General features: G+C 40.9%; 15 protein-coding genes and 1 long non-coding RNA gene across 22 annotated transcripts; 5 read left to right on the top strand and 11 right to left on the bottom strand.

Moving 5' to 3' along the window:
* Positions 1-1,795: 1,795 nt before the first annotated feature.
* Positions 1,796-10,989, bottom strand: si:dkeyp-117b11.1 (B-cell linker protein). Its single transcript, XM_041937581.1, has 19 exons — positions 10,854-10,989; positions 8,519-8,544; positions 8,396-8,430; positions 8,262-8,293; positions 7,915-8,008; positions 7,723-7,790; positions 7,565-7,616; positions 7,356-7,460; positions 6,441-6,469; positions 5,404-5,440; positions 5,202-5,280; positions 4,920-4,950; positions 4,744-4,780; positions 4,537-4,633; positions 4,341-4,378; positions 4,098-4,141; positions 3,951-4,019; positions 3,465-3,623; positions 1,796-2,837 (listed from the first exon to the last, which is right to left on the bottom strand). The coding sequence occupies exons 1-19, from the start codon at positions 10,860-10,862 to the stop codon at positions 2,721-2,723; spliced, it is 1,158 nt and encodes a 385-aa protein (XP_041793515.1). The 5' UTR covers positions 10,863-10,989; the 3' UTR covers positions 1,796-2,720.
* Positions 10,990-11,718: 729 nt separating this feature from the next.
* Positions 11,719-24,435, bottom strand: plat (plasminogen activator, tissue). 4 transcript variants are annotated; one of them, XM_041937292.1, is made up of 15 exons: positions 24,298-24,435; positions 18,772-18,865; positions 18,101-18,143; positions 17,655-17,789; positions 16,724-16,834; positions 15,664-15,838; positions 15,276-15,367; positions 15,006-15,180; positions 14,801-14,886; positions 14,630-14,695; positions 14,315-14,519; positions 14,071-14,207; positions 13,617-13,757; positions 13,230-13,378; positions 11,719-13,127 (listed from the first exon to the last, which is right to left on the bottom strand). In XM_041937292.1, exons 2-15 carry the CDS (start codon positions 18,832-18,834, stop codon positions 12,960-12,962), a joined length of 1,746 nt encoding a protein of 581 aa, XP_041793226.1. In that variant the 5' UTR covers positions 18,835-18,865; positions 24,298-24,435; the 3' UTR covers positions 11,719-12,959. The 4 variants fall into 4 exon arrangements, with proteins under 4 accessions (XP_041793226.1, XP_041793224.1, XP_041793225.1 ...); XM_041937290.1 differs by having other exon boundaries at positions 18,020-18,143; XM_041937291.1 differs by lacking the exon at positions 24,298-24,435 and adding an exon at positions 20,315-20,428 and having other exon boundaries at positions 18,020-18,143.
* Positions 24,436-29,163: 4,728 nt separating this feature from the next.
* On the top strand, positions 29,164-48,459 carry ikbkb (inhibitor of nuclear factor kappa B kinase subunit beta). The gene is made up of 22 exons (XM_041936232.1): positions 29,164-29,310; positions 30,187-30,308; positions 34,000-34,094; positions 36,257-36,377; positions 38,126-38,195; positions 40,016-40,104; positions 41,041-41,130; positions 41,217-41,341; positions 41,976-42,083; positions 42,180-42,309; positions 42,525-42,719; positions 42,824-42,938; positions 43,497-43,620; positions 43,709-43,860; positions 44,060-44,121; positions 44,217-44,317; positions 44,407-44,456; positions 44,564-44,663; positions 45,602-45,749; positions 46,633-46,730; positions 47,101-47,194; positions 47,322-48,459. The coding sequence occupies exons 2-22, from the start codon at positions 30,204-30,206 to the stop codon at positions 47,379-47,381; spliced, it is 2,232 nt and encodes a 743-aa protein (XP_041792166.1). The 5' UTR covers positions 29,164-29,310; positions 30,187-30,203; the 3' UTR covers positions 47,382-48,459.
* vdac3 (voltage-dependent anion channel 3) lies at positions 48,411-58,065 on the bottom strand. Of its 4 annotated transcripts, XM_041936233.1 has the most exons (11): positions 57,978-58,037; positions 54,027-54,145; positions 52,452-52,523; positions 52,186-52,235; positions 51,677-51,679; positions 51,033-51,185; positions 50,861-50,913; positions 50,521-50,748; positions 50,248-50,398; positions 49,507-49,564; positions 48,411-49,413 (listed from the first exon to the last, which is right to left on the bottom strand). In XM_041936233.1, the coding sequence occupies exons 2-11, from the start codon at positions 54,139-54,141 to the stop codon at positions 49,322-49,324; spliced, it is 975 nt and encodes a 324-aa protein (XP_041792167.1). In that variant the 5' UTR covers positions 54,142-54,145; positions 57,978-58,037; the 3' UTR covers positions 48,411-49,321. The 4 variants fall into 4 exon arrangements, with proteins under 4 accessions (XP_041792167.1, XP_041792169.1, XP_041792168.1 ...); XM_041936235.1 differs by lacking the exon at positions 54,027-54,145 and having other exon boundaries at positions 57,978-58,065; XM_041936234.1 differs by lacking the exon at positions 51,677-51,679 and having other exon boundaries at positions 57,978-58,031.
* A 2,324-nt stretch (positions 58,066-60,389) lies between these two features.
* enkd1 (enkurin domain containing 1) lies at positions 60,390-62,510 on the top strand. Its single transcript, XM_041937818.1, has 7 exons — positions 60,390-60,474; positions 60,662-60,886; positions 61,062-61,234; positions 61,318-61,470; positions 61,678-61,820; positions 62,000-62,136; positions 62,260-62,510. The coding sequence occupies exons 1-7, from the start codon at positions 60,390-60,392 to the stop codon at positions 62,418-62,420; spliced, it is 1,077 nt and encodes a 358-aa protein (XP_041793752.1). The 3' UTR covers positions 62,421-62,510.
* On the bottom strand, positions 61,577-62,406 carry LOC121607132. Its single transcript, XR_006006859.1, has 2 exons — positions 62,185-62,406; positions 61,577-62,094 (listed from the first exon to the last, which is right to left on the bottom strand). It is a non-coding gene; the product is annotated as an uncharacterized LOC121607132 (long non-coding RNA).
* A 536-nt stretch (positions 62,511-63,046) lies between the features above and the next one.
* polb (polymerase (DNA directed), beta) lies at positions 63,047-68,527 on the top strand. Its single transcript, XM_041937184.1, has 14 exons — positions 63,047-63,231; positions 63,554-63,611; positions 64,042-64,108; positions 64,959-65,033; positions 65,138-65,196; positions 65,702-65,751; positions 65,921-65,972; positions 66,110-66,164; positions 66,264-66,336; positions 66,440-66,510; positions 66,599-66,685; positions 66,816-66,883; positions 67,190-67,329; positions 67,469-68,527. Exons 1-14 carry the CDS (start codon positions 63,171-63,173, stop codon positions 67,561-67,563), a joined length of 1,011 nt encoding a protein of 336 aa, XP_041793118.1. The 5' UTR covers positions 63,047-63,170; the 3' UTR covers positions 67,564-68,527.
* Positions 68,528-70,253: 1,726 nt separating this feature from the next.
* On the top strand, positions 70,254-72,761 carry dynll1 (dynein, light chain, LC8-type 1). Its single transcript, XM_041936471.1, has 3 exons — positions 70,254-70,373; positions 71,121-71,259; positions 72,375-72,761. The coding sequence occupies exons 2-3, from the start codon at positions 71,128-71,130 to the stop codon at positions 72,510-72,512; spliced, it is 270 nt and encodes an 89-aa protein (XP_041792405.1). The 5' UTR covers positions 70,254-70,373; positions 71,121-71,127; the 3' UTR covers positions 72,513-72,761.
* A 621-nt stretch (positions 72,762-73,382) lies between these two features.
* On the bottom strand, positions 73,383-76,830 carry rpl6 (ribosomal protein L6). Its single transcript, XM_041936470.1, has 6 exons — positions 76,664-76,830; positions 76,472-76,570; positions 75,934-76,077; positions 74,017-74,065; positions 73,686-73,870; positions 73,383-73,563 (listed from the first exon to the last, which is right to left on the bottom strand). Exons 1-6 carry the CDS (start codon positions 76,808-76,810, stop codon positions 73,411-73,413), a joined length of 777 nt encoding a protein of 258 aa, XP_041792404.1. The 5' UTR covers positions 76,811-76,830; the 3' UTR covers positions 73,383-73,410.
* A 2,337-nt stretch (positions 76,831-79,167) lies between these two features.
* On the bottom strand, positions 79,168-84,282 carry acaa2 (acetyl-CoA acyltransferase 2). Its single transcript, XM_041936721.1, has 10 exons — positions 84,117-84,282; positions 82,582-82,748; positions 82,297-82,425; positions 81,510-81,626; positions 81,225-81,372; positions 80,940-81,115; positions 80,498-80,627; positions 80,323-80,393; positions 79,498-79,652; positions 79,168-79,410 (listed from the first exon to the last, which is right to left on the bottom strand). Exons 1-10 carry the CDS (start codon positions 84,130-84,132, stop codon positions 79,329-79,331), a joined length of 1,191 nt encoding a protein of 396 aa, XP_041792655.1. The 5' UTR covers positions 84,133-84,282; the 3' UTR covers positions 79,168-79,328.
* Positions 84,283-84,520: 238 nt separating this feature from the next.
* On the top strand, positions 84,521-86,492 carry mrpl40 (mitochondrial ribosomal protein L40). The gene is made up of 5 exons (XM_041936722.1): positions 84,521-84,657; positions 84,773-84,856; positions 85,241-85,396; positions 85,667-85,748; positions 85,865-86,492. Exons 1-5 carry the CDS (start codon positions 84,596-84,598, stop codon positions 86,090-86,092), a joined length of 612 nt encoding a protein of 203 aa, XP_041792656.1. The 5' UTR covers positions 84,521-84,595; the 3' UTR covers positions 86,093-86,492.
* Positions 86,119-88,406, bottom strand: c5h22orf39 (chromosome 5 C22orf39 homolog). The gene is made up of 3 exons (XM_041936723.1): positions 88,267-88,406; positions 87,222-87,389; positions 86,119-87,081 (listed from the first exon to the last, which is right to left on the bottom strand). Exons 1-3 carry the CDS (start codon positions 88,294-88,296, stop codon positions 86,950-86,952), a joined length of 330 nt encoding a protein of 109 aa, XP_041792657.1. The 5' UTR covers positions 88,297-88,406; the 3' UTR covers positions 86,119-86,949.
* Positions 88,407-88,799: 393 nt separating this feature from the next.
* ufd1l (ubiquitin recognition factor in ER associated degradation 1) lies at positions 88,800-93,414 on the bottom strand. The gene is made up of 12 exons (XM_041937296.1): positions 93,281-93,414; positions 92,939-93,071; positions 91,974-92,006; positions 91,756-91,877; positions 91,260-91,390; positions 91,089-91,161; positions 90,922-90,990; positions 90,768-90,836; positions 90,644-90,694; positions 90,451-90,539; positions 89,707-89,791; positions 88,800-89,470 (listed from the first exon to the last, which is right to left on the bottom strand). The coding sequence occupies exons 1-12, from the start codon at positions 93,281-93,283 to the stop codon at positions 89,396-89,398; spliced, it is 933 nt and encodes a 310-aa protein (XP_041793230.1). The 5' UTR covers positions 93,284-93,414; the 3' UTR covers positions 88,800-89,395.
* Positions 93,415-94,169: 755 nt separating this feature from the next.
* Positions 94,170-104,051, bottom strand: dhx37 (DEAH (Asp-Glu-Ala-His) box polypeptide 37). The gene is made up of 27 exons (XM_041937940.1): positions 103,971-104,051; positions 103,615-103,727; positions 103,331-103,500; positions 102,829-102,941; positions 102,368-102,746; positions 102,076-102,224; positions 101,885-101,977; positions 101,665-101,761; positions 101,323-101,436; positions 100,964-101,180; positions 100,568-100,666; positions 99,578-99,648; positions 99,313-99,448; positions 99,142-99,218; positions 98,175-98,407; positions 97,983-98,094; positions 97,760-97,866; positions 97,064-97,252; positions 96,835-96,959; positions 96,346-96,462; positions 96,077-96,249; positions 95,872-95,986; positions 95,481-95,618; positions 95,304-95,398; positions 94,890-94,963; positions 94,665-94,762; positions 94,170-94,560 (listed from the first exon to the last, which is right to left on the bottom strand). Exons 2-27 carry the CDS (start codon positions 103,712-103,714, stop codon positions 94,484-94,486), a joined length of 3,468 nt encoding a protein of 1,155 aa, XP_041793874.1. The 5' UTR covers positions 103,715-103,727; positions 103,971-104,051; the 3' UTR covers positions 94,170-94,483.
* A 290-nt stretch (positions 104,052-104,341) lies between these two features.
* gp1bb (glycoprotein Ib platelet subunit beta) lies at positions 104,342-107,834 on the bottom strand. The gene is made up of 2 exons (XM_041937943.1): positions 107,752-107,834; positions 104,342-105,948 (listed from the first exon to the last, which is right to left on the bottom strand). Exon 2 carries the CDS (start codon positions 105,934-105,936, stop codon positions 105,313-105,315), a length of 624 nt encoding a protein of 207 aa, XP_041793877.1. The 5' UTR covers positions 105,937-105,948; positions 107,752-107,834; the 3' UTR covers positions 104,342-105,312.
* Positions 107,835-109,112: 1,278 nt separating this feature from the next.
* Positions 109,113-118,027, bottom strand: sept5a (septin 5a). The gene is made up of 11 exons (XM_041937941.1): positions 117,633-118,027; positions 115,752-115,842; positions 115,417-115,503; positions 113,624-113,747; positions 113,333-113,467; positions 113,027-113,144; positions 112,801-112,902; positions 111,577-111,673; positions 111,353-111,488; positions 111,129-111,231; positions 109,113-110,275 (listed from the first exon to the last, which is right to left on the bottom strand). Exons 1-11 carry the CDS (start codon positions 117,705-117,707, stop codon positions 110,213-110,215), a joined length of 1,131 nt encoding a protein of 376 aa, XP_041793875.1. The 5' UTR covers positions 117,708-118,027; the 3' UTR covers positions 109,113-110,212.
* Positions 118,028-119,108: the final 1,081 nt, after the last annotated feature.

Consider the following 119,108-nt stretch of genomic DNA (forward strand, 5'->3'; position numbering starts at 1 on the left):
CGGTCGGATATGCGCGTCGTACCCCTCCGCCGTGGCCCCTTCCCCCTTCCTTTCCACCAACTTCGAAATCAGGGCTCGTGACAAGCGCCCCACCTTTGCATGATTTCAACAAAATCACTCACTCACACACGCACACTCATCTTTCCACAAAGTGTGCTGTATGGATGACACATCGCTCTGTACCAGGAAGAACTGCTGACGTTTCAAAGTGTTTTTCCAAGGAGCTACAGGACCTCATCTGTGGCCCTCTGCTCTCATCATCACCATCCTCCTCCTCTTCATCATGCCTGGTGAGCAGCAGGCTGTGCGCTATTGAAAAGAAAAATATACTCTTACAGTGAGTTAAGTTAATAACAGACATTATTGTTGTCATGCATTGCACTTAATTTGTTACATAAAAACTTTGTGGTTATGCAACATGCATATGGGGGAAAAAAAATTCATTGTTTAGTCTATTTGAAAGTGATTAAATCCCTAAAGTGACAGTTTGCTGTTGGTCAGAAAAAGACTTTCCTCCTAAAATCAAAGGCCTTCTCACTTCTGAGTCAGTGTTACAGGACAAACATCATGACGATGCTCCTGGTCCAAAGGATCTGACTTTCACAATATAGTTTTCACTTCCTCAACTCATACATGTGATTAAGTTTTGAATGGAAGGGCAGGATTAAATGCTGACATTTATGATCTCCCTGGAAAAGTAGCTGGTTGATCCCATCAATACACAGGAAGTTGACACATGCTGATAATAAAAGCTCACTGTATTTGCAGTAGATTAAAATTTTTGTAAAGCACTAATAAAGCAGAGGATCTTTTAAATGCTACTGGTGGAAGTGGCAATAGGTCTTTATGACATTATAGTCTGGCAAAAAATCTAAAAAAAAAATTAATATAAGTCTCTGTGAACTAATCAAATCATTTCAGTGTTACTTTTAAGGGATTCTTTAAGATGTGGATGGTGAGATCATTTTTTCATGCCAGCAGTAACACTGTAGCAGAGCTACAAGACGCTTTGCACCCGCCTGCCAAATTACACCGGCTCCAGGAAGTTATTCAGTAATCATTTACACCACCTGCCGATATGCAAATACAGCAGCTACTGTTGAACAAGCCTCTGCATTTTCCGCCTGGACCGAAATCTGCAGCGTAACATGATGAGACAGCTTGAAACTGTGTTATTACTATAAAAGCATAAGTCAGTTCTGAAAATTACAAGATTTAATATCATGGCCACGTCTGGTGTGCTCAGCTGATGTATGTTATTTCATGATTTTTAGGCACATATACAGCCACAATTTGGCTTTTATTTATCTTCCAAGGTTGGATTAAAGTCATGCTTTACAGTAAATGTGAAGTAGGTGATCAAATTTCTTAAAATTTGAAGCATTATCTGTATTTAATGTTTATTTTTACAGTCTTGTAAATGCACAACGGAGTCTGCCATGTAGTATGTTGGCAAGCTCAGGATTTATGGTTTGACCACACAGAAGGTGGTTTCACTCTGACAGGAAGAAGCAGGTGTAACCAGGAGCGTCTGGTCAGTGGCCACTGGAAGGCAGTTGAAGCATGCGCACACACACACACACACACAAGCACACACACACACGCACACATTCAGCTCCTCAGTTAAAGCCACAAACCCTCAGCTCACCACACTGACTCACTGACGAGGCTCTATCACAAGTAGAGGACTTCATCAAGTATTCAACCTTTCCACACACACACACCACAGAAACCCCAAATAAAAACCTTGGTCCAGGTCAACCGTTTGTGACTGATCTGAGTGACAAGAGTAAATAGGGGTAAAAGTATTGTACAGTCATTAAAGCAGTAAAACAAAAACAATGCAAAGCAGGCACATTTTTGACTTTAGGTCTGTATTACACAATATCTACAACATCAGACTGAAAAGGCACCTGAAACATCCAGTAAAATCAAAATCATCAAACTAAGCTAAAGGAGGGAAAAGATACACACTAAATCTGTGCTCCTGACTAAAACAAACACTCCTGACTCATGGGGACTGTTATCTCATGTTCATCACACATGACCACTATAATGGAAATGAGCAGGATGCACAAAGTGACCATGAAGATTTTAGCTGCATCTGGTGGATCTGGATCTGGAGGCTGTTGTGATGTGGCTTGATTTGTTGTAACAGCAGAAACATTGTACAGTTTGCATGTCTAGTCATCGAAATGCAGTGATCTGACAGCAAGATCATCACTTCTTCACCCAAAAAACGCAAACATACAGACTGAGTGACTGTTTCGGTAACACAGTGACACGTTTTGCTTTTCGCTGGAACAGTTAACCTTGTGCAATTATTGCTGAAACGATGACATGGCACAAAACAGGAAAATCACTTCGTCAGAACTTTCCGATCTGTGCTCAGGGTGAAGCTCTGGTGTTAAAGCTGTTCTTTTGGGAGCTGAGTTTCTTGGAGCGACTGATGTCACATTTGCATAAATTGTCAGTGCATCAAAAGTGTGCATCATCTGTTTAATTCATAAATAACATAAAGAAAGTAGTGCTTTAGCTGCAGAACTACCACTACAAAGTGGTAGTTATGCAGCTAAAAATATGAAGCATTATCTGTATTTAATGTACAGTAGACCTACAGTATGACCATACAGTAGACCTACAGTATGACCAAGTGGGAAACTTTCAAACTGTGCAATTATGCTCTTATAAGTCATATGAATGCTCCTAGGAGTGAAGTTTTAACGGCGTGCAGGGTGGGTTAAATAGGCCGTGTGCTTGGCTTGGCTCTTGCTGTCTATCAGAAGCAGCTGGTTATTCTTGTGGTGGGAAATCATCTCGTCGAGGGTGCTGAAAATCTGAGAGTGCAAGAGAACAATAAAGGGAGAGAGGTGGTTAAATAAAAAGCCTGCAGGTCTTGCAGAATCCTCTTCTCCTTCCTGCTGTGGTGGAATGTAACCAAGTACTTTTACTTGAGCACTGGACTTAAGTGCAATTCAAGGTAGTTGTACTTTAATGGAGCATTTTATGCAACCTCATACTTCTGCTTCACTACATTGTAGAAGCACGGTTTACTCCACTGCATTTGGCTGACAGTTTTAGTTACTAGTTACTTTTCAGATAACAGTTTTTCACACCCTTCCTGTCCAGTGAAAACCATGTATCTCCAAAAGATATTGATTTTGAATTAGTTTTTTTTTTTTTTTTGGATAAACTGAAGGATCAAGTGTTTTCTTAAGGGTTGAGAGAATTCTCCTACCTCTTAAGCTAAATTAACTATTTTAAAAACCCTCTAAATGCATCGTCATGAGGCTGAAAGCATATTTTCAAAGTTGATTTCTTAGAGATGCGTGGTTCTCACAGGACAGTGACACTACAAACATATGATGATCTTATAGAATATGATGCATTGTAGTTAAAATGAGCTCAATCTTAAAGATCTACGGCAATAAAATGCAGCATACACATTAATGTCTCACCCTCACCTCTTCGTTCTTCTTGCCTTCTTTTCCGAGAGCATAGACTCGTGTCTCCTCCAGGAAGCGGATGGGGATGTTGTACACCTTCTGCTGGTAGAGCACAGCGAGGGTGTACGGCTGCCTGGTGCTCTGGGCTGAGCTGTGTCGGATGAGAAAGGCGCCGTCCTGCAGCAAGGAAAAACGAAGGAAAACAGGAAAATATGAGGAAAATTGACACCAGGAATAAGAAGTAAAAAGGGATGGATAAGAAAAGTTTGGGAAGCTTTGGTGGGAGGGCCAAAAGAGAGCGGGGAAGAAAAATAAAAGTGAGGGATGGATTAAAAAGATTATAGAGAGTAAGTAGTGGGAATGGTGGTGTCTGACTCAGGTTTGGCTTTTATTTGAGTGTCAGCAAAAACATGCACATAAAGCCTCATCAAATTCCCCCATTGTCTGTGCTGCACCCCTGCCTTAAGCGTCTGTGTTTTGCTTGGTTGAAACTGTTTGGTCTACCTTGTTGACCCTCAGTAAGAGATCTTCAGCTGTCTTTCTGTTACAGTCTCCAGCAAACCATTCTTTATCCTGTAATATGACATAAATATATTAATTACAGTAAAGCAGTCCCTAGTGTTAGATTTTCCATACAGATTGATACCGTACCTCATTCCCAGATTGTTTGGTTCCCCTCATGCCACCAGAGGAGGCTTAAAGCAGATAGAAAACTTGTCAAGCACAAGTTTGGGAAGTCCATATTTGGCAACAACCAGGTGGTTAAAAAGAAGTAAAGCATGATCCATGTAATGTGTGGATTATATTAAATGAAGCATCTAAGCAGAACCCAAATGATCACAGTCATCCCTCAGGATTTAAGAAAAACTCTCTTTTTGATAACGGTGAGCTTACCCACAGGCTTAGTGTCTGCCACAGGAGGATTTGGAGGGCTGGAATAAAGACGGGAAGGCTAATATTATACACTGCATTTAATTCTGATGTGTGCACGCACTTGCAGATGGTGTTGACTGCAAAAAGAAGCTGGTAAGTCATTGCAGCTTGACTGTCTAACAAACCTCTCCACCCGTCTGTATTCTTCACCTCTTACCTGGGTTTGGCTTCCTTCAGGTTCGCAGGCAGAGGGGGCTTAACACTGGGAGTTGGTGGAGGGAGTTTGGTAGGAAACGTGCCACGTCTTGCTTCAACTGAAGAGGTAAGATATGCACTCTTTGTCATTACTGAATTAGTTTGAAAGAGTGTGGTTTGTACTGGTATTTGATCAGTTTTTAATCAGTAAAGAACATGTGGCCTTTACCTGTTTGTATCTCATTCAAGGAGGGCAAGAGTGAACTCTGAAAGGGAGGAAATAAAAGTGAGTAAGAGTGAAAACTTTCTAATTCAGCCTCTATCTTGACAGTCTTACTTTAAATGAAAACAGAGCTTAGTGTGAGGAAATGATAAGACTAAGCACTGAGATGAATAGACACTCACAGACTTAGCCCTGGGAACCGGAGGCTTCATCCTGCAGACAGACAGAATGTTCATTTTCATTGCATGTTTATTACCAGGAATTTACTGAACAACGCCATCACTATATCTGCCACATTTGCATTTTGTTGCGAAAACGCAGCAGCATCAGTGCCTGATGTTACATAGAGTATGAAGCTATGCAGACAGATTGTATCACGGGTTACATGAGGTTAGTGCACATCACCGTGCTCTGGTCAGGCAGCAGGTCAAAAGCTGCTTTGGCCCAGGTTGAAGCGCACTTACATGGGTATGGGAGAAGGTACGAGTGCTGTCATGGGAGATGGCTGCATCCTCATCAGCCCACGAGGGGCAGGAGGGCAAGCTGAGGAGCAGGGAGACAGGAAACAACACATACCACTGTTGTGCAAATTGCAGTTTAAGCAACTGTCTGATTGTCACAATTAACATCTCTGAACTAGTTTTAGTGAAGTGTGATGCAGCCTACCAGCTGTAGGTTCTAAATACAGGTCATCGTTATCTTCCTGAAACACAAAAAGACAAATATTATCATTTATTGATAATATATAGGAGCATATATATCAATGCACATCGTGAAATGTTGTAAAAGTTGGCTGACATGAGTTGTTTCATTGCACGTGTGCAGCACGGCCATTATAACCCGACACTTATCATTATTACTCTGCTTATACTCTCATGTCATTTCTTTAGCTGCATCCTCCTTGAGTAATAAGCTTTTGGTATTGTTGTTTTGTCTAAGACTTCCTGTCTCCTTTCTGCTGCACTGATTCTTTAAAAGGTTCCATCAGAGTCGTCCTGATGACGGTTTAACCATGTGCTATAAAGGGTCAATTCCTCCGTGTATGTGTCTCGGACTGAACTAACATTAAATGGTGTTTTAAGCCCTTTAGATCTACTTAAATCTACTTAGCCACTGTTCTCTAATGCTGACCTAAATTACCTAAACCAGTCTTTGAATCCTTCCCTCAACCCAAGCAAAGAGCTGCATTAAGTCTGCTCAGGCTAAAGTGCATTGGCCTTGTGGATGTGTTATGAAACAGCGGACCCCTGGGCACAGACGTGTCATAGACCCTCAGGCTGAAAAGAAGTGCTGCCTGTAGTCATTTTGTTCCTCTTTCAGTGACAGGTCTCAGGTGCAACACCTGAGACCTGCAGGAAACTGCACCTGAACTTCAGTATTTAGTTCAAACTGGAGATAATGAGAGGCTGTCTGACTCCTGTCCATAGCTTCTCTCCTCTGCACACATATTATGCACAATATTGCATAGAACTACACAAAACATTACATGAAGCCATCAAGGAAAACCTGAGATGCAGGTTGGATTTACTAAAATCTGCTGGTCTTTTTTGAATGGCTTTACTAATCTTAAAAAAATAAAAAGATAAACAGACATTGGCTTGGTGTTGGTTGACAGATAATATAGAAATATTAAATATTAAAAGAATGAAATTGGGATCAGGGTTTAAAAACATCCCTACCTTTCACTGAGCTCTGTGACCTACCTGTTCTTCATTTGGATCCAGATACACATCTGAAATGCAGAAAGAAAATACTAGCAGTGATTTGATGTGCTATCAAATGAGCCTCTGCCTGTGGTGCACGGCAACAATAAAAGCTTTTAAAGATGAGAAAGAGTTGCATGGAGTCACACACAGGTAACCAGAGACTGTGTCGCCCCTTCAGTAAATTATTCAGTTAGTTAATCCTGAGGCTTCTTATCTTATTATTAATAACATAATATTACATTATTATCCTCACAGGTGGAGGCATTGAATGCAAAAATAGTAGAGCAAAGCACATAACGGGGCAGAACTGGACAAGATCAACCACCCCCGCACTGCACATAGTGATAACTAGCAGGACTGCTGATGAATAAGCTTCACTGTGTAGCTGTGGTATACTGGTTGGTAACTAGGATTTTTCAAAGGATTATACATTTATACATAATTTGTTCTGCTTTTCCAGCTTTGCAAAATTGTCTTCTTAGCCACATTTCATGAGATTAAATGGAAAGGTCTTTTAAGCTTCTTCATTTTACTGCAAAGTGATGATTGCTTTCTTCCTTTGTAGATCACTTTGTAATCAGTTTGCTCATGAGGCACTCAAGGTGCAGCTCTCTGGCACTACACTAGGTGGCACTCTCCTCTTCATTTCAGTGCAATCTCTGCTTAACAATTCCACCACAGTTCCGATTGTATTTATTTATTCCAAACTAACAGCTGTTAGTTAGACACAATTTTTCTGTGTGTCCTGAGGGTTTTTCCCTGGGAAAGATCTACAAAACAGCAGGTGTGCAGCAACATATGGCCTCATTCATACGTCAGACGTTTGCCTTCCCCTCAGTCAACAGTCATTTTCAGGCTGGTGAATTACCTCCATGAAAGGCTTATTTGTGTTGGTGGAAGTGATTACTGCACCTTCCTCAGTGTTGGAGGCAGGGACTGGAGCAGGAGCAGAGCGGACTGGTGGAGGAGGCATCATCTTCTTTCTCCCGGGCTTCTCGTTCCTGTCGATCTCAGGTGCTGGTGGGCAGAAGGGTGTAGTTGTATCACATTGAAGAAAGGGGTTACAGAGGTGAAGAGAGGCGGCTTACGCAGTAATGAATGAGCGCAGATGAGCGACTCACGTTTTTTGGTGTTGGAGTCGTAGAAGAACTCCTCAGCCCGGTGTTGAGGTTTCTGGATGACAGAGGTGAGATTGTTGAATTAGAGCAGATCTTGAAACACATTCGGCAGATGCAGAGACACACAGACACAGACTTCCAGGACACTGAGCTGCTGTTACCATGGCTTTGCCTGGTCTGGGTGGAGGAGCAGCCTGCCTCTGTGGAACAGCAGGATTGGACGTCCTCTCTACACAAACAGCAACAGAATTTTAGGGAAGAGGTTATTTGTATATTGTCTTGTTATCTATGCTGAACAGGGCCTGTTGCCGCCCGGCCCTTTGTGCAGTAATGACTGAGTGCAGCGTTGTTACCCAGATAAACATTCTCCTCCACTTGTCGCTGTGGGACTTTCACAGCCGGACGCTCACAGGGAGGCGCTTCATACATGTCACCTTCCTCGTCATCCTGCCATTAGAATTAGCATTTTCACAAGAGGTCACTACCACATTAATACTCTAAAATGAGCAAAATAGAAAATGAAACACTTGTCACAAGCAGCATCAGGGTATCTCTCACAAAAGGAGGCAGAGCTCATGGGAATTGGAGTTACAAGGCCGTGAGATTTAGATAAAGCTGTTTAAAAATGCCACATGTAGCAGCTTTAATAACATGTGAATGTAAAAGCACACATTCAGGGACTGGTTGCCTCCCTACTTACAAACTCATCCTGTGGCCACCCTGCATTGTTGTCTGAAACAGACCGATTGGAGAAAAAAAAGACATTGATTGGCAATAAGGACGGGAGGGGTCAAAACATGTTTCCCATCATTCAAAGGTGAGGTTAAATCTCACCCGTCCTTCTGGGCGGAGCCGGAGGTCCACTGTGTCTGGCGGAGAGAGGAGAGGTAAGGTGCTGGAGTACCATTTTTATTTCATGCATAATAAATTAACAGCAAAACTGAAGACAGCACTTACAGGTTCTTCAGTTTTCCAAAGAAGCTCTGAAAAACACAGAAAGCTCAGGTAAATCTTCAGAGGTGTAACATGGACGAGTAAACTTAACCGCCTTCCCGGCAGGTAATCATTTACTTTTAGTTATCTATCAGCTTCATCATCACCTGAGTCAGTGGCTGCTTTTTCAAGAAGGTCACCATGATGGACAATAGAGCTTTATTCAGCACACAAGCACATTTACACAAATACTGTACTTAAGTTCAGTTTCATTTCAGACTTATTGATCCCAGGGGAAGTTTACAAACTCCAGTATATAAAGTAAATAGTCCACCTTTACCAGCTACAACATTAAAGTGATGTTATACATTAATGCATCAACAATTGTAATCCAATAATATAATAAACATTTTTCTGAAATGAGCCACACAGCATAATGAGTCCTTTGACTCTTGGTACTTTTAGTATATTAATGCTGATACAATTTTACTGAAGTAAAGATTTGAATGCATGACATGTGACAGAATATTTCTGCACTGTGGTATTTTTACAGAAGTAAATCTTTTTCTCACCAGTAATTTTTTTTTTTGCTCACATTCGTTTGATAAATGTTAAATAGGAGGGCAGAGTTTCAGTGCTCGCACTGTAACATATTTTGTATCTCTATGGCTTTTGATTGCTGCCTCAGTTAATTCTCAGTTAATTAAGTCAGTGCTGTTTTGAGGCAGACACGTATTATCAGTTAAAACACAGAAAAGTTAATCTGCAGGGATGCGACCAAGGTTGGCAGGAGGTGGCAGAGATAAACACTCATGTCAAGCGATATCAGGAAGTGGAGCGACAGTATCTGTTTTCCCACAGTGCCCGGCGACGTAGAGGAAGTGTTGGTGTTAAGTCAATTATTATAGCGAGGGAGGGACTGCAGAGCTTTTAGCTGCCTTTATCAGCTTTCTCTTGATAAATGAGGAGCAGCTGAGAGGTGATAAAAAGGACAAAGAGAACCACATTATTGTTCTGCTATTTATATCCTTTTCCTTACACAGTAATTCCAAAAATACCTGCACGGTAAGGCTGGGTCAGGTTACAGTGGCAGCGTTCTGCTTTGTGTCAACCAGCGTTGAGCTGCTACCTGTTTTAACTTCTGTCTGATGGGAAAGCTGTGAAACCACCTGTCGAGTCTCAGTGACAAGTGTTGCAGTGGTCCAGGAGACCGACAGGAGGAAAAAGGAAAAAGTCACGGGACCATGAAGTGAACTCTGATGCAAACAAGGACAAGACTGACTGATCATTCAAATGTTCCACTATTCAGACAATAGAAATAGTGTATCTGTCTTATCAAAAGTAATTACATTAGATACCAATAGAAAATAACCAGCTACTGTTCTATAATATTCAATGTTTCTACATTATAGAGATATTAAGATACTACATGTACAGTTTTAGTTATCAAACTAAAAAGGGTCACGAGAGACCACAGAGATTCTGTGTTAAAACCCCATCTGAGAAATATCTGGATCACTTAATATCACTTATACACAGTTATCCATGCATGGTCTAGATTTAATGTTCCCCAGACGTGTTATGCTCAGACATATTCTCACTGTCAAATGAAATACAAATGTTTCTTTTACTTGCTGGAATCTCTACAAGGACCCCTGTTTGCACGAGACAGCAGAATTAAACGAACCAACATTTAAGGACAAACTGCTCTTAGAATCAGACACGGTCGTTGTTGTTCATCTTTCCCTACATGAAACATTACAGACTGAACTCCATCACCATGTCTGACTGAACACCTTCTTATGGTCAAGTATGTAGAACTGACACTACTACAAAATGAACATACGCACATTTTTGCTTGCTAGAGTTCCAATTTGATTCAATTTTGTAATCAAGGCCCCAGTAAATCACACTGAAATATGTTTGAATAAAATCTGATAAACTAACTAACTTAGTCAACAAAGAAACTGATTTTCTGGAGGAAAAACATAAAAGAAAGTTTAACCAACCAGTTTGACCTTTCAGCTAACTTTACAGTAAAACACATTACAGGTGCCTGTAGGTGTGCAGTATCCACTTTCAGGTGATTTCAGGTGCAAACACTAGTCATCTGGGTTCTTTTTACTCTTTGCCTTCACACTCCCACACAATCACAACTTTAACAGTGTAGCTGCCATGTTATCTCTTGCCCATTCAGAACTCCATAAGAAAAAATGCTGAAATAAAAGTAACAACATGGAAGTTTTACAGCGGACACAGCTGCTGCAGCACTAACACTGCCATCGACAACACCGGCTCACTTCCTTCTCACTCCACCCAAAGTTATCAGAATGTTAAGCAAAATAAAACAATACTTTACCATTGTCATGATTTGGGGTCGAGTCGCACACCTCAAGTCATGAGGAAATGTCTTTGTTTCGGCCGTTTGGATGCAAATGGTTTAGAAGATTGAAAGTGAGCGATACAGAAAGGAGAGAGTGAAGAGCAGCTCTAACTGATCTCATTTGCATTTCCTACTTGTGTCAGACAGCCTCACCTGCTGCAGGACTGAGCTGCAGCCACCACACAGCTCAAACATGGCTCCAGATTTCCCTACTGCAACCTGCTAATGGCCATTTGATATAATTCACTGCACCTAGTAAATAACATCTCCTTCTATCTGCAATCAAAAGGAGGAATTAATTGTTAACTTTGGATACGGGCGCATGACATAAGTAAAGCAAAGTAAGCTAAATTGTGATTAAGTAGAGATACCGCATTGATACATGGTTAAAAAACACAAACTGGATGAAAAATTCAGCTTTGACCTTGAACTCTGAATGCTGTTCTTTCTAATGCATGAAATTCCATACTCTTTCTGTATTGATACCATTTAATGAGTAATCTGCAGAGAGCTGTGCTAAATGTTAAAGGCCAAAGAACAAGCACACTGTGAAAATTACTTTCACTGATTTACGGATGTTGCAGTAAGGGTTTGCAAATGCAGACAAGTTCCAGTAATGTTCCAGTATGTGAAATATGGGTGAATGTCGAAACAGAAATGTTCTAATGACACAAAACTCAGCCCTAAAAATGAATTCCACTGATATGTATAGACTGTGTCATTTAATTATCCACATGCTGAGGCTGATAAACCTTTTTTCTCACCTTAGTGATCTGTAAGCTGTCATGGTGTAATGAATTTATCAGTGCTTTAATGAAGATGATAAAATGCCACAACAAGGTCAGAAAGCATAAAAAGATTTATTCCAAATATTATTTCTTGACAAAGGAGTATGTGGCTAGGTTATAATGACGGTGACAATAAATTATTAAACTACAGTACAAGATAATAAAAACAATATAAAATACACATAAATATTAACTTTGTACAAAACATCTAAAACCCCAGTCACAGAACTAAGTAAGTTTGTTAAGGAGATCAGCTTTGCAGTCAATAAGCATTTTAAAAGTATTCCAAAGAGAACAGCCCCCAGTTATTTTCAATATAAAAGCAATTTGCAGACAATGTACATGCATATATACATGCTGGGCTCAACCCAGGTGTCTGGTGGAGAAGTGCTCTGGAAATCTGGTTAAAAAAAAAAAAATACTGAGAAAAGCTGAGATTTCATGCTTCAGCTAACAGGACACAGGTTTGTTGAATGGAGTGAGTATCTCAGAGTTTCCTGCTTCCACCTGTCCAAATCTACTCCCGTCAACAAGGCGTCAGGGAGCTAAAACTGCAAAAAAAAAACCAAGCAGAATCTGAACCAGCAGATAAGTTCTGTGTTTTGGGTGAAGGTCTGGAACTCCTCAAATGCCCCTTGCAAATGCAGATGCTGCAATAAAACTGGTTAAGACAACACAACCTCAAATCTAGACGACAGTGACGCAGTCTTTGCACAGAACTTTCAAAAATGCCTAAATTCCTATGTGACTCGCTGTACTGTGCAAACTAAATGCTAATGTTGAGTGAGGTGCTCTTTTGAAGTTAAAAGTGCTACTGACCTGAAGTCTATCACTGTGACTTCTTCTATAAACCAACGTAAAGCCTGCTGGATAGAGCAGAGGAACATACTGATATTTCCTATATTTACAGCCTGAACCTCCAGTTTGTTGGACACAAAAATCTGAAAACACAACTTTGTATACAAGAAGAGAGAGAAATCATAGATTAAGGTGGCCCAGGAGGAGGAAATAGAGATTGTCCTGTGTTTCCATCCCAGTAAGAAAGAGAAAACATGAGAACATAGAGCTGCATTGAGCCTGAAAACTCATGACTGAAGTCCCCCATGTGCGTCTCAGTAGGAGTGGTCCTGCTGGTTTAAAACCTCCTTCAGGTTGGGCTTAGATCAATAGATGAACAGAATCAGAGTCCTGTGGATCTCTGTCTGTCTTCTCAATGGTGAACATGTCTGGTGGTTTACCCACTGCGTTTATGGGTGTGGTCATCCAACAACATCTTCTTTTGGTCTCTCTTACATTAGACCGGGTTTGCTGTAATTTTGCCATTGATCCAGTCGATGTAATGGGTGACACGTGTGTAGACCCCAGGCTTATCCCTCTGCCCACACCCATCGCCCCAGCTGATCACACCCATCAGAGTCATCTTGTCATTGTTTCTGCAGACGAGCGGGCCGCCAGAGTCTCCCTGTGGGCAAAGTTCAAGAAGCAAAAAAGAAGAATTAGAAGGAGGAATGTCATCAGCATTGATTTCAGGAGGAGGTTAAGTGTTAAAATCAGGCGTTCTTACCTTGCAGGCATCGTCCAGGCCTCGGGTGTCACCTGCACACAGCATGTTGGAGGTAACTGGGCGTCCAGAGAGCACATCTGGGACACAGCGCTCTTTGGGCCACAGGCGAACGAAACCTCTCTTCACACGCTCAGAGTACTCCGCAGAAACTGTGGAGAGAGTCTTTAAATTAGCTTGCAAAATAATCAGATAAAGGATCAGTGAGTCAGACTCACTAACATTCAGCTAAACATCCTCCTGTGCAATTAAGGTTTGTGGAAAAGCTTACACTGCCCTCTGCTGGTCAATCAAGTCACTGCCACCAACTTGCTCGTGAGATAACATCTGCCACAAGAGTAAGAATGCAACAGTAGAGGATGCAATGAATTAGGTGGGGTGTTTGCTTACATTCTGTGTCTCTTCCATAGCCTGAGATCTCACACTCAGTCCAGTCAGGCAGCACCAGCCCACGTTCAGGCAGACACACAGGAAAAACCTCCGGAGAGTTTACAGCACAGATGCCAATGTCCGTCTTCAGCTTCAAGAGGGCTGCAAGTGGAAAGTGACCAGAGGAAAGTCAGGGTAATGCACCGGTGACATTTGGGATGGAGACTGAGTGACGATTTTAAGTTTTAACAAGGCTTCGCTGCCCACTTAAGGTTCCACATCATCACAGCTGAGGGAAAACGTGGCTGCTGAAGTGTCGCATTTAATTCTCATTATTCAGTTTATAGCGTCGTTTCATCTGGGTGCACCATTTTCAAACTCTATTTCAAAATTCTGTTTTCCTTTAGTTCATGAAAATCTGACGTGATGCTGCATAGTAACAGAAATATATAGAACATTATCCGCACTCACTCACCAATGTCATTGTCAAATGTTTCATTGTCAAATTTCTCATGGATCCAGTACTTCTCAACCTTGAAAATCTGCTCGCTGGTGGAATTCTGCTTCCGAAATGTTCTTCCCAAAATCACTTCCAACTTCTCTACTTTATCACTGAAAAAGACGGAGAATATGCTGTTTGTATGCCGCATGCCCACCATACTAACTTTGTACTTTCTGTGACTTTGTTTGCATGTGTGAGGGATGAGTGTCATTCTTACTTTTCCTCAAAGCAGTGTGCAGCAGACAGGACCCAGCAGGAGTCAATGAGGATGCCTCCACATCGGTGGAAGTGTTGCCTGAGACGGGCCTGGTAGACGTTAATGACTGCCTGCCACGGCTGCTCCGTGATGTCGCTCTCTCTGCCCCCAAACATGCGGAACGCCGGCCGGTTCAGGGTGTTGTCTAACCGCTGGCCACATGTTGCTGCAGACAGGACAGGTTGCAGGGTGATGGTTAAATGGTTGGTGATGGTTACGACACACCAGACACATTAGAGGAAACAGTGATTTTCATTGGATGTGAAGATGTCCTACCTCTGTTATTGTTGTTAGGGGTGGGGGCACGTGGGCCGGAAGTGGTGATGATAGATGGGCGCCTCGCTAAAAAAAGAGACGACAGGTATGGGCAGTCTGACAGGACACCACACATGACTTCTGTGCTTCATCATTGCTGCAAAATCAAACAATGATAATAAGGCAACTCACAGCATTTAGGTATGTCACACAGCTCCCAGGTCAGCAGCATGTTCTTGTAAGTGTGACACCAGGGGCCTACATCACCGTCTGGATTCCTATTGGATAAAGGAAGAAGGAATGCAATAAAAACATGAGTTATCCTGATCTCTCTGCATGCAAGGGGAACCTTTCATGTGTGTTTGTGTTATCCTAGTGTGTATCCTGGCATTGCTACCTGCAGAAGCTGTGGCTGCCCAGCCCCAGCTCCAATGCATCAGCTCTCCAAGCATTGTTAAGCTTGCGCTTGAGAGCGGGGGTGTCCCAGGGGAGACAGCGAGAGCCGCTCTTAGTGACAGATGCTGTGCCTCTGTATGACTGACCCGAGCCCAGCACACATTCTTGGTACCTATCTGCTCAAAAACACACATAGAAATAAAATGGTGAAGCCATTGCTTGTTTAAGTATTACTATTTCAGCTTATTGTTAGCTTTTAGTAAAGCTATACCTTCGGGACATTTGGGCATGGAACAAAACTCCCAGACGATCTGAGTGCCTCGATAGATGTAACACCAAGGAGAGCTGTCATGGTCAGGGTTCCTGAGGAGGGATAAGGAAGGCAGGGACCATGAGTAAACATGCATGTTCTAAACCAAAAAGACTTAAAATGCATCATCCCAACATGGTTTTGCAAAGTTAGACAGATAGTCACATCACCCACCTCTCATTCCCTACTGTATATACCGCCCTATTTCAACCTACTCTTTGTCAGATCTTCTAGGCCATCTTAGTCATAGAGTTTAAGCCTTTTTGCCTGTTTCTTGCCTGTCCTCTGGACATTTTCCTGCTTATTTATACTTAGCGTTTCAGTTAAGCAGATCACACTGGCCACATACCTGCAGAAGTTGTGATTGCCCAAGCCAAGACTGCTGGCGTCCACTTTTCTAGCTGTGAACCTCCTTCCTCTCAGAGACGTAGAGTTCCAGTTGATGCACTCTGCACCTGAATGGCTGATACTCCATGTGCCGCGGTACCCTTCACCCTGCCCCGTTACACAGCTCTCTTTGGTGTCTGTTGGAGAAGGAGACCAAGTTAAATCGGATATACTGTCATTCATTTTTAATGAGACTGATATCGCTCTAATAACTGACCTAATTCATTTATTCTGACTCTATAAAGCATATTTATTGGATCTGGAAAAACTTAAGCCATTTCAAAATATCTGGATAAATTATGAAAACATTGTTATTATTTCTTATATAAGGCATTAAAATCACAACTTGTACCCTAATGGAATTTATATTGTATTTTTCCAATTAGTGGTTTAGAACACTGACCAAACATAAACTATGATGACTGTAAATGCAATCAGATTTATTGAGTCTGGCCAATGAAACTCATTACTCTTTGGCTGAAATTACTTGGCTGCGACCACTGAGGTTTGAATAATTATCCCACTGAAAGGGTGGGGTGTCCCTAAAGCCTCAAAAAGTCACCCGCAGAAACAAAAACACTCATATCCCAGAATGTCTTTCCATGGTTTATGACCCTTTCTTCTTCCGTCCAAACCACAGGCCCATGACACCTACTGTTTGAGTCACACGGTCAGACTGTGACTTTATCTGCAGTCATTAACAAGTTTGTAGAACGTTTTAATCAGTGTTGTTATAGACACAGCTGGGTTTATTGTGGCTTTAAAGCATCGCGAGTCCAAATACTAGACATAGTGGAATAGCCAGGGTGTACCTGCTGCAGCACAGGAAGACTAGACATTAAAGTAAAGCTGAAATGACGGATTAGTTGGTTAACAGAAAATTGGATTTACTGCTTTTCTCTGTTTGAAATAATTATAAACTGAATATCTGAGATTCTGGACTGTTGGTTGGACAAAAACAAAAAACATAGACTAATGGAGGTATAATTGTGCCCTAGATGAGAGGGTTTTTGACTACTTACTGATTTCACAGTGAGTCCCACTGAAGCCTGGAGGACACTGACAAATGTAGTCTGAAGTGTACACTGCCTCCTTACAGGTTCCTCCGTTATAGCACTGAGACACGTAGCAGTCTGGAAGAGGCAGACAGAGTTAGTTAGTCAGTCTTTCATCATTCAGTTCTCCAGCACACAAACAATCTGAATAATCAGATTGTGATTGATTGGCCACGACCACCAATCTGCGGGTTTGGTCTCATGGGTCACATCTGACGTAGAAACACTGAGTAGTATTCACACGTCTGTGTTTCTGGATTATTCAGATTCTCATGTTTCATGCTAGCAAACTTCCTCATAGCCTCGCTTTTAAAATATCACGTTAGGCCGAGGGTTTCTTTCTAGAGCAGAACTGGTTTCATGCCATCACCAGTTCGGTTTTTCATTTATTGTTTCAACATTTCCTAAAGGCTTGCGCTCAAAATAACAGCGCCCCACTCGCTCCCAGTGGTATGAGCTCACAGACGGTGCACTTTGGCAGACAGCAAATGTGGTCGTAATTTGTCTGAAGGAGGGGCAGCCATGCTTCACAGAATTCGTCAATGGGGGTGAAAGTGCACACAAGGGCTTGTCTGGCACGAGTATTTCAAACAATCTCAGACTAAACGACGCCCACCCAAAAACACAGAAACCCAACAGCTTGGCATTTGGATGCACTGAAATAACAGGGATTTTGGACACGTGAGCGAGGCGAGCCAATAAAAACATAATCATCCGAGGTAATGGCAAGGACAGAGAGGTCAGTAAGGATGGGCAAGCAGAGTGATAGACAAATAAAAAAAAAGATCATATTCTTCTCATTACAAGCAAAAAAAAGATTGATTAGAAAGAGAGGAGACAGAAAGACAAATCAGCCAGTCCACATGTTTGTGTGTGTATGCGTCCATGTCACACTCACTGATGACGGGCACAACATGACAACGCTCTCGTCCCCTTAATGCACAACGGCAATACTCCACACGCTGTCCCCTCCATCGCAGCCAAGTGTCCCCAAAGCTACGCACTGCTGACGTCTGACTATCCACACAATGTACTGAGAAAACACACACACACACACAAACACACACAAACAATAAGTATACAGCCAAGATTAAGAAAACTTAATCAGTGTCACATAAAAAGCAGTTGCAAATATAAAGGTACGAAAGCAGAGAGGAAGACAAACACATAAATAACAGCAGTGGATTAAAAGAATCTGAGGATGCTGATGGTGATGATGGTGGTGTTGTTAGGCAGGACAAACAGAAGTGTGATGGGGCTCACAGGAGGTGTCAAAGGAAGGTGAAGACTTCTTGATATGAACAATCAAAAGCGTCCGTCTAGCTGGCTGCCTGTTTGGCTCACCTCGGTAAAAACGAGTCCCTCTCTTAGAGCGGAGCAGCTCCACCTGCAGCAGAAAGACATGCGTTAAACACAGAGCAGCAGTGCATGGGAACTGGTTGCATGGCGTTGGTTTTTACCCCAGACAGCCAGTGCTTTTATGTCATTTCTACAGGACCCTGTGAAAATAAACTTGCAGACTTGACGCTTGTTTCTCGCACAGTAGGCAACTCATAGCAATCAGCATTTACTGTCGCCGTCTGCAGGTTTAGTCAAACATCACTTGCTGCCATACCCAAGATTTGAGAGTGGGCTGCAGGACATGTTGTTTCAGAACCAACCAACAGTAAAAAAAAAGAAAATTTATTCTGCAAAAGATTAATGAACCACCTTTTCGTATTTAAAATGTTGCTGTCCAGCAGCTGACTCTTAATTTAAGATGTTGAAGCACTCGAGGGCACAACCAAGGAGGCGTTTTCAAACAAGTTAATGCTCAAAACTGCTTCACCACGCAGCAAAAACACAAGTGCAAATACATTAGACAGATTAACTGTTTTCCCTGACGGATTACAAACCACAAGAGATTTGAAATGGATTATAGTAAGCCCTTGTTAAGGATGCAGGATTTGTAGTTAATGTGCTGAAATGTGCAAAACCACTTGTTGTTCCTCACATGATAAGCGCGTAGTACTTACATTGTCCGCTAGGTAGCAGCAGAGAACAGAGAGGAGTACTAGGGGACCAAGTGCTCTGGTCATGGCTACTGGAGTGGTCTTCAACTCAAAGGGTCTGCAATTAGAATAGAAATACATATTAGAAAGACTTGACAGATTTCACAAGCTAATAGAGTTTTAAATGGTCATGTGTAGGAAACACACACACAAGCGTAATGAAAACATTGGCCACAGCGTAAAACCCTCAACTGACAGAGACAATTCACTTCTATTCAGTGAGGCGAGTGAGTGACTGAGCCTGGATTTTATTGTTGCATGTCTGTCTGTGTAAATCTGTTGTCATGAATTTGACATTTTTATTGAGCCAACAATTGCAGGAAGACGATCGACACTGCTCACTCATCTCCCGACTGTACTGTTTCTCTGTCCACCTTCCTTCCTTCATCCCAACGCCCACCATTGAGGGAGCCCACTGGGGAGGAAAGGGTGGGCAAGGTGGGGTGCTTGTGGGAATTGAGGTCATTTCTAGTTTCTTGAAGTTTATGTTGTCTTCTCACTCAAACAGGAAGTTTTATAGGATGGTCTGATAGGAGAATGAACTCTACAAAGTTGTGCTGTAAATGTCATTGTCAATTCATTTCCCCTCTATCACTATTCATCTATAACTTCCCCACTGGGAATTAACAGGAAGCAGATTATCTTCACTTTATGCAAAAAATAGACGCCGACCACTGCATCAAACAACACAATCTGGACATCCCTGGAGCGATGAAAGGCAGCACGCACAGCAGAGAGTTTCTGCGCCGTACTGACAGCATTCCTTTAACGACGGAGCAAAGCAGCAGCTGCAGGAGGATGAAGTGGCTTTGGACTTAAAAGAGAACTATGGGAAAGCAGAAAAGAAAGCCTAGAGCAAGAAAACACTCATATTTCCCTTTTAAACTTAGGGAAAAAAATTCTGATATCAGACTTGTTCCTCTTTTATGGTTTAAAGCACATTATGCAGAAAAGAAGTATAGAGAAGAGCAGCTGTTGCTCCTCAGTCAAGTGTGAGTAAACATGAGTCACAAAATGAAGGAGGGGGTAAGTGAACAAAGTACAAGAGAGGAAAATGGGAAAGAGAAGAAAAAGAAAGTTGCATATCGTGAAAACTTTCAAGTGGCCTTAAAAATAACCAGAAGACATTTCTTCTACAGACACATACATGCAAAGACCCAGACGTACAGCGAGAAGCACGTGCATACACGCCTGCACGTCTTTATGCTCTCCTCTCTCCTCTTCGGCTGGTTCTCCACTGACTCACCTTCTGCGGTCGACCGAGCTAATAGAAAACACCAGTGCGTTTTGATATATCAGTGAGGTAAAACAGCTACGCTGGCAACCACGCAGACACACACAAACATACCCTCCCTCACACACATACACAAAGTGCTCAGGAACGTGGAGCTAATCAACACTCCAACACACAAGGGTTTATGGTTGGTTCTGCTATTGTTCATTGGGACAAAGACTCCCTGCCAGGATCTGACTTTTAAAGCACAGAGACATGCATTCACACACTCACCGTTAAGAGGACGGGTCCCTTGAAAGCTATCCTTGCCTCAAACAAGTGAACACCCTGTTGACCTGCGCTTTTACCCCCCAACTGAGCCTCACTGACAACAACACACTAGTTTCCTTTTTGTTTCCTTTGTGCAGCTGTTCAGCTCCGTCCCCTCGCCCCAGCACTGTCAGCTAAAAACATGTGTTTCCTGCTACAACACTGTCAGCGCAGGCCCCATGCATTTCGGAAGTGTGTGTACATATCAACGCATGCACGCACAAAAACACGCGCCAGCATGCACACATCAGGCATGAACATATGTGTATCCCACCCTTTTTTAAAGTCTGTGGTATCTGGCATGCAGAGGCCCTGTTTGGGCGCCATCAGCACTGCTCCTGTGACCATCCCACAATGCAAGTGGCCTGAGTTTTAGCTGCTGTTCTGGTCTGTCTTACAACCATTCATTATGTATGTAATGCATAAGAACAGACACAGACACCAAAAACAAACACATACTTGAAAAAGTCTCATTTAGGATATTTAGGATACAAACAAAAACTGTGGCTGCTCTTTTAGTTTAATTGAATGGAACTAACGTCCTAGAGGTGCTCACCTCTTAAGAAAGTTGTGTTTTTTGTGTTACATGCATCTATATGATTCTGAAAATCTCTTATCAGCTTAGAAAATAGATTAATTGCAAACAGGATAACTCAGGCTGCTTGAAAATGAAGACATACATTACGTGGATTTAGGTTTGTTCAGGATCATTTCTGTTAGAAACTAGTTTTATCAGAATTTGAAGGTGTCAAATAGATGTGACAGCTCAATACCGAACCGTAATCTAACCAATCAGTGCTATTATGTATCACTGATTAGTGTAATTCAGGTTTAAGTCAAACTATGTCACTAACCTTTCTGACCTTGATTGGTAATAGTTTATAAGAGCATCATAACCAATAAATAGCAGCAGTCACTTTACAGCCTCTTCTCCCATTAAGGAAAGTGGGACACAATCAAACTTTGATGCACACATACTTGGATCACCATAAAAACACATCAGGAGGGGTTACAACCAATAACGATAGTTCATTTTGCTCATAAGAACCAGAGCTATTGATATGGTGACTAATACAGCAATCGGCTCACGTGCAAGCCTCTATTAAAAAGCAAGGAGGGCACCATCGCCAACTAGCACTCATAGGGTTAAGGCATTTGTCTGTTACACCCAATCAGTTAATAGTTGAAACATGTACAACCAAGTATGCAGCCTGAGGAGAGTGTGGTTCCCCTAGTAGGTCAAATATGAACGGAAGAAATGAAAACATCTTTGGAGCAGCAGCAGCCAGACTGTGAGTCAGCCGCGGCTTCACAACAGCGGTTTTAGGATGCCCCACATTAGTCGAGCAAACACTTGCAACATATGATAAGACAGACACACATTAAAAGTCTCTCTCTCTCTCTCTCACACACACACACACAAAGCTGATTGCAAATGTCATTCACTCCCTCTAAGTGTGCAGTTTCAGTGCATTTCAAGGAACTGGTCTTAAGTGCTGACCACATACTTTGACATCTTCACTGGACCATTAACGAGGATGTGTAACGATGATGCTGCACTGAGGTAGTAGAGGTGAGACATTCTTGTCTTCCAGTAACAAGACCAAAATGTCTAAAACGGTGAGAATGGTTAAACAGCGTGCAGGGAACATAGTTGCATCTGCCCGTGAGGTTCACTTTAAAGCATCTGAGGTCAGTTTTCCTCTCTCTCATCTGCAAATGTCAGAGCTGATAATTACTAAAGGACTCAGAGTGGGTGGACTGCCCACACACACTGGCACTCAGGAGAGGAAGTGGCAGAGGAAACACCTTTACAGTGAGCACTGAAGCATGTTTATAGTGTGATTTTCTTTGGCCCTGAAGATGGTTTCTCAACAGTATTTCTTGGAGAGCTTAACATTTGTGGATCGTAAATACCATTCTCCTGTCACAGCAGGCTGGCAGCGTCCTTTTCCGGTAAATCTGAACCTCACAACATGTGTTTGAACTGGTTTGACCCACTGGGATTCGATCTTTTACAATAGCCTCGGCTGAGGCCTTGTTCCTTCAGTTGGGAGGTTTGCATGTGTCTAGTATGTTTGCTAATGATGTGTTATGGCATGCAATATCATGCCGGTAAGCTTCTTAGCCAGCATTATGAATTCTTTACTCAGGAGTTTTCAGTCAAGCTTCAATAAACCAGCTGTGATCCCTCTCTGTAAAGTCCCCAAGAACAGAGGGCTGCATTGTTGTCTCACAGCTTCCCTCCATGAAGAGAAGCTTTGAACTCCTTATCAGAAAGACACACAGGCCCGCGGCCAAAAGAAGCAGGTAGAAAGAGCAGGTGTTGACATTAGAAATGAGTTGAAACTGAGGAGATAATGGTGAGAAAGCTACGTGGAAGGAGATGATAGGATGGAAAGGGGGGAGAGAAAGGGGGAGAAGGGCAAAAAGAAGGAGAGGAGGGAGATGAAATTAAATCCTGGAGGTCAGCAGAAAGACAGTGAGTAGTCTTGAGTCATCCCAGCTTCCAGGACTGTTCAGAGAGAGATGAAGGAAGAGACACAGATAGAGGCATTGATGGCTTTATAACCAGTATCAAGCTCATTAGATGAAGATACAGTCCAAAAATGTAGTCAGAGAGGAAGAGCAGCGGTGTGAAAGAGGGCGTTTGTCTTCAAGATTCAAGTAAAGGCTGCAGCTCAGTGTTGAATTACTGACTCTTGAGGGATTCAGCGTCATCCTCTGCTCATTGTTCCCACAGTCTAATCCAGCACCATCCCCTGTCTGACCTACTCCTCACTTAGAGCTTTAAGACCCAACCCGCTGATCCTGTGAGTCACAAACATCAGGCACAAACATAGCTGACCGCCACACTGCCGGGAATGCAGATAATGGATGCAAACTCAACATGCAACAGTTCAGAGTATCAGTATGACGGAGAGTTTCAGCGCCGATGGATGCCAGGGAGGAGAACTCCCAAAGGTCCACCTCAGACGCAGATCCAGCTCATTAGACTGATAAGAGGGCTGCATGACGGCGCTCATGTGCAGGATCTGGCTCAGAGTGGTACGCAGATACACTCGTGCACACAGAGGAAACACAGTATCAAAGCAGGGATGTTCCTCGATAACAAGCACAGCAGCAAAGCACAATATCAACACGTTCCTGTAATGTCTGTAACATTGTGATTTTCTTTTTTTTTTTTTTTGGTGTTGCAAAAACATTCAAAGTGACCTTGATGACGCAAAGTACTGATCTCTGAGACGCGTCTGAGGATGGAGGGTGTGTGAGGGTATTTGTGTGGCCGTCTTCCCGGCAGATTGAACAGCTGGATGTGCATGGAGAGAGCTGCTGAAGTCAGAGTGAGAAAGTGCTGGGATGCCAAAAGAATGAGCAACCACATGGTCATCCAGAAATCACAGTTTCAGCTCTACACACAGTTAATGTGAAGCCAGATGAGTTCATATCACCATAATTCTCCATAGAAACTGTGTGCCTTGAGTCAACTGTTGCGCTGTCACCCAGAGTTGCAGGTTACTTTACAGTAGCACTATATTTCACTTCACATGAGATTTTACTTATTTTTAATAATTAGCGTTAAAAACTCTGATTATCTAATCATTTAAGATTCACCTGTAAGACTTTGCACAAAAACAGTGGATATTGCCCAGCCATATTAGTTGATTTAATCAACTTAAAGACTACTGGCTGAAATATTTCAATTACTTGTTATCAAATGCAAATGAGACAGATGTAACAGATGCATGCTAAATGTTTAAGTATCATCATCTAAGCCTGGCCAATGAGCTCCACATCTTCAGATAACAATGATGTTAAAATGTCACACTTTAGATTAAACCGCAGGAAGAACACAAGGGAGTAGAGAATAAGCCGATGCACCGTCTGCACCGATCTGTCTTTCCTCATCTGCGCACAGCAAATACGATGAAAAAAGCAGCTCTTACCGACTTAAAAAGCGTCTGGATCGCAGACTTCTTCGCGTCTCTGCAGCAATACTGTGATCGTCCTTCGGATTTGTCGCTCGGACTGAGCCGGTTAACCCTCTGCTCCAAGTTTTTATCGGAGCTCCCCGGTCCTGCCGGTGCGCGCAGGGGGAGGGCTGCTGTGACCTCAGCGGGGAAACGCGGCCGGCCGGACGGATGATGATGCAGCCTGCTGGGCGGTGCCGATACCGACGGGACTGTCCCAGTGATGCAGGAGGGCAATGGGCCGAATCACACTCTTCACTTGAAAGGATCTATTTTATCGGGAAATTTTCAGCTATCGTTGTACATTAATAGAAAGAAGAATAAATAAACAAAAGCTTCAGAAAACAGGCCTGTGGGAGAGTTTTCAGCTTTTCTCACATGTTACTTTGACCTTTTTCGAGATATTTTGTCCCATTTTGACAAACAACTGTGAAATCATGAAAGTGAAACAAATATTAGGCCTATATCCACATTTAGTTATTTTGTAACAGAAGAGAGAAAATCAAACAAACATTTTTGTGAAGAATAATGTTGATAGATAAGATAAGATAAGATGAACTTTACTGATCCCTCAAAGTGTCAAGCACCAAAAAGAAGGACCAAAACAGATGAACAGTATATATATATATATATATATATATATATATATATATATATATATATATATATATAGTATATATGTGTGTGGAGCATATATATAGTGTAGTGTGTGTGGAGCATATATATATATATATATATAGCCTACGCACACACACACACACACACACACAGTACTATATATAATCATATACTATATACAATAGTAACTATTTTAACTACTACTTTTAAACTGATTCTGGTAACTGTGGAGTGACACAAATACTGGCATACTATTGATTTTTCACACCATCACTGACCTCAGGCAGGCTGATGGGTAGTGGGTGACACCGTATCTGTGCGGTTAACCAGCCGGCACCAGGAGTCATTTGTTACAGCCACTATCCTCTTCATTCAAACCATCCCTTCCTCAGGAAATCAGTCACTTAGTCTCAAGAATAGCTCCATCTTTTCTTAGTACCAAGAGAGATTTTAATAGCAGTGGATAATTCATGTTCATTGTTTTTACTGTCTGTTAACTCCACATTAAACAGTTGAGAACATGGTGCTCGAGGTTGTTATGGGCGGGGGTAGTTAGTTTGGCGTCTGTCCTCCTTGGTTTCCATCTGTGTTGTATTAGAGCGCACTCCCACTTCTTGATGACGAAAATCATACACACACACACACACACACACATGCACCACATCAGGTTCGTCCAAGACAGCCAGCAGCCTTATCTCTATGAGTTATGCTCTATTACTTTAGTACACAGCGTCAAATTCATTGAATACAACTAATCATTTACTCCATGTCTCCTCCCTTGTGTTGAGCAATTAAAAAAGTATTTCAATTGTCCCTAATTTGACTACCCATTATTTACATTATGCAATGAATGGCAATGAAAGTCAATTTTGTGGAAGAATTGCAGAAACTAGACAAACCGCTGTTTTAAACATTTTTGTTTACTGTCTTAATGTGTGGGTGACTGTTTTCGCGATTCCTTGGAATCAGACTCTCCATAAACCACAAACAGAGTGTTGAGCGCCACGTATAATGAATGTAGGCAACAAGAATATGTGAAGTTTGAGCAGAGACACAACTCAGATATGACAATAGAACTTCACATATAGTAAAAAACAAGGCTAAGTTTATATTTTAGTATATGGTACATATTTTAAATCAGTATACCAGTGATATGTATGTATATAACATATAATATATATATAATGACAAGAGTGTTTATAACAACAAGTATCACAGGTGAATGTTTAGTCCCAATGGGACGTACAGTGATTAATCGCATAAACATTATAGCTTGGAATCCAGAAAAATGCAAATGAAAAGAGTAAACACATTAACAATTAAGCCCAACATCTACAACATCCAGCCACATGTGGCCGCTGGGTTTGCATACGGCAGAGGGAAAGAACAAGCCTGGCTCTGTCCAAACGAAGCAAAACCCTCTTCCCTGCACCTCAGCTCACCGGTCACGTTATCGTGTTTGTTTAATCCATACAAAAACTGCAGTGTGGAGACAGTCTGCCACATAACCGGCCATAAAACCTTTGTTTTGTTTTTTTACGGATTAAACAAACAAGCTATAACATGTTATTTAGTGAGATTTTAGGTGCTGGTGCGCAGAGTTTCTAACCTGCGGACAGAGACGAGCACCCGCTCCAAGACTTAATGCTAAGCTAAGATGACCAACTGCTGGCGTTTTGTTTACGTTTTAGCAGACAGATATCAGAGTGGTATCTAAATAACTCTCGACAGCAAAGCAGATAAGTGTTTTTCGCAAAATGTCGAACTATTGCTTTAGCAGATACTTTTTTTGTATTAGTAACACGCTAGCCTCAGACAGCTAGCATAACAGCTAGCTTGGTTAGGAGATTGCAGGTAAACTTTATTAACAAGTGAAAAATCAACTATCACGATAAAATTTCAACAGATAATGTTCCAATAAGGGCATTTGGAGAGCAAAACATTTTGCCACAGCAAAATGGAGACTGTAACAACGTCAGTTAAACTGCAGTGGAGCAGTGCCAGTAACAGCTAACAGCTAAAAAAGCTAACCTATTGAAACAGATGAAACTAGTGGAAAGTAAACACTTGTGTAATAATATGTTACTGAAGACAACAGTCAAGGCATTTCCACAGGCTAGGTTTACATGACAAAACCAAGCTAAACAACAGTCTTTCATTATGAGTTGCATTTACTCTTGACTTCCAGCCTTCTGCATTATGTGCTATCCTAACTGGAGAAGATTAGGAAGCAGCGCCATATTCAGCTTGTATAAACAGGAAAGCCCTTTTATTTCTTACAAACATTTCCAATCAGATCAAGTGTGTCTTCCACCCCCAGAGATCACGTCAGGGAAACGTCAGACGCTGTACATCTAAGTAAACAGATGAAGTTTGTGGGCTGTATTAGAGTGCGTTATCAGTTTTCACCTGAACTCGACTATTCAATCCAGGAATAACAGGTGACGAAATGAAAAACATCACTGCCATACTCTGGAAATTCTGAAGTGCATCCTCTCTAACCACAACACTCATTGGATCAGCACTGAATTGGCAACTGGCAACATCTGCATTACAGAACAGTATCGGCAAACCGTTTGAGACACAATATCCGGAGGACGCATCCGAAAACATCCCTGTGCGTAATGTATTTTGATATGATCACGATGTGAGTACTACAAAAACAGCGTCCATGTTGAAAAACGTAAGAGCGAAAAAACGTCTTTCACAACTGAAGAAGAGAGGTGTAATTCAAGAGGGAGACATGGAGTAATACTTACAGTAAGATGAGTTGTCAGGTCATGGGAGCAGAGGGTGACTCTGCTCTCTTGAATGCTTTGGGAAGTTAATCCAACCATTATGTTGTAAAACTGAGCCTATAAGTGTCTCATGCCCTTTCCCAACATAATGGCAGCCATAGGCTCAATAATTACCTAATACATCATTTGTGCTTGTACTCTAATTGTGCTTGCACAAGCTTTTACTCTACTTTATGAACCAACAGACTATTCCCCAGAAATAACCATTTACCCATAATTCTATTACCTTTTTACAAGACACAATGCATATATATAAGTATATATATGTGTGTGTGTGTGTGTGTGTGTGTGTGTATTGCTAACATGATTGCACAAGGGTTTTCTAATCATCCATTAGCCTTCTGACGCAATGAGCAAACACATTGTACCAAACTTTTGAACAGTTGTGTATATATATATACAAATATATAGTGAGCAGTGATGCGTTCTTCATTTTTAATTGCACAATAATTCAAAATTTTGTCGTGCAGCCAGTGAACACTGTTGTGAGGCATTGTTGGTGATAAGTTGTTTGATTCATGACTACAGCAGAAGTTGTTTTTCCTTACCTGGAGTTTATTATTGGCAAAATAATTGATGACTGCACACAGAAACCTGCATCATAGGTGTTTGGTTATACTGCGCAGCAGTGGTGGAAGAGGAACTCGGATCTTTTGCTTAAGTAAATGTAGCAGTACCTCAGTATAATAATCTGAGTAAAAGACCTGCATTCAAATTCAATGGTATCAGCATCAAAATATAAGGAAAGTAGAAAAGTAAAAGTACAATTTTTTCTGAGTAATGTGTAGTATATTTTAGAATTCTTATTACTGATGTATTAATATATTTAGTACTGTTGTAGCTGGTTTATATACTATATATACTGCTTCTATATTGTAGTTCTATATCGTTTCATCTGTTTCAGTAGGTTATCAATTTCACAGAGGGATCAATTAAGTCTGATCTTTACCCGTAACGATACAGCATCATTAATTTGTTGGTTATATTTTTGATTATTATTCTGAAGTAACTACGGTTGTCAAGTAAAAGTAGTGGAGAAAAAAAATCAATATTTCCCTCTGAATTGTAGTTGACTGGAAATAAAAAGTAGCACGAAATGTAGTTAAGTGAAGCACAAGTACCTGAAGTTTGTTAGTTCAGTACGGGAGTGAATGGTTGGTGAGGAATGAATGGACACCTCCCAGCCAATCAGAACCGAGGATTTTCAGTAGCAATGGTATCTGTATTTTCTGTAAATTAAAAACATAAATTGTTTTTGAGTGGGATTAAATGTTTTAGACGTTAAAGTCTTCACATAAAATCGCCTTGAAACAGATTAATGTTGCGGGTAAATTTGCTTAAAACATCTGGTTGAAACCAGCAGTTGGAGACCTGAACCGCGGACTCTGCCTCCCTGTGGGCGGGTCCCTTCAGGTTTACAGGAAACATGAGGACCAGGAAGTAGAAAGTTCTTCAGACTTTTTGTGTCGTCAAAATCAGTACTACACAATTTAATGGTTAACTCGTTTAAAGAGCGGATACACACGGTGTTCAGAGCAGATCAGGTGTGGGAGCGCAGCCTGCGAAGTCCAAGGTAGGATTTAGTTTGACTAATACTGTGGCTGAAGCGCTCGTCTGCAGGAAGGTACAATCCGAAAGCGAGTACGTTGTAGTACATGGTAATAACTCCAGAAAACAGGAAACGTGCACAAAAAAAGTGATTTTTTTTAATGATAAGTCTGTAACGAGCAGAGAAGTAAGATTAATATTCACACTGGAGCATAAATTCAAAAGCAGAAGCAGCCTGATGGATGCAGTGCTGAAGAGGCCTGGTAGTAACCTGTGGACTGTAACTGCACAGCTGTATACAGACAGATGCAGGGAGCACTCTGTAGACCTGGGTCTGGGTCTTCCATTGACCCTGTGGTGTATGTCTGGTCAGTGTAATTTCATCTGGTTTGAAAAGCAGCATTATGCCAGTGATTATACACAGTCAGAGTTGGGTTAGGCAGAGTCAATTAGCTCTGTCCAAAATATCCCAGTATTGATGTTGATACTAAGAACATATCAGTGAATATTATCATTATTATCTTCAGAAACATGTAACATGTATCGGGACTATGTCAGTGCCTCCTGATGCGTTTCGGTCCAGAAGCATAAGCAAGCATAGGATGCATCAGTTAACATTTGGTGGAGAGATTCATGGTGTCCAAAAGGTTGACAATATAGAGCTGAGCCTTAAATATCCACTGTACAGACAATTAAGTCTTTCTGTTGAGATAACAGCAACACCCTGTGGGCCAAACATTTTTGCCCTAGTTGTTTTGATGATCTAGGAGTAGCAAAGTTGTTTTTCCATTTTCTATTAATCCAGTATATGTGTTATTTTCGTACTGTGGTGTGACCCTCACAGGGCAACTGGTGTGACTGTAAGTGAAGTTTATTCTTGTTGTTTGTCACATGGGTGCAGCACCAGCTGAGGAGGCCATGAATCGAGTCCCCCTGCAGCAGCAGCAGACCTGTGGGCCCTGGGAGCTGAAGAAGCGACTGGGCACCGGAGGCTTTGGGAATGTCACAAGATGGCAAAATAAGGTAAACAATCCACACACTTTTAACACACTGTTACATATTGAGTCTGCGGCACAGTTCCTTTTTTATTTGTGGCTGCGACAGAACACAATAGTTTATTGAATCACTGAAAATTCCTCTGAAAAGATGGCATTGGCTAAAAATGTTTGTGCACTTTAAGCATTCAGAATCAACTGATATGTAAAAACGGATAATATAAACAATCAGAAACACATTGAACTGAATGGTTTTAACGTGGTTGCAACCATCGCCGGTTCGATTCCAGATGGTGACCTTTGTTGCATGTTGTACCTCTCTCTTCCGTTTCCTGTCTGCCTCTCACTGTCTGTCCAACAAAGGCAAAAACTCATCATAAACAATAAACACAAATAAGAGACGTGCTCGTTCTGTTTACAAAGACAGGCTGGAACTTTAAACTGCCTCTTTAAACTGTAAACGAAAAGAGTTCTCATCTCACATTAGGAAGCCTTCAGTGTTTCCCTCATTGAGCTCAGTCTGCTAAATCAGAAGAGAGACAAATTTTAGACAACTGCACACCCCACAGACCCTGTGAGTAATGAATGTCCTGCTGCACGTCCTCAGCCAAAGCTGCTCCACAGTTCCCACAATGCGAGCGGCTTTAGGGGATATAATCAGGAAGTGTAATATTGCCATGGAGTCAGTGAGTTATAGACACGCACAGACAAAAGTCACTGGAGTGCTTTGATACTGAAGAAAATGATTTCTTTTATGGAATTCATTCACAACGGAGGAGATAATGATATCCTCAGAAAGTGTAAGTCATGCTGAATCTATAAATATGTGGATCGTGTCTGTGTCAGATGTGACTGAGCTGTGACTCAGAGAAGGAATATGAATTCTGACCCAAATTGCAGCTCACGCCTTACACTCCCCCTCACACTTCAAATCTCACCTCACAGTTTGAAAACCTCAAGTCACTCACTTGTTGTCTGTATTCATATCCAAATATTATTACAAAGCTTTCCATTTCCCATCTGAAACTGATGCTTTTTCTGTCTTCATCGATGTTAATTTTGTCAGGGAAGGAATATTATCATGCTGTACACCTCCAGGCTTTGGTATATTGTTGTGATACAACTCACACTGCCGGGTGGAAAGGTATTGAAGAAAGCACAGAGGGACGCCATGTTCAGAGTTTGGTTCCAGCGAGGGATATGTTCAAGGAAAATGAGAAAATGCTTTACTTAATCACAGCGTTAACTTTGGGGATCTATTTGGAGAGGGAGGTTAAAGTCCTCAGCTGGATGGCTTATGGTTCCAATTTCCAACCAGGATCATAGATTCAAAGAACGGGCATGACGGGGCGTTATGGCAAGAAGCATTGCAATGGACGGGGTCGAAATCAAAAGTTTTCAAAAATTAAAAGAGTGTGATAAGAACCAAGATTTTTTTTTAGGCATTTAGAAGTCAGAGACTATTTTGAGAAAGAGATAAAAATCAGATCTCCGTTGTGAACAAAGAGTGATTCTGACTCTGTGTAACGCAAACAAGAACATCGTAGGTAGAGCGATTTCAGTGTTTTATCAAGAGTTGGTAATGAGCAGAATAATCCCTGCACTGTGTATTAGAGATAAATGGAAAACTGGACTCAAGTTGTAAATATCCAAATGTAGGGTACAATAATCAACCAGCAGCTCAATAATAGCAATAATAATGATGATGATAATAATAATAATAAACTTAACTGTACAGCACCTTTATTACAAGACAGGCAACTCAAACTTCTTTACAACAAATAAATCACATGCGCCAAGTCCTTCATGTGAAAAAGACATAGACTGAACCTCAAAACAGGAATAGACAATTGATGTAAAATAAGATGGAGAATAAAACCAACTCAATAAAAATTTTAAAAATATGATAAAATAAGAATGAAAATAGATTAAAGAGAGTGAGTAACATGAGATGGAAAACAAAACCACTGAATAATAGTAATAACATGAAGTTCAGCATAGAGTACATAGAATGCATAAAATCAGTAAAGTACAGCATTTTAAAAGAAGTGCGTGCAGGGCAAAATGCAAACGTTTCAGGCCTGTATCAGGAAAATCAGAGCTTGTGTGCACGTGTGTGAAATTCAGATTAAAACCAGTCATACATAGAGTGACATAACAGTTCACAAATGAAAATCAGTGTGTTGTACAAAAAAAACAAAACAAAACATTTCCTTTTGATTTTGCACCGTTTTTGTGAATGGCATGACATCAGTCCAACAGAAACTGTCTATTGTAATGATATCACTCCGAGTCACAGGATGAGAGCATTGTAGAGTTGCATCATTGGCAACAGGACGCTCTGAGAATATGAACACGCCCGCTTAGTGGACCTTCCTCTTCCTCTCTTGCTTGATTTGTATTACTCACACTCAATTTCAAGGCAAACTTAGGGCTGCCTTTGAGCCAGGCAGCATCATCATGCCACTGTCGATTCACAAGCGGTGGAGAGTCAGAAAATGTAGGTCAGCACTTGGAAATATTTTCTCTTGCGCATTTTCTCATCTGTAAACACTGAAATGAAGTAAACAGGCAGTGTCTGTCAACTGCTCCATCGGTGGCTGCATTCCTGATGTTTATGATTGTTTTGCCGCATGAAAACTGTTATGTTTTGCAATTTAAAAAGACTCAAAATGTGGTAAACTCAAGGTGGCAGGTTGAAGAACAAAAGAACCAAATATTAAAGCAAGCTTTGATAGCTGAATCCAGACAAACCAAACAGCCAGGCAAAAACCGCAGGGGTGAAATCCCTGAAAACAAAGAAGAAATACAAATGACTAAAAGCAAATCGGTCCAACACAGGCAGGAAATGAATGCAGGACGAGGGAACAAATGCAGATGACCTGGCAAGAAGGAATATCACACTGACTAAATACTCAAGAGAGGGAAGACTAACGAGGGACAGGTGAGACTAATCCACAATCACAAGGACGAAAAAGACACAAAAGGAGGAAGTAAAAAAAAACAAAACACGCCACACGAGGAGAAACTCTTTCAACTTAAACAGGAATTAACTAAACTTAAACCCAAAACCATGACGGAAATTTTGTCTTTGTGAACACATTAGACATGCATTTCAGTTTGCTCTGAAAAAAAACAAATGTGATATAATTCAGTTCTGCTGCTCTTCATAGTCATCAAGGAAGTAACGTTTAAGACTTAATGATGTGTTGTTTAACAGTCGGCGTTTAAGACGCAGTGGGAATGACAGACAGGAAACTACTTGACTACTGATGACTTTACTTCCTCTATAGGAAATTTCCTGTCTTCCTGTATTAATGAGCACACTATGGGCTATAATTAGTCCATTGATCAAGTTATGGGAAGCAGGGTGGGGGCCTTTTCCTTGGTGATGCCATGAGAAACAGGTAGTGAGATGTACTTGTGTTGCTGTGGCTAAATGTACAGGATGTGTTTGTGTCAAACACTCAATGATTGCAGCTTCTCAGTTGTGAATATTTGCTGATTTCCCTTGTTAGCATTAGAGAAAATGTTGTTTCTGCTTTGCCACTTCAAATTTTAAATCATAATTTACAATCTATTCATGCCCACTTGAAGATTTTTGCTGGTAATCAGCTCCTGAATAGCAACATTAATACTTTGTTATGAATGCCTATAGATTATATATCAAACAGTCTGTGTGTGTGTGTGTGTGTGTGTGTGTGTGTGTGTGTTTTCAGGACACAGAGGAACAGATCGCTATAAAGCAGTGCCGTCAGGAGCTGAGCGAGAGAAACAAAGAGCGATGGTGTCTGGAGATCCAGATCATGAAGAGGTCAGAGTCACACCTACATGTATCGACCTACCAAAGAGCCCCAGAGACAAGACCCTTTCGGCCCCATCACCCTTCCTCTGTTGCCCTCAAATACCAGTCATGCACAGGACACACAGCAGACTTGGCAGCCTTGTTATGTTTTTCCCCAGAGCCCCAGATGCCAGACTGACAGTTTGCCTTTGTTAGACGGATCACAGTGAACATGGAAGAGAGAGGGGGACAATTTGCGAAGAAGGTCCCAGTTGTATGTTCATTAACCAGTCACAAGTTTATGTGGGGCTGTGGACCATATAAGCACAACATTGACTAAAATAATAAAGCTATAAACCAGATTCAGTTAGAGACAGGCCATGCCCTCAGGATAAGTTACGACCTGCCTTAAGATCATGCTAACATCATATTAACATTATATCTTGTCAGTGTCTGTTTTCCTCTTACAGAAGCTCACAGACGGAAGTCTTAAGTCCAAAAAGATCAGATTTCCTAACTGTTCTGTTTATACTCTGCTTGGCCACAGCATCTTACCTCAGCTTCTCTGTTTACAGCAGATTCAGGTCTCTTTTTCCACAGTGATGCATCTCACCGTGTGACCCATATTTTCTTTTCACTCGACTGGAGAAATCTGTGATTTCCCCGTTTCTTTTTACCGTCCAAACTCTTTTATGCTTTGCCTTAAGGCTCTTTTTTGGCATGGGAGGTAAGTTTTGGTTTGACATGTTGTGACTCAACTTGGTAACATTCCATGACAAGCTGCGCGCTTATGAGTTTGACACATGACTTTTATGTACCGATCTGTTTTACAAGTTTTCTCAAAATACGAAAACTAAATTTGTATCCTGCAAAAATCACACAAGACATTGAATAATTATACCAGCATGGAAGTTTGGGTTATTTTGGTCTGTTCGTGGTTATTTCTGACGGGGTGATGTGCCGCCTCCTCGTTTTGCTCTGCTTTTGGCGTGTGTTTCATTTCCACACATGTCTGTGTTGCCTATTAGCAGTTTCACTTTGGGTGTCGGGTCGCTGGAGCTGGATGGCAGCTTATGTGTACAGTGTGTGTGTGTGTGTGTGTGTGTGTGTGTGTGTGTGTGTGTGTGTGTGTGTGTGTGTTTTGTCATTTAAGGGTGCAAACATGAGCATAAAACCATTTCTTTCCTTGTCCCAGTTTTAATGAGTGTGTTGTTTTCAGACAGACATGGTCACAACCACAGCCTTCGTGTGCACCCACGCTCAACTCGTGGAAAAACCACAGGGCAGGGGACACATACATGGCAGCTTACCATTATATTATTGCAGCTATTTAATGCAGATGTACACATATACTGAAAAACACATCATTTTCACAATGTTTTTGAGGTGTGAGGTGTTTGTACAACTTGTATTGCATTACTTTTTCGTCAGCTGAATGTTTTAGTCAAAACCAGTGTGTTTTCAAATAAGCTTAAGCAAGGCAGATTAAACATGAGAGAAATATTTTCCACATCAGATCAGTTGTTGTTTCAGCTGCAGCAGAAAGTCCTACACACACTCACACTGATCACATGTTGTACAATGTTATGGTTGCAGTGTAAAACATCTTCCGGAGGATCAGCTTGATTTGTTAGCTTTATATTACACAGGGCCTGAACCTCTGACAGCCATAAGCATATTGTTTCAGTCAGAGTGATGAAACAGTGAAGAATAAGAAACAGAGAAAGTCAAAGAGCAGTTGGGTGATGAGAATGGGTGAACTTTGCTGGAAGATGCAAGACCAAATTCTACATCTCTGATTAATGTGATGCAGATATATGCTGTAGTAATAGTGTTGCTTCATAAGAAAAACAGGTTTTTGCTGTACAAAATCATTGACTTCTCTCTCTCTGAGGTGAACGTCTCACAAGAACCAATGTTGCTTCATTTTAATGGATCACAAACCAAAAACATGAAAGATCTAGATCTAGATCTAGATATATATATATTTTTAGTGATTATCTTGTAATTACTTTGTTTTCAACATCTGTTTGTTCAACAGCTCTGACAAACTGCGCTGTGGCGACCTCATTCATCAATCTCAGATTTCAGCCCTAGGCAGTGGGATTATTGTGGAAATTCATACCTCAGCAATGAAAAAAATACACTGGGATACATTGTTGTCTGATGTCTGCTCATCTTGGCTCACGTAGGTTGGATCATGTCAACGTCGTTGCAGCCAGAGAGGTTCCTGAGGGGATGCAGAAGCAGGTGGCCACCAATGACCTGCCACTGCTGGCAATGGAGTACTGTCAGGGAGGGGATCTGAGAAAGGTAAAAGTCTTCGGTGGGTTTGCAAGAGTGTGTGCACGTATGTGGTTTAGGACTCTGGAAGAACCCATAAACCAGAACAAAGTGATGAATCACAATGAATTAGCAAGCAGCGGGAGTCATGTATGGTGATGATCTGTTTGAACCACTTTTAATGACTCTTTCTTCCTCAGCACCCAGCCTGAGTATGGTTTGGCTCTTTTCCCTATTGGGAATAGATCCTTCAGAAAGGTCTTGTGGAATAAGAAATACAGGCACATCAAAACTAAAACCACAAATGTCACTATTGATTATATCTTGTGTTTCACTGAGTTAAAGGATCTCACATGAACACGAGTGTCTGATTAGTTTGAATCAACTATCAGGCGATTGTTGGCGCTTCTTCTGGGGGGGAAATCCAGAGCAGTTTTTAATCTGAAACTGAGTGTGCAGCCTGAGGCGACGTTGGCACCAGGCAGCCAGTAGAGGAGGAAAATGCCAACCATCAAAAACCACAGTGTCATAAAAATTTCAAAGCATCCCAGATGGTCGAGTTGGGGGTAGAGTGGTTAGTGGCGACAAAAAGCGGAAAACTGCACTGTCTTTTGTCAGGCCAACCACAAGTTTCCAGCAGTAGAGCACTTATATATATTGTTTAAAAGGACAGTTCACCCCAAAATACATTATTTCCCTCTTCCCTGTGGCGCTGCATGTCCATGTAGGTTAGTTTGATGTGACTTGCAGAGTTCTGAAGATGTCGGCAGTACAGATGTCTGCCTTCTCTTGAATACAACGGAACTAGATGACACGCAGTTTGTGTTGCTCAAAGTGCCAAAAAAAATGCATTTAATAAACTCAATAGCTGTGTCTCTTCCCAGAAATCTACTTAAAATGATCCACAGGCCTTGTTGTGAGCAGTTCCATGTAGGAACTATTTTCTTTCTGCCAAACTACACCAACCAACCGTATCACTGCACAGAAGGAAAGAAGGAAGCGTGCGTCTACTCATGGACAAGAGGCTTGTGCTCATGTTAGCATGGGATGTTAACATTAAAGCCGTCCTCCTCGGCTGAGCTCTGAAGTTAGCCAGCAGTCTCGTTCAGCTATAAACTAATTTCCACAAGCTAACAATGTCAGACTAGGGTTAAAGGAATTGATGTGTGCTTCTTTCTGCACAGTGATACGGTTGGTTGCCGTAGTTCGGTAGAAAGAAAATAGTTCCTACGTGAAACTGCTCACAACAAGGTCTGTGGATTATTTTGAATAGCCAGGTCATGATCTCTGAAAAGAGACACAGCTGTTGAGTTTATCAAATGTATTTTTAATGCCGCTTTGAGCAACACAAGCTGAGCGCCATCTAGTTCCCTTATATTCAACAGAAGGCAGACATGTGTACAGCCATTATCTGCAGAGCTCGGCAACTCACACCAGACCCATCTAGATGGATATATAGTGCTACAGCACTTCTTGAGTTTAACATTGCTATTTTGTTTAACATGCTAGAGCAAATTGATACTTGTTTTCTGTTTTTATCTGACCTGCTCATGGCCTCCAGTGTGTATCTGATCCCTTATAAACACAATGTACATTATAGAAAATGGAAAATGGAAAACAGCTGTTTTATAGGGGGACTTAAAGAGCTGAAAGTACTAAAACATGATTAAAGAGGACAGATTAGTGAACTTTTGCTTAGACTGTGTCCACTTCTGTTGCTTTCTTCCCATGGTTAATGGTATTTAAGTCTCAAGTGTCTGTGTTTGTGCTATCTGCAGTTTCTGAACCTCTTGGAAAACTGCTGTGGAATGAGGGAGGGCTCCGTTTTGATTCTGCTGTCCGACATTTGTGAGTTTCACACTCCCCTTCTTTTAAGTCTTGTTGCGCATGTGAGACTGATAGATTGATTGTGTGATTGAGTCAGCTGGAAGTATAATTTGTTTCCTGTAGTATGGAGGAAATGATCACTGTGACTGGTATCATGATGTCATCAATGACCCTAAACCACCAACCTCTTAGTCACCATGGCGACAACACACACTCAGACAGGGGCTTACGTCAACAAGTGGACACTCACGCTCTGTCCTGAAACTAATGCATGAATGCTTACATCAACAATGCATTGTATATCACACCCTGCCTGAACAGGTTTGTGAGGGGACGCATACACACACACACATACACACACACACACACACACATAAAAAGACACACACAAACTGTACACACACTCATACAGAAACTCCTTTTCCTGTTACCCACCAGTGGACATTTCCTGATAATGAGTGATCCCCTTAAAACTTTTTCACAAGCGAGGGTAAAGACGCAGGCATGCACACACACACACACACACACACACACCCACCCAAGCACACACACATCCACACCCAAATACACCCAAACACACACACTCACACACCCAAACACACACACGCACACAGTCAGGTGCTGCAAAGGTTATGAGTTCCACTTCGGTGAGCACTCACACACTAGTCACCCTTTGACGCACAAGTGGCAGTGATTATAATTTCAGTTTGATTGAGATAAAGCTGTTAAAGTCTATGGAATGTTTATACAAGTGTTATCCTCTTATGAGTCTTATTGAAGAGTGCTTTAACACCAGGCAGAGAAGCAACGTTTTACTGTCCTCTCTGGTTTAAGAGCCTGTTTCGCTCTGCTTTGTTGCACCTGTAACCTCACCTGACAGTGATGTCACAGGGTCCTGGAGTACACCTGTACATCACTGCAGCAAGGTGAGAGGATAAATCCCTGGCGGTCAGCAAAAGCAAGATTTTTAGAGGGTTTTAATCAACTTTTTAAAGAACTTAACTTGCTGACCTCTAGTGGTCTGACTCTTCACTTTGCTGCAGTGAAGCACCACTAGTTGTGGTGCAACAGAGCATACTTCCAATCACATCCGTCAGTGACCCAGGGTGTGGTCAGGTGTATAACACACCTGAAACTTCCAGCCAGAGAGGGCGTTGAAACTCTGCTTTCCAGCCAGGTGTTTCAGTCCGTTCTTAGCTGTTGGGGAGTACAACTGCACGTGCAAGAAAAAGTTGTATAAAGCATTTTATGGCTCCAAAGGGAGCTGCTCAAAGTGTGATTAACTGCCTCAAGATGTCACATGAGGAACACGTTTGAAAATGAAAGAAATCTGGGCGTGTGGAGTTAGAAATAAGTGAGTTCACCTGGCCTCTGTAGCCTGCTCGTCATCTCTGCTTGAAGCAATTGGCACTAGGCTGCATTAGCCATAGAATAACACACTCGGATCTCTGACCACTCTGTTGGCTGTCCAGTTGCATTGTGGGTAATGGAGGTTTGGACAAAAAAGAAAAATGAGTGGAATGAAAGATAGAATATCTCTGGTTCTGCTGCATTGATTTTTATACTTTTTTTTAACTTTTTAACTTTGATTTCTTGTTTCTTACCGCCCTTTGTATAAACCGATACTGATATAAGTGCTATCAGCTCTAATATCAACTGATACATCAGCCAGGCCGAGTTGTTGGTCTATCTCTAGTCTCCAAATGCAGCATTAACCTCTTTCATATGTGCATAAGCCGTGAATCATCAGGAAACGATTTGCAATGCATGCAGCTCTAACTGTATGTTCTTTTTTTTCCTCTGGCTGTTTTTTTCTTATTTCTTCTTCTCTGACCGTTCAGCTTCGGCTCTGACCTACCTCCATAAGAAAAGGATCATCCACAGAGATCTGAAACCAGAAAACATTGTGCTGCAGCAGGGAGAGAAGAGAGTGAGTTAAAGACCCTGTGAACCATCTTGTTATGACAAATACACCCAAACCACAACAAAGAGGTCATATTACAGGCTGTCTCTCTGTGGGTTATTTGGAATTACTGCAGAAGACTCGTCTCCCTCTCATCCACATTTTTATCCTCTTCAGTTGAGCACAGCTTTGCTGCACTGAATATTTAATGTGGAAAACTCAGTTCTTTTGCTTACCCTTGCAGTTTCGAGGAACTTGCTCCTACCTTACTCTTTGGGCCTCCCCTTATTTTGTTTATTATGTAACATATCAAACCATCCTCCAGCCTGCAGTAGGACACAGGATAATAAGGAATATGAGGCCAGACATATTAAGGAGGTTATATATTCATGTTTATGAAACACTGTTATGTTTATAGAAATTGAAACAATCAGACTTTATCTGCGCTGCAGTTTATAGTTTTGCATGAACACTGGTTTTTGTCTTGCATACAAGAGAAACAGTAAATCCAACATACAGACTTAGTTTATGGTTTAGGGGGTTATAAAGACAAAAGGGGTTATACACAAGTGGACAGAAACACTTTAAAAGTTGATTTATGCTCATGCATTTGTGAGTCTCTTGGAATTTAAAGGAATAGTTTTGGGAAATATGCTTTTTCACTGTCTGGTGGAAAGACAGTACAGTTAAATACAGTACAGGATTAGATTGGCTTTGCAGGAAAGACTGGTAACAGCTAGCCTGGCTTTATCAGACAGTAATAAAATCTGCCTACCAGTACCACCAACTAATTTACATGTTATATCTTGTTTCATTCATCCCTGCAAAAGTATAAAAGCCAGAAAGCAAATGAGCATACTTCCCAAAATGTCTGTTATACTATTCCTTTAAGTTATCTGTTTGTAATTATCGAATACATTTTTGCTGATAACACTTTTTTCTTTCCTCCTCTCCAAACCTTAGTTGATCCACAAGATTATAGATCTCGGCTATGCTAAAGAGCTGGACCAGAGCAGTCTTTGCACCTCATTTGTGGGAACACTGCAGTACTTAGTGAGTGATGAAAACATAGACAGACACATTTTCCACACTTTCTCTCACTGTATTCTAGACAGTAAGAGTTGAACTTGTTTTTCCAGGCTCCAGAGCTCATTGAGAGACAGAAGTACACGGTCACTGTGGACTACTGGAGCTTCGGGACTTTGGTGTTTGAGTGCATCACAGGATTTCGCCCTTTCTTACCAACCTGGCAACCTGTTCCTTGGTAGTACCACCTTTCAAAAAATTCCTTTACCTGAATGAAGTTGGTGATTTGCTCAAATATCAACAGTCATTATGAAGGAAATTAAGTAGTGGTTTCCAAAACTAGTCTGAGGGTGATGTATGTCCAAACATTTCTCCTTTCTCAAGTCTCGTTCTCTCTTCTTTTTTTGCTTTTGCACCTCTGTGACTCTCGTTTTTGCTAAATAAGCTTGACAATGATGTTTTTGAATGTTAAGCAATGATAAGTTCAATTCCAAGTAAATATTATTGTTACGTGACTGGATTGTAACACGCAAGGAGTATATAAATAAACAGGAGTTGCCAGAGCGAAGAATTACAGGATATGTGGGAACCTACGTCAAGGCCACTTGTTCCTCGTGATTGCGATGATTGACAGATTAAAACTCCAGGGGGGGTCAGGGTTACATTAAGGAAAAGTCTGTGATGTTATTGCAGAAACTCAGGTTCAGGTCCTGGCCTGTAACTTTGTGTTCACAGGTTGGAATTTTCCATGATAGAATTGAGGATAGAATTAGGAAAAAAATGTGTTTACTCACAAAAAGACAAAAATACACAACTCCAAATCCAATTTTTTAGGGCTTTTCTCTCATATAATCCACCGGTATCCTTTTCAGGCACAATAAACTGAGGCTGAAGCAGGATGATGATATTGTCGTCTATGAGGACCTCTCAGGGGAAGTCCGCTTCTCTAAACATCTGCCGCAGCCCAACAACCTCAACAGGTGATTTCATTTGTGACAGACACACACATACAGAAAAAAAAAACTCTTTTAAAACTCTTATTATCTCACTCTAACGTGTTTGCTGGTGTTTGGCAGTCTGTTATTAGAGAAACTGGAGAGGTGGCTGCAGCTGATGTTGAAGTGGTCTCCTCAGGAGAGAGGCAAAGACCCTGACGCTACACCCAGCGACTGCTTCTCCCAGCTGGGGCTTATTCTGCAGCTCAAGGTTAATTGAGGAATACATTCATTTATTCTTTCATGTGTTGCCTTTTGATTTGTGTAGCCCGATGTTGGCAAAACTAATATAGGAGTTCTGTCTTTGAATGCAATGTAAATTAAGACAAAATTTTCAACTTTGTAAGTGTTACACCTGTGATAAAATTTTCATTCTATTTGAAGAGGTTATGCACATATTTACTACTGCTCCCTCTGTTCCCTCAGCTGGTTCATGTCCTAAACATGTTGTCTGCCAAGATCCTGACATACTCCGTGTCGGCCAGTGAGACTGTGGCAGACCTGCAGCTGAGGATAGAGAAAGACACCAGCATCCCTGCAGCCAATCAGGAGCTGCTGCTGGAGGCGGGGTTAGCCTTGGAGCCTCATGGACTGGCCACACAGTGCGCCATAGATTACACAGTAATATCTATCATGAGCTCTGTACACACAATCCCTTCACAGAATAGTCAACAGCACAACGTTAACGGTGGAGTCATATTATCATTTTTTATCTGCGTCTGCAGGAGATAGATGGGAGACGGACCGACTTGCCTTTGGTCTTCCTGTTTGATCGCTCCTCTTGCAGTTATAAACCTCAGTTTGCTCCTCGCACCCTTCCGGAAAATATCCGCTTCGTCCGTGAGTAGACAGCTATGAGCAAACTATGTCAAAAAACGTCCTCACCTGCAAAGTTGTACTGTGTTTAAGCTGCTTCTCTTGCTTCCTCTCTCTGTTGATTTCAGTTCAGTCTGTTTTACTACTCAAGCAATTATTGCTTTTCATGCATCAGTTATTATATATACTTCACTCAGGGTTCCAAAAGCATGGGTCCAGTGAAAGCTTTGCTTTGGTGGTTTGTTAAATAAAGAAGATACAGTCTCTAGCAAACAGAAAGATAATCTCCACAAATAAGTACAGACTTTACCATATTTACACCGCAGACACTGTTAATATACAGAGAAAACAAATCTTATACACCTCCAGCGCTGATGGTAAAAATCTTTCAAGTACAACTAAAGCTGTAGCTGAAAATATTAAATATATTTAGGCTTATATGGACCACAGACTTTATTTTCTGCCTCAATCAAAACTCTGTGGCAGTATGACAACTGGAATAGATAAAATGAGATGAAAACAACAAGATAATAAACATCCTTTGGTTTTGTCTGACTCTCTCTCTCTTGTTCTTTGTCATAGAGGCCGACCCTAAGCACCTCCTGCCTTACAGCCCCCTGAGGAGGACTTGTGGCCAGGCGTGGCACACCATCCGCTCCTTGAAGGAGGACTGGCAAAGACTGCAGCAGGGGCAGAAAGCTGCCATGTAGGACACACACAAAATACGCACACAAACATCCACACACAACATACGCACACTTGCATAACGGTATTTCTTCTCCTCCTTCTTTCAGCATGAGCCTGCTGAGACACAACTCCTCACTGTCCAAACAGAAGAATGAGATGGTGTCCATGCACCAGAGACTCGTGGCCAAGCTGGACTTCTTCACCACCAGCCTTCACATAGACATGGACAAATACCAGGAGCAGACAGCCACCGGGATCGGTACTATGTTACACAAACATGTTGGTAGATAGCACAAAGTTTACACTACAACTGCCTGAACTGCGTTTAATTTATCATTTGCTCGTAATTATTTCTAACTTAATTTGGTCGCCCTATTTACCACAGGTGGAAAGTGCACTTCAGTGTCTGAACAATTTAGTTTGGCACTGACTAATGTTAGTCTTTTTACATTTTCTAGCGTCAGAGAAACTCCTGGGCGTGTGGAGGGAGATGGAGCAGACTGCTGCCAGCTGTGGTCAGGTAGAGCTCAGTGTGTATCTGTGCGTGTGTGTGCGTGTGTCTAAGTAGCACTCAAATGTGCTTTAAAAAGACTAAACCCATGTCTGGGTGTCTAGGCTAAGGTGAGTGAACTGGAGGAGGAGATGATGCATCTGCAGCCAGACATAGTGGATGTGCAGAGGCAGCCATGGAGGAGTGGAGAGAATCTGGACACACTGTAAGTCTGAACCAGACTTCACTGTAAAAACAACAAAAAGAAACAGCTGCTTTATGATCTTAGACCCTCTTCCCCTCTTTGTTCCTCAGTGAAGGAAAGGCCATGGAGCTGTTCCGCAAACTCAGAGAGAAACCCAGAGGTTTGGCCTTCATGCATCTGTTCATTTCTTACCTAACACTTGTTTCACATGAAAATAAACCTCCTTTTCACGTTCCCCTGGCTTTCCGTTTCCTTCCCCCTGCTCAGACCAGAGGTGTCCAGGGGACAGTCAGGAGGTGGTGCGCCTGGTACTTCAGGCTGTGCAGTTCTACGAGAAGAAGCTCAGAGACTTCTACACACACCTCAGGTACTCATACATAAAACTCTGCTTTTTTTAATAAACTCTGAAAACAAGTCCCAGATCGAGGTTGAACAGGGCTTGTTCCCCAGTCCTCCAAAGGCCAAGTACACCTTTTGAAGAATAACCAATGCATTATGTCATTGTTTTTGTTCTGAGCAGCAAGTTTGGCACTAGTGACTTAATTAATGGTTGATACATGATTTATTATCTTTGTACAGATATATAATACTACAATGCACAAATAAGAACTTTGCTAAGTTATATGCCCATATTTAAGTGAAGGATACCAAAGTGACACTCAACCAATGCTTGGCCAAAGAGCATTCAGTTAAGGCTCTGCCCACTCACACAGCTGTGACTAAAGTCACTAAAAGGATCATAATGGTGAGACAGGCCTTTTTCACAACACACATTTGGACACGCCAAGCAGCAAAAACACAGGAGTAAATAATAACAATAACAGCAATAATTGCAGTAATGTTATAATAATACTTGCTGTATATGCTTGTGTACTGTTGAGGCTCACTGGGACACTCAAATGGAAAGAACAATTGTTAATGTTATTAGCTACGCCTGTGTGTTTCCGGCTGTGGTAAGTAAAAATATCTGCCTTGAAAAATGTCCCCAGGAACAGAGACACAAACGGGAGAAGTGAAGTATTTTCCATTCTGAGAAGAGGTCCACTCAGGCAGAATAACTGAAAACACGGTGCTGGTGACTTATTCACTTTTACAGCTGTAATGTGATGTGATGGCTAAGTGTGAAGTGACGGATTTTCAGCATTTAATTAAGGTCATACCGTTATTCATGACAAAGTGTAAAAAGTCACAACCTCTTATTAATGTCGGATTTCTTTTTAAAATAAGCGATCCAGTCTGTGGTTACTAATGTTTCTAAGTCTTTAATTAATGCCACAGGGTCAATTCTTTCTATGTGTTATGCAGTAAGACAGCAGTGTGCCGCCAGCGTGTGATGGAGCTGCTGCCAAAGGTAGAGGGCGTGGTCCAGAGGATGGCTGAGAGCGAGCAAGTCCTGATGAGTCTGCAGGAGAAACGACAGAGGGAGCTGTGGAACCTGCTCAAAGTCGCCTGTGTGAGGATCCGCGAACTACTCACAGAGTTTCAGTGGAACAATCTGACTTCACTGATGCTTGTTAATGGCATTTGATTGCAATGATGATATAAGAAGCCACAAATAATAATCACACAACCCCGATTCCAAGAACGTTGGGACAGAGAATGGGATGACTTGCTAATCCTTTTTGACATAAACTCAAATGAAAACAGTCTAAAGATAAAATATTTAGTGTTTTACCTCATCAACTTCATTGATTTTTGTAAATATCTGCTTATTCTGAATTTGATGGTGACAACACGTTTTAAACAAGTCAGGACAGGAGCAACAAAGGACTGGGAAAGTTGTGCAATGCTACAAAAACACCTGTTTGGATCATTCCACAGGTAAACAGGTTGATTGGTAACAAGTATCATGATTGGGTATGAAAGGAGCATCCTGGAAAGGCTCAGTTGTTCACAAGCATGGATGGAGCGAGGTTCACCACTTTGTGAATACATGATTGTATAAAGGATGTTACTACATGGGCTCAGGAACACTTCATAAAACTGTTATCAGTAATCACAGTTTGTTTGCAAATGATTGCATTCTGTTCTTATTTACTTTATTTATTTTACGCAGAGTCCCAACTTTTTTAGACTCGCAGTTGTAGAATAGCAGCGGGTAGTTTGGTTAAATTCACCTCATTCACAAGCACCACGTACAGTATGTTTCTATCGGCTCCAACACTCATCAATGATTCATTGTGAATGTCGGCTCTACCTGTAAAAATAGTCTTAATGTCAAAAACACCAAAAGAAGCCCAGATCATAATAAACTGTGTCATATCTTCCACAATAAGCAGGTGCTGTGTACTGTATTAACTAACAAATAACAAAGTGCATCGTCTTGTCTTGTATAGAGTAAGGTTCGCAGCCCAGTGAGTGGGAGTCCTGAAGGATTACAAACCCCCTCCTCAGTACCGCCTCTACTGACCCCCAGACACAGCTTACAACAGTTGTGAGTGCACTTATACACACACACACACACGCACACACACTGGGGTTCAAAGGAAGTGATCCATTCAGGGTCTAAGACATCTTTTGTAAATATTGTTAAGGACTACAGAAAATAAACTCGACTTTTCACTTCACTCACCCACACAAATATTGGCAAAGTTGTACACAAAGACACTTATGTCAAAGTTATGAGAGGTTTTTTGTTTAGGTGAACTCATGATCTCACCAAACTCACCACTTCAGTTTTCCTTCGAAACACTCGACAGACATCGTCACCAGAAGGCACACATACGCCCCGTGAATGAACACAGATAACCCATCATCAAAGTTATGAGTAACATCTGCATGAATCACTTTGGGTGTGTCCGCAGTGACGAGTCTCTCGTGGAGGAGAGCAGGACATTTGAGAGTCGACTCCAGAGTTTGCTGCATGACACCATCCAGGAGTCGGAGAACAGTATGGAGGTACGTACACGCTCACATTCGTCTTGTTCTGATGCCGAGCAGCTGCCTGCTGTGGTTTATCGCTTCTCCCTGAATTATTTGTGGTGACTATTAAAAAAATAACACACGCCCTCTGTTGTTGTCCCAGATGTTGAGCGAGTGGACGTGGCTGCGTGGAGGCCAGAATTTCTCCAGTGACCTCTCCTGAATTGGGTTTCATTCTTTACATGTGGTAATATACTGCCTCTGTGTGGATGGGATGTCAAACTACATGAGATTTGTTTAACAATGTGAATGGAGTAGTAGCTGCTGGCACATACTTGCTGAATGAGATTAAGGAGTAGGTAAATCTACCCACTCCTGTGTGAGATTGTAAAAAAGGATAATTAATGCCAACCTGCACTGAAGCAAGTCTATCTCAGATTAGGATTAGCAGGAATTTATTAAAGTGGGATCTTGTTTATTTGCCCATTTGCAATTTTAACAGAACATTGAATATGTTTTGGGGTGTAGATATGCACATATCAAGCGTTCCACTGGTATTTTAGAATTTATCAGATAATCGTAGCAAACAAACCATTGAGACAATCCCGGTGAGAACACACACACACATACATTCCAACAGTGTTACAGTCTCTCCTCAACAGCGACCTTAAAACAGCTGAGAAAATTTTATCCTCAAATTAGACGTGACAGAAGTCATGAATGTAAATAATGTTTCACTGTAACTGACAGACACAAACATTTCTCTTTTGTTTTCAGACTGCAGCTTTAGTTAACATCTGTTTCACTCTGTTTCGGAAACTATAGATGATATTTTAGTACAGGGTTTTAGTTATATTCTAAAGCAATCTCTGCATTGAAATGTGTGTTATGGGCCTGAATGTAAATGTCAATCTGTTTTTATGTGATTCTCACTGGACCATTATGTCTTATTGCAAGTTTTATCTTAGTAAGACAATCATTGAGCAACATAGGTGACATTTGATCATACAAAGTGATGGCACATGTTGCATATTGTTAAGTGTCTATTTGTGTACATACTCTATGCTGTTAAGATTGTATTGATGTCTGAGCAACAGAAGGTTTTTCAAAACAAAACTGAATTTTGTACCTTGAATACAGTATTTTACTGTACTGTGAGTGATGTTTTCTTTTAGAATGAGGCCACAGGTTCTCCTCTTCCTTCACCTGTTTAATGTCGACCAAAAAAAACCCAACTCATCCATCAGGATCGTGGTGTTTAACATACTTTATTCCATCAGTTCAATAAAATCAATTTGAGGTCCTAACTGTTGACTAACTCTCCTATACAAAGCACAGCACGGGTAAACTGAAGTGTGGTAAAGGTTGAACAGGTACAGGACACAAAATGAGACAAAGAGGTGACACAGAGGTCCAAATTGCCATTGGCCTTTTTTTACCAAACAGGACCTGAAATGTAGACATTTAGGCAACTGAAGGTCCACAGTTTATAACTGTGTTATTGAGGTCAAATGGTGGAATCAACGTGAGTCCACTCGGTCTGAGAAGGATCAGCCACTCTTTCTCTCCAGCTATTATTGCATCTGTTTTCAGTCCTCTAGCCTCTAAAGCATGCAACAAAACCACAATATACCAAAACAAGCACTCTCTAATGATCTTATGAGTGTCTAAAACCCAGAGTACATCTGAACAAAAATGAGCTGACCACACAGTCAAAATAGGAAGGTGCCTCACAGAATACAGATATGACACAAATACTTAATTCAAAGTGCACTTTTTGTCTGGTCAAACTTTTCATACGTAGCACATTATTTGGAGAACAGGAGTGCAGCATGAATTTCGTGCTTGACAGGTCTGTTCTTTCGTTGTATTCTCATAATATATGCTCAAAAATTGGTTGTGGGACCTGTAAATAATGTAAAATTTAAATTAACCAACACAAAATAATGCTTGATTCCTTTAAAATTACAGTACTGGAGGTCCTTGAGGCTGCTTGGGGTTTCAGGGTTAAGGCCAAAGACTGTGCATATGTGTGTGTAGGACTCAGAGGGAAGATGTGTTTACGTGTCGCTGAGTGGACCTTTGTGGTGTTTCCACATTTGGGCTCTTTATTCTTCTCCTGTATCGCCTTCCTCTCTTCTTCTCAGTCCTCCCATCGAATCTTTACGCCTCCAGCTCAAAACCCATTCCCACTTTGTGTCCACCACCGTTCACGTTCTTCCCGTCAATCAGACCTGAGAGGGTGAGCTTCACTCCTACAGGGAAAAGAGTCACACTATGGATCCGTGCATGTGCTCTTTGGATTGATGTTACAGAAAACAGTATCCAACAAAAAGCAATCAGCTAACCTGGCCTGAGGGTTTGTGTGTACCCAACTCCAACGAGGCAGGCGTTGTCGACTTTCGTCTGTGAGGAGAAACATCATTGAGATAACCATTGACACAGCATAAGGAGAACAGATAGATGAGAACTGGGATGCAGTTACATAATTTATATCATATATATGGATACATCAGGTCAACAGCTGCAGAGGAGTTAGATCACAGTTTAGAAAGAAAGTCAAGTAGTTATGCAGAGGGTGTGTGGGTTTAGGAAGTCTAGCAGTGTGGCTATAGCGATGGCAATGATGGCCTGTCAGTGGGCCATCAGCAGGTTGACATTTCTGGGTGTTAGTGGTGTAATTTGACAAATTAGATGCATTATCATCATATTTAGTACTCACATCAGGTTCCCTCTGAGGACAAATTATAATAATTTCTGTTTACCAACATATTCAGGTCAAGATTTCCCTTTGTCAACTTTAGTTTCTGACCAAATACCTGTACAGCTGATGCCACTGCCAGCTATATTTTGTGTTTAGTGCTTGTTAGCATTAGCATTGTGCACATTTAGCACAAAGCACAACTAAGTACAGTCTCAAAGAGATGCTCGGAGGCTGTAGACTCTTATTCTTTTTTATTTTACCCTGTTTTCCTGTCAAACTGGAATGTGTAATTCCTTATGCACTGTAGTCACTGTCACTGCTAAATTTTTATCATGTTACATGTATCATGTTAGATGTGTCCGGATATTTTAAAGTCAGCTCTTACAGCCAGAGAGGCATCCTTATCCAACTGGTATTTGGCTCCAATTCCAAAGCGTGTGTTGTTGCTGCCAGCTGTCCAGGCCAGGTGAACCGCTGTCTCCAAGTTGCAGTTCACCTTTTGGTAAATGGAGCCACCGAACTCTGTGCCGTCATTACTGAAATACAGTAGCAAAATACAGATACAAAAAGGTGGAGATAAAGCAGTAGGGGATATTCGTCTGAACTTGATGATTTATTTCCATTTCCTGCCTCTCTTTACTGTGATGCAGTGACTCACACGCTGGTGTGAAGCTGGAAGTCACCGGCCTTGTATCCAAGGGCGAAGTTGTTCTGGGTGAGCTTAGATTTGGCAGTGTCAAAGGCCAGCTGGTAGCCGGCCAGCCAGCCCTCGTAGCCCAGCACAGCAGCTGCGTGGACTGTGGGACCAGCCATGTCGAAGTCCAGGTCGCAGCCCACATTGACAAAGTCACGCTTGTAGCCTGTCTTCAGCTTGGCACTCTTCTTGCTACAGAAGGAATAAAGAAAAGAGGAACAGCCAATTAGCTATTTACAGGGCTGTATTGATTGATTTGTTGAGAACAGTGGAAGCTACTTTGTGCAAATATAAATGCTCTTACCCAGTGTTGGGCACGAACGATGTGTCCAGGCTGAGCTTCAGGCCCTTTGCCAGCTACAGATAGCCACAGAGAGGAGACACATGCGATAAGCTCATATAATCTTTTTTTTTTTTTTACATTTCTGAACAGGCTAGTGCTTAAAATGATGAAAATCTCATTTGTTTCACTCCACCTGGTCCTCCATGGTGATTTCTGTGGTCAGAGTATTGTCTGTGTTCCATTTCTGGTTGAAGCTGAGGCCCAGCTCTTTCACTTTGTACTTGGTCTCCAGGTGGCCTCCTGACTTCCCTGTGTCAGTGTTGTTGGAGCCGGAGGTGGCAAATTCCTGCAGGACAAAGAGGGATGGAGTGATGAGGGGGGAGATGGAGATGGAAAATGAGGTGGGCAGGGAAGCAGAAAGGCGCATTAGAGCAGAACTACATTAATTAGCATACAGGGAGGAAAAAATAAGAAAAAACAAAACAAGGGAAATAAGCATTGCTTCTGCTTTTCCTCTGCCACACAATCCCTCTCAGGTTTGCATGGCTGGTTATTTAAAGGAACTACACCTTTAAAATGGAGAAATGACTGGGGAAGGAAAACTGAAAATACAAGCAGGACTGTGAGGGAGAGGTTGGATGTGAGTGTGCCTGCCGGTCAGTGCTGTTACGGCTGCAGCAGCTGGGCTAATGGTGTCACTTAGATGAGCTGCCGCTGCAAGGAACACCTGGCAGAAAGCCTGCACACATCGTCTGCACACAAACACATAGCTGGTATCACTGGCTTACCCTGCAGTGCACCTGTGTTTAATCATCACATACACACGCTCTCTCTTACCATCTGACAGGAACATCCAAAGAAGAAGGCAGAAAAAGAGAGAAAAGAGAGAAAGTTAGGGAGAACCACACAGTCTGCATTTATCCGCTCACTGGAAAATGAAAAGCAGAGCGATAGGAAGTGGAAACCTGGGAGTTAAGACACAGAGGGAATACGTTTACATTTTTTTTTTCAACGAGGTTTGTGTTTTGTGGCATGTGGGAAACTCTGCAATGCGAGTGCTCATTATGGTGTTACCATGGCAAACGGTTTATAGCAACACAGACACACAGGATGTCTGGAGCAAAGTAAACACCCCGCAGCACTTTTCCCCCATCATGATACGACATGTTGCTTGAGGGAAAAGTGTAAGGTGTACACTTGTCGTGTCAGTCTGCTGACTCTGTAGGTTAGACAGAGTGCATGTCAGGCTGCAAACACACCATGACAGGAAGTGATGTGATGCCAGGAGTCAGCGATTTGATCTGCAACAAATTCATCAAGCTTACAGAGACAACAACGGTACTTACAACACCACTCTGGGACTTGGTCTTAACGTCCAGCTTCAGAACTCCGTAGCCTGGGGAGAAAGGACCGTAGGGAAATTGAAAAGAACAGATAGGGTGGAAAAATAACTTGCATCCTCGCACTGCACAGCATGGCTCTAAAACAGCTGCAGCAAAAGTAAACAGCCTGAATGTGAAGTGTGCTGCTTCAGCACAGCTTTGTCGAAAACAAAATAACACATAGAAATGGTGTATTGCACTTATAAGTTAAAGAGAATCTGTTGAGTTACCATAGCCCTTGCTGAAGATGTCTTTGGCAGATTTCCCCAAGTCTGAGTATGCAGGAGGGACAGCCATTGTGCCTGAGGAAACAGACATACAAATGAACAATTTCTTTAAAACAATAAAGCACACAGACAAATACACACTTCGGTGTAACAATCGAGATGCATAACTAAAGGAATGCGCCAGCAATTGCGTAATGCACTTCCATAAAGTTTGAGGACTCACATGAGACAAATTAAAAAACAAAAAAAAAACAAAGGTCAAATCGATGCAGCAGAGGTCAAAATATCCAGATTTTTAATCCCTAGCATCGCTCGTGCTCACAAAATGCTGGATCCTACATTTCCCACAATGCAACTCAAGTGCCTCTCATTCCCTACCTATTAAACGCCCACGTCTTTTATTCTCCTCCTGTTTGGTGGAAATTTGGTGGAATGACCCTTTAAAAATGCAGAACCAGTGCTACAAATAAATATAAGCTGAACAGCTCTTGCAGACACATGGAGCTCTGCACCTTTGTGGAAGCTGAGCAATGCGACTCAGAGAGCACTTCGGAGGGCTTGAACATATGTAAAGTACTACATTCACACACAAAGCAGTGCAGACAGTGTTTTCGAAAAAAATCTTTCCTTGCAAACAAACAGAATACACCACTATACATGTTTGTCTTCGTTGGGAGACCCTCGCCATCTGGAGGGGGCCTGTCTGAGTGCTGGTGATATCCAGATGCTCTCCTCCCCCTCCATCTCCCATGTGAAACCTATTGACCGTCTGGCAGCAGTCCATTAGCAAGCAGCAGAGGTTGTTAAACTAATAGGACTGATTCTCTAGGAGGAATGAACTAGAAATGTACAGGAGCAAATATTTTAAAGCCATCCAGCGGAGAAATTTTGCTGCAAGACTGTATTTATACATTAATAACACCCCCATTACGCTGTGCTTGTGAAGGAAAAGATATATAATATGTATGCTGTGTAAAGAAATACTGTGCAAGCCAATGCAGCAGAGCTAACCTAAGCAGAAGCAGGTTTGGTTAGTCAGCATCCACCACTCCTGCACACCACTGCACTGCACCGGGATCAGGCAGTCATCAGGGTCCCCTGGGAGTGTGTGCATGCTGTGTGTATGTGTGTGTGTGTGTGTGTGTGTGTGTGTGTGTGTGTGTGTGTGTGTGAAGAAGACATTTTTCACAAGGTGACTTTGTAGGAGCATTTGAAATACCCTGCGTTCACTTATAACCTGAAGCTGGTTTAATGTTTTACTACTGACTCTTCCTTTCTTTGCCTTTGTCCTGCTGCTCTGAGCACTATTAATCTCACCAGTCACATCTTCTCTGCAGGGAATGGAGACTTTGCTTTGGCTAATGAAACCTCACTTAGCTAATGAATCAATGATTGGGCCAGTGCAGAAAATCTAAATGGTGTCACTGCAATCAACACCCAGCAGAACTGACGGGAGAAATGATCACTTCACAGATATCCTAGTCTGGCTTTACAAGATTAATGTCACTGCAGCCAACGCTCAATCCAGGGACCCTGATGAAGCGTCATCTGTATCTCTCTACATGTGCCCCCACTCACCATGTCTCTTGGGTGTGTGGTGATGACATGTCACACAGTGGTCTTTGTTCTCTGCCTGCTTGCCTTTTCCTGTCTTGTCCTGCTGCACCACACTCTCCACTCCTTTCTCTTCCATGTCTCTTCAGGGGAGGAAAGCATAAGGGGGGGACAATAGAAAACTTTGGCAAGCTGTCCACTGTTTGACACCAACAGTGCAGCTTCTGTGAATATTAGCATGTTCCTTTAGCATGCAGTCAGAGCTCAGAGGTCTCCTTTGTATGCAGAGAACTGGCCAACTATTGCATCACATTGTACAGTATGTACACAGGCCAACAGTTGATGAACACATGTACTTTGTGCACAGCATCTGAACATGATAAGGTCTGTGTAGGACCCTTGTATGGCATATTTATCAGACAAAGATTACTGATTAGCTGCATGAAGGTCACAAAATGACGATGCCCCTTCTACAAGAGCACAGAAAACACAGCACATCATACAGGTAAGCGTCTGTCCACAAGTATTACATCAACAGCACATCAAAGCAGCTGTGATGCAACTTGATGTCACAGTGTCATTCACCTCCATGTGACACCTATAGGAAAGATGAGCAAAGTCCTGTATGCACAGTAATATCTCTTGCTTCAAGCCCCTAAACATTTTGGATTCAAATCACAAGTATGTCTTTATAACATCAAATATTCATCACTACATAAGCAACAGGGCTGAAGTTCGGAAACATCCTTGGCCACGTGGATGTAGCAGACACAAATACTGCATTAACATATCGTCACCTTTTAAGTTAATATGCAAACTTGTTGAATGGTCACTTATTTACACATCGAGCAGTTACAGAGCCACATTATCAGTCATTTGGAGTCGTGTTTCTGGCCATCTAGCAAGTCTCTTTTAGCTCTGTTTTGTTCTCTACCACACCTGAGGGAAATATCTGGTTCTTCACCTGCTAACTGCTCCACTGTGTTCACCAGCTAACTGTTCCGCTGAAAATAGCTGCCTGATTCAGCCAAAACCACTATGAGCACAGTGGGAATGAACAAAAACAGTAAAATTGTGGGCCGGCCAGCTAAACAATAAGCTGAAACTCACTATAAAGCTACCTAAAGCCGAGGGGAGCTGCTGATTCAGACAATAATTCTCTGCAAGTTATTAGAATTAAAATATAAATTACTAAACTTATCTGCTTCATCAGGACTGAGTTGATGCAGTTTGATAGTAACTGAATGAGAGCACTGAAAAATACAAGCAAGCAATCCCACCACTGTTGTCAAGACTTCAAATTGCTAAAGTCTGATTGGTGCATGGAGGTATGTGACATCACCGTTCTCCAACTAAGCCCCACCCACTTCAAACCGGTGAGAAAAACAAAACCGCAAATGCAGAAATCCCTCAAGTGAAAGGACCAAATCTGATCACACTCTAGTTAAAAAGCCTGTGGTCTTGTAGGACCCCATCACTCACAAGAACCTGACTGAGGACAAGCATTTTCAGAGTCTATAAGATCTCCCTCATTCACACACACAGACACCTGATCCTAAAGAGTCATGTCCACCTCTGCGGTCTCAGTGCATACTTATTCCCAAAAGCAGCCGTGTGCCAGCTGACCTGCATTTTACTGACCAAGTCCAATTTCTGAACTCCTCTTTGTCATTTCACCCAACAGACACTCCTTCTCGACTCCGTACCCCCACACCTCCTCCACCACACAGTCCATTTTTGACCCCGTTGCCTCCTAGCATTCATCTGTCAGTCTCAACGCTCGCCTCTAAATATAGCTCAGGTAAACCTAACACTGCAACACATGTGACCAGGGTTTCGACATGTGTCCTCCTCCAGGATCAGCCTCTATAAAAACCCCTGTAAATATAGATTTATTTGTCTGTATTGTACCTCCACACTGTATTTATACACAAACACACTCAGGCCACTGATACGTACATGAGCCGCAACCACATGACAACCTTGACTGTACTCAAAGGTCAAAATGACACCCATAAACAACAGAGGAATGTGAAAGGAAAACGGCATCCACACGATCAACAAGATGGTGGTTATGGTTGTCAACAATCAAACAATTTTTAAAACATGGCACCCTTAAAACAGCACAAAACCTGTATTTTTCCAATGACCTATTTTGTCACATCAGTCTAACACGGATAACACTGTTTTATGTGCGTGCAGTAATTTAGTCTAAATGCATTCTGGATTGTGTAAAAAAAAAACAGTCATGTAGAACATACATTCAATTTGTGACATATTTTCAACTCATTTATTATAGACTTGCTCCTAAAGATCGGGTACAGCTGTGACTGCGTTATATATACACAGCAAAATCTGTGTGCCATTTTCTGGTTGCAGGCTGACCTGCCCTCTCACAGAGCACTACTATGTTACATAAACTGAAAGAAATAAACAGAAGGCTGCTCTTGATTCTGCAACTACATGCAGTATAATTATCATTATTAAGAAATCTACAAAAAATTATTCATTAATCAGTTCCTCCATCTATGAAATACAAAAACAAACTGATGCATCAATTTGTGTGGATATAAAATGGAGAAAAGCCACCAACTTTTTGCATTAGTAAAGGTGATGGTGGTGCATTGGATGCTTCTGTTTCATAAATGTCTAATCAATCATGAAAAGTGGTCTGTCTTACTATTTAAACGGATAATAATCTTAGCAATCATTTTGACATGTTTTTAAATAATTGAATTACAGCGAGACTTCTGCAGTTTAATGATGCTAGAGTCCCTGCTAAAGAACAGATACTGAACAAGAAAACTGTAACACAGTGTAAACAGGCGGTTACCAAAAGACTGGCTGAATCTTCAGATAAGGTGAAACCAAGCCAAGTGTGTGTGGTATGAAAGGGAGGAATGTGTGGGTGTGAGATAAGGTCAAGCGCAGTCAAGTTACACTAAGACAATTTATAGCTTCAATGTAAAGTGCATGGGGCAGTGATGTACTTGTTCCATAGTGGGACCTGCGCAGCATGACATTCACATCCAGTGGGTTTCAAGGCATACAGCGACAACAGTTGCAACACCTGCTCTGTGTGAGCACCTGTTGGCAGGTGGGCCCGGGTCATATAATGTCTGCTGCACCCTCCTGCACTGTTACCATTAATAGGCTTTTCAGCTCTTAGGCAGGACTGAGTTCAGGACTTTGTATAGCGTCTTCCTTACAAAGCAAATAAATTCTCATTACCAATCTATATTTTAGAAGAGGTAGTTAAAATAATAAAGGTGTCACTTTCATTTATTCCTCCAAGCTGACCATGGTGTTATGCATGTATGATAAATACTCTGTGTCTCTGTGTCTTGCGTAAAGGTGACAGTGGCAGGTTTTTGTTCATGGACCTTGTGCTTCTTGCCAAACAGGCAGATAGGACGTTTTACGGAGATTTATGGCATCACGCTGCCGTGTCCCATAGGTGGACGAGTGTTTTTATTTGCCAGATGTGCCCGCCTCTGGTTTCCATTGTTCGTGCGTCTGTAAAATGCTTATTGTCTGCTGGGGATTACCAACATAGCAACCGCTAACTTTAACCACCACAAAATCTTTGTTTTTTCTCAGCTATGACGTGCTGATTCTGGATGTTACATTGCAATGGTATAACACGCTACTTTGTAACATTTAAATATAACGGAAGTCCCATTCGCGTCCCCTTGTCGCCATCGAATTTCGCAAACACAATTATGAATAGCAAAAGTCACTTAGTGGAGGCTAGTTTCCAGGCAGTTTACACAGTTGTGAATTAAAGCAAACTAATGCGTTACACAGGCCTGGACTGGCATTAAAACCCTGGCGTGCCCGCTGCTGCACTCCCACCCCGTCATGTGGGACTCGTATCTCGCTGACAGCAAAGCGACGACTGACAACAGCAAAATAAAGAGACGTGAGACAATAACTTGTGAAAGTGAGAATTTACTAAAGTCGCTTCTTTCTTACCTTTATTTGCGGGGCGGAGCGTACAGAGTGTCCCGGCGCTGTGCGATGCAGTGAGCCACAGTGAAGGAGACAGCAGGGGCGCGCGGACTGGGCACGCGCTATTCAGACCTCCGGCCGAGGGCGGGGCCGTTGTGTAATTGACATTGAGAGAGGAAAGAAAACTCATCCAGGCTCTCCTTAACAACTTCTTGCTGTTTTTGAAAGGACTCATAGGCGCCCATTAGTCTCTGTGTGTATTTCGTGTTCCCATTGTGAACACTGACGCTGAGAAGATCTCTGGTGCACAGCGGGTGTTTAATCTGGAACAAACCAAATCTATGTAAATATCACATTCTGGATATATATATATATATATATATATATATATATATATATATATATATATATATATATATTTTTTTTTTTTTTTACATACCCACCTAGCCTATATTTCAATGTACTTGTATCATAGTTCTATGTTTATTTTAGCTTACTCTTGTTCTTGATCATCCTGAAAACTGTTCCAGAAACTGTGTGTGACACTGAGAGCAACTTAAACCGGAGTCAGATTCCTTGTATGTAAACACTGTATACTGATACTGATTCTGAAAAAGGGTTTTTTCATTTTATTATTTATTACTTAGCTTGTGAGACTATTCATATAAACATCTGTGATCTTGTGATTCATTGTCCACATCACCAACAGCATCTACTTATTCCACAAATTGTGCTGAAAAAACAGCATGTTTAGGTGCGACTAAGAAACTGGCACCCAACCTGGGTGCTCCTACCCCCACTAGGGGTCCCCAAAGATTCACAGGGGGTTAAACTATTTACTATATTAAATCTCACAGGGTTAGGGTTAGGGGTTAGGGTTAGAGTTAGTTTGTCAAAAAAAACAACTATATATGATTGCTAAAATTAAAATAAGTAAACAAGTTTGCAAAAATATCAGGAAAACTTATCTCTGATGCAATATTCAACGAAACTAATCTGCTCAAAGTTAATCCAAATAGCTCGAAGACCAGTGATGGCCCAGTAAAAATTTGTCAATTTAAATTAAGTCGATGGACGGCAGCAATATGGGGAATATGATCACAACACAATCACTGCAATGCCATATGTTTATGACAGGAAATGGTGCAGTAAGACTCTAGCGCCGCTCGGGGGCAATGACCTCCAGCTAATATCCCTGATGAAATGGGTATTTTTGCTCCGATTGTTACTGTCAGGCTGACCATAATCTCAGATCGTGTACAATGTAACTTCCCAGCATGCTCTAGCAATCAAATGGTTATGTTTTAGTTCAGGGTAGGAGTAGAGTAAGGCCATAACTTGAGTTCTAGGTGAGGCAGACGGAGCCTATAAGGAGCCCCCTCCTAATTCAGGTTTTAAAAAACCTGAAAGGCACTACTCAGGGATTTTAACGGAGGATGCACAGGACTAGCAGGATTACAACAGAAATACACCTGCTAGATCTGAAACCTGCTTGTCAAGATAAGATACCAGTTAAATGTGACTTATATATGAGTCATATGTATTCTTGTTGATATCAATATAGCACTATTATTACGATTGCTCAATGAATGATCTCCAAACTAATGCGGTACAATTTTAACCGACGCTGATTAAAAAAAATGATAAAAAAGTTGACTCTATTCGTAGGCTGTTGTTAAAAGTCTACGGCTGTATCTCTGTCTCATTTCTAATGTGCACCGAACAGCGTATCAGTTCAATGATTTGGATAAATTTGGATGAAATTCTGATAGGATTAGTATAGATTGTTTGGTGTAGCATCTTTCTTCTGTCAGTTCTAGGTCTGTGTGCGGCTGCACCGTTGCCATGGTGAAGAATACTGAAACAAGTGTTGATACCTCGGCGTCATCAGTCCGCGTGAACAAAATCCTCAACTGATAAACACGACGACGTAGGTAGACTGATAAACTTGATCACTTTAGGCAACTTAACCGGTTGCAGCTGTTGGAAATAATTTTCGTTCAACGCGTGTTTGTGTTCAGTTTCTGAGCAGGAATTCGTCGACCGATCCCGTGTTAACTGTCAGCTAGCTAGCTCTACGACAAGCTAATTAATTATGGCCATAGTCAGACACCGTAAGGTAATTTTAGCGAGCAGTGTCACGCCGATGAACAGGGATTATCTTAGCTATACTCTCGCCATCACACATCTGACGACCGATCAAAATATAAAGAAGTTAAAGCAACTACACATCTGCATAGCCTGTCAGTCAGTGTGTGTGATTTGGTTTATAAGCCTCAATTACTTACTTTAAAAAGTATTAAAATGCAGTTATTACTAAGAAAACCACAGTTTAATTACTTTGTTACTTGTTATTAATCTTGTTGTTTGACTTTGATTGTATTTCTTAGATGCTACTGTAACTTTATACTGTTTTGTTTTTTTTTATGTGTGAAGATGTGTGAAGGACCTTCATCAATATGTGGGCCAATCCCTCCAGATCCTTCTCTGTTCCCTCAGTACTACAAACGACCCGCTTCAGGTTAGATGCAGCCACAGGCCATGAGCACTTTTAATAGATAAGGTCTCAAATCTATCAGATGTACATAGTAAACCTCTATTTTAGAGTAACATTTTCCTCATGTGTTTGAACATTTGGACAGCTCATTGTTTTATGAACCAAACATTAGCCTCATGTGACCTTGTTGAGTTTTTCTTTCTTTCTGCAGCTCGTGGCCGTTTAGAGGGAAACCATGATGGGACTTTGGCCCTGCTCTCAGGGCCAGTCGCTCCAGATCCTGTGTTGTACCCTGGCTGCTACAGTGCTCGCACCCCAACACATCATCCCCGCATTGGCCCGAATGCCACCCATATTCTGGAACGAGGACAGAGGGGAGTAGTGGGGGAACTACTCAAACTAGATGGTGTCTCTGTCACTCCTGTTCCCAAGCAGAGTAAGTGCAATTGATTTATTAGGAATGTAAATTTGTGCTGTGCAAAAAAGAGCGACGTGTCATTCTGTTTGAAGCATGTTATCAGTGTTCTTCTTATTTCTAGTTTTGATTTCAATTGACCCACTATACAAATTAAACAGTAATTTAGACAACTTTTGCTAAACTTGACCCTTAGAACAGCGGGTATATGACTTTGGTAAAGAGAATGTGCGCCGGCTCAGGGAGATCCAGAGACGCTGCAAAGAGCAGGAGGCTGAGAGAGCACTGTCTCGTCCAGTTCCAGTCAAAGCTCTATGGACCTCCACCAAATACCAGAATGTCCCATCTAGGGTGATGGTCCAGCTACAAGTAAGGCGCTTGTCTACAAATTATGGAAGTTAAATTATGACTTTTTCCCCTGGATCACTTTTAATCCAGTCTCTTTCATGCAGGTTAGAAGTCCAACTGCTAAACCACAGTGTCAAAACTTTCTAAAGGCTCACTCCAGCGATGCATCTGCCCCACCAAGACCACACTCTAAAACCTCCCCTCTAGCTTTGCAACACCTGGAATCCTGCAACTCTACACAGGACCAGGACTTGCAAGTGAGAATTGGCAATAAATGTTTTCTTATTGATGCACAGACAATATGAGGTAAGGTTAATTGATTTCACCATATCTTTTCTGCAAAAGAAGTTGACAAGAGAGGAGTATTGCACTTCTGGTGTATTTATTAAATAAATAATGCGAATATGCATTCTGCTCACTTTCCTTTTTGTTTTAATTGCATACATTGTTATATGTGGATACAGTTACAGGTGAAAGGCCAGTCCATAGACTTCATAAAACATAATGCCCAGGCTGCAAGAAAAACTGTACTGCGTCGGTCCCGGTCACTGACAAACCTCAGAGATAAGCCTGTCCCCAGTGCAGTCAAGGGAAAGGTGCCCCAGTAGTGAGTATTCTTATGCCTATCTTACCTTCTTACGCTACAATTATCCAATCCTAACAAACTCAAAGCCATTTGGATATAGACATGCAATTCACCACAGGTGGATTTAACCTTCTTTTATACCATTTTACTGCTGTCGCTCATTTCTGTTCTCCTTTCCACTGACACTTAAAAACACTCAGTCTTGAGGAAAGGAAGAAGCAGTGGCATAAAGAGGAGGAGGAGAGGAGGAGGAACGCCCCTGATCCAGCAGCCCCAGCTGGTCACACCTTGATGCCTGAGAATAAGAGACAGGAGACACTGAAGTCCCTCAAAGAGAGTATGTCACTCTTTGTCTCTGCGCTTTCATTAATGATGGCAACATTACCTTTTAAAGTGCGACATGTATACTGAATATTTGCTTCTCTCATTGTGGTGTTGCTGATTTTCTTTTCCCCCTCAGCTCATCGCTCCCTGGTGAGTGAGCTGCTGTTGCTGCCTCTCAAAGCTGACAGTCTGAGTGTTCGCTCACGTCGGGCTCATCTTGATTGTAGGCTTTCTGAAATCGAGGAGGCCATTAAAATATTCTCCAGGGACAAAGTTTATATGAAAATAGATTCCTAACACCTGAAGAGGATGAGGAGGAGAGAGAGAAGGAAGAGGAGGAGACAGTCCTGTAAATCCACTGCTTTATTGAGATTCACTTTCATGTGTGTAGTTGCATTATGTAATACAGCACTGAACCTTGCAAAATAGGTGATTATTTTAATGTTATGAGTATTTTGTTTTTGTAAAAAAACAAAAAATATATATTATAAACTGAGTGATTATTACATCAGGTCAGCCATAGATGTTACTGATTATCAATTACTTAAACAATAAACATACTACTGAATATATGCAGTTTTCTATGAAATGAACAGATGCACTGTAAACTTCCAGAGTAAAAACTCTTAACTCCTATAGTATGCTGAGATGTGATTTATTTTGTCTTTGTGTAAAACCAGCTGTGTTCAATAATGCATTGTGAAGTCATGGTATAGATGTTATATTTTAAGTTCTTGGATATTAAAAAGTTCAATCATGTACATAGCCTAGTCGTAATGTTGCTGATGAGCGCCAGAAAAGTCGTTTTAGGTTTTGTTGTTGTTTTTATTTTTTTTAATCAACGCTACTGATGTCATCACCGTGGGTCTCCATGACGTTTTACGCACGCACCACCCCCACTATGACTTGTAGTCATTGTTCAGGTTGAGCTAGCTAATGTGCTAGTTAGGGGCTAGCCACGATCATAAAGAGGTCTTTAACCTTCCATGCGTGCATAAAAAACCGTTCAAATTACACACGGATATTTGAGTGCTTGCCAAATCAACAATGAGCAAGAGGAAAGCGCCGCAGGAATCCCTGAATGAGGGAATAACAGACTTTCTTGTTGGTACGTGAAGAGCAGTGGGACGGTTGAGCTTAGCTAACAGTGGCTAGTTTGATAGCTGGGTTGTTTTCATTTAAAAACAGCTTAAAAATAACTGCATCAGTAGTATACATTCGTAAAACTTATGATATATGATACTGTCCTTCTCGCGTTTGTCGTTTGCTTTGCTTGGAACTAAAATTTCTCGTCTCTGACGGTTAAGCATAGTCACTGCTATGTCATTTAAATACCTTCAGCCGAGTTGGCAGTTCCCCGAAATAGTAGCAATAAACTACAGAAGTATAAGGTGATTATAAAGCCATGCAATGACCTGTTTCTGTTCCAGAGCTGGCCAATTATGAGAAAAACGTCAACAGGGCAATACACAAGTACAATGCTTACAGGTAAGCATCTGAGGCCTCAGCAGCGAGGTGTGCTTTGTTGAAAGATGAGGGTTTCTTGATTGATCATACAACAATGCATGATGACAAATGTAATGCTATGTATTATGTATTATGCGCAGTTAGCTAAAACTGATGCAGCTCATGAAGTCCTGAAAACCAAGAATCACTATTGCAAATGTTTTAAAGACATGTTTAATCAATTTAATGAGGATTTTGTCCTCATTGATATGAAGGGGGTGGACATAAACACCGGACATAAAGTATAAAGCAACACAATTCAAGAGCACTACAAACTACAGCCTGCAAAATGACCATACAGTTGAAATAGCAATAAAATAATAATTTGTGTGTGTATGAGATGTTTTTGTTTTATATCTCATTCATACTCAATATGTCTTTTACAAACAATGTGTGCTTATTCCCTGTCTAGGAAAGCAGCATCTACCATCGCCAAGTACCCTAACAAAATCAAAAGTGGCGAAGAAGCCAAGAAACTGGTATGTGCACTAAATTTGGTTTCACAGTCTGCAGTTCTTGCCTCAATAAAAGAAACACGAGTGATTGTGGATACAATGTTATTCTGAATCTGAATTGACATTTGACCTGGTGACAAAGATGCAAAATGACATTTTGTGTAGCAACCACAAACTGAGACACCGCAAGGCAGTGTCCAGTCCTGCAACAAGCCCCACCTTGTTCAAAGCTATAATGGTTAGTAGTTTTAGTTAGGACACCCACATATGGCGATCAGTATTGTTCAGTGTGTTCTGTATAAAGTTTTGATATTATGTGTAACATGTCACCCTTGTGCTTGCGGCTTGCATGCCCTTGTACGCATAGATATATCCATTAAACTACTCATCCAACATTGCTTTCTTAAGAAATTGTCTTATGTTTTTATACAGGTCTGAAAGTAGAGTGGTGTAACTAATGATCATGATTATCATAGATTGACGCAGAATCCATATCCATATAATCCATATTTCACATTTCAAAATACAGTTTTGAGTTGGCATGTCCACACCTTTGGATGCTTTTTTTCTTGGTCACTTCTCACACTGAGTTGAACAGATTCACTACATCTTAAGAGGCATATTTTAATGTCTGTCTCTGTATAGAACTTAAAAGGGACAAATGACTTGGTCTTTACTGCTTTCATTTCAGTGTAATGTGGCAGCAAATGGGAATGACTCCATCATTAATTGTCCTCTAATGTGCTCATGTTGGAGTGGTTGTGTGATGCCCTCGGCTGTAGCCTGAAAATGTTTGTCAACAGCCACTCTGCACATCTTACGTAACTGCTGCACAGCGCACTATTCACCACCCTCGTGTTTCACATTTCAACAGGATGGTGTTGGAGCTAAAATAGCAGAAAAGATTGATGAGTTCCTACAAACGGGCAAACTGCGTAAACTGGAAAAGGTAAGTCTTAGTGTGTGAGAAGATATGATTGATGCCACACTGTTGGTTAATAATGGCTTAATTTTAACATATTACATTACTGATGTGCTGCTTTTATATTTTAGATCCGAAATGATGACACCAGCTCTTCCATCAATTTCCTCACCAGAGTTACTGGAATTGGGTATGTCTGAAGTGTTACTAATCTGAAAGAAAAATCATTTAAATGTTTTACATTGACATTTCCACTGAAAAGCATTATGACTGCTTAAAGGTCCAGTGTGTAAGATTTAGGGACATCTATTGCCAGAATATAGCAGAAATGGAATATATTATTCATAGTTATGTTTTCATTAGTGTATAATCACCTGACAATAAGAACCTTTGTGTTTTTGTTACCTTAGAATGGGCTCTTTATATCTACAGAGGCAGCAGGTCAAACAAAACCTAACACTGGCGCTAGACAGCGCTTTTCATGTTTTTAGTGGCCAACGTAGGGGAGGAAGCAGCGAGAGATATTGAATTGGTTAAATCTGCAGCCTCATCTCCACTAAATCTTAAATACTGGAGCTTTAAAATGCACTATTTCAATGGCCACTCCAGAGGGAGGCAGGAAGATCTATTTGTTCATGTAGATTTACTGTATGCACTACATTTAACAAACTGCATCTCTTGGATCCTGACTTTAGCCCTGCTGCCGCCAGGAAGTTTTTTGAAGAAGGGGTGAAGACATTAGAAGGTTCGTTTAAAAATTGACTCACATTACAATTGTTCACATGTTTAATGTCATTCTTACTCTGTAGGATGTACAATATATTGCATGCTCAATAAAAGTTGTACACAATGTCCATTTAGCTTTGGTATGACTTCAAATTACCAGTGTTCTTCATTGTTGGCTGTATTTTTAGATTTGAAAAAGATTGAGCACAAGCTAAACCATCATCAACAGATTGGACTCAAGTGAGTGGCTGAAACCTCTTAGAATGTTTTTCCTAAATGTGTAATTCATCAATATCACAATTAATTCTGCTTGAATATCTTAGTTTTCCTCTATTGATACAAGAGCTGTGTTTAATGAATTATTTTGCTGCCATCAGGTACTTTGAGGAATTTGAGAAAAGGATTCCACGTGCCGAAATGGAAATGATGGAGGTGATGAAGCATTTTATGTTTTTCATTGTTCTTCAAATTAGTTTTATTTTGAGTTTTCTTACACTGTGCGTGTGCTCTTACTCTGTGTTCTTTTATTAGACTCTCATCCTTGGAGAGTTGAAGGAGATCGACACAGAATATATTGGAACAATCTGTGGAAGCTACAGAAGAGGTAAAACTTTCCCCTCAAATTTATTCCAGTGGGTGTTCAGTTAATGATGTTGCATGTTCAAACGTGCTGTCATGATACAGATTCACATGTTCATGATTTCCAGGTGCTGCATCGAGTGGTGATATTGATATTTTGCTGACCCACCCAAGATACACCTCTGAGACTGAGAAGCAGGTAAGCCTGTTCTCTTCTGCAACTTACTTTCTGTACCCTGTTGGAAATGCAGTGTGTTGTCATTTTATTCGTTTATCTTCTTTTCCAGCCCAAGCTCCTCCATGCAGTGGTCGACCATTTGGAGTCCATTGGCTTTGTGACTGACACTCTGTCCAAAGGAGACACCAAGTTCATGGTGAGCGTTGTGCTTATTTTCTTCCGCGTGCTCAGCTGTATGTGTTTGATGTTGTAACTTGTAATGCAGTTACACCCAACCCGTTAGGCGCGTGACTGCGGTGATGATGTGCTGGGTCTTGTTTTTCCAGGGAGTCTGCCAACTGCAGCAGAGTGATGAAGATGAGGAAGAATATCTTCACAGGCGTATTGATATCAGGTGCTTTACTTTATATTACTCTCAACGTTTACAGTTTAGGCATTTAACACATACTTTTGCAATACAGCATGGACCGAGTCAGTGGGTAGGGACTCATTGTGATACTAGATTCTTTGTCTCAACATATGTTTGTTGAGGATATTAAATCTCTGATCTTCCAATTAAAACATTCCCTCTACCTATTATTATAATACCAAACAGGCTTAGTTATGTACAATTGGATGTACTGCAAAAACAGTAACGAGGCAACCTTCTGTTTTTATTTGTTAATTCTTCTAATCGATCATTTCCCCATTCCCCACCAAGGTTGATTCCCAAGGACCAGTACTACTGTGGAGTTTTGTATTTCACTGGAAGTGATATCTTCAATAAAAACATGAGAACTCATGCTCTGGAGAAGGGCTTCACGCTTAATGAGTACACGATTCGACCACTTGGAGTCACCGGTGAGTCTCAGTCAAATAAGTTATAAGAACTTGCTCAACTGTGTTCCAGTCCTGTGTGACTTCTGTCATCGGTCAGTGATCAATGACTCTTGCTTTCAGCTTTTAATATCAGCTATTTTTGTTTGTGGATCTGTTTCAGGCGTGGCAGGGGAGCCTCTGTTGGTGGATAGCGAGAGAGACATCTTTGAATACATCCACTACAAATACCGAGAGCCAAAGGAACGCAGCGAGTGAAGCAAAGACATCATGTGCATCATTACATCTGTATTTGAAGTTACAGCTTTCCTGAAAACAAGATCAGATGCATGTCTACAAATGTGTGTGTTAGTGTTTCACTCTTTCATTTGCCATTCAACTATGTTTTTGAAAAGAAAACCAATGTGAAAGTCATTTTATTCTTATTTGTTTGGGACATTTTTTTCCCAATCAAAAGTTGAAATCATCCCCATTTGTTTTTACATAAGTTTTAATTCTCCATGGTCCGCTCTATCTGTCTTTGTGAAGACTTTTGGGCTCAGTTTTAAGCAAGTTTGTAAATCATGCTCAGCTGTAATTCATTTCATTTATATTTGATATACCAAAAAAGGGATTCTAACATAACCTGAAGTGAGCTATCTCAATGTGGACTGTCTTCTTTTACAGTTGTTTGGTCATCATGAACAATGAGGACCACTACCATGAAGGCGTTTTGACAATGGTGTCCTTTAACACTTTGGTTAATTGTGCAAAGGTGTTTTAAGGTATATATGTTACACATGCAGACAACACAGCGGTATCACTACTATATAGTAGTAGCGGTTTGGTTTTTTATCATTCACCATAGAGTGGTGTTTTAAACCAGCAGAGTCCTCAGGCCAACTAATGAATTAGAAGAAATACAACAATGTGAACAGTATTTGTTTCCCTACCGTGTTACACTGATAGATTTGTTTTATGTGGTCATGTGAAGATGATTTTGTGTGTTAGGATGTTAGGTCAAGACATCACTGTGTCTTCAGTGCTTTTCAGAGGGTTTACCAGGTAACTTATGTAACACAGACTTAATTATTGGCATTAGGACTTTAATTCAGTTTGGTGTGTGGATGATTGCAAACAATTCAGGAAATATTTAAGGGGGGAAAAGATGGGAAGCAATAGAGTTGTGTGGGTTTGCTTGGGCTGTTAACACCCAACTGTTAACTTGTATGACAAATAAAAGAGGGAGAAAAAAGCTGTCAGCTTTTATTTTCATTTTCAGTGAAACATTCATGTTTTATCTCGCTATGGCAAAAAAGCATTGTTATCGTGATTCTGCTAGAGCGGAAACCGCGGAAACTGATCGGATGAGCTCTGCACGGGAAAAGAGCATGGAACAGAGGAAGTCATATGTTGTTTTAATATTACAACAAATTCACTCCGTGTTTGACAATTTCACTGCTGTTAGAGAATGTTGCCCAAATGATTAGCATCGACATGTGTGGGTACAATGCGAGTGCATCGGTAGTCGAGCAGCCATGAATAGATACAGCTTTGGGATGAGATGCAGATGTGGGGGGGTGTGGCAGAGGCAGAACAAATACACACAAACCAGCGAACTATAAATCTAAAGTTTGGCAACACCACAGGTTTTACAAGAGCTGAGCCAAGTATTGTAACTTTTAAATGATCCCCTTGTTAACAGCTCCACTTGTTCACAGGCAACAACAGATGCTGGTCAGTAGTAATGACTGTGAAACTAACATGTTTTTAAAGCAGCATGTGAAAAACAAGAGTGAACATTTTTTAATTTGTCAGCTGTTATGAAAGACCCCTTTGAGAAAGATAAATTCAGTTTTCAGCTGCGTTTTGTTGCTCAGTGCTGAGTTAGTATGCCCACTGATGAAGGAGTGTTAAGCACATCTACTGTCTGGCAGTAGTTTTTAATATTGCATACGGCATCATTCCTTTGTATCATTGTATCATATTGTATTGCATGGTGTTGGGGCAAATCATGTTGAATCGAACTGCATCATAATCAGGGGGTGTATTGCATCACAACGATAGTTGCTGCTTAAGTATCTTTAATGTATCAAATTAAAGGGTATTGCATAGTCAATTTTTATAGGTCACTTTTGCTGCAGTGAGTGTGGGGTTGAAGATGCCCTCTACTTTGTAGACAGGCAAGGGTTTTCACATGACTATATATTTTTAAGTTTAATGGTCCTGATCACAAACAAATCTGTCTCTCGCTGCATTCTAATCAGTCTTGTACACATTGTGCTCTTTTTAAGGTAAGGACCAAATAAGTGAAGAGTTTATGGAGAACCAACTGATGGACATTGCCATGCCCCAGGACCCAACATCCTTTGACGCTGAGGAGTTTTGTGGAAGAATGTCCTCAAAAAGAAGAAATATTTTGCCCACGCGACTTACTCATTATTAAGATAAAAGGAAAACACTGGGTCATTGTTGCCTGCATTTAAAACTTGAGAGCTGTGGTATATATTTTATTTCTGCCTACATCACTGCTGTTCAAATGATGGCTGTCTAAACATGAGCAGTGTCCAAACATACATTTTTAATTTCTCATGCCCACAAGCTAGTATCTGTAATTGGACATTTTGTTTTTGACGCCATAACACACTAACTACAATGTTTCTTCCTAAACGACTTTGGTATTATCATATCATTAGGTGCGTTTTCTTAGACCTTATTGTCACAAAATGATAAAAATTACAAATATGTATGCATGATGGCGTATGCAAAAAAAACTACAATAACGTTAAATCCTGCCATGTGCTATCGCCAATGAGCAAGTTATTTACAAAGGTTGCCCCAGCAACGACCCTGCCGCAAAGCATGATGGTTTGAAATAAAATGCAAGAAGAAACACCGGGAAGATAGGCCTGAATGAGCCAATGACAGCACCCTATGCATTAATATCAGCCAATGGGAAGGCGTCAATACAGCAGTCTCTTACCGCTACACACCCACATTACTTTTGTGTCAACCACTTCGCGGGAGTTGTCACTACAGGAGCGGTCGTCTTTTTAAAGCTAGATAAGCAGTAGACGAGAGACTAGAAGGTAAATGTAAGAATTTGGCATGCAGTAAATAGAACGCCTAATATATTCTTTTTTAAGTATTATGAGATGGTGACATCTGTGTTTACTAATAGACGATGTTTTTTTTTCATTTTGCGGGATGAATGAGAAGCTCGTTATCGCGCTTTTAACATTAGCTAATCAACAACTCATCATCGCTAAATATGCATGTGGCGAGGGGTTGTTATGACACATTACTTCAGATAATGAAGTCCTATTTATGCAAAACGCTATATTATGAGAACGGGGTGTTTATTTTGGTATTCAGCACGTTGAGACAGATAAAGGCTGTTTTTTTCCGCTACTTACTAGCGTTAGTTAGTAGCAGAAATGTGCTATAATTTAGCAGCCACATATTTCATAGGATTCTTGTTGAAACCTCGGGAAAATCTGAGACTATTATCTCAAATGTCTTGCGTATCCATAGAAACTACGCAGAGCGCGCATCCAGCGAGCTTGCCGCTGATGGAAGTTGTTATGCAACACTTGTAGAAATGGCTAATTCAGATATTATGTGTCAGTTATTATGTAATGAGAGCGTCGTCACTAACTGACCGGTTCTTTTTCTTTGCTGGCCGACCAGATCCCCCATGCTCTCCATACAGAACCGTTTGAGTCGGTCGATGATTAGGGCTGTTGGGATGCTCAGGGTCGAGAGTCGATTGCATTTTGTGTGTGCCAATGCGCCTGTGAAGATGATGAATCCTCTGCTGTGTTTTGGTTTCCCAGGGCAACCATGTCTGAAAGGAAGGCAGTGATCAAAAATGCTGACATGTCGGAGGACATGCAGCAGGACGCCGTGGAGTGTGCCACACAGGCCCTGGAGAAGTACAACATCGAGAAAGATATCGCTGCATTCATCAAAAAGGTAAATCCACTGCTATCGTCTATGTAATCCAGTTCACACAGTAGGTTTTCACAGTGTTGCTCTCACCTACTGATTTGTGAGCGCAATCTAACATTTCTATTCAGATGACAGCTTTTGCAGTGATGCGACTGCAACTAGTGATAGAAAGCTGTTTTGCACCTACTGACCAACCATCCTGTGCATCATTCATGTAACACGCCCAGCCAGGTATTTGCAATTGTTTCCACTTTTCCTGAGGAAACCTGCTCCTCTTGGGCTGACTGCCCTGCAGAGGCCAGATGCCCACATTTTTGTCTCCATAATGGCATTCCTGCTCAGTGCAGGGAGGGGCAAACCGTGGTGTAGCATTGTCAAAGAAACTGAAAAGCTTGAGTATTGTTGTTTATTATCTTTCATGCTCTCTTAAATCTTAGTGACTGTACTGTCCAAGTCTACTGAGGGTGTTTTTACAACCAGGTGATGTTGACAGAATTCTATTTTATAAACAAGGTTACTGAAAGGGAAAAAAATGGGGAAAGAAATTAATTGTTAATTTCACTTAAGCATAACAAAACGAATTGGCTAGAAAATAAGCAAGTGTAATTTGGCTATTAAGTCTTAAGTAGACAACACTACAATTCTCACAGTGAACAAAATTAACAGACTCAGGTCTTGTCACCATACATCACCCGACTCAGGCTAGGGGTACCTACTTCTCAAGTGTGTCTAGCTTTCGGAGCCTAACAAAACTTTAATAATTTATTTCAACTCAGTAACATCATTGATAATTACACTAGTATTTAGTCTTAGCCTGGAAGGGTGATACTTGTTTGTCCTGAGGAAAAAAAAAAGTTTTAGTGGTCAGGCAAGTAAAGTCATAATCTATTAATTTCTTCCAGCTACAGCGATCTCATGACAACCCATTTGGTTCACTTGTTAGGTGTGACGTCCATAGCCTTTAAAGCCCATAAATGACAAAGGTGGTTTGTCACTTGTTTTTACTCTTGAACATATACGATACTATGTGCTTCATTAAGCAATGTATTCTTCTGAAGGAGATGTCTCTTTTATTCGCATCTCAAACCATTGTTGTCCACAAATGTTTGAATAACACAAGGCGTCTTTGTCCCACACAGGAGTTTGACAAGAAATATAACCCAACCTGGCACTGCATCGTTGGGAGAAACTTTGGCAGTTACGTGACTCATGAGACCAAGCATTTCATTTACTTCTACTTGGGTCAGGTGGCCATTCTGCTGTTCAAGTCCGGCTGAGGGAACACATTTTCTCGACATCAGCTGACCATACATACAGTACTGACTGACTCAACAAAGGCACTATCATTCCTTGGCAAGGGGCCACTGCCTTTTTCTGTGCTGCTCTTTGTTCTGTTTTTGAGGATTTAAAAAAAAAAAAAAAAAAAAACAATGTGGCCATGTTTAAGAGATGAAACACTTGTATTTATTTTTGTCTTGTTACTTTAGACATGTCATTTTTTAATTAAAGCATAGCTTTTAAGCTGTCTGGGTCCAATGCCTGGTGTGGTTATTTCATTATGCACCAATGAAATCATGAGATTTATAATCCCACATGACCAAGTACTCATGCTGTAGGATGTATGGATGACTGGTACTGACATGTGCTAATATTTCTTAACTTGACAAATGGGATAAAATTATTAAGTTGCAGTAGCCAGGTTATGCAATAATGCAATGTGCAATATAGTGCATCTATATTTCCGATATGCATATTAGACATTTTTCAGTCATCACATCTGCAAGGTAAATTAGTCAGGTATAAAACACTCAAGCACATCAAGGGCCTGTGTCTCACAAGATTTAGGTCAACAAATTCAATGTAAGGAGTCCCTGCATTACGCAGACATCTCATTTTTAAACCTTCAACGTTGCTTTGAGCCTATTTTTGATTAAATTTCTTGTTAGTTGCCGAGTATAGTTTCACAAGACACAATAAAACCTAATAATGGGCACCAATATATCAAGCTGAATGTGCCATTTGAGCTGTGGAAATACATTCATTCTGTGTGCTGAATGGCTGCAAGTTCATGACTTGTCTGCCTAGGAAACATCCAAAGTTTATACACACAGACAATATCAGCACAAATGAGACGAGGGAGGGCTAAAGATGGTGGTACTCTTTATTACAACACATTTAGAAAACCAGCTTGTGTGGGTAGACACCATTAGACAGGCAGAAGGAAGAGCGCAGGTACCCTTTCATCTGAGGTGTTTTCTTGATGAGGGGCAGGAGCTGAGCATCAACCGCTTTCTGGTCCTCCTTCCTCTGCTCTGTCAGCTGGTACTTCTGTAGGATATAAGAAGAAAACCAGTGAGTCAGGTGTAATAAACCTTGGAGTCCAAGTCCCATTGAAATGATCAAAATATGTACAGTAGCTTATTTTGAGATAATATCGAAGTGGGTTTCACCTCTTTTTCTGTATCAAAGATTTCGCCCTCCTGGTGACGGGGCCTCCTCAGCCTCTTCTTCTTGAAGTAGGCATCATTCAGAGTTTTGGGGATCTTCATGCCAGAGATGTCAATTTTGGTGTTGGTGGCAATGACAAATTTCTGGTGAGCCCTGCGCAGTGGGACTCTGTTCAAGACAAGAGGGCCTACAAGTATTCAAACAAGAAAACACATGTTAGAAAAAGGTGTATATGATTCCCAACATCTTGCTTACAGTGCTACGATTTTGAATTTTGGATGATTCTACTGTTGTGTGCATAAATGTTGAGTAACCAAAATCAGTCATCCTTACCGGTGACAAGCAGGAGACCACTTGAGAGCTGCTTCAGGAACACCACACGCTAAAAAACATAACGTAAAAGTATCAGTATAAAGCTACTGTATTGGGGAGTTTTGCACACAAGGCTACAATTACTGCATCAATATATAGTGCCAACCATAACATTTAACTCAAACCATGCGCTCAGTACTGCAGATGAAACATATTTGGTCAAATTTGTGGCATTTGGATAAGACAAGCTGCAATCCACTTTCATGAAAAACTATTTAGACAGGGGGAAAATGAACCTACTTGACACTTTTCTTTTTTAATCAAGAGGGCTCTCTGCCTGTCACTTTCATTGCTGAAACATTATGGGCACACTTGCAGGCTTCCATAACTTGCCCATGTAGCATTGGAGAGTGGGAGGTAGGGACAATGTCTGTGGTGCTAAGGGTGTGATTACAGTGATTATTTTCAGGCACAATAAGGATGCACCACAGATTTTTTGTTTGAAGGGCCAATATTCTTTGATACCATGTGTTGTATGATGCTTTAAGTAAAACAAGTGATGGACAACAGCACTGTGATTATGTAGCCAATTTAAGATTTTACCTAGGGCAGTTAAGGAAGGATAAGTCCACCATGATTACAATCTGTAAAATGCTCCCAATGTCAGTGTATTAAAAATGGTGTACAGTTTTAAGTGTCACGCAACAGGACATTAATATATTATGTTGAACGGTACAGGTGGAGTTTCCCTCATTTTCTGCATTTGATTCCTCTCAGTGTATTACTGTGGTTAAAACATGTTCATTCTCAAAACGTAAACTGTATTCAATTTTTGCAAGAGAGAAAAAAAGAAAAGGCTACGTTAGCGTATTCTGACCTAAACTGCAACTATAACCACAAAACTCAGTTTTGATGCCGTAATCTGGCAGACCAGAGAAACTAATCAGCACGATCTAATGAATTGAAAGCCCCACAGTAATATTTAATAAAAGGTAATTATGAATTAGTTTGACTTGCAAGTTGTGTATACCGACTTATACAAGTAAAAAGTTTAACTTCTCCTTTTGAATTGTGCATTGTGTTTCAAAACTGGTCACCTGTGTTGCAAACATTTAATGTAAAACCATTGAACAACAATTTATAGGTCATGTGTTTGCTGTCTAGTGAAAAGCTTAAATTTAAGACCTGGTAATCGATTGGAACAAATGCAGATTCATAATCTGAGTCTTAACCTTTTGATGGTGGAGACTTTTGTTTACATCTGGATCACAGATGTGTCAGATTATACCAATACTTGTACCTTAGGCTGCAGTGGTATACCGGTTTTAGAGTATGAAAATTGATGGTAATCATACCAGATACATTTGCATACCTTTCGAATGATATAAATGCCATATGTGCATTACTTACAAGTACTTGAAGTGTGTATATAAAGTTACTGACTGTCAGGTCATACTATTCTGTGAAATTTTCACAAAGTGTTCAACCAAAAAAGCCTTCTGTTTATTCCTTTAAGCGTCATTCTAACTAATAACGTGTTACACTGTATACCATAACATTGTCTAAGGTTATCGTACTGTGATGATCTAATTCCACTGCATCCCTTTATGATGTGATATGAGACTCTGTATCAGGCAAACAGGTTTTGTATAATATGATGGTTAAAGAGATGAGTCCTAGCCCTAGAAGCAAGCAGATTTCTGCCCATAAACCCCCACAGTGGCCTCTCTTAACATTATGTCTGTATCCTGGAAAACATTTGCCTGTCATACATGGGGCATTACATATTCAAATGTTATGTTTTCCAGTGCACTAGAAGCATTGTGTTGCCTCTGTCAAACACTTAACATTTTTCAGCCTGTGCTGTGTGAGACTCATTTCTGCAAATCCCTGAGTCCATCCATTTCATTATCAAGACGTGCTAGAAATGGTTCTCACCTTTCCACGGTGGCGACCAGTGAGCAGAACAAGGACCGTTCCTGGGGTGATGGAGGCGCGCAGCTTCCTCTTGTGTTGGCTGAAGGGTTTCTTGCCGTGGCTCTTCAGTTTACGAGGAACATCCTCTGTGGGATAGTAGCGGGGCTATGGTAGGAGTACATAAGGATGCATGTTAGTATTTTAATTAGGTACAAATCTGGTGGAAGCTAGATATACTTTATTTATCTCCAAGGAGAAATTAGCAGTTCCAGCAGCTCAAAAAGGTGGACACACAAGGCCATGCAAAATAAGAACAGGAACTACTATCAAGTAAGACCTAAATATACAAAACACAAGTGCAATCCTTTTCAATTGAAAGCAATGAACACGTGTTTACACAAAGTTTAACAGCAACAGACTCATTTCCCCTCACAGAATTTTGCAATTGTGTGATACTTATTTTTGAATTTCATTTCTGTTAGCATAATGACTTTTACAGTTCCAACTGTCAAAAAATTAACAATATCTGAAGGGAAACAACAATTAACAAATTACTCACCATCTTGCGCAGTTTGACAACGCGAGTGCCTCCGTTCTTGTCTCCCCCAACAGTCTTGACTACTGTGGCCCTGGGTGTCTCCTTAATCTTTTTCTCAATCTGGAACAAGAACAAATTATTAGCAAAACGAAATCAAGAAATATGATGCACATTTGACTTCATTTTTCTAGGGTGTTGCAGATCTGGCCTCACCTTGGTCTCAGTGGTCTTGGCCTTCCTCTTGTACATGGCCCGGCGGGCATACATAGCGGAACGGGAGTAGCGGCCGATGCCCCGGGCCAGAACCGGGTTCCGGCTCCCATGCTTCTTCTTGGCAGATTTCTTGTCTCCCTCTGCCATCTGACGCAGAAAAAAGTAAAACAGATGTTTGTACACCGACTGCAGAAAGCAGGATGACCACTGCTCCACCCAACCAAATCTTTGCTAAGGTCCTGTAAGTGTCAATAAATCCAGACTGAGAGAGATTTCCACACACTTCGAGCCATGCAGTATTTCCCTATATTTTAAGCTTTCGGTCTATCAGACCTTCATTAGGTCACTGAGCAGACACAAAGCTCAAAATAAAGCAAAACACAGTATAGTCAGTGGAAATCTATCAGTTTGCACACATTGCTGTTGACTTTTACTAATCTTAGAACCTTGCAGCCTTGTTTGGACAGTGCACTCTATGCTATTCCAGAGCACTTCGGTTCTGGTACCAACTACCACTGATTACAATGGTCTTCTAGTAAACTATGTTCTTAATCTACGTAACAATGTATTGGGACAGCAGAAACACCACAATCATATCACACAATGCCCTGTTAACGAACAGAAAACCTCACAACTACACTACAAAGTCAAAAGAGCTTGGTGCTAGTGCTAACACAACAGCAACGTCCTATGCACAAGAGGCATGACAAGTAACGTTAGCCGGCAGTTAGCAACATGGTATAATGAGTTCTTTTCATTAGCTAGCCGACAGCTGTGTTCTCAAAATGACAATTTAATGTTAAGAAAGAACTTAATGCGACAGCGGGATTGTGTGGGTTAACACCTCAGACGACGACCGAAAGACAACACGTTTCTATTTGTCAGCTAGCTAACGAGAAAGCACGAAGGCTAGCCGCCGGCCTCGGACTGCCGAGACACCAAACTGTTCATTATTACGGAATCATCACGGATAAATCATGGTAATAACGATATCTAACGCATCGTCTTAATATAGGGATTCGTCTCCTGATGTTTGGAGGCTGTAGTTTTTATTCTGTAACACAGATGAAAATAGATTTTATTCCTACAGAAACACGAAGGCAAGGGTGTCTTACCTTTGCTATGAAAAAAAGACCGACATCCGGGGATGTGACGTATATAAAGACGCTGCATGATGACGTTGACGTAATTGCGTCGCGTTTCAATGATGTGTTGGTTCTTGTAGTCTTATTTATGTTTCTCCTTTATTCTTACTATTAATTTACGAATAGAATCAAAATGCAGTTGTTTTGAACAACTCCCAAAAACAGGACTGGTTTCTCTTTCATTTTTATTTAGTTAACGCATTTATTTCCCTAAACATATATTATTGTTTTTATATGCTCATACAATGAATCAATTAGTGATTCTATAGCTTCATTGTTTTAAAAGAAAATAGTATATTCATTAATAACGGCCAACAAACAATGTTCCTAACTTTGGACTTTTATTAACTGACATTTTTAAAAAGCCATTCCTTTAAAAATCTCTTTAGCAGCAGAGCATACAAGTAATTTTATGAAAGATATTGCGAAGCGCATTTGATGTCTTCTGATCTTATTTTATACCATCCCTGTTTCAAGTAGCAGACTTTTGCCCACATTCTGCATTGTTCAACATAACTTTTTAAAACGTTTTGTGAGGGATATTATTATTCATATGAAGAGCTTCTTAATAGCTGAAATGTTCAATATCAAATACCAACCATTCAGTAATCCTTTGCTCTTGTTGATTGTTATTAGTTTTTATAAGCATTTTGTGCACATGTAACAAATTAGCAAAGGTCCCCTTACTAGCTAACTAACATTTATTTTAAGTGATAAAGCCAAAAAGAAAGACTGATTAAATCAAAATAAATTAAATGCAAAAACTTCCATTACAGCTAAAATAAGAACTACTAAATCTATACTCTGTTAACTCTTAATCTCTGCTAAACAAGAAAAAAAATAGCATAGACTGTTGTCAATTACTGATCATGACAACTACAAAATAGAACTTAACTCTTTTTTTCTTTTTTTAAAATTGTATTTATTGAGATTCTTTGACAGAGAAATATAAAATCAGGTTTTGCTTGAGCTATCAGGTCAGGTCATATGTATTTTCACACAGTGCTGATCCCTGATAATGGAGTGATAGAGAACACTTTAAGGCAAACTTCGGAATCAATTTAAACCTTACTATAACCCAACACAAGCTGTACTTTATGAATCAATAATATGCTACATGTGTTAATGCTAAGGACGTAGCTGTGTATTTGAGGCACATACATAAACAGTCTCTTGAACCCTGGTACAAGCACACAAACATGAGTTAGATCTTTGTCTTCACGGAGCTTCTGAGGCAACACTGAATACATAGTTTTTAATAAATGAACTGAAAGAAGTAACAAGACTTATCAGCAAAAAATAAATGCTGAGTGATAATTGTCTTAGTGTGCCAGGAAAAAAACAAGCAGCAGTGCCGCATGTTAAGAGAACATTTATGTTGTATGTGAGGGGTTTTTTTTGTTGTTTTTTTTTTTAAATCTCTTTCTCAGACGTGTCTACTGTATTTCCTGTTATGACAGCGGACGGTGCTGCAAGACATTCTCCTGGGAGAATTCTTCTGATGTTGGCAGCTTCTTGAATCAGCAGTTTTCGATGATGATGGCAATGCCCTGACCACCACCGATGCAGGCAGAGCCAACAGCGTACTTGCCTCCTCGTCGCCTGATAAAGAAAACAAAGCTCGTTATTGAAGGCATTAAGGCTACTGAGTGTGCAGACGTCTCTTGGTATGCAGTACATATAGGGCACCTGAGCTCGTGAACCAGGTGGGCAGTGATGCGTGTTCCAGAAGCACCGAGAGGATGTCCGATGGCAATAGCTCCACCGTTAATGTTGCTTTTCTCTGGATCAAGACCAAGAGCCTTAGCAACAGCCAGGTACTGAGGGGCAAAGGCCTCATTCACCTGTGCAAAGAAAATGACATCAATGACACAAATGAGTAATAACTACCTGAATGAATCAAAACATAAATGAAATGCAGTTTTGAAAGTACTCAAGCACTGTATTTATGGACAATTTTGAGGTACTGTACTTGTTTCCATTTTAAGCTACTTTATACTCCTACTTCGCTACATTTCAGAGGGAAATAGTGTATTTTTTACTCCACTAGCATTTATCTGATGGCTGTAGTTATTAGTTAAAGGGAAGATCAAGATTTTACATATAAAACATACGATCTACATATGAAATACAACACATTGTTAAAAAGTAAATTAATTTTTGGCTTGTGACCCCTTACAAAAAAAATAGCGCTGTGTTCGAGCACATTTTGTAACATTTCTGATGTCTGAACTGTGATTTAAATAACTGCTTGAGGCCCAAAAGAAGTGAAATTAAAATTGACACTGTGGAGGGGGCCCAAGGCTTAGGTTGGGAAACACGGGACAAAACTAAGTATTAAAAACTAGCTCAATCTAAAATGATACTTAGACATCCACACATCAGTATAAATTATCGAATAATGTAATATATAACAAATTGGTCTCAGGGGACATTTTCTACTTTTACTTTTGCTGATTATACTTCTGTATTGGTACTTCTATTCATGAATCAGAGATTTCAGTGGTAACAAACCTCCACAAGATCCATGTCCTTCAAAGTCAGACCCGCTTTTTTAAGAGCTTCTGTGATCGCTGGAACAGGACCTAGAGTGATTCAAGGAAGCCACTGTAAGATGCCGTGTGAAACACTACAGCTTATTTAGTCTGTCATTCCTTTCAATTCAATGCCTAACAGTGGTGTCACTCACCAATCCCCATAATGCTCGGGTCACAGCCTGACACGTGATAGGCCACGATTCTGGCCAGTGGAGTGAGCTTGTGTTCATTGAGTGCATCCTCGCTTGCAATCACCACAGCAGCAGCCCCATCAGATACACCCTGGAGATCAAGAAGCGGTGGTGCATTTAGTGAAAGAGGTAACAACAGCTGCACAATATTTATACTAACATATATTTTACTGTGTTCCACTCAAACTGCGGAACTCAAGTCACCGTCACAAGTCAGCACTCCTTCAATCGAAGGTTCTAGCTTTTCACATTGCAGCAACAGAACACTTTGAAGTTAAAACATTAAACATTCTTGTTGCTTGAAGTAAAACAGTCTTCCTGTTTAACATTGACTGGGATGAAGTAAAATTAACTGACCGCCTCAGGTCCTGAGGAGGAGTAAACAGCTCAGGCGTAAACTCACCGAAGCATTGGCAGCAGTAACAGTCCCTCCCTTCTTGAAGACAGGAGCCAGCTTGGCCATCTGCTCCAGTGTGGTCTGTGGACGAGGGTGTTCGTCCTGAGCCATGGACACCTTGCCCTTCTTAGCTTTCACATCAATGGGAGCAATTTCTGCTGTGTAGTAACCAGCCTCATGAGCTGTAAAAAAGACAGGAGTTATGATGATGATGATGATGAACTATTGAGAATGAGCTTGTCCTGAGCAAGAGCATAAAGTAAAGAGATGAAAGATTGAGGCTCGTCTTACCTGCCTTCCACCTTTGTTGTGTTTGGTACGCATAGTTGTCGCAGTCTTCTCGTGTGATCTGGTATTTCTCTGCCAGGTTTTCCGCTGTGATGCCCATTGGGATTTTGACGTGCAGGTCAGTCAGACCCGCCCACAAGGTGTCCTCTAACTGTCAAGCAGAGGAGGAGATTTACCTTTGTGTCAAAAGCTTCTTGGGTTTCATAACAAGCCGTCTTTAGGCCATCGCATGGCTTCATGCACATTTAGGGGATTAGAAAGAAAAGGAAAAATCGACCAGGAGCCAACCTTCAGGTCAAATCCAAACTTTGTACCAAATCGGATGTTGCGAACAGCGTAGGGGGCCTGGCTCATGCTCTCTGAGCCTCCAGCCAGGACCACCTCTGACTCCTTGAGGCAAATCTCCTACAGACACACGAGGCAACACGTTTTTGTTTTGCAGCAACAAGATAAAAGTTAAGGCACATTATGTTCATCTGATAAATCGGAAATCTTTTTTTTTACTAATGTGTGTACCATGTTCTTGGTGACATATCTGCAGTCTTTTACACACATACACTCAGTGGGCACTTTATTAGGTACACTTGTACCATAGATGGATGTAAGATAGATGACAGATGACAGATGATAGATAACATCTATCTTCACGAAGCTCATAATCTTCACTTTTTGTTGAGATGTGTAAATTCAGTTATATGTTTATTAGACTGAGGCCATAGTTAACAGTGGTGTCGAACTGGACTACATTATATTCAGAGGTGTTTCTAATTTTTCGTCCTTCCTATTTACATACATGAGAGGGGCAGACCAGTAGAAACACCTCTGAATGTAATACAGTCCAGTACAACACCACTACTAACTATGAGCTTGATGGTAAGACACATGATTTAATGAACATCTCTATGACAGTGTATTATAGGCCTCATAAAAGTAGACTTTATGGCAGAACAGTTGTATTGAATTTAATTAGATTGTACGGGTCTATCTAATAAAGTGGCCACTGAGTGTGCATTACTATGGTTTATTTACATTTGTATTCCTGCCAGAATTATTTCGCTCTTGTAGGAGTGCTTACTTGAGCACCACTGATGATGGATTGGAAACCAGATCCGCACAGTCTGTTCACAGTGAGAGCAGGGACTGGGATGGGAACGCCACACCTCAGACCCACATGACGAGCAATGTAGGGTGCATCAGCCGAGCTCTGTAATTAGGGAGGTAAATAAAGAGAAATGAAAAGGTGAGGAACAAACCAAGTACACTAGTCAACACACAAATAAGCATGTTAACATATATGTTTTCATGTGATTGTAGTTGCCATTTGTTAAATGTGGATGTTGATCTGTTGGATTTTAGTTACCTGCATGACATTTCCCATGATGACACTGTTTACAAGTTCTGGTGCAACGCCCCCTGCAGCGAGGGCAGCTTTGGCTGCATGCTCAGCCAGGTCTGTTGCACTGTGATCCTTCAACACGCCACCATAGGTACCGAACGGAGTGCGCTTGGCAGCTACAATAAATACACCTGCAGAGAAACAGAGCATTTCAATACAGTGACAAGGACTTCAAACCAGCCAGCACTGAGCCACAGCCAGATCAAAGCATCAGGGGGTGCTGGGTGGTATATAGAGAAGATTGACAAAGCCAGTGCACAGTGATGTAGACGAGAAAGAGTCAGTGTAAAAGGGGAAACTAACATCAGGTGGATCAAACTGCACCAAAGGGACAAGAGCAGCAACTTCTTCAGGATTTTCGAAGAAAAATAAAAATAAAAAGCATTCATGTTCAGGATACTCCAGTCAGTTAACTTTATCTCAGCCAAAATTAGCAAAAACTGATTTGAAAACATGCACGTTTTCTCAGCATTTTGACTCATGCAAATTGCTTCAATGATGCATAATGTTTCATAATAAACAAGTCAGTAGTGGTCCATTGCAAATAGGTAAATTCTTATCTTGAAATACTGTGTGAATGTGCCTTTGAGGTTCTTATCAGACATCGAACTGTTTACTAACCTCTGGTACATCTCAGGACGTGCATGATGCCATGACCTGCCTCTGCATTTGCACTGAGCTTTTAAACTGGATGAGACGCAGCTCATGGTTATCACAACAGCTGACTTGTGCTGAGAGGTGTGTTTGATGTTGTGTAACATGACCTGTATTTTAGACTCCACTCTGAATGTGGAAAGTGCAATAAAACATAAACTGGTCCAAAATCTATATGCACAGAATAAGTCCATCTTCACAAGTGACTGTATTTAAGTTTTGAAGTACTTGTATTTTACTTGACTTTTTCCCATTTGATGCTATATTATAGTAGTACTCTAGTAAATGTCAGAGGGTAATACAGCACTTTTGCATTACACTTACCTGAGATCTGTTGTGCACCTTCCAAAATATGTTTTAACGTTCAAAACGTGTGATTAGACTTGATATAATTTCAACATCATATTATGAGTGCAGTTCTTTGAGTAATTCAATTATGTGGTTTTACTCATTTTACTTAAGTAAGGAATGCGAGTTCTTTCTCCACTTTTGGAGATAATTAAGTGACATTAATATAATTTCAATAAGCACACTTTGCACTTAAATGGATGGAGAGATAAGAGGCTGCAATTGAGCAGGCAGCTGTTAATGTTCAACACCTCACTTTGTCACCTTTCACCTAATTTGTAGGTACATTGTGATCAGAAAACGTTTTAAGTCTCTGCCGACATTCATGGTCGACATTGATGGCACTCACTTAATGTCTATTTGTGATACCGCACTGCAACACAATTAGGAAAAATCCATCTCTAACATTTACAACGTTCAGAGCAGTACAGCTACACTCTGCCCGCATGCATGCCAGCTTTGTTGGCTTCCTGATGAACTAAAAAGTGTTTGCTTACCTCTGAGAAGCGCCATGATGCCAATTCAACAAACTTCCACTGTCAGGCTTGAACCTTTCCACCGATATCTTCTTGTGGCACTCTCAATCAGCCCGTGGTGGATACAAAAACCTGACAGAAGTCCGACCTTTCCCCTAAATAATGCAGCCGTCACTTTCCACCCGTCGAGTAAGATTCGACAAACATGTTACATACACATTCAAGATAAGATATTATTGTATAATTTAAAAAGAATCCTGAATTTATCACAGCATTTTAATTGTAGATTGTATCTTTTAAGTGCTCCACATTTAACCGTTTATTTAATTTTCGACGCAAAGAAAGTACTCGAAAGTGCGACCGTAAAATTGTGAGCGAGACTGTTCGTCGACGTCATCTTCACGCGCCACGTCCGCCTCTGTCACTCAGGCGAGGGGACGAACCAAGTGGACAGACATGTTCATGTGAACGTTTCTGTGGTTGTGTGAGTTTAAAGAAACATGTCTGTGGCTTTGTCGCGCTGTCTCTGCAGGGTTTTGTCCCGACAGACCGCTTCCTCAAGGTGAGCGTTCACAGTACGATGTGGGCTCTGGTGGTAACAAGACGCTAGCTAACTGGAGCTAACATGGCTAAGGTTATTCACGACCTGATTCTGTTTACTGTGTGTTGTATCGCAGCTTCCTGCTCGGGGAACATCACTGTGCTGGACAGAGTCCTTGGTTTTCACCAGTGATGACACTGAAGACGTCTGCTCCACTGAGGTATGATCAAGGCTGGATTATAAACCAAATGCCCTGTGGACCCAGAACCCCAGGGGCTTCAATAGGACCAAAAAAAGTGTTATTTATGATTATGCCAAGTGTAATACTGCTTTACTCACAATATAGTTTAAGATCAACTCAGAAAACTCATCTTAGAGAACAACATAATGTCATTTTACCACCTAGTCTAACTAGAACTTTAAAATGATGTGGATAAGATGCAAGTTATTTTCATTTTAAGATCATTGCGGCAACCAAAGTCCTAGACAATATTGAGTTTATGTCACTGTATCAATAAATATTACATCCTTTTATTCCCCCTGATCTGTTTCAAAATATCTTGTGGTTGAATATGTTCACATAGAGCTGTACTTTGTGTTTAAGAGCTGAGCCCAAAAAGAAGAAGAAAGTGGACCCAAAAAGGGAGCAGCTGATGAGAGACAGGCTGAAAAAAAAGCTGAAGAGGCTGGAGAAGGTTCCACCTGAGTTCATCCCAATAGAGGACTTCACCACTCCAGTCAAGTGCCTGGACGAAACAAGGTACGGCTCATATCACTTTGTCCACACTGTCATTTGCAAATAATCAGGTTAGACTTTTGTCAATGCATTTCAGCTCCCAGACTCTAATGCAACATGAGGCTGACTAATACTAACTCAACATTAAAATCACAGAGTTAATGTTTTCTGGACATGCTGTTATCTATCGATCATCTTTTTCTTCGACTCATTGAACCTTTGTTCTGTCCTTGCTATTGTGGTACTTGCTGACTTGGAAGTGCTGTAAATTGCTGTTTTTGATTCTTAACAAAGGGAACGCTCTGCACCAAGGCTGTCATTTGAAGAAAGCGAGCGTCGAGCCCTGCTGCTGAAGGAGTGGGGTCGATACAAACAGGTCACCACTTACCCTTCGCACCTCCATCACTTAAGCTTTTAGAGAAAATGTTGCTTCTGACCCCTGTGCTCTTAGTGGGCTTTATTTGATGAGCTCATCCATCTTTGTACTTGCAGGAGCAGCACATGGCTGAAATGAAAGCTGTTGAACATGCTCTAGAAGCCCAGAGGGAGGCACTGGAGGAGCTCAAATTAGAGTCTGAGGAACTGTACCAGCAGGCACTGAAGCCAGACCCCCTTCTGTTTCCCTTCACTCATGAAGGTCCCGCCTACACACCACCACAGACTATGTATGACGCTCCTGAAGGGAAATTTAATGACATCACTAAAGTTTACACACAGTGACGAGCCTGAAACAGCTGTGGGGCCAGCCTGTGTGTCTCGTCATGGACGTAGTGTGTTGTTGTCTATATGTGATTCAATAAGCCAAGATGCAGCCTTTTAATAGTCTGCACGTGTATGTGTGAAGGACACACATGTATGTTTTCATGAATTGCAGAGTCACCAGAGTTGTTTGATTTCTGTATCAAATGCAACAACATTCATGGAAATTATTTTCCACATTTACATCTCTGTATACAAAATAACAGAAGAAAACTAAAAATAAAAAATGTTTTTTTATTTTGCCAATTTGTTTAGAATACTTTGAAACAATTTGTGTTATTTAAGTGTAAAGCCATAATGGCATAAAATAGCACAATTCTGTTGAAACTGTAGAGCTGAATTCTGTCATTATTCATACCAATATTAATACCTTTAATTGTCACAGAGGAGTATTTACTATGGCATCAAAAACAGCACATTTACCGACACTGAAGACAATTCATGCAATTCAAAACACATTTACAGTGAGTCTGAGTGCAGTCAGCCTTGGTGCTTCAGTTTACACAAGCTTTGGAGAAATGATTATCAGCAAAAAAAACAACAACAATGCTTATGCAGAGTTTTTTTTTGTTTTTTTGACCAAACGCTGTCATCCTCATCATTGACCACTAGATGCTGCTACCACTGTTACAGCATTACAACACATCTGTTTTCATTCAGCAGCTCATGAAACAGGACTTAAGATGATAATGAATGATGACCAGTCTCTCCAGCATGTGGTTCTAAGCAACTTTGTTAAGTGCATTAAATGACAAGAATCTTCAGTTCACTTTGTTTTGGCCACCACGAAAAACAGACAGCAGGTTTATAGTGACAGCTCACGAGTCCTGAGGTTTTTCCTGGTTCAAGGGCATGTGCCAGTCTCTTGGAGGGTTTTGCCTCAGTTTCCACACTGGAGTGAACTTTCTCTGCTCTGCTACTCTGTTCCTCTCACTCATCTGCAAGGCTTCCTGCAATACAGATACAATACATACAGTATAAACTGATTTCAAGTGTTTATATGTATTCTATAGGACATTCAAACACACTGGGTAGTGTCAGACACATCACAAATTCAGGTCTTCAACAATGTGACTTCTGGCAGCTGTACCTTGGCTTGAGCGTCTCTGTGTTTCTCCCACTCTTTGCAGTTATGGTAGTCCTCTTTCCACTGCTGACAGGATGGGGAAGTGCCGTACGCATAATAATGGTGAAATTTGTTCCACAAGCTTTTGCAATGCTTGAATTCACTCCAGTAGTCATCACAGGGCCGAGGTGTCTACAAAAAGACAAAGGCAGGAATCATTACAGAGCCAACTTGTACAAATTATCCTTGGAACCTCCCCCCTACTGACATGTCTCTGGTGAATGACTGCATCACTTCAACTTCTCTTCTTCCACCGAACATGAACCAAAGGCCACAGGATGACAGTGCTTTAAGAGCAGAGAGGATCACTGGAGAGTGTGTAACTTATGTGGAGGGCTTCAGTGAAGTCAAAATTGTCTTTATTGATGACTAATTGCTGATAATAAAGAGGGCATGATTAAATAAGACTGTACTTGGAGAAAATAACATCGTGCAGTCTTTGAAAAAAAAAACTTATATAGAAACAAAACACCGATCTTGTCAATTATTCACATGATTATTTCATGTCTTAGTTATTTAAAAGTTTTTATCAAAAAAATATATTAAAATTAATTCATCGTCCACAAACAAGACACTGTAAGTTAATGCTACTGAACATTTTTTAAAAGTGTTAACTTAGCTTAAATAAGAGAAAAAGAAAAGTTATTGTCTGACACCACCTCCCTAAGGTTGCTATACAGATGAACGTCCGTTTGCACCGCGTGACGTTACAATTATCCACTTTTACATCAGGTTTTTAGGTTTTAATGAGTAAATCTAAGTCAACGCTCAGATCTCAAAGGAAATAATGAATCAGATAAATGACTGAGGCTCTGACTCTTTAAACCTCCTGGTCTAGCTGACATTGCTCTGCTAGCTAAGGTTAACGTTACTTCGGCAATTTAGCATCGATAGCTGATCACCCTGCTTTGGAGCTCTTTATCAGGACTATCAAGACCAAAGAAGCTAAAATGAAATCAGGACATTTAGCCAATAACGTAATTCACAATGTATTTTTGGGTTAATTTACCCTCCAACGTCTTTCTTCAGACTGCTCCATTGCTAGCTGGGCTAACTTGAGCAGAGACAACGCTTCCGGTCCAATTTCATCTCAGAATAAAAGCGCTACTATTTCAAGCATTATGAAAAGACGCATTTGAGGCTATAAAGACAACAAGAAACAACAAACGTCACAGCGAGAAAACATGAGTGTGCATCGCTGAAGGTGAACACACAAACCAAACATCCCATAATTGTAGAAACCATCATCACGACCATTTTAATTACAACTACTTTGCATTTGGGTCATCGTTTCTTCTTGTCTTTACATCTTTGTATTTTTTCTGTCATCTGTTGGTGTTATACAGTATTGATTACTTACCATTTGTCATGTCATCCATGTCAATACACCTTGTCTATTAAGAAGTGGACAACCAACCACTTATTCCTAATTCGAGCCGAGAAGAATGCCATAGATGCAGAAACATCCTGATATATTCCAGTCTCATTTGTTATTTCAGGTACATGCTCAGACATTACAAAAGAATCTTTAGCTACAAGTAATGCATTTCAAAAACACAGTCCTTTATTTGTCTATAAATAAACCAGGAAAAAAGGACAAACACTTGCAAATTAAACCTGAAACCCAGAAAAAAAACCTCAAACATAAAATTAAATTCTTTATAATTAAGAACAAAAGTAAAGAGATATTATTGCTCCCATTTCATCATAAGAATGGGACTCTGTATAACAGCATATTTAAAGTGAACTGCAAAAATGCAACGATTGGAGAAAAATGGGGGAATATGCTCTAACTACAAGGTAATTCAAACATGATATTACAATATATCACTTCTTTGTGTTGGTGGTGTGGTGATATTATTTCTTATGCCTGACTCAAATAAGTCACCCTGGACTAATAGTAAATTTAAACTGACATAATTTTATGCAGCTCAATTTCTGCTGAGCAAAATATTACTGTCAGAGTTTTAATCCTATATAACCACAACAGCAACATTTTCACTTCAAAGGAGACAGAGAGACAAAACCCCAATGCATCTGATGGCCCTTTTTTTTTCTTTTTTTTAACTTTGCTGTTGAAGGTGACAACAGATATGGTGAGTTTGTGCACATTAGCCAGTCCCTCCACTTGAAATCCTTCAAGGCTTTCTTCCCTTCTTGCGTAGTGACTGTCCTTGTCCAGAGAAGGCGATGAATCTGTTCAGGGCATCATCCTGAAAGAATGAAAAAGAGATTTAAATGTAGTTAAAACTGTAAAATTACAGGATGAGTGTTATGTGAGAAAACATAATTAGGGAATTCAACATTTAGAAATAGAATGAATGACAATAAAATTGTGCTATGGGAAACTAAAAAAAAGAGTGTGTTGAACTGTGCTGAGTAACTACAAACACAGCCTAGTTAAATATTTACAGGTTACATACGACATCAAACCCTTCACATTTCTTACATCATCCACAAATTTCCTGGGCTGAGGCCTCGAGTTCCTGATGAAGGTGATCCTGCCAACTTTGTACTCGTGGTTGGGAATGCCTCTGTGTGATGACATATAAGAGTTTAATATCAGGAATTTACACTCAAGACTAAACTCTGGTAGAATCATTCAATGCTCTGTGATTGTGGTAAAATAAAAACTCAACAGGTGCCACTAAGAGTCTCCGCACAGTGTGGAACACAAATCCCAGAATGGAGAGCTAGAAAAACTGTTACCAACAAAAATGCGTTTTTTGAAGCCACGTGAAACTGTCCAAAGATTCAAATGAATCTGATATATGGAGAAGATGGTTGAGACTAAAACAGCACGATCACCTTTTGTTTTACAGTTGGAGTGCGGGATTAATAAAACAGTGAGATTATAGGATCAGAGTCGTCAAGAATTGGAATAAGGAACAAGGAGATAAGAAATTTAACTTGAGGTAAGGTCATGCAGAATCTTATGAGTAATTTACAGGATCTTGTACTTTATTCAGAATTTTACAGGAAGCCAGTGGAAGAACAGAGGCAATGGGGGACCGTTGGCTAGTTCTGGTTAATAGTCTGGCAGCTGCATTCTGAACTAACTGTAAACGGCTTAGAGCTGCAGAGGAAAAGTTATCAGGACCAATTCAAAGAATTTCCATTTTGTCAGGGTTTAGGTGGAGGAAATTAAAACTACGCCACTTCATGTCTCCATGAATTCTGAACATTTTTTCACCTTTTGATGTCACTTGGGCCAAGAGGGGCAGGGCTGGGCTCAATCCCTTTTGTTTTACCATCCAAACGATTGCCAGAGCCGGTGAAAGCCTGAGGGTAAGAAAAAGATTAGAAGTCACATTAGCTCCAATTATCAGCTATCAGCAGTCATTAGGACATTTATTTGTCTCTAACCCACAGCATCATTTACTCACTCTGAATCCCATGTCCATGTCAGCATAGCTGCTGGGATCTCCTTCTTCCTCCTGTGAAGACATTTGTTTTATCAATTTGTTCAGAACACAGAGTGTTGAGCTACCTTTACGGTTGGATCCTTACTGTTGGTTCTTCTGGGTGCTGAGGTCGTCGTTCAGGCTCTTTGTAACCCAAAGGAGCATCAAAATCCACCTGAGAAACAGAGTGACAGCACATTTAAAGCGGAGAACACAACACAATATTTCATTGTTGTCTGTGATAATGTAGCAGGTCTTACGTTCATATCACACTCGATGATGGATACTGCTTTATCTGGCTTGGTCTCCATTACTCGCAGCTCATATATCTGAAAAAAAAAAAACACATTTGCAGTGGTATTCAGTAGAAATAAAATAAAATAGAATCATATTCACATGCTAGTCCAATCTGAATAAACTGATTTACCTTTTCATTGTAGTTGATAGCAATGACATCACCAGTGGTCAAGCAGGCAAAGTTTCTCAATGCATTCTCTAGTCTGTAAGAAAGTGACAACTCAGTTAATCACTTTAAACACAAAATGTAAGAAAAAGGTCAATTACACGATCCGTTGATAATGATGATGATATTTCTTACACTGCCTTGGGGTTTGTAATGTCTAGGAAGTCGGGGCTTTGTGGCTGGAACTTAGAGTAAGTGGCCACCATAAGGTTAACACTTTCCACTGTGACCAGACCACCTTCCTCCAGCAGGAGATTCTGCATCATCTACAGCAAACAAAATAAGGCAAATATCAGTGCTGCCTTGATTGCTGCTCACAAAGTGGCTTTAAAAACAGTTAACCAGCAGAGAATATTTCAGACAAAAGAAGAAACACACAGTTGTATTTAATCTCTTTCACTCAAAATCCTAAAGATTACACGCATCATTTTCTAAGTTACTTCTATTCCAGTTTTTTTATTAACTGCATTTTCGTGTTACTTATATAGGTTTGTTTGGAAACTTGGTCCTTTTACTTCTATTTTCATAAACTACCAGTACAGTATTATTAGCCATCTTCTCCTTCAGAATATTTAAGTGACAGCAGGCAGTTAAATCTCTGTCATACTCTAAACTTGTTCCTGTTTCTCACCCAGTGTGGCAGGTAGCAGATTCCCTCATCTGCCACAAACTCCAGAACACCACAGTGTGTCATTCTGTCTGAGTTCTTGTTGGTCAGCTTGAACAGCATTGGATAAGTGATATTAAGCCTGCCTGTACAGGGGGAAGGAGGAGAAAGTTAATAATCTTGAAAGGTTCATACAGGACTTGTACTATAATGAAGAGGTGCTTAATTCAACTACCACTTACTGAGCTGGTCGAGAGCTGAAGGCGGCATTATTACTGAAAAAAAGTGAATTAGGTGAGTCATTGACAATGAATAAGAACTGGTAAACTCATTCAGTTAAAAGACTTTTAAGACATACGGTAAAGGCATGAGTGAATTTCAACTGTGATTTTTCACTTTATTATGAATTAAATATACCCACTTGGCAAGACAATAAGAAACTGATCACTCTAATTAGATGGTTGTAGTATGACATACTTGTACATCAGGGAGGTAAAAGGCAGAAAACATGTTTTAAGCATGTTACCCAAAAGTGAGAATGCAAAACAGATGAGAACAGAAGGAGGGACGCAGCAGTATCCATGTGTTTTGCTATGTATAAGCTTACTGTTAGATGTTTCCCATGCATCCACGTTTAATGAAGCACTATCAAATTAATACATGAGAGTTTACCAGTTCGGTCCTTACAAAAACTGGCTCTTTGATGTGACAGTCTCATAGTGTCACAATGTCAGGGAATCACCTTTCCACAAACAAGGCAACCACCACTGGGGAACCACAGAGAATGAACTGCTGTGGCCTTTGTCAAACTTAGATCCACAGACATGTTCACAAGGGTCTGTAGCTTGCATAAGAAAAGCCTGGCTGCACCGGACATTGAGACAGACTTTATGACACGAGTCAGCATTAGAAACTGACAAATTCAACAGTAGACAACACTAGAAAGCAGGGATAGTTTGCTGATATGGTGGTTTATGGTGACTTTCCTGGCAGACATCTGGAAGAAACAGTAAATACTTCAAAGTACATATACAGCCTTGTGGCTGGTGAGCAGTTTCTATGGCTGGACTATAATAACGTTGTTAACACTATCAAAACAATGTTAATAGGTTTGATTGGAACAATAAACAGAAGAGTTTACAAACGATGCCAAAAACAGCCTGTTCGCAAACGTTTAGCTGGAAACTCTTTTGACAGTAATGCTCACTTTTGCCTCCTTTCTCTACGTCGGAGCGGTCGTTCGGACCTGCCAGCATGGACACCGAGTAACAGCGGTACTGAGTGGAGAAACGGTTCTGAAACCCCCGGGACATCGGGTGGTCGAATACGTGGAAGGAAAACTGTGGAAGAAACAAAATTTTATGAATAAAACACACATACTTGAGATGTTTTACGTGAGTTGGTTAACTTCCACGTAGCTTTTTAATTCCATCATGACAGGGCATCTTTCTGTTGTTGTCGTGTTATTGTTAGCCGCTCGCTAGCTTAAACTGCTGTTTCGCTTCATATATGTATCGTCGACGTTGGACAAAATGACGGTCCTACTCACCATGTCGACAGTTTAGGTCTTTGGTCGTCAAACGTCTCAGATCAAAATGTCTGTTTCTGTTTTCTTATTTGAAAATTTGCATATGAACTCCGAGGTTCCACTGTTGTCTTCCGCTTCTTCCGGAAGTGTACGAGCTGACGTTAGGAAATGACGACACGACAGAAGTTAGCCAATCGCAGCAGCCCACTGAAATAATTTTATGTAATTCTTTGTAAGCGTTACTGGAAAATTCATGACCATGAATTTTGAGATGAAACCAACTTCCCCTCTGGCTTCCCATAAGAGTATGACAGATTAAAATGTGACATGCTTTTAAAGGGGTACCACTCACACAAAACATTTTTAATAAGTCAAAACAGAAAAAGCAACAACGGCTAAGATATCCTAGCTTTGTCCATTGCATGAATCAAACTAATACCATTTGACATCTTACCACAAGGTCCTTTAAGTTGCAGTTAAGGAACTCTCAGCCACTAAATTGACCCTGTAATGTGGCTGTTTTGCCAACTAATGTTTCCGAATTAACTTTCAGTCTCAACTTTCCAGCAAAAACTGATTTGAAATTTTTTAAGTGCTCAGGAAAAAATAAATTTTGACATCTATAAGTCTGGCAACTGGGCGAAGTCTGTCTGCTAAGGAAGACCATGTGAAACAATAAAAAGCTCAAGGACAACTACTGCACTTAATCGAGCTTGTAGTGGGATCGATTTGTTGACTACCATTATTAAGGTCAAAAATGAACATTCAATCTAAACTAATATCAACTTGTCATTAACCTGCTTGGCAAATATTCACTTATTTGTAACTCCGCTCCAGTTTTTATCAATCACAATTTTCATTACACATGAATAAATCACACATCAGCCTTATTCAAAGCAACACAGTTTTATGAGGTCTTATGAAGACCAAATCAGACATATAACTGACAGCAGCACACTGATGAGTTAAAGGTCATGGGCCCAGTTGAAATATTTTCTGGCTGAAAAAAACTGTACATGTCATAGATATAGTATATAAAACATAAAACTATTAAAAGTGTTGTGTTGCAGTTGCACTATGAGAGAGGATTTTAAAGATTATCAGGTCTGAGTCTGGAGAAGCCCTCTGATGGTAAAGAAGGGAGTTCTACAGATCTGTAGGTCAACATAGGTCTCTGGTCAAGTGTTTAATATCATTTTCTGCCTTCTTTTCAGATATAAGCCGTCATATCGGAGGCCAGCTTTTGGCTACTTCTTGATGCATGGCTTCAGGTAACCACTGGCAGTATGCAGACAACAGAACTGTAGGAGGAGAAAAATATGTGATAAAACAACAAGAACAAATAACAAGAAGGCTAATCAAATCAGATTTGGGCAATGTCATACCAAGCACATTAAATCCTCACATTTATCTTCAGTTTTCCAGACAGAGAGGAGGGCATCTCTGCAGTCAACTCTCTTTGACACCAGCGCTCCCAGGAAAGCCTCAGTCCTGGGCTGCAGCCTAAAGCAGCAAAGACACAATCGTAAGAGAAAAGTTTTTCCTTGAAACAAGCCAACTTGTTGATAGACAAATGTGGAGAAATACCTCAAAAAGGGGCAGACCAGTGTGTGTGAGAGTACTAACTTACTTTGCCCATGTTTTCAGCATGATGGAGGGGTTTGAGAGAAGGTGGCCGGCATGTTTCTTCAACTTAGGACAAACCTGCAAACCAGACAAAGCGGCCATTACTACACAAGACCAAACTGTTTATCCAGCTGCTAGTATCATTTTCACAGCTTTTATAGAGTTTCTGCCAGGTTTCAATTTCAGATGCAGATTGGAAGGTTTTATGTTTTTTTCCAACTTTTTTCCAACTATTTAACTTGAGGGCATATTTTTTGGTCTGGCACAAGGAGAACCACTCAGATGGAGGAACATCTCAATAAATAAAGTTTATTCAGACAAAAAATGGTATTGGGTTGGGTGTCGTGGTGATAACTGTTGTATTTACAGTGGGGAGACTGAACAGCAATCAGGGAACTTTCAGGTTGTGCTGCAGTACCTGTCCCTCAAGCAGAAACCTGGAAAAAAGTTTGTAACGCTCCAGGCCGCCTGGATACTCCTTCTCCACTGCTGGCAGCTGCCAACCTACACGGACTGCAGGAGAGACAGCGATTACATGAATGTACATGAGGCGCCTTTCAAACACAGCCATGTTGCTCAGTTGTGGAGAACTTACAGAAGGTGCTTGAGCAGTGACATCTGATGGTGCCGGTGGATGAACAGAACCACGGTGAAGGCGTCTCCAGGGGGGAGCTGAAATGACAATACTGAGGCAGAAGCTCGGGGACCCACTCTCCTTCTGCTGCTGACACACCTGACCGAGACAGGAAGGAAGATATTTCACCAGGTGAAACCATCATCTTGAAAATGTAGTTCAACAATTGTGGAAATAATACAATTCAAGATGAACTTAGTTGTTCTAAAGTTCGACCGTATAGAAATTTTGCTTTTCAACAGCATGTTCAGGAAGCACACACAATAAAAAAAGGAAAAACAATATTCACCCAAGAAGTCACTCGATCAGTATGGTATAGAAGTCACATGTCTCCAAAATTCAGCTCATTTACCTTTCATGTACATCTTGGTGGTCTCCATGATCTCCTGGTAGACGACAAACTCTGGCAGCGTTTTGAACAGCGCAGAGGTGGGATGAATGAACACCGGCTCGTCCATAAGAGGCGTCTATGAGCAAAAACAGATGAAGGTGAGGAGGTGAAGGACAGCAATACTAAACTCTCCTGAATCACAGTTACAGTCCTCAGAGCGACTTGCCTTGTAGCCGTTCTTCCATTTTGGGTCCAGAATATCTTCTGCCTGGACACGCCTGGCAAGATGGTCTCCCAGTCCGGCCAGAACAATCTGCCGCAAGCAGCGCACCTGGTGCTCCGTCGGTGGAGTCATCTTGGGATTCACAAATACTCCTACCTCTGGACACACTGCGTTCACTGGCATGAGAGAACACAGACCATCTTCTGTTTTGTTTTTGCAGCACATTAAGAATTAGGTTTTCTGTGTGTGTGTGTGTGTGTGTGTGTGTGTACCTGCGTTGGTAAGTTGTCCTCTGAGCCTCCTGATCTCCACCATGGCTTTATACCTCAGGCCGTTCTCCTCACAAAACTTTGGAGTACAACCAGCAAATTCGCATGCACCAACAGCACCTGTAGTCACATGTATACAGACATACTGTTACCCCATCAATGCATTCAATATATAATATTTTGTACAATAAATGTATATTTCTGGCATTTCTATCTCAAAATCCTACCCTTTACTCTGCCTCTTCTTACTAACGTAAAAGTTCTGTCCCAAAAAAATGTCATTGTAGACTTTTGGGGGCACCACAGTCAACCCCTCCTCAACCAAGTCTAAATTAGACCCTTAAATCAAGTGAAATCCTGCTTCAATGCTGAAAGCTGGAAGAAAATGATGTATTTGAAGCCATGTCACGTGACCTTTAAAAGTCAGCATATGACTAAACAGACTCTGCTAAAGCCTATAGTAACTGCACCTGGAACAAAAACTAAGCTTACCCAGCATGACCATGAGGTCCCCCAACAGTAGTGACACTCCGTGCCCAGCCCACAACCTCCTCATTTGAGTCAGCCGAGCTCGACGCTGGGTGAGCTTGGAGCTCTCATCTTCACTTCCTGCAGGTCTGAGGAGCAATGAAAATGTGTTATGGTTATAAAGACATACTATTCCAGTCTTCAACCTGTTCATCTATAAACAGATGTCAATAAAGAAAACATGCTTCCTCACCTGTCAAGATCTTCGAAGATCTCCCGGACTGTCATGGCTGCTACCACAGCAATGACGTAGGGCAGGCATTCCTGCTGCTTACCGAGAGCTAACATTTTAGCGTAACGTGGTGCCACAGGGAATGAAGCCATCGCTCTGCCCAGGGGGGTGATTGGGCAGCTGAGCCTTGCTTGCTCCATCTCTTTCACCCTTATAAGAAAAAAATAAACAGCTTACAAGTGTGGACATGTAATGTGACTATACATACACATTCATACACATTCACCACTGACTTGTTGCTTTTTAGGATACATATTAGTAGCATACTTGCTTTTTATTATTCACTCTAAAGCATATAAAAACTTATGAATGTCTTATTCTGTAAGACCATATTCTACAACTAATAGGCCATTAACTAAGAGTTTTTCCACAATGGCCTCCCAATTACTGCTTACTACTAATACGCATGCTAATAAGCAACTAGTTAATGGGGAATGTGTGTACCTTAATACGAAGTAAAAAGCTTTTTTATACTTGCAAATGTTCACATAAATGGGCAAAAAATTGAGCTCTACAAGTCCCTGCTATTGACTAACTGAATATATTTAAGGCTTCCCTGTAAGTGTAAGTAGGATCACATATCTCTTAACACTACCCAAACTATTAGAATGAATTATTATGTAATCCAAGTGACCAACATATTGATCAAGCAGTTACCTTCCGGTGCGTGGCGGCTCTTTCAGAGCTCCTAACGAGACTAATAACTGCTCTGCTGCAACAAGAGCCTCAGCAGAGGGAGATGTAGGGAAGGGAAAATTGACCACCTGCAGAAACAGAAAATATAAAGCGGTTTGTCTGAGAGGACTATTTCTTTCTCTAATACAGAGGCATTTCACTCAGAACGCAGCTGGCAATTCTGATTCGCTAATTTTTTTCTGACCTTATCTATGTTGAGGTCCTTCATCTGTAGAACCAGGTCTTCCACAGGCCTGCGAGTGATCTCTGCCTCTGAGAACAAACTGAAGTCTCCAAATACCGCAGAGGAGTACAACCTGAAAACAGACACACAAACATCTGTGAGTATAAAGAAAACAACTATGTAATCACAGCCACACAGGTTCAAAGTCCTGACCTATAGCAGTGTCCCGGCTCCGTTCGTCCAGCTCTACCTGCCCTCTGATTGGCTGAGGCCTGTGAGGTCCATGTGACCTTGAAGGACGAAACTCCGGTCACTCGGTCGTAGAAACGTTTCTTAACTCGACCGCAGTCGACCACGTACTTGATGCCGGGGATGGTCAGAGAAGTCTCGGCCACGTTGGTGGCTACCACACACACACGAGTACCAGGTGGAGGAGGCCTGAACACCTGCAGTCAAGAGACGCACACATACAAGATATTTTGAGTTCATTTACTGCATTGTGCTGCATTATATAGACTCCACGGCAACAATAGAGTTTTCTGCCATTCTGACTTTAACTGATTATTTCTCCTTTCATCTTATTGTTATTTCAGATTATTCACCCTTCAATGTCTTGTTAATAAATCTGATTTACACAACAGCTAACAGTTAACATTAGTGATTAGTAAAAACTAGTAACTGGTATAATGATCAAATCAAAATTGTATCACTTTTTCACACCACAACTTACACCTTATTAACAGTAAGGTGTAACATCCTTGTAAAAATCACACATTTTTACAAGAAACATCAAGTCAAGAGATAACATACTCTCAAAATGCTGTTTCATTATGGATTTAACAGCCAGTTTCCTTAATTAGCTTACAGACTAGAGGTCATGGTGGGTTGGGCTACAAGCTAGAACCAAGTGGCTATTATGAAATAAAAATGGATCCACATCTTCACCATGACCACCATTTAAAGGCCAGCTGCTTTGTTTTTAGGAATTATTTTCACAAAGTTATCAGTCCAGTGGATGTCCAGCTGGCTGCAGCTCGCTAAGGTCAAACCTTTAACTCTATCCAGGAAATATGTGAAAAGTGCAGATTCCTAAATATCTGTAAAAATATTTTTTATTGCAAAAACAACTCTACTTCTCAGTTTTTATCAGTTTTGTGCTGACATATGATGTTAATCTCACCTTAGCCTGCTGCTCCGGAGCCAGCAGAGAGTACAGAGGGAGAACATAGAGAGGAATAGAGGGGTCAGCCTTCTCCTCTACAGAGACAAAACAGAGCAGAATTAGAGAGGACATTCGTCTGAAATACTGTACATCCAACTGGATGTGAAGAATCTTTTTGAAGTAGCTTGCCTTCATCAGTGGGATCATCTCCAATTTCCAGGTCAGAGCCTTCATCCTCCTCGTCTCCAATCCCAGCCTCTCTGTCCTCGTCACCTTCGTCCACCGGCAGGGCAGAGTAGTTATCCAGGTCAATTCGGGGCAGAGACTGCAGACAGAGATAATGCTATTGAAAATATGCACACAAGATGTCTGCTGTTGAGGACATAGACATCGCAAAAACACACACACTTTGGAGTTAAAGAGGCTTTTAGGGACATTTTAAAAGCAGACTTACGACAGTCTTCTTCTGTTTAGCCTTCTTAAACTTCCTCATTGCCTCTGAGGTGTCTGCTTCCTCGTCCTCACCTGAACACACAAACATGGAAATACAGTGATCCCTCGCTATAACGCGGTTTACTTTTCACGGTTTCGCTACTTCACGGATTTGCATCGTGCATTGTGTTCTGCATTCTTATTGGCTAAAAAGTCACTCCGCTTCTTCTCTACCTGTGCGTCAATAACGTTACAGTTTAATATGTACACGTACGTAAAACAGCTTGCCAAATTTACATTAAGTACGTGCATATTCTCTTGCAATTTCGAGTTTCTCTAAAACCCATAATGTCGACAAAACGCTCTGGACCGACGAAAGCACCTGCGGCAGGGCCCAAAAGGCAACGGAAGATGCGGAAGAAAAAAGAGCGACAACTACTGCCTATCACTATGTTCTGCTCCCGAACAAACACACCTGCACCTCGGGCTTCAAAAGAAGAAAACACTGCAGAGCGGAGTCAGGATGCAGCGGCTCAGTCTGAAGAGCAGTGAAATACACCTGAGTCATGATTTGTCCGACTGTACTTTCTATTTTTTTCATAATAATTTTTAATTTTCTCCCGTTCATTACAATTACTCGGCTCGCGGTGGGCGGTGCTAATCTCTGCAATTTGAAGCCTTCTGTTCACATTGATGATTAAAACTATTATTTGACAGTACAATACATAAGTTATTTGTTGAAAAAAACATTTCTAAAGTACTTTTATTTGTGAAACAAATGCTTGAGCCTGTAAAATGGTTTGTTCTCTCTTTTCAATGTAGAGTAGAATAAATAGAGTATTTAATTGTTAAAAAAAAAATGTTAAAAAAGTTTCTACTTCACGGATTTTGCCTATCACGGGTTCTTTTTGGAACGTAACCCCCGCGAAAAACAAGGGTATACTGTATATAAAAACATACTCAGAGATATGTCTGTGTGTGAGGGGGTCAAACAGGTGTGTGTTATACTCACCTGTGGTTGTGTTACCCCTCCTGAAGGGGAAAGCTTTTCTCAGTCGTCTGCACAGACTGTGAACTTCTGCCTGACCGGTCAAAAACACCAGGATGCCACCTGAAAGACAGAGACACGGCATCAGCTTGTCCTGCTGACTTGCTGTTGTATAAATGTTCAACTCACATTTAAAAAATTACACTGATAAATATTTACAAACAATTTGCAAATCTTCACACATAACAAATGATGCAGTTTAAACAGCACAATGTAGTTTCCCCTACATCCCCCTACAAATTGATTAACTTCAAATGTTCTTTGAATGATATGATCTTTGATTTCACCCCTTAGTTTTGTATTAAACGGACGTTAACACCAAGAAGTACAAAATCTGAGAAATGTGTCTGCTGTGTGCACCTGGAGGCAGCATCCGGTGAATCTTGCAGGTTTTGTGGAAAACTTCTCCGGTGTAATCCTCAAGCGGGGTGCGTTTGTTGAAGTGTATGGTGACTGGGAACTGGCGAGCATCCACCTTGATGACAGGTGGAGGTGTTCGGAACAGCTTCTTGTTGTCTGTGAAGTCCTCGACCCGCAGAGTAGCTGACATGACCAGCAGCTTCATGGGCATACCTTTCTGCAGGGACGTGAAGAGTGGCAACAAAGAAGAGAGTCAAAATGAATAAAAAACTGCAAGATTATGTCGCGCATGGCTGTTATTCTGGATGTGACTTTTCACAGCAAAGACATGGAGAGGCAGTCACAGCAGAGTCTCTAACCTTGTTTCTCAGCGGGACGATACGAGACAACAATCCGATGAGGATGTCTGTGTACACACTCCTTTCATGAGCCTCGTCTATGATTATCACACTGTACCTCTGGAGCAGGAAATCCTATAAGACGAGACAGAGACACTGAAAAAACTGCAGAAACATGAAGGTAATTTAAGGCTCATACAGATAAAATGTACAATATGTTGCAGTCATTTACTGAGTTTTCAACTTTCCCATATTTAAGTTGAGAAAACTTCAGTTAAAATCAAATTAGAAACCCCAGCAGGCCAAAGTCTGCCATGTTTACTGTACCTAATTAACTGACTCCACAGAGAGCAAATATGATACCTTCTGAATCTCCTTCAGCAGAACACCATCTGTCATGAACTTGATCTTGGTATCGCTGGTCACATTCCCTTCATATCGAATCTGGTATGACACCACCCTAAACACACACAAACACATCTGCAAAATTCCATATCCAGTCTTGTCCAAACACACCTCAAAAACTCTAAGACTACTTAATTTTAAATATTATAATATATAATAGCGAGCAAATGTTTCTTACCGTGTGGACAGGTTCATCTCTTTGGCCACTCTGTGGGACATGCTGACAGCTGCTACTCTTCTTGGCTCTGTGATTCCTATTATTCCACTACCACTGCAGGAAAAATACATGGAACAGGATGACGTAGGCCATTTTTCTAGTTAAATATCCAGGGAAAATTTAAAGACAGCATGACAAAGAGTAGAAGCTACCTGGCATAGCCGGCTTCATACAGAAACTGAGGCACTTGAGTGGTCTTTCCACTTCCTGTCTCTCCACAGATGACGACACAGGGATTTTCTCTCACTGCCTCCATGATGACCTGCTCCTCGGCCAGCACGGGCAGCTTCAGACGAGCCTCCTACAGCGACAGATTGAAATACACTTAAAGCAAGCTCACAAAAAACACACCTATCGGAATACCTTAAGTTTCGAGATTCAGTCAGTCACTCTCTGACACACACACACACACACACACACACACACACACACACACACACACACCTGTATTTCTGGTGATCTGTCAACAGGAATAAAGATCGCCGGCTGGGACGGCTCCTTGTGTTGGACTTTCTCCTGATCTGAAGTCTTCTTCTGTCCATCTTGTTCTGTTTTGAGCTGTTCTTCCTTCACTTCCTCTTTGTCCTCGTGACAGGGAGAGGTGGTTTCCTTAGATTCACTCATCTCGGTGGCCTCATTCACTTTTTTATCCTCCTCCTCTTCTTTATCATCATCATCAGACGAGGTGTCAACATCACTACTTTCTTCTGCCATTTGTTCCTCTTCTTCATCCTCTTCGTCCTTCCATTTCCTCTTTCTGTTTGCTCCACTGACACTGCTGATCTTTGGCCCAGAGTCCCCATTTTGTATTTCATCTGACGACCTGGAAATAAACCCATAAATGTCAGACTCATTAGTGCATCTTTTTTGTTGTCTTAGCTAATATGCTGCATTGTTGCACTTACTGTTTAGTCTGGTAAAGTTTGTCTCCTGTTCCCAGTTTGGATGTGGTGTACAGCAGTTTCAGTTCAGAATCTGGAAGCTGCACCTCAGCCAGTTTGGTCAGGATGTCTGCTCTCTGGATGGGACAGACAGAGGGATAAGGGGTAAATGGATTATGATTTAGCCCTTTGTATGACATTTTCCCAAAGTCTTGTAGGTAGAGTTACTAAATGTTTAACTATTTATGTCCAGTATATGTAACCCAGAACCTGTTTGTTGACTATGGGTGATCAGGCTTTTGCAGTCTGGGCCCCCAAACAAATCAGGCTTGCTAAATCCATCACTGCTTTTAAATCTTTTTTTTTAAAAAAAAACTTTATCTCTGTGTGAATTTCATATTATTTAATTTTATTTATTGATATCTTATCATCTTTCATGAAGCACTTTGTAAAAACACATTTTTTATTAATGAACTTAGTTAGTCAGAGAAATACATTAAACCTGCAGCATAGAACTGTCTCTCACCTGAGCTTTCTTTTCCTTGCGCTCCAGGACCTTCTGCAGCTCTTTCCTCTGCTTCTTGGTGAGGGGCTTTTTGGTGGAGACATGTGTCACTGAGGCTTTCTTTTTCTTTTCTTTGTTGGCTGGAAGGACCAACGCGTTGCTCTCGTCTACACCTTTTAGCCTGCGCCCATCTGATAGAAACAAAGACCGACGACTGTTGCAAGCCAAAGCCAAACAGACAGCGACTTAAAGTGGCAACATACCGAATAATCGGTTTGTTACGTAATCCACATATGAATTCATACCTTGCAGTTCCACCACAATGTCTGTCTTCTCTTCAGTAGATGACTTATGGTCACTTTGTTGTCTTCCCTTCCAGTTGTGTTTTTTCCTTAGTTTTCCCATTTTAAATTGAGGTCTGGAAATGAATAAATAGCAAACTATGTGTACAAACCGACTAATATACTGGACAATTGTAATGTTAAACACCGCTAAAAGGTAGACACATTGCCAGCAAAACAACCACTTAATTTAGGACTTAGTAGACTAGCTTAGGAGCTAGTTAATTAAGGGCTTACTAGCTAACTGTATCTTAACCACTGCGAAATAAACGTAATTTACACAACCGACTTAAATCTTTACAGTATTCTAAAATACAAACCTTTTATTTTAACAGGCCAAACGTTTGACGTTAGATATTACAGCCCCGTACAAACCTCACGTGTAAACATATAAGTGTCCGTCAGGTAAAACTGTCCGCTGCGGAAACGTTGCGTCCGCTGAAAGGTTCCGCTACAGAGGGTCGCATTAGAAAAATAACTACCAGGTTTATGAGTGTTGTACACGGTGTGGTGTTTGTGGATCGTAATTAATACACAAATGTGTTTTGTCAGCTGTGGACTGTTGAAAATGTAGTTTATATAGTGTATAGGTCCAAATAAAATAAAAAATAAACTCAAGAGTCATCAACTTGGCCATCTTTTTCCATTAGATTTATCTTTTTAATTTAATCCAAAATACATTATTTTCTTTTGTGTTTTAAAAAGATTAAATACACAATATTGCCATACAATGTCAGTAAATTTTAGTTACACCTTTACCATTTGTTTTGTGTTTTATTCAAATGCTCAAATCTTCACATGAAGCATCAAGGTCCCAGACAAACTTTTACAAACATATCCATTTTTATTTAAAATTTTTTTCAACCACAAGAAACCTTTGAAAAAAGATTCAGAGTCTTGAAGATCATTATGTCAATTAAAACCTTATTAGGAACAAGTGTAATGAGTACAACTAGGTTAGCGAAGGTATATCAGCATCAGTGTTTGACTGGTACGTAAGAAAGAACTGCAGTGCAGAAATACAAGTGATACATTTGCGATAGTTTACAGTTACAAAAGTTTTTCCATCAGACAGCACCGACAAGTTAATTTATCAACTGTAAAATGTCCTGCTCAGTAACCAAAATGAAGGGATCCATATCAAAATCTTGTCAATGGTACGACATTAATATCATCCAGTATATTGTTCCTGGAAAAGCTACTCGACATTGGTATCAGCCTGAAAAATCCAATATCGGTCAGGCTGTGGTGCAGACTACTATTAATATCTATTTTCAATTAGTCTATTCAAAGGTGGTGTACAGTGGTATGTGGTGGTGTACGGACACACACGGGTGCCACATTAGAAAAACACATAAAAAAACAAAAGGGAAAAAACAACATAAAGTCTCTTTGTGAGGTGTTGGGCCCTGACAAGATGCCAGAACAGCTTCAGTGTAAATGGGCTCTAAATTAGAATCGGGTTGAGATCTGGTGATGATTCATGTTGTTTTCATACTTATCAAACCATTCCAAGTAAAAATTCCATAAAAATATCTTGAGAATTATTTCAGAAATATAGTCTGAAACACAAAAGCCTGTGAGAGACATTTTCTCTCCAGTGTGCAAATAACAGCTTTTTTTCCTCTTTTGCATCAAACAATCACACATCACAGCTCCTTCTCAGATGCTGCTGTCCTTGAAATGCATGTAGACGTTCTCCTTCAGACCCTCCCCGGCTGTGAAGCTCTCCTCTGTGGTTCTCCTCGCCTCTTTGGACAGCCTTTCAAACTTCCTCAGGAACACGAGGAGAGCCACCAGCAGAGCCGCCTGCACCATTACAAACACAAACAGACACACCTGCGAAGCCAAAGCCAGGTCACAGTACCAGTAGTGGCAGGAGTCCAGGACCTCCTGCTCAGTTAAATACACCACCAGCCGCCCTCTCAGGCTGGGAGGGGAGCTGCAGTTGACGCCCATGTGTGACATGAGGGTGGCAGGCTGTCGCAGGAGCCAGGCTCGCAGGTAGAGGATGCCACAGTCACACACCCAGGGGTTACCATGAAGGGAGACAGAGCGGAGGGAGGGAAAATCATCCAGGAGCCCATTAGGGAGGCTGCTGAGCAGGTTGTTGTGGAGATGGAGATGGGTTGTCCCAGCAGGGAAGTGGGTGGGCAGCTGGGAGGAGGTGAGAGACCTGCTGCTGCAATTCACCTGACTGCCGTGACAGGAGCAAAGGTGGGGGCATGCTGACGACCTTTGACCTCCGAAGAAGAGGAGCAGCGACAGGAGCAGGAGCGCAGTCATGCTGACCAGTCACTGGAGAGGAGAGGAGAGGAGAGGAGAGGAGAGGAGGGGAGAGGAGAGCTCAGATTATTTACACCATGTGTTGAAATTGGTTCCATTTAAAGGAGAGGAAACCATTAGGAGCCACTGCTCTTAATTTGTCTGGACAGCTGATGTATTTGGTTTTGGCAGACACCACATTTAGATCTCGGAGTACTAACATTACAGAAACTACTCCCATATTTTCTGTCTGGCCCTTGACTGTATTCTATTGATTTACGCAATATGTTTGGACTCGCATTAAAGCCTCTATTCCAAACTGATGACTGACATGTAAGTGAAGGTAAGCATAGCAAAGCTTACTATGATTTAATGACTCAACAATCAACCAGTGTTGTAAAAACACAGATAATTACAAAATGTTATCCATTTCTTAATAAAACCTTCTATCTATGTGATCATATGGTTTTCAAGAGTTGTTTGGATGTAAATGTAACAATTAGAAAACAGAAATGACAGCAGTCCAGTATTCAGCTCTGGGGATGTGGTGGACTGTATCATTACAAGAAGTACTCTTGAGTGCGCAGGCTTTAAATTGTTCTGGTTGCTCTGTGTTAATTATAAAATGTACAACTACAGCAACTGCTTTGTGTATGTTTGTGCAATTTGTCTTAAATGAGTCTCATCTTTATGGCAACTTTCAGTCATATTTCTTATTATTAAATACAAGACACTGCTTTCCTTTATGTTAGATGAGTGTCTACAATTTTGAGTGAACCTGTGGTGGAGATTTGTAGACAATAAGTACCAATAACACAGTATAAAAAATATACTTTGTTAAAATGTCGTTCGTGACTGTTTTACTATCATATAATATAGAATTAGATTATTTTTGCTCATGCGTTAATGTAAAAGCAGCATTTCCATAACTGTTGTAGTTGTTTGGACTGGAGCTAATTTTGAAATATTTTATAGAAGGCTGTAGCAAAGTCCTTTTTGCATTATGGATTAATCTGCTAATAATTTTCGTCATAAACCGACTGATTGTTTGGTTTGTAAAAATTCAGAAAATAGTGAGAAACCACAAGTTCTCAGAGCCAAAAGTGACACCGTCACTATGCTTCAGCCAATAGAACAAAATTCTAAATTATTAAAAATAAAAAAAAATTCTTGAAATAATTAGAAGTAAAAGCAGCAAATACTCGTATTTGTAAAGGTGGAATCATGAAACACTTTTGCATAAAAACTGTGAAAAATGACTTAAACGATAGTCAGAATAGTTGCCAGTTAATTTTAATTGATCCACTAATTGTTTCAGCTGTCCTATACTGTACCCAGCAGTATATACTGTTTAATTGATAACAGAGGATGATTTTTTCAAGCTCTTTCTGTCTTCTGTGTGTAAACATTTTAATTTGTAAAGTAACTTGTAGCTAAAGCTATCAGATAAATGTAGTGACATAGTACAAGTAGAAGTAGGAAAGCCTCAGCTACCCCTCATGCACTCATGTACAGTACGTGAGTACTTTGTTTCAGAGGTCAGGAGGTCAGGACTGTACAGTCTATGGCTGAGACCCCCTGTGGGATCACTTGATAATCACATACAGGCCCGAAACGAAGACAAAAAGTTTGAACTCCGTCCATCTTCTTTGAAAAACAGAACAGATAATTCTGCTAAACTGAACTTCACACACCAATTTGTCAGCTCTCGAATTTCTGGGATATTTTGAGAGCAAGAAAGTAGGCGATGGGTCAGGAAACCCTGTTTCAGTGTGAATAATCTTAAAGAAAACTACAGAACTAAAGTCTGAACAAGGTGTAAGGCGAGTCGTTTACCTTCAGAGCTGCAGAGCTTCAGGAGAGGACTGTTTCTTTACGGTCACTCTGAGAGGCCGAGTGTGTGTGTTGCTGCCAGCTGGTGCTCACTGATAAAGACCACTGTCAAATATGAACACACACACACACGCACACACACACACACACAAACACACACACTAAGACTTCCAGCGGAACATAGGAGGTATCTCAGTAAGTCGTTATTTTTCTAATTAATCTCCAGGAAGTTCTTTGGTACCAATTAGAGTAACACTTTATTTGAAGGGGTGTGCATACGGCTGACATGACACTGCCACGGACATGTTGACATTAAGTGTTACTCAGTCAATTAACCCCAACCCCCATTAAAATGACATAAATTGACAGAATAATACTTGACAACACTTCATGGTTATGACAGTGTCATGTCAGCCTCATGCACACCCCTTCAAATCAAGAGTTCCCCTAATTAGAGGTAGAGACAAATATATATATATATATATTAATGAACTGCCAGTGTAACCTTGAGAGTGCTTTGGTCAGATTACAGCTCAATTTGCAAGAATGTCAAATGCCTACAAGGGAGCAGACGGTTCAATGTGGGGAGAACAAAGTCTACAATAATAAATGATGCATTAATGAATATTGAAATGGGTTAAATGATGAAGTTCTATCTACTTTCCCTATAATTAACACCGAATTATTCTGAAATTACAGACCAACACTGTTAAGATCCACTTCTGCATCAGAACATGCAGCAGACAACGTGACCTGTATCATGATACATATCAGATACATAAGTGCTATATGGATTATTACCTGTGGTGGTTTACTCAAGTACAGTTTTTTGGTACTTGTTGTTCACTTGAGTCTTTCCATTTTCTGCTACTTTGCATTTCTACTCCACTATAATTCAGAGGCATTGTTGTACTCTTTACTCCGCAGATTCAAATTAATGATACAAAATCTAATCTGCAAATAAAAGATGGTGTGTTGTGATAAACTATTGTAGGTTAAGATAAAACTTTATTTTGTAGTTTTACTAAGAGCATTTGAAAGAGATATATTAAAACTGAATATTACCAAATCACTCAAGAGTCAAAGTCCTCTAACAGTAAATACAGACGTTTCTATCATTCAGATAAGTCTGTTTGTGTCTCCTCTGACTGGCAGGGAGAAGATGCCACATGTGCACTGCAGAGGAAGAATGACTGTAGGAGATAAACATGAATCAGCAGATAATGTTCCCGCAGCAGCTCCAGCTTTGAGCTGAACTGCTGAGACTCTGACAGCTGGAAGTGACGGAGGATGTCCTGCTGGAACGTACAACTCTATAACCAACGGAGAAACAATGCACACACAGTGAAGACACACTGACGAGAAACAAGTTTATTTGTCACACCTTTATAAATGGGGCACAGGCTGAGCTCACAGCCTTCAGGCAAAATATGTACTGTTCCTCAGCATCACACGCGCACACACACTCATTCTTAAATCACACACAGGACACACATCTTCACTGGCAGAATGCAGCAACTCACTTCCAAGGAGAGAACACAGAAGCATAGACACAGTATTTGTTCCTCATTATTGATCTATTTTAACCATCTCATGGTGGCATCAAAGCGGACTGTTGGTCATGATGCATTTTAATACAAGCACAGGGCATCGGCTACAAAGCGATAAAAATAGGCCCACAGCTTTGAGCGGATATGAGTAATGGCAGCATGCTCGCACATGCACCCTTGTACCGCACCAACCCCCTCATTATGTCGAAGGCTCTCCATTCACAGTTAGCCACTGGCAATAAGTGCATTTTCAGCTCAGCCAGCACGGAGAAAAATGCTGGGAGAGGATATTTTGACTTACCATATATGAAAAAAAAGGTCACATGAAGGTATTTATGAGGATCCGAGAGCAAATCAACAAGAGCAAAAGTTGGATTTTAACAAAAGTCAGAAGAACAAATGGGAGTTTTATGGACGGACACCTGGTGATATTAGAGAAACTCTCATGAAATACAAATACTCACTCACCCAAACACACACTCGCAAACATATAATAAAAAACAATATCCATGTTCAAATTTAAACATCACCAACTACCTTAATTTCTTTACAAAGCATCTGGTAGCACACATGTTCATACCCTGACAAAATATCCAAAAAGTTTAGCATTGCATTTATAAATTAGATACACTGAGTAGTAATTTAAATTACGCATTTATATTATATATGTTAAGACTGTTAAACCACAGCGGGGGGCTCAAAGTGGGTAAACGGATAGTTTCAGAGAAAAAAAAACCCTCTGACAAACAACCCTCCAGGCAGACAAACTATACAAAGCACCAAACTCAGGATAAATGTACAGCCAGAGTTGCCACTAACACATGATATCCATGTTCAACGTCTGAAGGTCTCACTGTCGTTCACAGGAGAAACAGCAGGCGGCGCTGCAGCCCAGCTCTGCTCTGGGAGACTGGTCACTGGTCTTTGTCGTGCATCTGCTGCTGCATCTTATTCAGCATCTCCTGCATCCTCTTCAGCTGCAGACAGAGAGGAATGCTTGGTTAAGCTCTGCTTCACAGCTCAGATGATTTGGAGAGTTAACAGCGTTTCAGCTTTAAACCACAGATGAATCATTAAGATAACGTGATGCTATACTTCTTTATTCTATATACCACCACCAAACACACATACTATATACTTACTGTGCGCTTCACTACTTTTTGCTCTTTTAGATAGATGATGCAATGACAATGAAGATAAATCTAATACAACTTTATGTCTCATGTCACTATGTAATAATTATAGTGAAAAGAAGAAGGAGCTTTACCTTTACTTACACACTATAATTGAACTAGTGCTGAATAGTTTTTTCATTAGCTGTTTGATTTATATATTTATTAGGTTAACTGAAATAAGTTTAATGAAGGTAAGACATTAAGGTCATTAAACCAGCATTTTAATCACATAACATGTTGCTAGCAGTGGTGGAAGATATATTCAGATCCTTTACTTAAGTAAAAATACAAATAGCACACTGAAAAAATACTCCTTTACAGGTAAAAATCCTGCATTCAAAACTTTACTTGTAAAATGTATTCAAAGTACTATCTGGACCATTAATTCATGAATTTGTTTATGATCGATGAAAGATTATCTCTGTGCTGAATCAGTTTCATTCAGTCATTTCTCAGATAAATTAGCAGCAAGCTATGTTTGTACTGACAGATGGGTATCATGGGACACCTTATGGTATTAGACTGCAGACTGAAGCAGAGGCCAGTTCTCTTCACATGTTGTTGTCAGTTGTGTTACAACAAAGACCTGTGACTCGCCTGGAATACATTTATGAAACATTCATTGTTTGGTCAAACAGCAAAAGCTGCTTCATACCTCCTCATCTTTCATTTTGATTAGTTTCTCAGTCTCCACATCCGGGGTGGAGAGCGGCAGGATGGGGATGGGACTCTCCATACGGTTGTCCTGAGCCAGTTTACTGAGGAGGAGAAGAAGGAGGAAAAGAGGAGAGCTGAATCAGGCAAATCTGCACTGAAACCTGTAAACATGAGCAGTTATCTGAGATGTTTACAGTACGCCTCTCTGACGTGTCCACACACCTGGTCATCTCCTGTATGCACTGCGCTCTGTAGTTTTCATAGTGGACGTCGCAGGTCACGTCTTTGAGGTCGTGCATGTGTGAACGAATCAGCATGTTCCTCAGTTTCACAAAGTCACAATGCGACTGGTTCTCCACTGAGCAAAGAAACATGTCAAAGTAATAAAAACTCCATGTTATGACGTTCAAACTGTGTCTAATACGCACAGTAACATATGAACCTACCTTCAACAATTCCCCAGGGGTACAGCCTCCCTCTCACCCTCTGTCCTCGAGCTTCCACCACCGTGTTACTGCCGATCACAGCGAACGGGGTGCACTCCTGCACACAGAGACATGAGGGTGGGTTGTTTTTGTAGCCTTTATCTATCCACGGAAAGCTGACTGAGCATGCTGAGCCCTGGTGCACGTTCACAAGACGCCAAGACAAGCGTGACTGTAACTGCTGAGACGCGTAAAAATTAAACTGTTTGCTGATCAGTGGATTTAAGGCACAAGCAGGAAACCTATCACTGCTCCTTCGCTTCATTTTCAGATCACTACAAGATCATTTAATAAGTGCGTAAAGACATATTTTTCTGCTTCGCTCTGGTGCTGTAGCACTCACATTTTTCCTGCTATGCTTGTCGTGTCACGTCTTCCCACCACTTAAACTGACCGCATTTTTAACAACAGGCAACAAAAACTGGGAAACTAGGAAACTAGGAAACTGCTGAAATAATTGTGTAACGTCATGAAGAACACAAACTGCACGTCTCCTCTTTTTTTTATTAATGATTTATTAAAATTAATAAATCAAACTTTGCCCCAAAGTTTTTGATCATAAACCTACACAACGCTCTCCTGCTCTGTCAACAGCAAACCTGAGAACAAGATTGGCTTTTCCACATTTCAGATATGTTGGTTAGACAAACCTGTTAGACGGATCGTGCTTCACGTGTCATTTCACCTGCTGAATACTTGCTAGCATAAGAACATTTATTTTTCTCGACTGTTCTCTTGTCATAGGAGGAAATTCACAGGTGGCACCAATAAAATTAACGCTGGCTCTGCTCCAGCAGGTAATACAATGTAGTCCAGCAGGTAATGATGTCATCAACTACACCTGTACACCTGTGGAAATGTGACACCCAGCCACGCAGATAATTGCAGTTTTAAGTTTTGAAATATGTCTTTGAGATTTCTGCCACCACCCCAAATATTTTGGAGGTGAATGAAATCTTGTTTGTGGTGCTCACAGAGATGGAAATCACAAAGTTGAACAAATAAAATATGAAAAATCCCCAAAATAACTAAAAAAGACATTCTCTTTGGTGTCATGTCAGTATTTTCTGACAGACGGTGTGTCTGTAATATCCTGAGAGAGAAATGAAATGACCTCGATCTACAGTCACGTCCACTTACAGTCAATCAGCTAATTAACTGGACTCTGTCGTTGTCTGGACTCACCTTCAGCTCTTTGTCAAGCTGTTTAAACTCTTCATCTTCGTCGGAGTCACACTCGGGGAACTGGTACACTTTGATCCCAAACTTGTCTATTTCCTCTCGTATCTGAACATTCACCCCCCCCACACACACACACACACACAAAGACAAATCAGAACGGTTACAGTGAACCATCTGTGTACATTCAAACCTGCTGAATTCACTGTGGAGCTGCAGCTCTGCAACTCACTCTGTCCTTGAGCTTTTTTATCTCATTGGGCGTGAGGCAGTCGGCTTTTGCAATGAGTGGAATTATGTTCACTTTTTCATGCAGAGCCTTCATGAACTCGACATCCACCGGGCGCAGCCTGTGGAAAGAAATCCAGAGTGAGCAGTGAGAGTGAAGTGATTACAGTCCTGCAAATTACAACAGGTTTAACTGACGGCTTGCAGAAAATCTGCAGGTAGGGAAGGTGTTGTTTGGGTTAATCCTTCTATATGTGTGTGTTTGTGCACACGTGAGTGTGTGCGAGTGTGTGTGTGTCTGTGTTATTACCCATGCCCAAATGGAGGGATGAAGTAGAGGCAGCAGTGGACTCGGTTGTCCTGGATGTTCTTTCTGTTCAGCCCACTCTCATCCCTGAAGTATTGCTCGAACTGCTGATCTATGTAGTCTGTGATCGGCTTCCAGCTAGGACACACACACACACACACACACACACACACACACACACACACACACAGACACACACATCACAGACCACATTAACAGCTCACCCAGACTCTGTGAATCCAAGCGAGCAGGCTGAATCAGGCACACGTCAGACCAGCAGGTCTTCCAGCTCACCACTCATTGTTGTTGACGGCGTCTCCGAACCCCGGCGTGTCTACGATGGTCAGCTTGAGCTTGACTCCTTTCTCCTCGATGTCTACAGTGTGTTTGATGATCTCCACAGTTTGGTTAATACGCTCTGAAAGGCATGGACACAGAGAAGGAGAAGGGGGGTGAATGAGGTGAAGTAGTTGAAACAGCAGGCCAGAGACAGTGTGGAACAAGCCAGTGAATGGTTCAAAATAAGGCCTGATGCAATAATTTAGGATTTTGATTGTTTTTCTATGATTCTGGAAGAATTGACGAACATTGTTAAACTTGTTGCAAAACTACTTTACAATGCATTTGACATAAAAGGATAAGGCTCCGGATATAATATAGTTTTGTTATTGTGAATAAATCCTATGAAAAGACCAAAATTAACAATGTTTCTCAATATTACACGATCACAAATCTTTAAAACCGCATCACATATTATATACTTTTATTTCTAATTACCACCTGAAAAAGCAGGGTACTGTAGTGTTTAGCTAACATTAGTCAAGCAGGATTAAATAGTACAACTGGATTATTTTCAGTGACAGGTTAATACATATTTGGTGCTCTAGAGCTGGTTGTACCAGCTAATCTTAATTCTAATGTGTTAATGCTTCACTGAATTAAAACAGGTTGCACCACACACACTAGAAACTACGTAGAGATTAGCTGTTAGTAAATATTAACCCCTTGACGTCTGAATTTGTTTAGAATTATATTAAAAAAATGAATTATTTGTGTTTTTGCTTTCAAATTGATCCTAAATTAAGAGGAGTTTGTTAATTTTTCTGTAGCACATTCAATAGATATACATTTAGGTATGATGAAAATTAACAGGCGTTAATGCTTAAATGCAATAAAAATACTTTCATTTCAAAATTCATAATTTCTCTTTGGAGATTAATAAAGTATCTATCTATCTATCTTAAAGCCACAAAATTGTTTACAACTATTTACATTATAGCACCAACTAGAATAGGGTTCAAACAAACAGTATATGTCCACTTTTTTCAATGCTTAAATGCAGTAAAAACATCTTTTTTGTGTGTTCAAAATTAATTTATTTCATCAAAACAGCCACAAAATTGGCTTACAACCATTACATAGTAACAACAACACAACGGATGTAGTTTTCACTTTGACCGGTCCGACGAGAAACCAGTGCTTGCAAAAGGTTCCTAGGTGTGTGTTGAATATGCGCGATTCGGCTGCAATGTGGATTAAAGCAGTATGATGCGAATATGCGACAATCAGCGTTAAGGGGTTAAACTTCCAGGTGTAACTGTTGGATAGCTATGTGAACTAAAACCAATATTATCTTGTTAAAATATGAGCCACTTCATAAAGAGTTAAAGTGGAAATCTAATAACAAATAAGTTTAAAAACGTCTGACCTGCAAACTGGGAAAACTTGAAATTACATTTCCCAAAGATCACATAATTTGCATGTTATTCAAAAATGATTTGCAAGAAATAGTAGATGGTGATTAGGTTGCATAATCTGATCTTTCCTGCATCAAAGTCATACCTACGTACATTCACAAAGTATTGGCCACTGATCTGATTTGTCCTCACAATGGGTTTAAACATTACTAGAGTCTAAACTAGCAAAAGTCATCTGAGCGCATCAATTAAAAATATACAAACTAAACTGGACTTCTTCATTGCAGCTGTGTGACAGACAGAAGGTGGTCTGATTTACATAAAGCCCAGGCCTCTGGGCGAGGTTACTGACAGTGATACAGAGAGATAATGAAGAGCATGAAGACTCACCCTCAGCATTCAGTAACTTCCTGTCTTTGTAGAGGTCTGTGAGGAACAGGCTGTTGACCAGGGTGGATTTACCCATACCAGACTCTCCTGCACACACGCACACACGCACACACACACACACACACACACACACAGTCAAAATGTATGTGATCTAAATCCAAATTGAATGAACATCCCCTTAAAACTAATTATAAACTTAATGAAGGAAAGATTAACTGCAGTGCTGTGTTGTCAGACTGCATCAGTATTAGCTATAGGTGTAAATAATAAACTGGCAACAGAGTGTAACTCGGGTACATTTTCTGTCATGTTTGCACCTTCAGCCTCAAACTGACCTGCCACCATCAGCGTAAAATCGAAGCCTTTCTTCACAGACTTCCTGTGGACCTGGTTGGGCAGAGTTGCAAAACCAACATACTGTTTCTCCTGAGACAGAAAAAAAGGGACACGAAGAAGAAGAAGAAGAAGAAGAAGAAGAAGAAGAAAAAGAAGAAGAAGAAGGTGTTTAGTTTTCATTCATGCTTTGAGAGAGAAAGTGTCAATCTGTAAGGCTGCAGCTAACGATCTGAAGAGCTAAAGCAATCAGTCAATCAGTCGATCAGTCGGTTTATAGGTGATTGTTTCAATAACTTTTCAAGCACAAATGTTAAACATTCTCCAGCTACAGCCTCTCAGTTGTGAAGATTTGTTGCTTTTCTTTATGTAAAAAAAATTTGTTGGTTGGAAAAAAATGAGAGTTTTTAAGGACATCTCTGCCTTTCGGGAACTGTGACAGACATTTGTCATCATCTAACATTTTTAGGCCTTACAGTTAATCCATTAAAAATCATGGGCAGATTAATCAATAATGAAAATAAGTGTTAATTGTAAATTATTGATCAACTGGTTTGGTTCAACTGAAAGTAAGAAGTAAGTAGTCTGCTACTCTATACTTCTACTCCACTACATTTCAGAGGCAAATGTTGTACTTTTTACTCCACTACATTCATTTAATGGCTTTAGTTACAGGTGACTTTGCAGATTCAGATAAATAATACAAAATATAATCAACAGATAAATTACGATGTAATATTACAGGTAAAGATAATACTGGGAGTTTATACCCCTTCATCGTATTAAGGTATTGCAATTCAAACTAGCCCCACCTTTACACACTGGCATGCATCAATAATTATAATCCAATAATAAATATGATTTAGAAGTGGGCCATTCTGCATAGTGATCACATTTTTACTGAAGGAAAATTTTAAATGCAGGACTTGTATTTGTAAAGTTTCCAGCCATTGGACAGATTGAATAATCAACTAATTGTTTCTCTGCAATAACACAACAAAAACCAGAAGCTTTAAAATAGAAGCAGACACCAAATGACGGTTCGAGAGCTCAGAGGGCGTCTAATGTGAAAACAAAATGCATCTGGCAGCGTCTGATGCAATAAAATGACCACAACAGACAGACGGCGTCTATAACGCAGAAAACCTACAACTGAAAAACACGTGCACGGCATTCCTCTCTGAGCTGCTTAGAATAACCAGCGTCTCAGAGTTTCCACTAAAACGCTCACAGAAACACACAAAGAGAGCCACGGGATACCAGCCTCGCTCTCTCTGTGTCAGACAGTGGCTCTCAGTCCTGCAGGTTTACTCTGCTGCATCTGGCAGAACGTCATCTTTACCCAACAGTCCGTCCTGCCATGTGTAGATATAAATACACACTCGAGGCCCATAGTGAGCATTCACCCACATGGACAGAAGCTACATTCAGCAGACCCGAAAAGCTCTTCTTTCACCCTGCAAACGCACGAGCCAAGCACACAGCCAGGGTCCTCATATGCTGTCATAGGCCGTCACGGGCATTTCCGACAGCCCCCTCGAGCGAGGATTGTATTTACAAAAACACACACACATTCACACAGAAGAACCACAGGAGGTGGCAGACATATCTGCCAGAGAGCCAGAGGAATGAGCATGAGGAACGCTGCACATAAGTCGATGAGTAATCATAAAAACACTCGCAGGAAGGATAAATCATGTCAGCGGTAAATCTGTCACCTCTGCAGAGAAGCAGAGGTAACACCAAAGCCTGGCAGTGAGTCCACAGGAGTTACAGCTTCTTATTTATACATTTATAAAGTACTCCTGAACTTCGCATCTCTCATTTTCACTGTATTTTGAAAATTTCACCCATTTGTGCCCAGAAATAATTTGTTTTTTTACCTTCTGCCTGGCTGTTCTCACTCGTGGGCACAGCAGCCGTTCCACCAGTTTTTCTTGCAGCATGATGGCATCCATCCCACAGCGCTCCGACACTGACGGACCAAAATAGCCACGGGTCTCTCAGAAAGTTGAAAAACAACCCAGCAGGCAACGGGAAAAAGCAAGTCTGAAGCCTAGAGACCTTGATAAACTCGTCTCTGGCCCTGCGTCCGTTCCCAAATTGTCTCAACACACCTCTTTCCTGTTTGTGCTCTTTAAATATGGGCTTTTTGTTCCTCCCACTTTCCCTTGATTTCTTTCTTTCTTTCTTTCAATCCTTCTTTCTTTCTATCTTTCTTCTGCCCTAGAGCGCTCCGACTCTCCCTGTTCAGACAGGTACGGAGGAATTCTCGCTGACAGGGAGGGCAACAGAGAGAGGGAGTGAAAGAGAGGTGGCAATTTGAGGGAGGAAACAAGGGAGGGATGGAAGAAGCAAAGGGCTAAAAGAAACTCATTCATTCGGCCCGTATTCCCTCCCCCAGCTCCGACAGTTGAAAAATAAAACTTTGCGCTGAGAGCAATGACCACCAGCTTGCAAAGGGAGGCAGAGAGAGAGGGAACAGACGGGATGTGTGGATGCTCTGTCGACCTCAGTGCTAATGTGGAACAGAAAAGAACTTGCTTGAACTTGACAGTGACAAAAGCTGCAGCGCCGCTCAGAAACAAACACATGAAGACACAAACACTGCAAGTACGGGCCTGTGGAGGGAGATTATCAGATTATCCAGCAAATTAATTTGTCAATCCAAGTGTTCGGTCCGTGTGTGTGTGTGTGTGTGAAGCTGCTGAGGATCATCTAGCCTGCGGTTCATAGTAAATGCCCTAAAGATGAGTGGCATTTTTAAATTGCGTATATTTATTACTGTTTCACCACATTAAAGAAAAGAGATGACTTTCAGGGGTGGAAAAATAGTCAGATCCTTTACTTCATCAAAAGTACCAACAAAACCATGTAAAAATACTGGATGCTAAATCTTGTGGTTGTTTTGCAGTAAAATGGCCCGTGTGTCTGACCATTACATGATTAGATTGTTGAAAACAACTTGATATAAAGTCAGGAAGTTTACTCTGTTCCCAAACTGGAGGTCGGGCCCCTCCAAAGGGTCACAAGATAAATCTGAGGGGTCGTGAGATGATTAATGGGAGAGGAAAGAAGAAAAGTTGTCCTCTATTTTTTTTTTAACTTTTCCCTAATATTTGCTTTTGTGTGAAATGAGTTTATCTCAAACAGTCATTTAAATGAAACCATCTGAGAGTGAAATGTCTCTTTGGTGGAACTGCAAACGTCTCATAGACATAAAAGGTGACAAAGTAGCTTTTTCATACGGGGTCACAAGCCAGAAACGCAGAGAGCGACTGGTTTAATACGTTGTATTTAAAATCTTGATCTGAAAATATAAAGCAGAACAAAGACTCATCCAAAGTATAAACACCTCT

The sequence above is a fragment of the Chelmon rostratus genome, chromosome 5, assembly GCF_017976325.1.
Source record: "Chelmon rostratus isolate fCheRos1 chromosome 5, fCheRos1.pri, whole genome shotgun sequence".
Taxonomy (NCBI): Eukaryota; Metazoa; Chordata; class Actinopteri; order Chaetodontiformes; family Chaetodontidae; genus Chelmon; species Chelmon rostratus.

What these genes read in the sequence shown, in the direction of transcription:
- si:dkeyp-117b11.1 (XM_041937581.1), bottom strand. An exon ending in GGAGGAGAATGTTTATCTGG is followed by an intron (nt 7,791 to 7,914) that starts GTAACAACGCTG and finishes CTGTTTGTGTAG; the next exon opens with AGAGGACGTCCAATCCTGCT. An exon ending in CGGTTCCCAGGGCTAAGTCT is followed by an intron (nt 4,781 to 4,919) that starts GTGAGTGTCTAT and finishes CCTCCCTTTCAG; the next exon opens with AGTTCACTCTTGCCCTCCTT.
- plat (XM_041937290.1), bottom strand. Translation starts at nt 18,834, where the DNA reads ATGACCAGAGCACTTGGTCCCCTAGTACTCCTCTCTGTTCTCTGCTGC. An exon ending in GCTGCTACCTAGCGGACAAT is followed by an intron (nt 18,144 to 18,771) that starts GTAAGTACTACG and finishes TTTCTGCTGCAG; the next exon opens with GTGGAGCTGCTCCGCTCTAA. An exon ending in TCATGTTGTGCCCGTCATCA is followed by an intron (nt 16,835 to 17,654) that starts GTGAGTGTGACA and finishes TGCCTCTTCCAG; the next exon opens with ACTGCTACGTGTCTCAGTGC.
- ikbkb (XM_041936232.1), top strand. Translation starts at nt 30,204, where the DNA reads ATGAATCGAGTCCCCCTGCAGCAGCAGCAGACCTGTGGGCCCTGGGAG. An exon ending in GATTCTGCTGTCCGACATTT is followed by an intron (nt 38,196 to 40,015) that starts GTGAGTTTCACA and finishes CTGACCGTTCAG; the next exon opens with CTTCGGCTCTGACCTACCTC. An exon ending in TGGGAACACTGCAGTACTTA is followed by an intron (nt 41,131 to 41,216) that starts GTGAGTGATGAA and finishes TTGTTTTTCCAG; the next exon opens with GCTCCAGAGCTCATTGAGAG.
- vdac3 (XM_041936233.1), bottom strand. Translation starts at nt 54,141, where the DNA reads ATGGAAGAGAAAGGAGTGGAGAGTGTGGTGCAGCAGGACAAGACAGGA. An exon ending in TCGTTCGTGCCCAACACTGG is followed by an intron (nt 50,749 to 50,860) that starts GTAAGAGCATTT and finishes TTCCTTCTGTAG; the next exon opens with CAAGAAGAGTGCCAAGCTGA. An exon ending in ATAAGGATGCCTCTCTGGCT is followed by an intron (nt 49,565 to 50,247) that starts GTAAGAGCTGAC and finishes TTCTCCTCACAG; the next exon opens with ACGAAAGTCGACAACGCCTG.
- enkd1 (XM_041937818.1), top strand. Translation starts at nt 60,390, where the DNA reads ATGTGTGAAGGACCTTCATCAATATGTGGGCCAATCCCTCCAGATCCT. An exon ending in CTACAAACGACCCGCTTCAG is followed by an intron (nt 60,475 to 60,661) that starts GTTAGATGCAGC and finishes TTCTTTCTGCAG; the next exon opens with CTCGTGGCCGTTTAGAGGGA. An exon ending in GGGTGATGGTCCAGCTACAA is followed by an intron (nt 61,235 to 61,317) that starts GTAAGGCGCTTG and finishes TCTTTCATGCAG; the next exon opens with GTTAGAAGTCCAACTGCTAA.
- polb (XM_041937184.1), top strand. Translation starts at nt 63,171, where the DNA reads ATGAGCAAGAGGAAAGCGCCGCAGGAATCCCTGAATGAGGGAATAACA. An exon ending in CACAAGTACAATGCTTACAG is followed by an intron (nt 63,612 to 64,041) that starts GTAAGCATCTGA and finishes TTCCCTGTCTAG; the next exon opens with GAAAGCAGCATCTACCATCG. An exon ending in CCTCTGAGACTGAGAAGCAG is followed by an intron (nt 66,511 to 66,598) that starts GTAAGCCTGTTC and finishes CTTCTTTTCCAG; the next exon opens with CCCAAGCTCCTCCATGCAGT.
- dynll1 (XM_041936471.1), top strand. Translation starts at nt 71,128, where the DNA reads ATGTCTGAAAGGAAGGCAGTGATCAAAAATGCTGACATGTCGGAGGAC. An exon ending in TCGCTGCATTCATCAAAAAG is followed by an intron (nt 71,260 to 72,374) that starts GTAAATCCACTG and finishes TGTCCCACACAG; the next exon opens with GAGTTTGACAAGAAATATAA.
- rpl6 (XM_041936470.1), bottom strand. Translation starts at nt 76,810, where the DNA reads ATGGCAGAGGGAGACAAGAAATCTGCCAAGAAGAAGCATGGGAGCCGG. An exon ending in TTGTCAAACTGCGCAAGATG is followed by an intron (nt 76,078 to 76,471) that starts GTGAGTAATTTG and finishes CTCCTACCATAG; the next exon opens with CCCCGCTACTATCCCACAGA. An exon ending in CTGGTCGCCACCGTGGAAAG is followed by an intron (nt 74,066 to 75,933) that starts GTGAGAACCATT and finishes TATGTTTTTTAG; the next exon opens with CGTGTGGTGTTCCTGAAGCA.
- acaa2 (XM_041936721.1), bottom strand. An exon ending in TCATGGGAAATGTCATGCAG is followed by an intron (nt 82,426 to 82,581) that starts GTAACTAAAATC and finishes CCCTAATTACAG; the next exon opens with AGCTCGGCTGATGCACCCTA. An exon ending in ACAACAAAGGTGGAAGGCAG is followed by an intron (nt 81,116 to 81,224) that starts GTAAGACGAGCC and finishes TCTTTTTTACAG; the next exon opens with CTCATGAGGCTGGTTACTAC.
- mrpl40 (XM_041936722.1), top strand. Translation starts at nt 84,596, where the DNA reads ATGTCTGTGGCTTTGTCGCGCTGTCTCTGCAGGGTTTTGTCCCGACAG. An exon ending in AAGACGTCTGCTCCACTGAG is followed by an intron (nt 84,857 to 85,240) that starts GTATGATCAAGG and finishes TTTGTGTTTAAG; the next exon opens with AGCTGAGCCCAAAAAGAAGA. An exon ending in AGTGGGGTCGATACAAACAG is followed by an intron (nt 85,749 to 85,864) that starts GTCACCACTTAC and finishes TTGTACTTGCAG; the next exon opens with GAGCAGCACATGGCTGAAAT.
- c5h22orf39 (XM_041936723.1), bottom strand. Translation starts at nt 88,296, where the DNA reads ATGGAGCAGTCTGAAGAAAGACGTTGGAGG. An exon ending in CTGAAGAAAGACGTTGGAGG is followed by an intron (nt 87,390 to 88,266) that starts GTAAATTAACCC and finishes GTCTTTTTGTAG; the next exon opens with ACACCTCGGCCCTGTGATGA. An exon ending in ACAGAGACGCTCAAGCCAAG is followed by an intron (nt 87,082 to 87,221) that starts GTACAGCTGCCA and finishes TCTGTATTGCAG; the next exon opens with GAAGCCTTGCAGATGAGTGA.
- ufd1l (XM_041937296.1), bottom strand. An exon ending in TCTGCTACCTGCCACACTGG is followed by an intron (nt 91,391 to 91,755) that starts GTGAGAAACAGG and finishes TGTTTGCTGTAG; the next exon opens with ATGATGCAGAATCTCCTGCT. An exon ending in TCATCGAGTGTGATATGAAC is followed by an intron (nt 90,837 to 90,921) that starts GTAAGACCTGCT and finishes TCTGTTTCTCAG; the next exon opens with GTGGATTTTGATGCTCCTTT.
- dhx37 (XM_041937940.1), bottom strand. Translation starts at nt 103,714, where the DNA reads ATGGGAAAACTAAGGAAAAAACACAACTGGAAGGGAAGACAACAAAGT. An exon ending in TGCTGAAGGAGATTCAGAAG is followed by an intron (nt 101,437 to 101,664) that starts GTATCATATTTG and finishes CTCGTCTTATAG; the next exon opens with GATTTCCTGCTCCAGAGGTA. An exon ending in TCACTGCTCAAGCACCTTCT is followed by an intron (nt 95,399 to 95,480) that starts GTAAGTTCTCCA and finishes TCTCTCCTGCAG; the next exon opens with TCCGTGTAGGTTGGCAGCTG.
- gp1bb (XM_041937943.1), bottom strand. Translation starts at nt 105,936, where the DNA reads ATGACTGCGCTCCTGCTCCTGTCGCTGCTCCTCTTCTTCGGAGGTCAA.
- sept5a (XM_041937941.1), bottom strand. Translation starts at nt 117,707, where the DNA reads ATGGATGCCATCATGCTGCAAGAAAAACTGGTGGAACGGCTGCTGTGC. An exon ending in ATCCCTCCATTTGGGCATGG is followed by an intron (nt 113,145 to 113,332) that starts GTAATAACACAG and finishes TTCTTTCCACAG; the next exon opens with GCTGCGCCCGGTGGATGTCG. An exon ending in CCCCTGGGGAATTGTTGAAG is followed by an intron (nt 111,489 to 111,576) that starts GTAGGTTCATAT and finishes TTCTTTGCTCAG; the next exon opens with TGGAGAACCAGTCGCATTGT.